The 137,068-nt window shown below is 51.4% G+C and overlaps 9 protein-coding genes and 1 long non-coding RNA gene across 15 annotated transcripts in view; 2 read left to right on the top strand and 8 right to left on the bottom strand.

Annotated features, from left to right (window-relative positions):
- Positions 1 to 38,306: 38,306 nt before the first annotated feature.
- On the bottom strand, positions 38,307 to 98,694 carry HOXC4 (homeobox C4). 2 transcript variants are annotated; one of them, XM_035256567.3, is made up of 4 exons: positions 98,538 to 98,694; positions 41,066 to 41,182; positions 39,982 to 40,949; positions 38,307 to 39,488 (listed from the first exon to the last, which is right to left on the bottom strand). In XM_035256567.3, the coding sequence occupies exons 3-4, from the start codon at positions 40,418 to 40,420 to the stop codon at positions 39,133 to 39,135; spliced, it is 795 nt and encodes a 264-aa protein (XP_035112458.1). In that variant the 5' UTR covers positions 40,421 to 40,949; positions 41,066 to 41,182; positions 98,538 to 98,694; the 3' UTR covers positions 38,307 to 39,132. The 2 variants fall into 2 exon arrangements, with proteins under 2 accessions (XP_035112458.1, XP_054094451.1); XM_054238476.2 differs by lacking the exon at positions 98,538 to 98,694 and adding an exon at positions 76,157 to 76,701 and having other exon boundaries at positions 39,982 to 40,426.
- HOXC5 (homeobox C5) lies at positions 58,259 to 60,584 on the bottom strand. Its single transcript, XM_035256571.3, has 2 exons — positions 60,058 to 60,584; positions 58,259 to 59,350 (listed from the first exon to the last, which is right to left on the bottom strand). Exons 1-2 carry the CDS (start codon positions 60,509 to 60,511, stop codon positions 59,136 to 59,138), a joined length of 669 nt encoding a protein of 222 aa, XP_035112462.1. The 5' UTR covers positions 60,512 to 60,584; the 3' UTR covers positions 58,259 to 59,135.
- Positions 62,803 to 76,701, bottom strand: HOXC6 (homeobox C6). Of its 2 annotated transcripts, none has more exons than XM_078336505.1 (3): positions 76,157 to 76,701; positions 64,684 to 65,029; positions 62,803 to 63,959 (listed from the first exon to the last, which is right to left on the bottom strand). In XM_078336505.1, exons 2-3 carry the CDS (start codon positions 64,835 to 64,837, stop codon positions 63,652 to 63,654), a joined length of 462 nt encoding a protein of 153 aa, XP_078192631.1. In that variant the 5' UTR covers positions 64,838 to 65,029; positions 76,157 to 76,701; the 3' UTR covers positions 62,803 to 63,651. The 2 variants fall into 2 exon arrangements, with proteins under 2 accessions (XP_078192631.1, XP_002752511.3); XM_002752465.7 differs by lacking the exon at positions 76,157 to 76,701 and adding an exon at positions 74,059 to 74,368.
- HOXC8 (homeobox C8) lies at positions 80,843 to 88,518 on the bottom strand. 2 transcript variants are annotated; one of them, XM_035256570.3, is made up of 3 exons: positions 86,136 to 88,518; positions 83,891 to 84,666; positions 80,843 to 82,533 (listed from the first exon to the last, which is right to left on the bottom strand). In XM_035256570.3, exons 2-3 carry the CDS (start codon positions 84,324 to 84,326, stop codon positions 82,241 to 82,243), a joined length of 729 nt encoding a protein of 242 aa, XP_035112461.1. In that variant the 5' UTR covers positions 84,327 to 84,666; positions 86,136 to 88,518; the 3' UTR covers positions 80,843 to 82,240. The 2 variants fall into 2 exon arrangements, with proteins under 2 accessions (XP_035112461.1, XP_078192633.1); XM_078336507.1 differs by having other exon boundaries at positions 83,891 to 88,518.
- On the bottom strand, positions 90,228 to 93,455 carry HOXC9 (homeobox C9). Its single transcript, XM_003733758.6, has 2 exons — positions 92,853 to 93,455; positions 90,228 to 91,168 (listed from the first exon to the last, which is right to left on the bottom strand). The coding sequence occupies exons 1-2, from the start codon at positions 93,388 to 93,390 to the stop codon at positions 90,924 to 90,926; spliced, it is 783 nt and encodes a 260-aa protein (XP_003733806.1). The 5' UTR covers positions 93,391 to 93,455; the 3' UTR covers positions 90,228 to 90,923.
- LOC103795248 (uncharacterized) lies at positions 93,606 to 99,747 on the top strand. Of its 3 annotated transcripts, none has more exons than XM_078336502.1 (3): positions 93,606 to 93,869; positions 94,306 to 97,280; positions 97,644 to 99,747. In XM_078336502.1, exon 3 carries the CDS (start codon positions 98,025 to 98,027, stop codon positions 99,456 to 99,458), a length of 1,434 nt encoding a protein of 477 aa, XP_078192628.1. In that variant the 5' UTR covers positions 93,606 to 93,869; positions 94,306 to 97,280; positions 97,644 to 98,024; the 3' UTR covers positions 99,459 to 99,747. The 3 variants fall into 3 exon arrangements, with proteins under 3 accessions (XP_078192628.1, XP_078192630.1, XP_078192629.1); XM_078336504.1 differs by lacking the exon at positions 93,606 to 93,869 and adding an exon at positions 93,928 to 94,005; XM_078336503.1 differs by lacking the exon at positions 93,606 to 93,869 and adding an exon at positions 93,928 to 94,001.
- A 3,522-nt stretch (positions 99,748 to 103,269) lies between these two features.
- On the bottom strand, positions 103,270 to 108,395 carry HOXC10 (homeobox C10). Its single transcript, XM_035256565.3, has 2 exons — positions 107,528 to 108,395; positions 103,270 to 104,371 (listed from the first exon to the last, which is right to left on the bottom strand). The coding sequence occupies exons 1-2, from the start codon at positions 108,276 to 108,278 to the stop codon at positions 104,094 to 104,096; spliced, it is 1,029 nt and encodes a 342-aa protein (XP_035112456.1). The 5' UTR covers positions 108,279 to 108,395; the 3' UTR covers positions 103,270 to 104,093.
- Positions 108,396 to 108,579: 184 nt separating this feature from the next.
- On the top strand, positions 108,580 to 110,948 carry LOC144577610 (uncharacterized). The gene is made up of 2 exons (XR_013521855.1): positions 108,580 to 108,827; positions 109,661 to 110,948. It is a non-coding gene; the product is annotated as an uncharacterized LOC144577610 (long non-coding RNA).
- A 6,128-nt stretch (positions 110,949 to 117,076) lies between these two features.
- On the bottom strand, positions 117,077 to 121,113 carry HOXC11 (homeobox C11). The gene is made up of 2 exons (XM_002752542.5): positions 119,591 to 121,113; positions 117,077 to 118,326 (listed from the first exon to the last, which is right to left on the bottom strand). Exons 1-2 carry the CDS (start codon positions 120,270 to 120,272, stop codon positions 118,094 to 118,096), a joined length of 915 nt encoding a protein of 304 aa, XP_002752588.3. The 5' UTR covers positions 120,273 to 121,113; the 3' UTR covers positions 117,077 to 118,093.
- A 13,789-nt stretch (positions 121,114 to 134,902) lies between these two features.
- Positions 134,903 to 137,068, bottom strand: part of HOXC12 (homeobox C12) — a 3,978-nt gene continuing 1,812 nt past the window's right edge. The window contains exon 2 of the mRNA XM_002752541.7: positions 134,903 to 137,068. This exon is cut by the window's right edge and continues 404 nt beyond it. The gene's annotated coding sequence lies outside the window, so the exon portion shown is untranslated.

Here is a 137,068-nt window from a genome sequence, read left to right on the forward strand (position 1 = left end):
CACTTTTGTCTCCCTCCAAATGTAAGCTGGGCTGTGGAGGAAAGATGGTCCCTTCTTTGAAATGAACACCACCATCTCAGAGTATACAGAAGCTTGCTTCAGACGGCAGAGGCAGAACTACCTTTCAGAGCTCTTGGCAGGAGGCTGTCGCCACTCCCTGCCTGACCACCGAGGATTGGGTGAACATCACTGGGAGGGAAGGGTCTTTGTAGAAAAGATGTGCTGCTTCAGCCCTGGTCATTGCTGATGGACCAGGGCAGCAAGGAAGGTCAAGTCTAGACACAAGGAGGTACCTCTGGTTGTCAGGGAATGGGTTTAAGGTGAGAAGTTAGTTCGAACTACTCAGATATGGTCTTCCTAGAGCAAGGAGGAAGGATGAGGTAATCTGGGAGTTGCAAAGGACTCAGGGGTTCCAATGATGCTGCAGAGCTGGCCGTGACTGGGAGGATGCCAGGGAGGTGTTGGTTCATTGGTGTCTAGAGCAGAAACCCCATGGGGAACAGAGACCAGCTATCTGGAAACCCAGCATTCCCAGCACAATGCCTCACACAGGGCCAACTGGAGGCTGAGGAAGGCAGGTCCTTCACTGGAAGATGGCGCCAACCCTGTGCTTGGGGAGGGACAGCTACTTTACAGCTACAGCAAGAAAATGGTCCCAGACTGTGGGACCTGGAAGTACTTCTTCATGTCCAACCTCAATCCTACTTACCACAGCTTAATTGGATCTCAGTGAAACCTGTGGGATTTGTCCATGCCCAGAGGAGAAACCCAGAAAAGAATAAGGGCTTTGCTTTCCAGCCTACCCTGCTGGCTGTGGGAGGTGGAACAAGTTGGCCAAACTGTCAAGTACTGGCCTCCATGCCTGGGGAGTCCCCTGGAAAGGGTGGAAGGACGATCTTCCAGGGAACTGCCACCCTCCATGAGGAGATAGTGGAACAGCAGTGGGCAAGGAGGGTTCAGTAGCCAGGAGAGGTGGGGCTCAGGGAATCCCTCCTGGCTGGGGGTGAGGGAGCTTCCTGGGTGCTCAGCCCCTCCACCCTCTGAGGAAAGACTGCAGCTTCTGGAGGGCAGGAGCAGATTCTTGGTAGCCCATGCCCAAATCAGAGCATAGGCTCAAAACACATGGGTTGAATGAATGAGCCTGGGGTCAAGAGCCTGCCCAGCCAGAAGCTGGAGTGGGTCTTTGGAGAAGGGATTCCCCTCATCTGGCCCTCCATTTCTTCATCTACTGAGGGGCTGCAGTAGATTGTCTCTAAGGTTTTGTCTGTCCCTAACAATCTGTGGTTTCCTATTGCCCTGCTCTCTTTTTAATTATTTATATATATATATTTAAAGTAAAGATGGGGTTTCACCATGTTGGTCAGGCTGATCTTGAACTCCCAACCTCAGGTGATCCGCCCGCCTTGGCCTCCAAAGTGCTTGGATTACAGGTGTGAGCCACCAGGCCAGGCCTTCCCTGCTCTCTTGTCAATGCCTTCCAATTCTCTTTTCCTCTACAGCTTCTCTTTTTCTTTCCTTTTAAGTCCTTTTCTTCCACTAACCCCCAATCTCTGCACCCCGCTTTTCAGTCTCTCCCCTCCCCAGACAATTGTCTCTTGCTTTCCCCTTCACAGGTATTTCCCCCTCTCTGCTTCTGGTAGCTCCCCACCACCACTACTCTTTCCCGATGCCTTCTGTGTTCTGCGCCCCCTGCCCCCCAAAAGCCGCCCATTCTAGTCCCCCTTCATCCATCTTAAATCCCAGAGGCAGGAGATTGGAAGAAAAGGAGGGGGGTCCTAAAGCAGCCTCTCCCCTGCCCCTACAGTGGCCCCACCGCGATGTCCTCGTCGTCCCCGCCCCCACCAGCCCGCGCCACGCCTCTCCCTCAGCAGCCGGTGCCGCACTGCGCCCTCGCCCCACGCTAATGCGATCTGGAGAGACCCCGGCGGGCGGCGGGCAGTCTGGCCCAGCGTCCCGGGCGGCGCTGATGGATGGTCCCCTGACAGTAATCGCAGAATGAGGACGCGCTGGCGACGCTCTCGCCCGAGGCCCCGCTGTTTGGCGAGTCCGGGAGTCCCTCCCTCCGCGGCGTCTGCCTTCCAGGCACTCTCAACTCACTCGGCTTTGCGGGAGGCTCAAAGCCTCAGGTTAGGGCAGAGGTAGGGGCTTCCCTTGCTCTCTGTCTCCCAAGACATTGGTTTCTGTTTGGGAACCCTCCTTGGATCCACATTGCTTTTGTAATTCTGAACAAGCCACCCATCTCCTGAGCCTCAGTTCCCCCTTCTGTAAGGGGCCTTGAAAGCATGGGTGGCGTATTGGGAGCACAAGAGATAACACTGAGGAAAACGCTACTCTCTCTTAAGCAGAAACCAATTTTCACTTTTAGTTTATAATGCTAATCTGGGCTAAATGTGTGAAGCTGAATAAGAGCTGAGTGGCTACTCACACACAGAAGGTACGTTTATACACATACACATTATGCTTTTAGCATACCCAAATATAAGAGATGGCGGTATCAGCAAGGCTTAGAGGTCTTTAAAGAGGACACCAGCCCAGGCACTTCTCCAGGGAGGCGACTGTCTCCAGCAGGGCTTTTTCTCCCCTCTCCTGAGGCCATCTACTTGTCTAAGCCCCCAGACCCTATCCGTTCTGAGGCTCCCCTGTAATCCAGGGCCAGGCTGAGGTGGTATGCGGGAAGATCTCCCTTTGGGAAGTGTTTCTGGATAATTTCCCACCTCCCCTACATACAAATAACACAGGGGTCTAAGGCCCCTTCACTTCTCCATTCCCAGAGGATACTCCTTGGGCCTGGCCCTGTGGAGGGGCTGGGAGGTGGGACCCAGAACCAATTACAATTCCGAATGCACACCCAGCTGCCTCCCCACTCCCTTTTAACCTTTCCCTCTCATCAGAAGCCAAATTGAGTTAGTCTTGAGTTTTGATTTAATTCTCGAAATGGAGTCATAATCTGTTTAGTGTCCTTTTTCCCAAGTCCTAGATACTGAAGTGCGTGTGTCTGTCAGGGGAATTTTAAAGAGCAGCTGTGACCTCTGGAGGACCCTCATACTCAGTCACCTCCCAAACGCCACCAAAGAGCAGGAGATGCCTTGGCCCTGAGTTGCTGAGTAGTATGATGACAGTGACGACAACTTGCATTTACTGGGCACTTACCACATGCCAGGACTGAAACAGGCACTATACATGCATTTCTCACTTAATTCTCACAACTGCCTTCCAGGTAGGTACCATTCATATCCCCAAATTACAGATGAAGAAACTGAGGCTTAGCGAGGTTAAGTCATTTATGTTCCATCCTACAGTGATTACAGACGGTCCTCAACTTAAGATGACTTCACCTACAATTTTTAAACTTTATGATGGTGCCAAAGCGATATGCATTCACTAGATACTATACGTTTAATACTCATACAACCATTCTGGTTTTCACTTTCAGTATGGTATATTACAACATGTTGACTCTCATGTTGAATATATAGATGAATAAATATCTCATGTTGAATACATGAGAGGGCCAACACTTTATTATAAAACAGGCTTTGTGCTAGATGATCTTGCCCAACTCTAGGCTGATGAAAGTGTTCTGAGCACTTTAAGGTAGGTGAGGCAGCTATGATGTTTGGTGAGTTAGGTGTAGGAAACACATATCCACTTTACGGTGTTTTCAACTTACTACAGCTTCGTTAGGACATAATCTTATCATAAGTCATGAAGAGTCTATTGCGAAATGGCAGAGCCCAAATTTGAAACTTCACAATCTGACTTTGAGAAGAGCAGAGCCTGTGCTCTTAACCACTTAGTTGTGTGACTCCTGGCAAGATACAGCAATTTGGGAGGCCAAGGCAGGTGGATCACCTGAGGTCAGGAGTTCGAGACTGGCCTGGCTAACATGGCGAAACTCCATCTCTACTAAAAATACAAAAATTAGCTAGGCGTGGTGTGGGCACTTGTAATCCCAGCTACCAGGGAGATCGAGGCAGGGAGAATTGCTTGAACCTGGGAGGGGGAGGTTGCAGTGAGCCAAGATTGTGCCACTGCACTCCAGCCTGGGTGACAGAGTGAGACTCTGTCTCAAAAAAAAAAAAAAGTTATCATGCATTGAGAGCCAACTGAGCACAGGTCACCCTACAAGGTAAAAATTATGTCTGTTTTACAGATGAAGAAACTGAGTTTCAGATAAAGTAGGTCAATTACTTAAAGCCTTCCAGTTAATAAGTGGCAGAACAGAGTTTGTGTTCAAACACTGGGCCCCTGACTCCAAAGCCTGTGGCTCCCAGCACCCCCAAGGTCACCAAGAACTGGCCTCTCCTGGGGGAGGTCAGGGCTGAGGCCAGCAAGCCCAAGTCCACACTCTACCACCTGGGACCTGATTTTCTCCAGGTGAGCAAGGTTTTCTTAAAAGAACAGGGCAGTAAATAAGTAAAAGACAGTTTCTCCCTCCTGAAGCCAAGGTAGAACCTCCCCCTACAACCAACCCCCACTCTCCTCACTCTCGTTTCCCCTGTGCTCAAGTTTGTGGCCATTAAATAGACTAGGAGAAAGTTTGAACCAGGCATGAAATATTTATCAGTTAATTACAATATGCAGATTCTGTTCCTAGCGGTGATTTATCTTTTTGGAAATATAGGAAAAGATTCTGGAAACTTGTATCCTAATTGCTTGGCCTATTATTGTAGCAACCAGGTAGAAACTTCATTTACTATGTAACTACAAATTTTCCCACTACTGGAGGTATCTGCCTCTGCTTCTATCACTGGTGGTCTGGGGACCATATTCTTTTCTGATAAGATATGAGCTTCTCAGAGGTCAATTTGTCCATTCCTCTGTCTCCTCTTGGTGGTCCCTTTCTAAATTCTAATAGCTATAGAAAATGAAAAGAGTGACAGTCTGAAATTCTGGGATCTCAAGCGAAGCTCATTCTTTATTTTTTTATTTTTATTTTTATTTTTTGAGATGGAGTCCTGCTCTGTCACCAGGCTGGAGTGGAGTGACACGATCTCAGCTCACTACAACCTCTGCCTCCTGGGTTCAAGTGATTCTCCTGTCTCAGCCTTCTGAGTAGCTGAGACTACAGGCGTCCGCCATCACACACAGCTAATTTTTTATTTTTAGTAGAGATGAAGTTTCACCATGTTGGCCAGGATGGTCTCGATCTCTTGACCTTGTGATCTGCCTGCCTAGGCCTCCCAAAGTGCTGGAATTACAGGCATGAGCTACCGTGCCCAACCCAAGAGAAGCTAATTCTAAGTGACAGTCTCCTCAACTGAAGTAGTGCCACTGGTGAAGGGGTGTCCCAGGTTGAGAAGCAGCTCTCAGCTGAGTATCCTTCCCCTCCCTTGCTCTGGCAGAAGTGTCAGCCCTCCCTTGATCTCTTGCATCATTTCCTAGGGCCTGCATCTCAACCTCTGGCTACACATTAGCAACCTGGGGAGTTTTTAAAAATCCAGATGCCCAGGCCCTATTTACAGACTAACCAAATTAGAATCTTGGGAGGTGGGATCCAGGCATCAGTATTTTTAAAAACTCACAGCCAGGAAAGGTAGCTCACGCCTGCAATCCCAGCATTTTGGGAGGCTGAGGAAGGCAGATTACCTGAGGTCAGAAGTTCAAAACCAGCCTGGCCAACATAGCAGAAACCCGTCTCTATTAAAAATACAAAAGTTAGCTGAATGTGGTGGTGGGTACCTGTAATCCCAGCTACTCAGGAGGCTGAGGCAGGAGAACTGCTGGAACCCAGGAGGCAGAGGTTGTAGTGAGTCAAGACATGCCATTGCACTCCAGACTGGGCGACAGAGCAAGACCCTGTCTCAAAAACAAAACAACTGGCTGGGCATGGTGGCTCATGCCTGTAATCCCAGCACTTTGGGAGGCTGAGGCAGACGGATCATCTGAGGTCAGGAGATCGAGAACAGCCTGGCCAACATGGCAAAACCCCATCTCTATTGAAAATACAAAAATTGGCTTGGCCCGGTGGCTCAAGCTTGTAGTCCCAGCACTTTGGGAGGCCGAGGTGAGCATATCATGAGGTCAGGAGTTCAAGACCAGCCAGGCCAACATGATGAAACCCTGTCTTTACTAAAAAATATAAAAATGAGGCTGGGCGCGGTGGCTCACGCCTGTAATCCCAGCACTTTGGGAGGCCGGGCCGGTGAATCACGAGGTCGAGAGATCAAGACCATACTGGTCAACATGGTGAAACCCCGTCTCTACTAAAAATACAAAAAATTAGCTGGGCATGGTGGCATGTACCTGTAATCGCAGCTACTCAGGAGGCTGAGGCAGGAAAATTGCCTGAACCCAGGAGGTGGAGGTTGCAGAGAGCAGAGATTGCACCATTGCACTCCAGCCTGGGTAACAAGAGCCAAACTCTGTCTCAAAAAAAAAAAAAACAACCCAAAAAAACAAAAATGAGCCAGGTGTGGTGGTGGGTGCCTGTAATCCCAGCAACTCGGGAAGCTGCGGCAGAAAAATAGCTTGAACTCAGGAGGTGGAGGTTGCAGTGAGCCGACACCAAGCTACTGCACCCCTGCCTGGGCAACAGAGCAGCACACTGACAAAAAAAAAAAAAAATAGCCAAACGTGGTGGTAGGCACCTGTAATCCCAGCTATGTGGAAGGCTGAAGCAGGGGCATCACTTGAACCCAGGAGGCAGGAGGTTGCAGTGAGCTGAGACGGTGCCATTGCACTCCAGCCTGGGTGACAGAACCAGACTCCATCTCAAAAAACACCACCACCACCAACAAAAACCCCAAAAAACTCACCAGGGGTTCCAATGTGAGGCCAAAGTTGAGACCCTCTAATAGAAGAGTATCACTGCCTAATAAAGGGACTCTGCTTATTCTGCAAGACTGTGTAATTTTTATCCCTCCTCTCTGGTGCTGGAGGAGGCAATTCCTTCAATTTTATTGGAATCTGAAGAACATCTCTTTCTTTCTTCACAAGAAGCTTGTAATACAGTAACTACCATTTGTCAAGACCCTGCTGAATGCTTGGATCTATGCAAATAAAATTTAATCTGATCTACAGAACAACTCTATAAGGTCAGTGGGTATGTCTATTTTATGGATGGCTCAGAGAGGTTAAGTAATTTGCCCAAGTCTGTACAACTAGCAAGTGTCAGATCAGGGACTTGAATCCCAAACCCATGCTTTTAACCAATGTGATATGCTGCCTCTCAGTTTCTCAAGTCTGCAAGGAAAGGGTTTCAGGTTCGCCATCTCAAGTTTCTAGGGAATGTCCTGGGGTGGGAAAGAAGTGAGAAGCGAGAAGTATAGGAAAGCAGACAGGGTCTACACATGGATGGGGCAAGGAGGGCGGAATGGTGGCTGGGAAAGACTGAAGAGGGTTTGTGGGGCTGAGAGGAGGGATCTGTAGGAAGATGTGGTGAACGGACGTGTGCATGGGTAGGGGGCAGTGGTTGTGGAGATGGCTGGGAAGTGGGGGAATGGGGTCCAGGAGTGGGCACCGGCAGTCGGAACATCCAGAAGTGAGCAGTGCCCATCATGGACTGGGTGGTTGGGGAGTGGGAGGGACCTTGTGTCAGAGGAGGGGTCTTTGTGAGCGTGCAGCAGTGAGGAATGCTCCACCATGAATACTAAGGGTAAGAAGAAGAGAAAGGGCCAGAGGGGGCTGGGTGATGTTTAGCTGCTGGGGTGATTAATGGGGGTGAACGGAGGGTGAAACTCAAACCTTTCCAACGAAGATGGTGGGGAATGGTTGTCCAAGAACAACAGTGCACTGTTTCGTGGAGAAAGCCAATGTCCAGGGAGGCGTGGGTGAGGACACCGGGCGCAGTTGCTCCTTCCCTTTTTTCCCAAGTTCTCTTTATTTACCATCAAACAGTAAATGAGACTATATTAGCCAGTTCCAGGGGACCCTCTGGATGGGCTTCCTACCTGCCTCCTGGCTTGGGAGAGACCAAGGAATGCTGGCATGGCTTGCGGAAAGAATGAGTGAGGTCTGGGTTGAAAGTTGAGATGACTCCATGGACCACTCCCTGGTGGAGCACAAAATGGTGATGTACTGGCAGAACCACTGGCTCCCTCTGGTCCCCAGAAAGGCACTGAGAGAGACATGGGGGTTGGGAACCCAGATGTCCTGTAGAAAGCGATAGTGTTCTAAGAACGAAGTTTTTAGAGCAGCCTGGGCCTCAGGGAGGAAGGCAGGGGCTCCTTCTCTGAGAGAGTGAGTTGGGGGAACAAGGAGGGAGGGCTTCCCATGGCCCTGATTTCAGGATGTTGACTTGGGCTTGAAGAATGGAGATAAAACTTGCGGGAAGTAACAGGCTTAAGCCACTCTCCCCTCATTTCCTACTTCTGTCTCTTCCTCTAGGTACAGCTGTTGGGAGCTGCCTCTCATGCCCTCAATCTCCCTGCCTGTGGTTCAGAGGGAAGAAGAGGGGAAAAAAGGATGAAGAGAATTATCTCAGTGCTGGTGAAGGTGAGCTTATAGCAGGGATTTAGATGGAAATTACCCCATGGGATAGGAACAATTTTCTCCATCTCCAGGCCTCTCACAGATGTGAAACAACTGGCAGATCCCACTCTCCCTCCCAACCATCCGAGGTCCCACTCTCCCACCCCTAACCATCCGAGGTCCCACTCTCCCTCCCCTAACCATCTGAGGTCCCACTCTCCCACCCCTAACCATCTGAGGTCCCACTCTCCCACCCCTAACCATCTGAGGTCCCACTCTCCCACCCCTAGCCATCCGAGGTCCCACTCCCCCACCAACCATGCAAGGTCCCACTCTCCCCCACCAACCATCCGAGGTCCCACTCTCCCACCCCTAACCATCCGAGGTCCCACTCTCCCACCCCTAACCATCCGAGGTCCCACTCCCCCACCAACCATGCAAGGTCCCACTCTCCCCCACCAACCATCCGAGGTCCCACTCTCCCACCCCTAACCATCCGAGGTCCCACTCCCCCACCAACCATGCAAGGTCCCACTCTCCCCCACCAACCATCCGAGGTCCCACTCTCCCACCCTTAACCATCCGAGGTCCCACTCTCCCCCACCAACCATCCGAGGTCCCACTCTCCCACCCCTAACCATCTGAGGTCCCACTCTCCCACCCCTAACCATCTGAGGTCCCACTCTCCCACCCCTAACCATCTGAGGTCCCACTCTCCCACCCCTAACCATCCGAGGTCCCACTCCCTCACCAACCATGCAAGGTCCCACTCTCCCCCACCAACCATCCAAGGTCCCACTTTCCCCCACCAACCATCCAAGTTCCCACTCTCCCCCGACAACCATCCAAGGTCCCACTTTCCCCCCGCCAACCATCTGAGGTCCCACTCTCCCCCACCAGCCATCCAAGGACATGATGTGTCTTGAACCTGTGCTTCTTGATTGGGAGGCCGGTGGGGGAAAGAGGTTGGGAGAAGGGGCCAGATGTGTGTTCAGGGGTCCCCAGAGAGTTGAGGGAGGCTAGCATCTCCTTAGGATAAGAAAGGTGACATGCCCATTCCTGATCCTAAGATCGCTTAGGTAGGGTGCCTGGGAGTCCTCCCACCTGGCCTTCACTCCTGTCACCACACACAGCTTGGCCAAGTTTCTTCCCCTGTTGGAGTCTCACTCCCAATCCCCTACTCTACCTCTCCAGGAGCCTACAAAGCACTTGGAAATCTGAAGTTAGTGGGAGGTGGCTGTATTGTACAAATACTCTGAGGTGCCACATGACTTGACTGGTAATGAGGTAATTGTCCCACGTAGGGCCGAGTTCAAGGACTGCCTTCAAGAGGAGCTGGCCTCAGTTTGCCTGTTACAGAAGCTGAGGGCTAACAGAGGCTGCTCTCTGCCTGACAAAGAGGAGATAAATGGGTCCACTGGAAAGCAATGGTCACAATCAAGTCTTTATTATGAATTAATAATTCATAATTACTTCAGACTTGCAGATAAGCACAAGCCCACTGAGATTATTTCCCAGTGAGGAACACAGTCAGAAGCGGTGGGAAAGGGGCTTCAGGTCAGACATTACTGAAATTCCTTCCTCTGCTTCCCAACCAGAACCTGGAAGAGATTCATTAGCTTCCTTGGTTGATTCCTCCTAACAGCCACCCCGAGCTTCTAAACAGGGCCATATTGCCCCTCTATTCTTCCTAAGGCCAGAGGACCATCCTTGCCAAAATGACCTTGGAGCCTGGTCTCTGGATTTCTGGGGTCTCTCTGGATTTCTGGGGTCTCTCTGCTCTCCATTCTGCTATTTACATATGAGGTCCCCTGAAGAAGGGCCTGGTGCTAGGTGTCCCAGGGAGATAACATCTTTCTGGCTCTTCTCCCTCTCCCTTACCTAAGTCCCCACATTGTAGGAGAACACCTCTCTAAATCTATGTAGGAAGAGAAGCAGGGAGTGCTCCTTCTAGTGTGAATGCCTTTGGTTTCCGGATCTGGATTTGAGGGAATGGCTCTATCTCTTAAGAAGACATCTACCTAACATCGACAACAGAGATGGGGCCTAAATAGGGCTAAGGAGGCACGCCCAATTCCAGACCCAGCTCTCTGCTGTTCCCCTTCCCAGTGCACACAATCCCAAATTCCATTCCAGGAAATTAAAAATATATATCTTAAAGAATACTAAAAGACCCAAGTAGACCCTCAGCTTCAAGGTATCTCCTCTTCTCTCACTCTCGGGAAATTTAAAAAGAAGGAGTGAGTTTTGTTTATCCAAGTACTCAGAGCCTTAGACCACAAAGGGGCCTTATCTCCTTATCTCTAGGAGGTCCCTGAGCACCATCTCTGCTGTGGCACGACCTTCTTCAAAATGCTGGAAGGAAGAAGGACTGGCTCCTGGACCAAGGAGATTTGGAATTAGAAAAGACTTCCAAATTCCAGTTCTACAGACTTCCTTCCCATCAGCCTCTGCATGTGCATCAAATGTAAATGGCAGGCTAAACCTACCAGATGAAGAGAGTTGAAGGACTGGGACCTAAAAATACCCTTGTCCAAATGTGTGGGTAAAGGAGCATACTGAAAAGTAGCTACTCAGCCCGGCGGTGTGGCACATGCGGGCAGTCTCACATATTTTGGGAGGCTGAAGTGGGAGAACTACTTGAGCCCAGGAGTTTGATTGAGGCTTCAGTGAACTATGATGGTGCCATGACACTCCACCCTGGGCAACAGAGCTGGACCCCACTTCGAAAAAAAAAAAAAAGTAGTTACCCAGGTAAGGTGGATGGCACCAAACTCTCTCCCTTACCTGGACCATTTCCGGTCCCAAGAGGAGGATCAGTTAGGCGGATGACCCAAGTTACCCAGATCATTAACTGTGGAAGCACGGGATTTTTTTTTTAATGCCATTCCTTTGGCCTCTAAATATGAGAGATCTTTACATCTCTTCCTTAGCTCCCTCCTATTCTCTACCCTCTCCCCAACACCCAAGCAAATCCTAGCAACAAAAACTCCTAAATATAGGACAAACCTTCATGACCTACCATTTTGGCCCACCTGCAACCCCGGTCCCCCGGCCCCCCCCCCGGCCCGCATTTTTTTTTCTCTCCTGAGCCTCTACTCTTCGATTCTAAAAAAAAAAGAAAAAAAAAAAACGAAGAAGAAGGAATTTTCAATAGTCCCACTTGTCAAGCGAAGACCATCTTTTAACCTTCAACAGCAGCGAAAGCCGTGTGAACTCTCGGTGAACCAAGATTGAAGTCATAAATCACGCGTACAAAGGCGGCTGCGGAGGCTGGCGCGGGCTGCTGCACCTTTAACGCTTTCTGGGGCTGACAGGCGGCGGCCCAGCTAAAGTTCACAGCGCCCGGGGAGGGCCCGCCCCCGCCTCCCGGCCCGCCCCCGCCTCCCCTCCCCCAGTTCGGCCCCGGCCCCGGCTCCCGCCCCCGGCCCGGCCCGCCGCTCCGCAGCCGAAGCTACGCACGGAGGAGGCCCCTTAGCTCTTCCCGCAAAGGGCGGGGGGCGCATTTTTTCTCCTGCCAGCCCGCTCCATCCGGGTCGTTTATTCCCTGCTTCCCCTCACCCCTCATCCCCACAGCCTGCTGTATGTAAATAGGCAAATAGATCTACACGGACACAATAATTTAGCTTGTTTGGTCTTTGGCATTTTCTACAAGACCCCAAGAGATGGACTTTTCTCTCCCCTTCCTCCGTTTAGAACTGGCATCCTTCATCTCTGTCCATGCAGGCCCAATTATCCAGATCCTTGGGGCTCCAATAGGGTCTGAGTCATAGGAACCAGAACACCTGGGTGAAACATGCCACATAATTAGATTTTCTTTTTCTTTTCGTTCTTTTTTTTTTTTTTAAATTTTTTTTTTTCACTAAGAGGGCTGGAATTAGCTTCCTCGACTGGGGCGGAGTGGCTGGGGTAGGGGACAGGGACGCCTTCGTACGAAGTCCAGCTTTCAGCTCCTTGGAGCGATCTCCAAGTTCCCCGAGCCGGGACTTCCTTTCCTCGGCCTCTTGGCCCCCTCCTCCTCCTTCTCCGATCGTTTTGTTTTTTTTTATTCCCCCCACTGTCTTCTCTACGATTTAATTAAAGTTCAGCGACTCCACTTGCCTCTCCTCTCATTTCTTTCGGAAAGCGGAAACCAGATGACCCAGCAGCCACGGGCCCAGCCGCCCCAGCTCAACCCCAGCAGGACGCTGGAGGGGCCTCCCTCTCCCGCCTCCCTCCGCCGGCGCTGGCCTCCCGGACCCGGGTCTGCAGTCCCTCCGCCAACCCGCAGGTGTGCAGCCGCTTGGCCTGGGGGATCCGAATGACTGGGGCTGGATAGGAATGTCTTCGTGTTTCCCCAGACCCCCGGGCCTGTTCCGCAAAGTTTGGAGGGTGGGTACACCCCGACCCAGGCAAGTTGCTCCCCTAAAACCCATAACTGACTAATCTGATATGACAAAAGCCCGTGATGGATTTGGTATATGTTAATTCACAATGCCCTTTCCTCCAGAATTTAACTATAAGTTAATACACACCGGAAACCACGCGCATACATGCTCCTTAATGGGCTTAGGTATTAGCGAGTCCTAACGATGCATACAAATGTGCTCTGCGCTCTGTAGGCCCCTCAAGATTTATGGGCCTTGAGCTCTCTGAAGCTGTAAACAAGGAGGGGGAAAAAAAAGAGAAAGCGAAAGAGACTGGGGGGAAGAGACAGAGGCCTGACTCGCCCCTCCAGGTTGTGGGAGAGAAGGGATTCTTTACGTATTTTCCTTTCCTTGCTAGCTCGGTGCGTGTGGGTTTTGGCGTCGGTCTGGGGTGGTGTTCCGCCTGAATGCTGGCGTGCGTGGGCAGTGTGTTCTTTGCGTGCCAGGGGAGGATGCCTGCCTCTTTAGATTGCTGTGCAGGGGCCTGAACATAGCAGGCATTTGTGAGCATATATGCGTGAGTGTGTGCACGGTGTTAGGGGGTGTGTGTGTGTGTGTGTGTGTGTGTGACAGGCAGGCTTCCCTTTGGGCCAGGCTGCTGTCCCCTGAACCTGGTGAACAAATCTCTAACAACAATCATAATAACAATAAATAACGAATAATAATAATAAAACAGTAGTTAGCAGTCCCTGAATAACAGGATAACAATAAAATGCAAGAGGAAATATTTTGAGGAGGGGACAGAGGAAGAAGTCAGGATCACAGCATCTGAGGGGAAGATAGGAAAGGACGGGAGGAAGAAAGCTTCTTAATATGCTCTTGGGGAGCTGAGGTTGGGAACCCCTTTCCCGGTCAAGGGACAAAAGAGAAGGAGAGCCCAGAGGCCACTCTTTATTGCTTTTTTTTCTCGGCCTTTTGCTTGTGATCAGGGAAGGGATCCCACATATGGGGGTGGTTAATGGTTTTTGGGACTCTCTGGGAGCCCCTGTTTTAAGGAGGAGGCCAAATGTGCAGGGTCAGGCCAAGGGGCAGAGATGAATGAGGCGATGACCACAGACTTGATCCGGCAAGAGCGCAGAAATGCCCGAGAGGACGAGCCCCCAGGGCCCGGACTGAAGAAGAAAAACATTTATGGCCGCCGGGGAGTGGGGAGAGCCAGACTGGGGCTCCAGCAGGCCCAGGACAAGTTCCCTTTCTAGGGTCTTTATTTACAAATTTAAAAGGAGGAGTTAAGGCGCCTTGAATTTTCCTTCGCGAGCTTGGAGCCTAGCCGATTTTTCATGAAGGCAAAGACCACAGTCCCGGATCCTGCAACATCCACCTCATTCTCTTCAGGTACAGTTTTCTGGTCATTTAATGAGTTTGTTTATTCGGGGAGACGGGAGTCAGAGGCGTAGAGATACTAAGTTTGCTGGAGAGGAAGCCGCGCCACAGTTTCGGGTCTAACGAAATCCCTCCTTTAAAAACTATTGTATCAAGAAAAATAAAAATCAAAGAGGAATATAGAAACACAAATTAGCCAACATTTTTCAAAAGACAAGAAAAGAAAATCATCGTAACAAATGAGCGTGAGAACTTCTAAAGATTTGTCAGAAACCCTTTCAGAGGGTTGGATTCTTTTTCAGAAGCCGGTGACCCATTTGGTCTGAAGAGAGAAATAGCCTATCCACTGAGTTACTTATTTAAAGCCAGTGCACACACTCATTCGAGAAAGCTCTGGGTGCCCTCGCATTTGAGAACAACACCGGGTTAAGGACGCTGCGATACCTAGTCGGACAAAACAGCAATAAAATAAGACCAGTGGACGCGCTGAGCGCAGAGCGCGGGGCGAGGGCCCAGGTTTTCTGTTCCAGGCCGCCGACGATGCAGCGGCCCGGGGCAATGGGGCGCGGGGCGGTCAGACACCGTCTGGCGACTCCGCTCGGCCTCCGCAGCCGGGCCTGCAGCCCCGGGCCCTCAGCCTCTGAGCCTCGCGGGCTCTCTCCGCTCGGACGCCTGGTCGGGGCTTCCCTGGTGAGAGGGTTTTGGGCCGGTGAAGGGACGAACGACTCAAGCCAGACTATGCTTTTTCATTTTTCTCCCTTAGGCCTCTCCGCTGGCCGGAGCTCTCAGCCACCAGGAGACTGACGGAAGGGGCTTCTGAGCTGCGTTGGGAGCGGGCACTGTCCCCCACCCACTCCTGCTCGGTTTCCCAAAGTCCAGCGACCTCCGACCCTCCTTGGAGGGAAAATACCAGCACCCAGACACCTCTGCACCCTGTTAGATGACTGGGCTTGCTTCAGGAATATCTTACAATGAAAAAGAAGGAAGAATGGCTTGGAGTCGTGTTTACATCTAGTTCTACTGATCTGTTCACATCTGGAGAGTTTATTTATAACTCCCTCTATAACTCTCTGTTTGGAGGCACTGGTGGCTCTATTGACAGACTGATGTCTAGAAAATATTGCTGTATCTCTAACCATACCTAAATATGCTGTGGTTGTATTTACAGATTTATGTTTGAGGAAAATATAATTATTTCCATTGTATTTGTGCATATACAGTAGTTATAGGAGCAGATTTATATATGGGAAAATATACGACTCTCTTACAGCCATCCTGCTTTATGTACGCTTGATCTCCTGACAGATTTATATCTCTGAACAGCTATATAGATAAAAATGTATATTGTTAGAATTATGTATCAGGAGATATATACTTATTGATTGTGATATAGAGTAGTTAGAGCATTCACTTAGAGCCATATATGGTGATGGAGATATTTCTATATTATTATCGCTATATATAGGCATATCTATTTATAACTACATAGTTATAAAAATAGACATGTCATTATAGTCCTATATGTACATGCTGCAATCTCTCTCTAGAGTTATAGACACTTTCAAATATAACTCTATAGTGAGATTTGTATGTATATAAGGTATAATTATCTTGTGATGTGTGCACGCTGGGACTTAGGCCACTCTCTCAGAACAATCATATTTATCTGTAGGGGCTGGGAGAGACTTGTTCACAGATATCTGCCGAGGGCCAGCTGGAAACGTTGTATCTGCCCTCTAGGAAAGAAGCTAGCAGAGTTCTGTATTTATGGAGGGATGGAGTTGCAAAACGGTAAATAGAGCTCATGGAGCCTCCAGGAAGGGGGGTAAATGGGGTGTGTGTGGGCTCGGTTGAACAGATCTCGGGAGGAAAGGGGTAAACACTAGCACCCACCAAAAGGTGAGAACCGGTTTTGTGAGGGGCTGGTGCAGACGGCTGTGGTGGAGGAGCTTGGGAAAGGGGAAGCTGAGAAAACTCCAGCCTCCCCACCCCGAGACGTGGTCCACTGAGGAAGCAGCCTTCAGCTGGGCTTTTAGTGCACTGAAGGATAGGGATTGTCGTGCCCCCCCTGTAGTCCTAGCTCGTTTCTCTTAAACCCTGATTTTTAGGTCTCAAAGAGTGGGCTTCAGAGATAAACAGGTTTAGGCAGGGACAGGGCGGGGAGCATGGGGTGCACTTTCGCTTTCTGATAAGTGAGGTAATCCAGGAGAGTGAGTTCATTTGGCCAAATAAAGCCTGTTTTTATCTGGGCCTCCTGTGCCCTGGCGGGGATGTAGGATGGGACTGGAGACCTGGTGGACTGAGGAGTGAATTTGCAAGAGCTGGGCCCGCTCTGATGGGGGCTTGGGGAGCTTGTTTTCATCACCTGCCCTCCTTCTCTGAGGCCCGAGTGGCCTAATTCCCTCTGGGTACAGAGGGACTCCTCCAGCTCTCTAATAGTGCTGCCCTGAAACTTTTCGGGGAGAATTTGACTTTAGGAACAGGGCACACTGACTTACCCCACTAGATCTCACTTCTCCACTCACAGCTACACCAAACACTCTTGCACCAGCCCCCTTCCCCACTGGGCCAAGACCAATTCTGCCCCTGCTACCAACCAACCCAGGGGAGAAATACCTCCCACCACTGCTAGTATTTGTTTTTCTTTTTAAATCAGGGAGTCACAGATAACTTTGTTGAATGTGCGAAGGAGTTGTCCTGAACTCAGTCTCAGTGGCCAGCCTGCTACCCACCCCATCTCTAGGATGCTGGAAAGGCAGTGGAGACCCTTGGACTGGGGCTAACCACCATGTGCCACCGTCCACACACCTCTGCCCACAGGACTAGGAAGTCCTGCAGCGCAGGGTCTCTGTCTGCTGCCTGGCAAAGTGTGGTTGCCCAAACATACTTGTTGAGGTAAACGGAAGGACAATCAACATGAAAACTCACCCTCACTCTGCACACCACCATGGCTAGCAGGCTCCCGGGTACTCAGGCTGCAGGGACCCTAGCCAGGCTGGGGGGTAACATGGAGGCTGGCAGCAGCTTGGGCTCTGATTGGGGCCATGGGTAGTAGGGTGGGAGACCAGCCTGGGCCTAGGATGGGGTGGAGTGAGGCACCTGGAGTCTGGAAATGTGAGGGTAAGCCAAGGTAGACCCACCTCCCCAGTGTACTTCTGCTTTCTATCTCCAGTCTCCTGGCTCCCTGGATCCCCAGACTATGAAAACTAAACCAGAGCTGAGACCTGGGCTGGGAAGGAATTGCCTGTCAACTCGAGGGGTGCAAAGAGGAACCACCACTGGGTCCATTAAGAAATCCACAAATAAAACAAAAATAAATCAGTGCGAGACAGCCAGCCTGACTAAAGGAAAGCTTTCTCTCTATGACTCAGCCCTGCTCCAGGGCTACCAAACAGATCAGGCTTAATATTTAAAATGTTTAATTTAATAGTTATATATATGTGTGTATACACACACACACACACACACACACACACACACACACACACACACACATATTTTAGATGGAGTCTTTCTCAGTAGCCCAGGCTGGAGTGTAGCAGTGCCGTCTTGGCTCACTGCAACCTCTGTCTCCCGGGTTCAAGCGATTCTCCTGCCTCAGCCTCCCGAGTAGCTGGAATTACAGGTATGCGACATCATACTCAGCTAATTTTTTGTATTTTTAGTAGAGACAGGGTTTCACCATGTTGGCCAGGCTGGTCTCAAAATCCTGATCTCATGATCCACCTGCCTCGGCCTCCCAAAGTGCTGGGATTACAAGTGTGAGCCACTGCGCCCGGCCAATAGTAAAATATTTTTAAAATTTAATGTTAAAAAGGTCACAAATTTTCTGATCCAGTAATGCCTCTAATCAGATTATTATTATTATTATTATTATTATTATTATTTTGTATCACCAGTGTACCCTTTTTGGTTCCTGTGAAATTGTTTTTTTCAGGAGTTTGGAGCTAGGCCAGGCACCGTTGGTGAATGGGGCAGGTTTGGAGTTCCTCTGCCTAGTGTGGACCCCGGTCTGCAGAGAAGTGTTGGTCTCCCCCTCTCCCGTCAAGGCTTAAGCAAGGAGGACCCTCCCGAATTTGGCTCCTTTTCCCCTAAGAATCCTTAGAAGCAATGCACACCATGTGACTAGGTGACTAGGTAAAGGACTGAGGTCCAGAGTGGAGCTATCTTAAACCTGGAATCCCATTTCCTAGTCTGTAGCCTTTGGCAGTTTGTCTCTCAGACAGCGAGCCCTCTCCTTTCTCCTCATGAATACCTATGGCCTACAGGCACGGTTGTTACTTTCCCTAAAGAAATGCAGGGAGGGAAAACTGATGATCCTACATTTACATATATTTGCCTAAGAAGGGCTCAGGGCAGGTGCCTGGGCTCTGCCTAGAAGTAGGGGGATGGAGGGGGTTGCTTACCCCTATTGTAATCTGTAAACGGCAGATTACAATAGTGGCCAGGGTCTATTGGTTTGTCCTCAGCCAAAAGAGTCCTGGGTCCCTTTTACCTGGGTTGGAATGGCTCTTAGCCGTTTCTGGGTCCCAGACCCCTTTGAGAAGCTGACAAAAACAACTGGCTCACTTCCTAGCAAAATGCTGGAAGTGCCCTTGACAACTGCAGGAATCCTAGAAACCTATGCTCTCTAGATTGAGTATCCCTATTTTGTGTATTTCCCCTTTGTTTCTGTGACCCAACCTCTCCCTAATTGTCTGCCTTCGCTTTTGCCCTCCCTAAATTCCCTTGCTTGGAAATCCCAAGAAGTTATTCCCTAAGTATAACCCCCATGATTCTGGGCAGAGCTCCTTTTTTTCTTTTTTTTGGCTAGAGCAGGCACCTGGCAGAGACCTTGCGTGCTTCTGTTGAGCTGTTCGGTTCTCCTTCTGCAGAAACCAGGAGAATGGCTGTTAACTGAAGCCTAGTCTATATTGCCCAATTACTTGACTGATTCCGGGCAGCGGTGGGGGGGCGGCGCTGGGGGTTGTTGGCAGCTGCAGAGGGCTGGCTGTAAGGGGGTCAATTCCCATCTTTAGTGGAAACTCGGAGCAGGAAGCAAGTTGCAATTGCTATTACAGTCATAATAATAACAATAATAATTTATTTAGCATATCATTAGATGTGTATTTACTGTCTTCCCTCTGCTTTTTTACAAGTGTCTCCTAAGGAATTTTCACAACACCCAGGGGAAACAATAATAAGCTAATTACCACCCTTCATTCCCTTCTCCTCTTCCCATCCACAAAGCCCCCATCTCAAGACGGAGCGTTTACAGAACCCCTTCCTGTGTTTTACACCTGCTTAACACATTCTCCCCTTCCCAATTCTCTCTCATTCCCAGTTTTTCCAACCTTGTTAAGGAAGTTTCCCCATAATTCAGAGGAGGAAAGTTTAGTTAAGGCCCAGAGAGACCCACTTGGTTGTAGTTGTTATAAGTATGAATATTATTTCCCTGATATCACAGCAATATTTAGGGTAACATAGGAGGAACCAGGTTCTCACTTCTCTGGCTGCTCTTTTTAGGGCAGAATCTGCCTACACAGGGTTTAGGTACAGACTGGATTAGAGAGAGAATTTGTGCTGCCATGATGCCAAAACATCCTGAGTCAAAAAACATCGGTAGGAAAGTGTCCAGTCCCGCAGATGTAGCATCCACGCTGGTGGCCCTCAGCCTGTTCTGGTCAGATCTTAGAGAATCCAGTTCTCACACATCTCGTTGGCCTCTTTTGGCAATGAAAGAAAGGAAGGAAGGAAAGGAGGGAAGGAGGGAAGAATATGTGCATGTGTCATGTGTACGTGTGTGGTGTGTGTGTGTGTGTGGTGTGTGTGTGTGTCTGTACACACGTAAATACATATTCAATATTCACACACACATTTTTTCCTTAGTAAATAACCATGACAATGGTTATACTTTTTCAAATATTCATTTCTTTGCAGTTTCAAATATATATTGATATCTTCTCAGAGATTACAATTAAAACACAAACCAGGGAGCTGCTGTGGCTCAGCTGTTTCCCTGGTGCTTGAGGAGGTGAAGCTATGCGTTCGAGGCCAGCCTGGGAAACATTAAAAAAAAAAACCTCTCATTCCATTAAAACACACACACACACACACACACACACACACACACACACACACCAGTCACATGTATTTGGATGCTGAATTCTGGGTGGACTTTTGGACCAACTGAAAGACCCTCTAGAGTCCAGTGATCTGCAGAGCACCCTCTTAGTTACTGATTTTTAGCTGCTGTCATGATAGTGTTGGTCAGAGACAGAGCTGCTTGGTCTCAATCATTGAGATCCTGGGCATTGTTGCTCAGAGTACCCAGACACTAGGATTGCCTCTCTACCTCTTCCCCAAGTACATCATTGCTCTTGGCAGGAAGCAAGGCTGCACTGGAAGGTACAAGAGCCAGGTAGAGTCAATGTCAAGGTGAACTGAAAGTCAGGACTAACTCCATGTCTTAGCTCCCTAAATCACAGATGGCCCAGCTGGCATTCTTAGTAGGTCCCATGCCCATTTGGTGTCTTTCTGCTGCCCATACATTCCCACTGTATGCCTCCTGAAAGGAAGAGGCCTGTGCTCTGGGCCTTTAAGATCTCTAGTCCTGTCAAAACTTACTCGTCCCTGAGTACCAGACCATTCTTCTTTATTGAAGAAGCTAGATTGCAGGTCAGGAAACTTCCACCAGTATGTTGACCTGCGCATTCTCCCAGGCAACTGTGTGCTGGGAGGTCTTCAGAAGCCATTGCCCAGATGGAGGGAAATATATATAATAATGGAGTTTTAGACCCATATGGCAGGCGGCATAATACAAATTTGGGTGAGAGTGATTTATGATTTTTCTTAAATCCTGTCATGAAGGCAGCTGCCCATCCTGTCTGTGGGTAAGGCCAACCTTGCGCCAAACGTAAAGTTTCCAGGCTGCTAGGAGGGTTACAGGATTCTTTCTGCTTCTTTTACTGGCAGATCCTGAAAGGTAACATTAAGTTGGGAAGAAACAAGATTCACCCAGGTAAGAAAAAGATTATGCATACATTTTTCAGGGTCTGGACTTCTGATTTGCTCTGACCATGGTGGCCATTGATTCTATGGCTTAGTGCCAATTCATGGATGGTGTCCTGAAGCTCCCTCGGTACTCATAACTATAATAGTTTCCATTTGTAGAAGATTACTACATGCCAGTTGCTTTATACTGAATTTGATGAGGAAATGTATTCTCAGAAAGGTTAAGTCACCTGCCCAAGGTCACATAACCAGATTTGAACTCTGGCAGTGTGTTTCCCTATCTGCTAGGTTTTAATACTTTCAAATCATGACTTATGGGTTACATATACAGTAGATAATCAGAAATGAAATGGATTTTTCCCCCTCTGGAATAGTTTTATATCCTCTGGACATACAGGGGGCTCCATGAGGCACTTCTACACTGTTTTCTATAGTGGCTGACCCAAATGCATGTATATTATCAGAATTTCCATCCCCCTGATCTCAGTTTTACTGGCAGCCTCTGTGAGTTTTCAGCGTGATAACTACCCTCACCACTTAGAGTCCACTCATTTCCCAAGACTAGAAATGCACTCATAATTGCAGGCATCTGGTTTCTAGGGGAGTCCTTGAGTTCCCACTTCCTCAGGCAGAATCTAGCTTTCCCACAAGGGTCAGGTAATGCAAAGCTAAGAAGTATCTAGAGATTAATCTTCAGAGCCCCTCATCTCCCTGAGCATGCCCCCTAAGCACTACTTTTCTGGCTCTATCCTTGTTTGATGAAGTATCCCAGTGGTGCTTTTGTATTTTAAAGGATGTGATCTGCAGAGGACTGTACTTAACACCATGTGCTTTAATGGTGGAACTTAAGGCATTTCTGTGGCAGGATAATTGGGGAGGGGGAAACAGATCCTTCCCAGGGGCTTTAAACTGAATCACTGCAAAAGGCTGATCCTGCATCTCATTATCCGTTACATCAGATGAAAGCTACAAAATTGGATCCCTTTATTCTATTTGAAACTAAGCAGATAGTGGGCTGATTTCTCTGTTTTCACCTGGCTATTGGCATCATGCAGACACCCATTCCAACTTCCTGCCCCATCTTGTTTCTGCCTCTCTTCAGGGTCCTTAAGGGAAACAGCTCCCCATGGTGTGTCTGCAGGGGCCCTGTGGAAAAGGTTGAGTTGTCAAATAAGGAGACACCACAGCTAACACCCCTACTCCCCAACCCCCCACCAACTCTGGAATGAAGATGGAGAGTTTTCTGTGCCTGGTTTGGTTCACAGAGACACATAGTCCATCATTTGATTTGCTACAAAGAGTATTCCTTCTCCCCACCCCCCAGCATCCTTCAGTTTTTGCTTAGAGCCTCAGGGCTGGACGGATCTTAGTGATAACCTAATCAAACACTTCATTGTGAAGGAAGGGAAACTGAGGCTCAGACAGAGATCAGAACCGAGGTGTTCTGATCCCTGTACCAGTACTTTTCCCAGCAGTATGCTGACTCTGGCTCTCTGTGTTTCCGCTGAATATGTTTGGAATTGCTCCCTCCAAAACTCCAGAACCCAAGCTTGTTCTCCATGACAGGGAGAGTCACTAACCATCATAATAAGATGGTCTCTTCTTCCCAGTTGTGGCCACTTTTTGGCACAAGCCTCATCTACACCATGCTCCGTAATTCCACTGGAGCCATCTGTGATCTCTGTGATATTAGAGGGCCTCTCCCCTCTCCCTGTTTCTGTACCACATTACATATTAACTCACCTCAATCCATTTTCTAGAGTTGGCCAGGGCCTGAAGAAGGGGCTGAAGGTCTCAGGGCAGACAACGACAGGGTAAGGGAAGTTTTTTGCCTCTAAATTTCCTGCCTCCAGCCTCAGATGAGGAGAGAAAGAGGCTCTCTTGAATAAAAAAAAAAATCCTTAAGATGCTGTCAAGCCTTCTTCAAGCTTCAAGGGAGAAAGCTCTTACTGGATGAGTTTTATCTTACTGTCCAACTCCAAGGACTGGAGGCAAGGGACGGGGTTTGAGCTTGGCCTGAAGAATCTGAATACACACACGTAAGAAAGAACGCATCAGCCATGGGAGCTCTGAGACACTTGGGTTCCCTAAGTGTACCAGGTAAATCCTCCTCCTTCTGAGACGGCCAAGTCAACCTCACTGGGTTCTTTCCAGTTCCAAGATTCTGGTTAGAAACTTCCTTTTCCGTGGCCGGGCGAGGTGGCTCAAGCCTGTAATCCCAGCACTTTGGGAGGCCGAGGCGGGTGGATCACGAGGTCAAGAGATCGAGACCATCCTGGTCAACATGGTGAAACCCCGTCTCTACTAAAAATACAAAAATTAGCTGTGCATGGTGGCGCATGCCTGTAATCCCAGCTACTCAGGAGGCTGAGGCAGGAGAATTGCCTGAACCCAGGAGGCGGAGGTTGCAGCGAGCTGAGATTGCACCATTGCACTCCAGCCTGGGTAACAAGAGCGAAACTCCGTCTCAAAAAAAAAAAAAAAAAAAAAGAAACTTCCTTTTCCCAGTGCTTGGTGGTCAGCCTAATCCCGGATTTCCCAGTCCATGCTCACTCAGTTTCCTAATAGGCCTAGCCTCCAGGAAACAGTTTTCAATCTCATATTGGCTCCGAACAGTTTCCCCATCCCTAAGAAACAAAACAAAACTGAGCCAATTCAAGAATAGGTGCCACCAGATGACTTAGTCTGACATGGGCACAATGGCAGTGGACTAGGAATCCGGAGCCATGGTGTCAGTTAAGGGCTGAATTGTGTCTCTGCAAATTCCATTTCTTGAAGTCCTAACCCTCAGTAACTCAGAATGTGACTGTATTTAGAGACAGGGCCTTTAAAGAGGTAATTTAGTTAAAACAAGATTATATGGGTAAGCTCTAATTGAATATAACTGGTGTCCTTATAAGAAGAGATTAGCAGGCGGGGTGCAGTGGCTCATGCCTGTTATTCGAGCACTTTGGGAGGGTGAGGTGGGTAGATCACTTGAGGTCAGTAGTTCAAGACAAGCCTGGCCAGCATGGTGAAACACCATCTCTACTAAAAATACAAAAATTAGCCTGGCGTGGTGGCACATGCCTGTAATCCCAGCTACTAGGGAGGCTGAGGCAGGAGAATCGCTTGAACCTGGGAGGTGGAGGTTGCAGTGAATCAAGATTGTGTCATTGCACTCCAGCCTGGGCAACATGAGCAAAACTCCATCTCAAAAAAGAAGATTAGGACACAGAAGACAAGGCAGAGGGAGATGACAGCTATCTATAAACCAATGAGAGAGGCGTCAGAAGAAACCAGCCCTGTCAACACCTTGATCTTGGACTTCTGGGCTCCAGAACTGTGAGAAAATAAATTTCTGTTGTTTAAGCCGTCCAGGTGTGGTACTTGTTATGGTAGCCTGAGCAAACTCAGGTGTCTAAATGTGTCTCGGCCGTTTACTCGCCGTGTGACTTCAACAAGTCATTTAAAAGTCTCCAAGCCAGGCCGAGGCAGGTGGATCACGAGGTCAAGAGATCGTGACCATCCTGGTCAACATGGTGAAACCCTGTCTCTACTAAAAATACAAAATGATTAGCTGGGCATGGTGGCACGTGCCTGTAATCCCAGCTACTCAGCAGGCTGAGGCAGGAGAATTGCCTGAACCCAGGAGACAGAGGTTGCGGTGAGCTGAGATCGCGCCATTGCACTCCAGACTGGGTAACAAGAGCGAAACTCCGTCTAAAAAAAAAAAAGTCTCCAAGCCTCAGTTTCCACATGAACTCTAAGATCCCTTCAATATCTAACATTCTGTGATTCCATATAAAGAAAAAGCCTTAGGGCCGGGCGTGGTGGCTCATGCCTGTACTCCCAGCACTTTGGGAGGCCGAGGCGAGGCGGGTGAATCACGAGGTCAAAAGATCAAGACCATCCTGGTCAACATGGTGAAACCCCATCTCTACTAAAAATACAAATAATTAGCTGGGCATGGTGGCGCGTGCCTGTAGTCCCAGCTACTAAGGAGGCTGAGGCAGGAGAATTGCCTGAACCTAGGAGGTGGAGGTTGCAGTGAGCCAAGATCGCGCCATTGCACTCCAGCCTGGGTAACAAGAGCGAAACTCCGTCTCAAAAAAAAAAAAAGAAAGAAAAGAAAAAGCCTTAATTCACTATGCAACTTTTACTTTCTTGCCAATGATAATAGTTTTAAGTTCCTGATATATTCTCACATTTTATCCTTCCAAATCTACAGTCATTTACACAACCCTTCCCTGCCTCTAAATGCCAGTGTAGATCCAGCTTTCAGTGCAAACACACTCGGGTCCCTTGACTCTTGGATGCTGTTGCTTCTGCTGCATCTCACAAAAATTGGTTGAAATAAGAATATTTTAGTCAGTTGACTGGTTTTCCTGAACACAATGCCAAACAGCCCCACTGGTTTATCTCCATCTATTGCTGAATCTTGTTTTAAAACTGTCAAGATTCTGCCCATCCTTTTTGACTCAGTATCACTCCGTGGCCATGAAATGCCCAGCCAAAAACCCGATCTCGACAGCTCCGTCACCTTTATTCTTTTGATTGGTAAATTCCCTCAGAAGAATCAACCTCAGACAATTGACACAGCCTCACTCAGGCCCAGAGAAAGCACCCTTAGGCCATTTCTATAGTATGCCAAAACACTCATGTGGGTCAATCAATTTGGGGAAAAATCAGTTCAACCTACAGCTATAGCACAGGGTAAGCAAAGCAATGTTCCCTCGTCAGCCTGCAGTGACTTGAAGTCTGTGCCTGGCTGGTGTTCTTTTCCCTTTTCACCAAGTTGACTTGGCAGAATGAAGAAATGTGTCTTCGCATGGACACAGGCACACCTGTGCATGGTACCACACCACACCACACCACTCTTATTCCTGCCTTTTGGGGAGACACATTACTAATGATAGAGAACTTGTGCTCACCAGAGCAGGGGACAGGCCATGAGATGACTTATCCCAGGTATACATTTGCGTGAATATGACTCAGATTGTCATTTTGGTCAAAATTTGGCCTATTTGATGGTATGTGAGGGAAGGAGTCGCCAGACTTGGAGCTTGGCCATGTTAACTCGCCAGTAAAGAATGTCTCAAAATGTATTTTCCCACCTCTGGGTTTTTGTATTTGGTTCCAGAACCTGCATGCTTGTATCCCTGCATGTTCATGTATGTTTTGAGTGTTTGGGTTTGTATCTCTGTTTTCCTGCATGCCCGAGTTTGCTGATGTGTACGTGTATATTTGCATATGCCCCTGAGTGTTTGCATATGTTTGTACATGGCTGGTGTATGGGCAGGTGGGTTTACTTGTGTCTCCATGCAATCCCCTTTTGGGTTTCTGTATGAGGATGCTATTACATGTATCTGCATGTCTTTGAGCTTAGTAACTCCAAAGAGACTTCAGACATCTTTCAAATGCCTGGCAAGCCAAGGAAGAAATCCGATGCTGGAGAATGGCTGGGCAGGCCCTCAGCTCAGATTCCTTCTGGTTCACTCCGATTTTCATCCAAGATGAGGTCTGCAGTGTCTTCCGAGGCTGCCTTCCGGCTGCCTCCACCACATTCAACCTCCAGGGTCCCCTCTGAGACCATTATTAATGGACCTAATGAGTAGAGGGGAGGAGCTGGGGGTGGCCTGGGATTTTAAGATAAAAATAAAAAAGGAAAGTTCATCCTTTTCTCCCCATTCTCATATTCTCTTATTGGCATTCATCAGCCCTGAGTATGAGACACAGGGGAGTTAGCTGCTTAACATTTCTTAGATCTCTTTTACTTTTTAAAAACTAAAGAATTTTGCTACAGAATTTTAGGTAGGTATTATAATCATATTGTGGTTAATAAACTTTGATTTTTAAAGATATCCATCGAAGTGTTTACTACATGAGAAATGATACATTGGCCGGGTGTGGTGGCTCACACCTGTAATCCCAGCACTTTGGGAGGCCAAGGCAGGTGGATCACGAGATCAGGAGTTTGAGACCAGCCTGGCCAACATGGTGAAACCCCATCTCTACCAAAAATACAAAAATTAGCTGGGCTTGGTGGTGCATGCCTGTAATCCCAGCTACACAGGGGGCTGAGGCAGGGGAATTGCTTGAACCAGGACCCAGGAGGCAGAGGTTGCAGTGAGCTGAGATCAAGCCACTGCACTCCAGCCTGGGCTACAGAGTCAGACTGTCTCAAAAAAAAAATATGTCTGGAATTTGCTCCAAAATGTAAGAGGTATTGTTAGGTAGGAAATAGATGAAATTAGATGGGCTGTGGGCTGATCATTGTTGGAGTGAAATGATGATTATATTATTAGTGTTTGATTATATTATTCTCTCTACTATTTTGTTTGGACTTTCCATGAAAGAAAAGAATCCTAAAGCTGGGCATAGTGCCTGCAGTCCCAGCTACTCGGGAGGCTGAGGCTAGAGGATTTCTTGAGCCCAGGAGTTTAAGGCCAGCCTGAGCAACATAGCGAGACTCCACCCCTCAATAAAAAGAAAGAAGAAAGAAAGTAAGAAAGAGAAAGAAAGAAAGAAAGAAAGAAAGAAAGAAAGAAAGAAGAAGAAAGAAAGAAAAGAATCATACTCAGACATCTCCTACTATTTCCCTACCAGACTCCTCATCCCGAGGTGTAGCTGAGACTATCATTATTTTCCCCCATTATGTGGATGAAGAAGTGGAGTCTCTCACTGGGTAAGTGATGTGCTTAAGGCAACTAGAAGCAGAAGACTTGGCTAAATTCAGTCAGACTGACTTCCCACTGAGGCTTCTTCTTATTGGATCCGACATAAACATGAGCCTCATACAACCATAAAATATAGAATTTGTGAGTAAATACCTATCAGATTAATGAAAGAATTGAGACTCCAGTTGCTCATACATTTACATGGGGCTTAGCTAGACAGGTATATGGGCACCCAAGGTTCTACATTTGCATCTGCAGTTCATACAACAATGCTTTCTTTGGTTGTACACTTATAGACCACTAATTTTGAAAATGTATGTGAGAAATGATGTACAGGAAAAAGAAAAAAAGGGGATTAGACTGTTACTTGCAGGTGTGCCTGTTCTGTGTGCTCATGTGACAAGCTGGGCAATCTACCTGCTCTCAGTGGGAATGTGCCAGCAGGAGACCTGGAAGGAAGGAATATCCCTAGCAATGAACACATCCAGCCCAGAACTACAGACACATGGATAATTTGATGAGGAGGGAAAAACACTGGCAGGCTGATGCCTTGTGCCAAGCAAAGCTGTAACTTGCATGCAGGAGTACAAGACATTTTTTTTCTGTCAGATAGAAATATGTTCAGATAAGTACAAACATTATATGTGCCTCATAAATAGTTAGTGCCTGGCACACGCACCCTCCACATGCATGTTATGCCACATGTCTGTATAGAGAGGGATTCTGAGAGGGTAAGCATAGGTCTAGGAGTCAGAGGACAGGCATTCTGGCCTACTGCCCACCAGTTGCTGATTGTGTCATCCTCAGCAAGTCCCATCAACCCTCTTTGGCTCAGTTTTCCCTTCTGGAAAAAAAAAAGATTGATATTAATAGTCAAACTGCCCACCTCTAACAATGCTAAACATGTGAAAGCTATTTTATCTCTAAGTTTATATTTTACTTTTACCCTGAAGCTAAAAAATAACGAATAATGCACCTATGACACACATAGGATGTCTGTCTGTATCTACCTATCATCTATCTATCTATGAGATAGAAATATGGAGTAACTTACCTAAGGTAACTCAATTCAAATACAGCATGAAACAGTGAAGTGTTGGTGGGTTTTGTAGTCAGAAGCACCACCACTAAAGAGCTAAAAGGGTGTCCAATAATATTATTATAGTGGCTTCTACTGGTTATCATAGTTGGTTAGCTCAGTGGTTCTTAAGGTCTAAGGTCCCTGGGGGTCCCGGAGAGACTTTGAGGAGCTCTGAAGGTTCTTCCTTCCTCAGTTACATGTCTGCACGTGAGGTTATGTACTTCAGATACTTCAACCAAAACAGCATATCAAAACAAGCTGAATGCAGAAACAGGAGAATTCGTCCTCTATTAAGCTAGACATTAAAGAGATTTGTGAAAATGTGAAATAGGCCAGGCACAGTGGCTCATACCTGTAATCCCAGCATTTTGGGAGACCACGGTGAGCAGATCACTTGAAGCCAGGAGTTTGAGACCAGCTTGGCCAATATGGTGAAAATCCATCTCTACTAAAAATACAAAAATTAGCTGGGTGTGGTGGCACGTGCTCGTAATCCCAGCTACTTGGGAGATTGAAGCTGGAGAATTGCTTGAATCTGAGAGGCAGAGGTTGCAGTGAGCTGAGATCATACCACTGCACTCCAGCCTGGGCAACAGAGCCAGACTGTCTCAAGAAAAAAAAAAGGGTGTGTGTGGGGGTAATAATGACATTCTTCACACTAAATTGTTTTTGCTTGGGAAAATGTAGTTTTGTCATAAAAATTATTTTAACCTGTAATATTTATTACTTTTAGAACTATTAAAAATGGTTTTAGTTTTAATTTTTAATAAGGTGGATATTGATAGGTATAACCCATAGAAATAAACAAAAACTCCTTGAAACTCTAATAATTTTTTTTTTTAAAGACAGGGTTTCGCCATGTTGGATAGACTGGTTTCGAACTCCTGACCTCAAGTGATCCACTCACCTCGGCCTCCCAAAGTGCTGGGATTGCAGGTGTGAGCCACTACACCCGGCCCAAAACTCTAATAATTTTTAAGTGTGAAGAGTCCTGAGACCAAAAAGTTTGAGAACCACTGGGTTGGGGCCTGGTGTTGATGAGAACCAGAATTTGCCTAGATGAGACCAAGCCAGGTAGCAACGTCCAAGCAAATCTAGGTCCTGCTTGCCCTCAGGCTGACACTGCCCCATGTCCTCACCAGTGCTCCCTGCCTATCATGAGACTTGGATAAGTTCAGAGCACCCACTCTGGGGCCAGGCAATCTGACTGGAGTCTGGGCTTTGCCAGTGGAGCACATCCTTATCCTCCCAAGGCTCACTCACTCCTTTTGTGTCAAATAGGAATATCATAACTTCCTCACAGTGCTATTACAAGGCTTGAATGAGACAATGTATCTAGTCCAGTGCCTGGTATATAGCAAGCACTTAAGAAAAAGCCTGATGATGTTACTAATGATAACAGATTGCACTCACTGAAAGCTTATTCCATTCCAAGCAAGAATCTAAGTGCTCATCATGTGTTAATCCATTTAATCCTCTAATACCGCTGTAAGGCAGTTAACACCCTGAGAGACAGTTACTCGGCAGTTGCTGCCATTGTGGAGTGGTTGTTTTCTAGGTCCTATGGGCAGAATAGGATAGATTGGAGAGTTAGATAAATGTTCGTGGTTTTGATTTACCTTGACATAGAAGTGAGAGTATTAAGTGAGAGATCTGATCTTCCAGAGAGTCTTCTGACTCCTGCCTCATTCCTCTTTAGCCACCCCAGGCCGAAGGAGCCAAGTTATGGGATCAAGAGTGAGACCTTTGGCCACATGGTCTCAGCAAAGAGGCAGGCCTTGTAGAGCAGTTTAAGTGCAAGAGGGGACAGCAAAACACTCTAGCACCAGTGATGTCAGTGATAAGTCAAATAACCCACTTTACAGATGCTGTGGTTGGGATATCATTTTCTGTCACTTGTCACCTCTACACACACACACACACTCTCTCTCTCTTTCTCTCTCTCTCTCTCTCTCTCTCTCACCATCACCTTCAGCAAAGTCACCTACCCATGTGCATGTGAATGGAAAAAGTAAAAAATAAGTCTGTTGAGCTCCTTGAATGTATGTGCCATGTATGTTCTGAGGATATGCCTCTAGGTAAATGTGAAGTTATAGACTGGAGAGAAGGACTCAATCCAGTCTTCCTTCCTGGCTAATTGGCAAAGATGCTATCACAAAATACAGGCTCCTACCCTCTGTATCTTCCTTAGGTAGGGTTCCCCCAGTCAACAACAACATCCTAGGCTGGTCCAGGTCTGCACAACCTGTGTGTGTGTGTGTGTGTGTGTATGTGTGTGTGTGTATGCTGTGTGTGTGTGTGAGAGAGAGAGCAGGGAGTGGTGGGTAGTTCATTTGCCTCTCATCATCATGGAAACTGGGTGGCAAAGCCACTGGGAGCATGAATCTGAGGCTCTTGGCCAACTGCTGCTCTTCCGGGATAGAAGAGGAGGCAGGATCCCAGGGAGTGGCTGGATCTCAGGATGGAGCTGGCAGGAAGGGAATGAGGAAGGTTTATTCTTACCTACCAGTTTTCAACTGTGGGCACCAGGAAGGACCTTGGGATTATTCCAGTCTGATGTTCTGGAGATATAAAGTGGGCTTTTGCTAGAGACAGGTCTACCAAGCAGAGTTCAAAGGCCTTGGGCCTGAATTATCTGAACTTGGACCCAAGTGGATTGACTAAAAGGGGGAAAAGTAGGCTACTGTCTACCTTGATTGAGTTTACAACCCTCTCTCTATATTCCATATGAGTGGAGGGAAGGAGGATGTGAGGGAGTAATCTTTTGTTTTCTTTTTTCTTTTTTGAAAAACAGAGAAAAGAGGCCCTGTAGTGTGCACAGTATGGAAATTGTCTTGATCTTCCTAGTTTAGATTACTGAATTCTGGGAAGGCTTGGAGGGTCTTTCTTATTGCTCAGCAAATGACTTTGGAATTAAAAGAAGGGTCAGAGGGGGTGATAAAAGAAATGGCCAGGTAGAGGGTAGAAAAGGACACCTCCTGTCTATGGTCAGAATATGGATATGTTCAAAATCTAGAGCCCCAAAAGCCCAGCAGAGGACTGGGGCAGTCAGCTAAATACTCCAAACTCTTCAACCTTGGACTCCTTGCTTTTACATGAAAAATGGATAATTGTCCAGGGAGAGAAGAGACGGGTCCCTAGGGGCCAAGACTCAAATTGTTCAATCCCAGGACCCTCTCCAGCTGGTAGAATGAAAGAAAAGTAACTGGGGAGGGGCCTAAAGGTTCTGCCTCAAAGGTATCTGGATGTTGGTGTATCAGAATAGGTCAGAGGCCAGAGGCCCTCCATTTGGGGGCTTTTTGACTGCTTGAGATGGAGGGAGGGAAAAAGAGGAGGGTGTAGGGGGAGGGTCAGACAGGAACAGATGCTTTCAGATCTAAAGAAACAATTTGGGGGGTGGGCAGGATCAAACAGAGGAAGAGGAGGGAGAGGAGGGGGGAAAAGGAAAGAGAACAAAGGTATAGCGGAGATTGGAGCCTCCTCAGTGGAAGAGAGATGAAGGGGAATCTGGGTGAGATGGCTGAGCCAACATCTGCCCCAGGCTATAAAATTTTGTTCTATTTGCTGCTGGCCCAGGGGGCACTCTGGAGGGGTCAGATCAGCCCCTGAGGTGGCCCGGACTGGAGGCTCAGCCAGGAACTTTTGAACCTCAGCTGTCCCTCCCAGACTGCCACCCACCACCTTTTGGTTCTTCCTCTGCTTTTACACTTGGAAGGGAGTCCGAGGATTGGAACCAGGTCTAGGGATTGTCCCAGAGGATTACTGCAGGATGGCAGGGGAAGAAGAGCCAGGTCAGGAGGAAATATGGAACTCAGAAAGCCGCAGAAATGCTAGGCAGAGGCTCTGAACTGGCCAAGAAAAGGCAGACAGAGCTGGAGACAGCCACATTCCAGAGAGGTTTGAAATTATCAGAGACTGAATCTGTGAGGGGAGGTTCCCAGCTGGGAGGCCCACATCTTCCCATCACACCTGAGCCTAGTTAGGTAGGATGGGGATGAGGTGGGGAGGCCCAAGCAAGTGTGCTTTACCAATATTCCTCGCCTCCCTCCCCTGTTACTTCCTCTCTCTAAACTAGCTGCCTTTTTATTCCTCCAGCTAAAAGTCAAGCCCCATTCGGTAATCTTATTTTCCAAAATCTATTCCAGCTGAATGCAGACTCCACATGTACAAAGTTATAAACACAATGGTACCACCAACAGGGCAGAGGCTCAAACAAGAGCCAGGCTATCACTGGAAAGGGGTCACCCCAGCAAGAACAGACCAGTTCGGAGTACTTCTCCCAGTGACTCAGCCCAGCTCTGTCCTTGCCCTCCGGATTCCAGAAGAAGTGTTTCCCCTTTTACAAAAGCCCTCAGCCTAGCCTGACACCCAGAGACAAAGATCGGGGAACCGAAGAGGGCAATTCTCCCTACAACTGGGTGAGAAGGGAACGCTCTTGGCCTGGAATTCCTCTGGCGGAGGGGATTGTTGGTTTGGTGGCCTGGGATCCTTCAGGGCCTTCCTGAGTCCTGGTGGGGAACGCTTTTACTAATAACTAGATCTCCCCTCTCCATCCCCACGAAGATCCTGAGAGAGTCACATATCCTGCTCTGATAACTCGGAGAGAACTACTCTTTCATTTCTAAAGAAAATGAAATCTTATTATTTGGAGATGGTAGCGGTAGGGTATTAGTCAAGCAGCGATTGAGAGTCCCCTCGATTTTCCACGAAAAAGTGGAAGATGAGATAGGGGGAAGAAAGGAGAGGTTGAGATCTAAAGGGCGAGACTCCCAGGCCCAGAGGAGTTCACCGCACAGTGAACCCGCTCAACCGGCCACGCAGCCCGCGCTCCCCGCCCCGCGCCCTATTGTCCTCCCAAGCCCGGGGTCGTGACCCAGCTGAAGGCGACATCGCGTCCAGGGCTGACGCGGCGTGGAACCCGGAGGAGGAGCCGGTCTACCGCCGGCCCCTGGAACCTCGCCTTTGCCCGGCCTGGCCCTTTTGCGATTATCAAGACCCCGGCCTCTGAGAGAAGGGGAACCACCGGGACACCCCCACCCCGTGAAGATAGTCACATTTTGTCCCATTCTCTTGCAGCCAGGATTCCCGAGAAGCCAGAGCCCCGAGTGGAACCTAGGGTTTGGCTTTCTAGCAGTGCCTCCTGCACACTCGGTTCCAGGCTTTTTTCTCTCTAGAAATTAAAATATTGTATGCCTTCCTCTTCCAATCTTTGGTGCTGGGAAGAGAGGGAGTCAGAAAGGAGTGAGTAGACGCGACACTTTTTTGGTTTCACTCATACCACATCAAGGCTGGCGGAGCTGACCCTAGAGGATGCTGCCTATTCAGGAATCTGAAAATTTGTGGATGCAGACTAAAAATTTAAAATAGTCCCTTCATCTTTATTAGACTCTGCAACCTTATTCACCCTCAAACATACTCTGAGATATTCCCTACCCATCCTTGTCTTCCCTTCCTCCTGATTTATCCATCCACTAGGCCTGGCAGACACAGGAAGGCAAGAAGATGGGGCTGCAGAGGCCCTTATCCCCTGCCTGCCTGGATGTGGGTTCTGCTGGACTGGCCCTGGGTTCAAAGAGCTACAGAACTGACACCAGAGAGAAGAGAAGAAAAGCACCATGGAGTGGAGGGAGAGCCAGGGGCTCCTGGTCTTGGAGAGCTGACAAGCAAACCTTGGGATCGGCTTTAGTTTCTGTCTGCTCCCCAAGTTCAAAAGGGGTCTGAGCTCCTTGAGCTGCGAAGGTTTTAAAATGTCCAAGGGTTCCTCTCAGGCCTCTGGCTCAGAGTTCACCCCCCTCCCCATTTTTAATTCTCGAGAGGCAGCTAGAACTCCAATACCCAGAGCAGCCACACGCTGCAGGAGAAATATCAAAATGCAGAAAAAGCAGGCTAAGAGGGGTTGTCAGCTCTATCAAAAAGATTGGTAAGAGGCAAAGACTTTTTTTTTTCACCAAATCCCCCAAATGTTTATTTTGGGCTCCTGCCCATCCAGATAAATCAAGCTAACAGATTAGGAAGTTCATAAAATTGTATTCTTAGGTAATGACATCCAGAGAGGTAATAAATATTCCCTGTGCTCTGGTGGCCACTGGAGTTCTGGTGTTCGGGATCTTCCATCTCTTTTTCCAAGCCTGAGAGGGGTTTCTTGGAAGGGGAACATTTAAATTAAAATTAGCTCTCCATAGGTGCGGTGCCAGATAGGAGCTGTGGAAAACCTGGAGCGGTGCTCTTGTGAGTGCACCGGCAGGCTCCCCCAGGATGGGCAAAAACAGAGAAAAAGATGGTACAGTTGCCCAGTGCACTGCTCCTCTCCGCCATAGCACCCTTGATCTTAAGGGCCCCTTTTAGAATTAGTCTCCCTAATCCTAGAAAAACACAGAAGGGCACCCTGGCTTCAAGCTCCCAGCAAACCTTTTAATTGTTTTCATTTCCCTACCACTCCCCCCAACACACACATACACACACACACACACACACACACACACACACACACACTCCTAGCTGTGGAAAGCTGTCCCTGGATTTCAATCTGCCAAGTCCACGCAGAAAGAAAACTGAAGCCCAGATTGCAGAGAAAACTTTGTAGGAAACTTCACACAAACAGCAGCAAGAGACCCTCGGAAAAGCAAAGTGTCCTAATCCTTTTCCCTCAGTCCCACTTTCTCAGACGCTCTCTCTGTTTTTTGAGCCAAATTTCTTTACTCCCCAGGTACACAGATTCGGCACAGAAAGTCTTTTTCCCCAAGCAGAACCCCTCCGCTCACAACTGGATTTCCCGCCTTCCCTCCCTCAGACCGGGAGTTGAGACAAAAATTGAGTGGCAAATAGAGATCGAGTTTAATAATTTTGTGCTCCTCACCCCCAGAGCAGATGGAGTGCTAACTACTTACATGTCAAAGGGATTTTTGGCCTGTGGGGATCTCCTGGCGGTTAGAGAGAAGGAACCCTGGAAGATTGGTGTCGCCGTTTCACCGTCTTCTTTTTACTTAGCCATTGAGAGAGGGATACAATGCACTAACAAGCATTCATGCGCCTTGCCTCTCTCATTACTCTGGGCAAGAAATCTCCAGTCCTACAAAAGCAGTGGCATCCTATCTGGAGACCAGGGCCGAGCAAGGGCTGGCTTGGGAGGGTCAGAGATGGGGGTGGGGGAGAGGTCAGAGGCGCAGCCGAATATAAAGGCAATGGGAGAGAAAATGCTGTGTCCTTCCCGTGAACCTGGGCTGTGTCCTCCCCCCAGCCTTTCCCCACTGCTCAACCCAACTTCAATAAAAGCCCGGCCCTCAGCTTCCCAATGAGGCTGTTTGCAGCATCAGGCAGAGCAGTAGGGACCAAGACTGCTGGAGCTTAGGGCCCCTCTGCCCAGAGTGGCCCCCCACACCCCAACTCTGCCCCGCCATTCTGGGTGGCCAGGTCCAAGGCAAAGAAGAGCTTTGAGGACAAGGGAGAAAATGGAGCCCACTGGAGGGAAGGCCAGAGGCCAAAATCTTCAAACTCCAATGTAAGGGATTTTAGTTTTGGTTCATTTGTCAAGAATTATGGATTTCTGATGTTTCCCCTGTTCAGACCAGAAAGGAAGAAGGAGACACACAGAGAACGACTATGTATGTGAGGGAAGAGGAAGGAGAAGAAACTGGAGGTGTAAACAAGGGGAAATAAAATAACTGTTCTGACCCTTTCCTGCTGCTTTTCCTGAACTAAAGAGTGTCCCCTCAGCAATTTCAGAGAGAAACTTAGGAAATAAAATGTAGTAATTTTCCCCTTCCTCACTCTCATCCTTCCACTTCTGGGAGGAGAGGGATAAACTCCCTGAAAGCCACGTGAGCAAACTTAGGAAAGAACCAGGGATCTCAATCGACCCCTCCCCTGCTTCCCATCTTAGCTGCTTTACAGGCTTGAAAAGACACCCTGGTGCCCTTAGACCTTCCTTCCCTTTTCCCAAGCACAGCTAGAACCCCCTTTTTCTGTTCCAAGGGCAATTGCCTCAAGACGATAGGGGTTGCAGTCAGATGTGGCCCCTAATTCACTTGATTACATAAAATAACTCGTGATAATTGCTGGCCTGCTTCCTAACACTGTAGCAGCATGTTTTGTTGTCTCCAGGGTACCATTAAGGGAGGAATAGTAGACCAAAAGGACTAAGAGATTCCCCCAATACACACACACATGTGAGGACACACACACACACGCACACACATACACACACACACTCCAAGTAACATCCAGCAAGTGTTTCAAAAGGAAATAAATTCAAAGCATACCAAAGTGATTTTCACAACTTAATCCTGCTGTTGCCTTTCATTCCGGAGTTCGGGGGATCGAGGGAAGGGGTATCCCTGGCTTCCCTGCATACCCTAGATCTCTTTCTCCCTCTCTTCTACTTCTAATTGCCTTTCTTCCTGAAATATGGATAAATCACCAGAGAAGAACCTCACCAACAGCCCTCCTCCCACCTCCTAACAAATAAGTGAAAAATTAAGCAGGCCTTGCTAGGTCCTCCTTCTCAGGACCAGAATTATTTGGGAGGCTTTGGCTTGAATGTATTATTCAGGTAATCCAGGCAAGATTTTTTCTTTCTTTTTTAGCCCAAGGAAACAATTTTGTTTAATTAATGTATTTCTTTACAGCCAGAGAGGCTTGTTCAGGCTGACCCCACGCCCTGCCAGGACCTGCGGGGTTATAGGAAGAGAGCGTGGTCCTTGACTCTCCCTGAGTCTCTTCTCAACACCTGGCAGGTCCACAATAAAAGCTAGAGAATAAAAAGGTAGAAGTCTTTTATTATCTCCAGGCATCAGCCTTTGAGGCCTATCCATAACAAGGGCACCTCCCAGGCCTCTGGCCTCCACCTTACCCTTTTTTCCAAGCCTAAACAAACAGAGAAGGCATCCTGACAGGTCACTTTGCTGCTTCAGAATCACCAGCTCAAAATCTTTCTTCTTTTAAGAACTCAAATGTTGAGGGGATGTCTTCCTTAATCCCTCATCCCAAAAGGGCCCTAAAAGATGAGAGAAAACTCTTCTCCTTCCCACTCCCTAAACTTGCCCTCTTGTCTACAAATTAGGCAGGCCTACCCAGCACAGAGGAGGGAGAAGGAAAGAGAGAGAACAGACAAAAAGAAGAAACTGCACCTAACTATAGAAAAGTGAGACACCCCCAACCCTCAGCTCCACTGAAGTACCCCCAGAGGAGTCTGGACTCTCTGCAGACTCAGGGGGAAGAAAGGGATTGGAGAAGTCAGCCTCAATCTTCTACATGCCCTCACTGAAGATCCCATACCCCAACCCCCTTGCTGGTTCTTCTAAGAACATGGGAAGACTAATGGAGAGCTAAGATTTGTGTGTTTGTTTAAAGCAAACTTAGGCAACTATAGAGAAGATGGGATGTTGCCAGGCCAGAGAGAGGAGGGGGATAAAAAGAAACCATGAGACATTGACGTAAAACTAATTCACATCCACTGGTTTATTATTGATCACGGGGCGTTTCACATCAACACTAAAATTCTTTATTGCAAGTTTTACAATAATCAAGTAAATTCAGTCCAAAAACACAATAACCATGATGGGGGTGGGGAGAGATTCTACCTATAGACTGCCTCTTGAACTGAAAGTTCATTTTGATTTTCTTTTGGCTCCTCAAACTGAACAGCTCTGAGAGGCTCTCCAGATGCATTTAGCTTTGTCTGCTGTCTTTGCCCCCTCTCCCCCCCAATAATACAAAAGAACTTCATAGCTTTGTTCTCCTTAAAATGACTTCCCCCTCACTAACCTCCCCTGGTGCATTTTCAATGCAAAAGGCCTAAGGAAAGAGAGGGGAAGGAGGAGGAGGAGAAGGAGGAGAATTGGCTTTAAAATCTTTCCTTTTTTCTTTTCCTCATTTCCCCTGAAATTCACCCAAACCAGACCATCACACCTTGCAATATATAATTTTTGCAGCTTTTTTTTTTCTTAAAAAATAAATAACCCCCCCCAAATGGCCTTAAAAAAAAAACACCCAGCAGGTACCATGCTAAGACAACATCACATGCTTAAAAGGGTCCTTAACAGTGGAAGGGAGAGGAGGGCAGGGGGCTTGTTTGTTTATCTGTTTTGTCTGTTTGGAACTGACAAGGGACAAGGTGAGAGGAAGAGAGAAAAGAACCTATATATATATATATATATATATATATATATATATATATATATTAAATTCTATAAATAAGAGTCAATTTGTGTGTGAGGGGAGGGTGGGAGCACGGGGTGGGGGCAGGGGTGTGAGTTATGTTTTATAACCTGGTAATGTCCTCTGCCCGTTGCTGCTCCGGCGGCGTGGCGCTCTGGGAGTGGTCTTCAGAAGTGCCCGGGGTAGCTGCCGAGAGGGTGCTGGGCGCAGCGCCGGCCGGGGGCGCTGACCTGACTTTGGTGTTGGGGAGTCGGTGGTCCTTCTTCCATTTCATGCGACGGTTTTGGAACCAGATTTTGATCTGCCTCTCAGAGAGGCACAGCGAGTGGGCGATCTCGATCCTTCTCCTTCGGGTCAGGTAGCGGTTGTAATGAAACTCTTTCTCTAATTCCAGGACTTGCTGCCGAGTGTAGGCTGTCCTCGAGCGCTTGGGTTCCCCTCCGTTATAATTGGGGTTCACTGGGAGGAAGGGGGAGGGGAAAAGCAAATAGTGGGGTTCAGAGGCAGCAGGCTCCCCGCCCCCCACCCTCACCCCATCCTCAGCTCTGAGAAACAGGAGTAGGGAATGGTGGAAATAAAGTCATCAAGCTTAAATGGGTTATAAAGAAGTTGAAGGAAGCTGAAGACTTTGTAGTGTAATAAGAGGGGAATCCTCATTGTAACGACACTGAATTATTTATGCGCCCTTAGAAAGCGAGCATAGTTTTCACACATACATAACAGATCGTAGCACATGGCTCGGACTGCCCAGAGTAGCTAAGCCATAAAATTTATGGGGGATGTAATTACCCATTCTCGCTCGTAAATCCAGTTCAATTGTGCTAACCCAGAGTCGCTCCTGGAGAGAGAGGGGGAAGGAGAGAAAGGAGGACGGGGCCAGAGGGGGCCGAGGAGGGTGGGGAGCGCTGGGGAAGAAGGGAGGGAGGGGGGAGCAAAAAGCAAAGTTGCCTACCCGTGCTAACGTGAATTTTTTTCATCCATGGGTAGACTATGGGTTGCTTGCTGGCGGCGCTGGAGGGATGGTCGGGGGCTGGCTGGCTGCAGGCTGGCGGGGCTGGGGACGGGGAGGCGGAGGCGCCTGAGAGAGGCGCCGGCTCGCAAAGCGACTGTGATTTCTCGGGGTGGTGGTGGCCCGCCTGGGCCGGCCCGTGGCCTCGCGAATTGCCCGGCCCCTGGAGACTGGTGCAGCTATACTGGCGCTCAGGGTAGCTAGGGCGCGGAGGCGGTGGTGGGTACAGCTCCTGGTGGTGATGCTGGAATCCCGATTCCCTGGTCCGGCCGTAATATTCCGGACTGTGTTCAGGGATGTAGCTATTTTGCGAATATTCTTCGCATGGAGGAAATTTCGGATCGATGTAGTTAGAGTCCATCAAATACGAGCTCATGATCATTAATTTCTGGAGTGGAAAATAATTTTTCTCGCTTTGTCGTTTTTCTGCTCCATAAAGCCCTCCTACTAGCTAGCGACCCTGTAAAGTTACTTTCACCATGTGACTCCGCCGGCCAATCACACGGAGCAACCCAGTCCCCGGATAAGGAACCGAATCGCTTTATTCAAAATGTATCCAATTTTTTTTGTGTGTGTGTGTAGTGGTGGTGGTGCTGGGGGGTGGGTGGTGATGTGGGGTTAGCTGGCAGGGGCTGGGGTGCTCCCAGTGCACATCCCGTCAGACTGACAACCTTCCCCTGCTAAAGGAGATAGAAAGCTCCCGGCTCCCCTCCAAAGCCGGGGCATTGGGGGGCTGTCGGAAGGCAGCGATTCAGCCCTCGCCCTGGGTCTCCCCTCAGGCCTCTGCTGGGCCCCGTGGGCCTCGGCTCCTGAGCTTTTCCAGAGGTCTCCATTCATGGCGATCGCGTCTCAGTCTGCGTAGGTCACCGGGCAGCGCCCCTCTTTCGCAGGAAGAGGAAGTTGAATGAGGACTGGAGTGGAGGTTGGATGGGGAGGGGCCCAGGCTAAGCCGAGGAGGCTGGAGAGCCTAGAGTGCCCCCCATCCAAGGATACCAGAGTCCAGCCCCCCTTCCCCATACACACTCACCCAACCCTCTGGCCATGGGGTCGGCGAGGCAGGGTCCCAGCTGGACCAGGCAGGTAGAGGCAGCGGGATGCAAATGATTCTGACGTCATTTCTGGAGGTCTGGGGGTTGAGCCCCCGCTGAAGAGAGACAGGAAGTGGTTGGCAAAAGCAGAGTTCAGAAGTCTCACCCTCCCCTGCTACCCACTGACCCTCCCTGCCCCAGCCCCAGAGCAGAGGGTCTCTTCTACTGATGGTTCCTGTTTACACTCCCTTCAGCCGGGCCTGCTGTTTTCTGACAATTATCTCTAAGGCTGGCTCCCAAGGAGCTGGGGCAAGGAAGAGAGCTTTCTGCCAGAAATCAGTGCCCTGTGATGGTGCCCAGCCAGGGCTCTGAGAATTTTTTCTCCATCCCTACAGAGGGCAGACCTGGCTAAGAGGGAGGCCTGTGTGGGTAGTCTGCTTACTTCTGGCTAGGAGCTGTATCCATGTAACACGTGTGTTGACATGTAAACACGAATTCCTAAGGGCAAGCTCCAGGCTGCTTTCCAAAAACGGAAGGCTAAGCTCACCAAGTTGGGGAGGCAGGGCCAGCCTTGGGGGTCTCCAGCCGGTTCACACCCCCTTCCCTCTCTGCCACCCACTCACAGTAATACTCTGATGGAGAGGGGTGGCAGGGCCATAGAGGAGGGAGGGGGCCAGGAAGAGCTGCTTTCCTACCTCCCCACCAGCTAGGGGTGGCCCTGTCATGCCACCGATTCCAATTAACTGATCGCCCATAACTCAGAGTTGGGGGGGGTAGCGGAGGGGAGAGCCCAGGGAGGGAGCCGGGTCCCCTTGTTGTACTTGATAACAATTATAGTTTAAAATCATAGCTTGCCGGAGCTCGGCTATATTTTACTTGATAACAATAAAAGTGACACATAAAGTTAACTGTTTATGTTTTATTTATTAGACTAAATCTGCCAGCGGTGGTAGGAGCGCTTGCCTCGTCGCTACAGCTTTTATAGGGCTGTAAAACGTCATAAATCAGTCTCGCGGAATCGCCCGCACTCTTTGTGTCGGCGGCGGCGCGGGGCTGGCGGCCGCTGGCTGCCTGCTCCCTCCTTTCCACGAAAAGTCGTAATGTGATTTTTTTCCCTCTGATTTTATTATTATGATCGTCGCCGTGATTAGTCAATCTACCTTTAATTCGCCGCCCTACGCTGCCTCCTCCCAGCCCAGCCTGGTTGACACTTGAATAAGTACCTTTTAAAACGGCATAACAACTATTTGAGGGTTTAATTAGAACATCTGCAATTAAGGGAATGAGGAGGGGAAAGGGAAAAAAAATAATAAAGCCCTTGTGAGAGGGAGACCGAAGGCAAGAGATTCCCATCCTTTTCTCATCACCTTTGGGATGTTGGAGAGGGTCCCCACTTCCAAATTAGGGCTTCCCCAGAGGTCTGGAATGAGAAGGAAGCTGGACCACAGGCCATGCCCAAAGGATGCGGATTCCCGCCTGGGCCCTGGCTGCCTTCCCTCTTTCAATGCTTACACCCCCCACTCCCATCCCAGGCTCTGCAGGGCCCGGGCTTAGCTCGGGAGGAGCTGCTGCGTAGGGGGTCCCTGAATACTCTCCAAGAGGACAGTGCCTACCCCCACTGTCACCGGACCAGGTGAAGAAACAGGAGTTCCCCAGAGGCTGACCACCTCTTATGGAGATTGCCAAATTCTCAGAGTTGGATGAGAACCTCGCCCACTCTTGTCCGGAACCCTCTGCATGTGAGGACCGGCTGGTTTAGTCGGAAGAGGAACTTGAGAGTATGAGTGAGGGGGTGGAGGGAGGCTGCCGCTTGGTGAATAGTGGACTGGGTTGTGTGAGGGCTTTCTTATTTTAATCATTGGTGGTGGGGGTGGGTTCATTATAAATTGCTGGAAGAGGGCAAAGGGAAACCAGTGCTGCATCCCCAGTAAGTAAGTCTGAACTGTAGTCCCAGATGGCTCCACGGGGAGGTCTAAAACTCAGCGAACTTTGGGAGGGTTTGGAGAAGGTTGATGAAGAGGGAGGAAACCTTCCAGGCCCCACTCCCAGTCCCCTTCTAGGCCTGTACCTGGATACAGCTGCCTCACCTGGAAAGGCCGGCTGTCAGCCTGGCTCTCCCTCTCTCAGCCCTCACACTCACCTTCTACCACCCCTGCCGGACCCTAAACCTCTTTTCTTCAATCTTCGCCCTCCTGGACTTGTTAAAGAGTCCTCTCCAATATGTTGCCTGTCACACCCCACCCCTGCCAGGTTTCTGAGCTTCTGCAGGTGGGTCAAGGAGACTGACTTTGGGCCAGTATAAGTAGTAGACACGGGGTTCAGATGCCTCCAACTGAATGTCAAATCTGTATTTGATTATTATGGTTAACATATATGCATGCACACTATTAATATTAATATATTAAATGTCTCTTTATGCAGCTATAAATATGTAGAGTTCTCATTCCAGGTTTGTGCAGCTAATTCAATCAACATGCACATCCAGAAAGTGAAATCTCCAAGATTCCCCCAAACGTGTCCACACTCATCTACATCATTTACAAAACAACAACAACCACTCCCTTTGGGCTCCTATAGCTTAATAGCAAGGAAGTCGCCTATCACATGGGTAAAATACCACACACACACATAAAAACATTTTCACCTGCATATTACTACAAGCCCAGAAACAAGATCCTTTCGAAGGGCTTTTGCACTTAGCAATGGCTTGATTGGGAGGGGGTGGGGGTACTAAAGCAGCTCTCATCTGTGATGAATCCTTGTATCTGGTCCTGTCTTCTTTTGTGCTTCACCCTCCTGCCTCCGGCCTTGCTAGCCCAGGGACTCGCACCTCTGCCCTGCCCTCCACCTTGCTTTGCCCCAGTTTTATTTATTTTTATTTTTTTCTGACTACCTTTTGCCAGCATCCAAATGCTCTCTGCACATTGTCCCTCCAGCCCATCTCCTTTCTAAATCTCAATTTGGTTTTTCTTTCGGAAACATGTTTCAGTACAAAGCGCTTCCCTTCTGACATCGCTGAAGAAAAATATGTGTCCATTGTGTGTGAGGCCTTATTGTGCCTGGATTACCATACTGACCGTTGGATAACCCATATTCCTCCCCTCCCCAGTAACAAGCTGCCGGCTGAGAGAGCTCAGCGGCTCCACAGATTCTCTGCTGCATTAAAATCTCACCCCTCTCTGGTTTTTCCAAGGGGGAAAAATAAATGGGAGAACCAATTCAGGATTTGGAGAGCAAAGGGAAGGAAAATGAGGGTCATTCCCTCCCCTCCTCTTCGAACTGCAGGGTTTGTGTGTGTGAGTGTTGTTGTTGTTTTAGGGATTAAAAGTTGCAACATGTTTGCTTCCTTTCACTCATATAAATTGACTTTTAGATGGTATGCAATCAGGCAATTCATTTCACTTTGATTTTTTTTCCTCAAGGCAATGTGAAAACCCCAAACTAAATCAAGGCTCATATCCCTTTGTGTGTGTGTGTGTGTGTGTGTGTGTGTGTGTGTGTGTGTTTGTCCCTTTCTAATGCCAATAGCCAGGGCTAATGTATGCAAAAGAATATGCAAATACTTAATTGATTTTTTAAAAAATCTCTTGTCAGTAAAAGTAATGAATTGGTCTAAAATGATTTTAATAACCCGGATGTGTCACCAGAAAATACTCAACCTTTTTTTCTCCTGGAATCGCATATAGTCTCAAAAAAAAAAAAAAAAAAAAGCAATCTTGGAATGTTAATTTGCCCCCCTTTAAAATATTAAAGATGAATTTCTGTTGTTTGTTCGGAGACCATAGGCAAGGTTCTCTCATGGATTTCTCCCGCCTTGCCTTGCCTTCCTTGGAATTCAATTTTCCTCAAATCTCGTTTAAAGTGGCTTTTTAAAAAGTGGCCGCATTTTAATATTGGTTAGACAGAGTGACCTGCATTTCACCTCGGGTGTTTGACTTGTTCCAATAGGTCACTGCCATGGGGTTATTGATGGGGAAACTCCATTGAAATTTGTCTCTTCGCAAATGGCCTTTAGATCTTCCAGCGAGTTCAATAACTAGTTATAATGTGGAAGGGGAAAAATGAAGGCCCTGGGCTAACGAATTTGATGTTTCATTTTTATGCTGGAGAAATTGTTAGTTAGAGGATGGGTTGCCCACCATCTTCCTCCCTCATCCCAGCCTCATTGGCCCCCATCCCACTTCAGACTGCTGGATTATATCCCCTTTAAAACTTGGTTTTGGGTGTCCCTTGCTCTCTTTAATGCAAGCTTTAATTCTTATTACAAAAATTGTTGTTGTTGAGAATTCTGATGTGTGGATGCAGCAACCTTGCTCTGCTGCAGGTTTGTAACCTGAACTTTCTTGCTGTGGAGAAGGACTTTTATTTTTAAAGGAATCTAAATGTGGCTTGAAAAGATCTAGAAATCAGGCTGGCCTTAGGTTAGTTTATGGAGGGCTCCCTGGCCTGGTACTCCCAGTATTAAAGAGATGACAGGAAGCTGGAAACACTTTTAGTTGATGAGGGTATCTCAAAGTCCCCTAATCTGTTCTTGGCCTCTGAACTGCCAGAGACCCATGAGGTTAGGCACCCAGGACCAAAGAAGGCAGAGACTGGGAAAGGCTAGGGATAGAGAGAGAATTCTACAGTAGGCAAGGGAATCCTGGGTCCTCTCCAGGGTCGGCGTCAGAATGCACGGGGACTTAGGCCAGTCACCTCTGTTGCTTCACAAGAAGGGTACTCCAGAAAAGCTCATTTCCCAAAGACAGTGCATTTTAGTAAACTGGAGACAGCGGAGGAAAATGAAGCGGGGTGATGTAGGTTTAATAATGTTTCCCTTTTTTCTGGAGTTTTTAAGGGAGGGAGAGGAAAAGACAGAGGAAAGGATTGGAGTCTTTATTTTATTTTTCCCAACCACAGTCAAGTTGGGGAACCCTTGACTCCTCCAGAGAAGCCTCTGTGAGAAAGAACTTTGGAGAGCATGGTCTCCTGGGCTGACCCAGCCATACCAGATCTTTTAAGATGATTAACCTCAATAATAAGAACATCTTCCCCTCACAAAACACAGCTCCCGGGGTGCCTTTTTTCTCTTCCAGGAACTGTTCTTTCTCCTTTCCTGCCCAAAGGAGTCCGGCTTGAGTCCAGCCCCAAGCTCCCCCTTTAATAAGCCCATCCAACTCGGGCACCCCTCCAAGCCTCGGCCCTTAGATCGGAGTCTTTCCAGGCATGCCTTGAATCCTGGGTTGGGGGAATCAAGGCCGAGAAATATTTCTAAAGGCCTGAAACTGGGGTGCCACCTCCCTCCATCCCCTCAAACCCAGAGGCAGCATTTGATGCCATTTGGGTTCGAAAACTTGCCTTGGCAAAATCGTGGCACCACTGGGATCTGGGGAGCGGCCTTCAACTGCAACTGCGCGTCTCAACACCACAAAATTGGGAAAGTCGGAGAAGGGGTCAACGGCGGCTTCTGGGTCTGGCCTGGGAGAGGGCACCAGAGTCCGCTCTTCCCAGCCAAGCGGGAATCAATAGCGATCTGTTATAAACTTCCCCGCAGTCCCTCCGCGCGCTCTGGTCCTGGCGGGCGAGCCACGTCCCGAAGCTGCTCGCCAGCCTCGGCCCGCACCTTGGCCGCCTCCTCCGAACCCGGGACCCCCAGCCTCGGGCCTCGGCCCCTCCCTGTTTTAATTACGTGATTGATTTCCGCTTTGGCCGCCTCGGGACGCCTCTGCCTCCGACTGTTTAAATCTTTCGGCTCCCTTTTTGTATTTCCGAGTCCTCCAGGAGGGCTGTAATTTAGAGGCGGTCGGTTGAGCGGCCGGCGCGCACCGCGCTGCCTGGGTCCGGGACGAGCTGCGGCCTTGCCCTACACTCCAACGAAATGGTCCTGCCGCGGTGCTCGGGCGACCGGCTCTGCAGCGACCTCGCGGCGCGGGACTCTCAGACTGTGGTCCTGCCCATTCGCTTTCTGAATTATTTTGTGCTCCATTTTTCTCTGATAGGAAAACGTTCCCTGTGTGGGTTATCCCTTCAGGCCTGGCCTCGGAGCTGGGCTCTCTGCGCTCCTGCGCTTTTCTCCTCCCCCGAATGAGGTGTGTGTTGGAAGGTCTGATTGAGTCCCGAGGAAGCGCGACGCATGGCTCCAGGCTTGCGGGGTGCTCCAGCCCCTTCGCCCCAAACACCTGGACCCTGCGCTGGCGGGCAAGAAGCACCACACGAGACGCGAATTCGGCCACAACTTTACTCTAGTCAGCGCGAGAGGGACCCCAGGGCTGGCGGTCCCCACTGCGGCCCCTACCCCGCAGCAGGCGGTGGATCTGACTTTCGCTCCACAGCCCAGAGGCCCCCTAGTCCTGGCAGCCCCAGCGGGCATCCGGCAGCAGCCTGAGGTGGCTGCGCGCACCTCTGCCCGGGAACACTTTGTTCAGCCCCCTCCACCCGAGGGATTGAAGGTGAGGCGAAGGAAGGGAAAGGGGAGAAATTGATGAAAGAGTAGATTAGGGTGGGGAGAGAAAGGGAAAGACAAGAAATGAAGAAAAGAAGCCCCTTCTACCAGCGTGGCTGACTTCTTTCCCTTTCTCTTTTTCCTCCCCAAACTGCTAGTTTTCCGCTTAATCTCTCATTTATTTACAACAAATAAACATTGCTCTGCTTATTCTCCCACGTTGTGTTCATTCTTTGATATTTTCTAACGAGGCAGCACTAAGTTACTATTAGCAGTATTTTATGATTACACACACACACACACACACACAGACACACACACACACGTTTTCCCTCAAGGAGAGGAGATTGGGAATGTCTGACTGGGAAGAAGTTCAGTGAAACTTGAGTTGGTCACAACCTTCACCCTGTCCCCTGACCTAGACGCCCCTATACTTGCCCCCCAGGCCCCCTCTCCCATAACAATGTTTTGGGGTAAATAAGAGTCCGCCTGACTGGCTATTAGGATTCTGGAGACGTTGGCATCTGTAGCAATCATTAGTCAAAGCCGCGGAAGCCAAAGGAGCCGAGGAGTTGGACAGAAAAAATCTTGGAAATGATATACAGGAGCCGCTGAGGCATCAATCCCAGCCGATAAGAGCGGGGCTGCCGGGAGCAAGGCGGCCACTTAATTGGGCCCTGGGCACCAAGAACAACTGGAATGGAGTAACCTATGGGTTGGGCAGTAACCCTGGCATCATTTGGGCACTCTACAAAAATAGTTGGGGACTTGAACCCCTTTCCCGCCAACATTTCAAAGACCCAGTTGGGGGTGTAGGGAGACTTATAAGCCCCTGTCAGCCTCTCACGCTGGGAAGCCAAGAGAAGCTGGGCTTCTCTCTCTCCCTTCTTTTTAATGGCTACCTTGAGAGGCAGGAAGCCTGGCTTGGATCTCAGGTCACAGAGGCAGCCTGGAGGCAGGCTGTGACCCCTAGAGTAGGTTTTCAGGGGACAGATAACTCAGTGGGACTAGCTTTGGAGATGGCCTTGGAAATCGAGACAGAATTACTTGCTTTAATAAGCCAAATATCCAAAATATATTTGTTCCCTACTCCCACTCACTTGATATCTTAGGGAGACAGAGAGATGCAGTAACTTTAAGTCCTCCTAGAAGGGAGATCTATGCCCCTATACACAGATACATGCATTATGGAGTCATCTCTAAACATACGTTCAAACACTAAAGTTTTTCAGCAAAAATACAAAGACTAAAAATCTCTAAATATGTAGCTTCAATATGTAGCTATTTTATGGTTTAGGACCCTTGCATAAATCTAGATAAAATTTTCAAAACAAACATTGAACACACACATAGTTCTTTCCAACTAAGAAGAAAAATTCCCAAATATTCAACTAGGTGTTTTGAGAGAGCTGTACCAATACATCCTAACCACTATAGAAAGATTGGTGAAGTCCACACAGGAATTCGACCAAGGACTGTTATGTTCACTATAGATCTATAAATCTAAAGACCTATAAATCTGCATTTAAATGTGGAGCAGAAAGGAGTATAAAATATACATTCTGATATAGACAGAGAACCATCAATAAATACATTTTCACATATATAACTATAGGAGTGCTCAGCTCTCTGTGAAGATTATTTGCATGGAGTCCTAGGAATGAAGAGGAATCTCTAGCGCTTGTGGGTTTGGGATATCCCAGCCCAGGCTTCTCCGAAAAAGAAATGAGGGTGGACCGGAGCCTTTGCAAGTACTAAGAGGGCCCAGGAACTCATAAAATCTATGACATATTTCTAGCATATAGGGGCATTTTACTGACAATGAATATAAGCCCTGTTGCCTGGGCCTGAAAGCCTCCTGACCTGATCTGGCCTGAACTATTTCTGAGTTAGAGAGCTCTTAACTTCTTTTTCCTTCAGCTCCGAGGCTCAAGGGAGGGACTTGCCCGGGATGGGTGGGGGATCCTTAGGAGGGAAAGACTCATTATCATTAGGAAATGAAGCTATTTAGGTAAAATATTTCGTTTGGTAGGCAGAAATGTGAGAAGGCTGAGAGTTCACACGCACACACACCCTTGTACCCATCTTAATTACAAAAGCCCAGTCAAGACTGCAGTGTTTTCTCTATTCATGCTGTACTCGATGGGGGTCCCCCATACCTCTCTTCTTCTTCCTAGCTCCCTTGAACTCTTTCTCTTAAACATCTGAAGTTCTACCTTGTCAAGGGGGTTTTGGGGCTTGGGGAAAGAGTGACAGGGAGAGATCAGCCCAAGAACAGAAGAGCCCTGATACAGCCAGGCTCTGAAGATATTTGCCTTCAATGTTAGTTCCTTTGTGATTGAGGGGTTGGGGGACCATGGACTGCATGGGCAAAATGAAATGAAAGGTTGCATGATTTTTTTAGGGGAAAACTTTGAGGGGAAAAGATTCCGGTGTTCAGCCTTTTTTAAAAGAAATTGGAGGCAGAGGATTTTAAAGACTCTAGATGCTCTTCCCCCGCCTCCTTTAGTTTACTGGGGAAGGGAGGCAAGGAAGGGCCTCAGGTGGGCTTGGGGAAGTGCAATCCAATCTACCAAGCCAGCTTTGGGAGAGAGTGATTTACAAAGCAAAACCTCAGATGCTACTTCCTGAGAAGTCACCAGATCAAAACACCCTCCTCCAGGCGTTTATGACCCTGTCTTTACTCCCAACAGGAAAAGCACCCTCAATAAAACCTCAGCCCATGCTCCCATCCTCCACCCAGGGGATGGAGAGAGACACAACATAAAATGAAAGACCTCACCCTTATTACTCCACACACACACACACACACACACACACACACACACACACTGTGTTTTCCAGCCAGAAAGTTGACTTTTTAAAGCAGTATTTACTAGACAAGAGATTTCTCTCTAATTTCTGGGCAAGGGAGCCCTAAGGAGTTTGGAATTTGAGGGAACAGCAAGAAAGGGAGATTAGATCAGATAAGATTCTGGCCTTTTAGACCTTCCTTGTCTCTCCAACCCAACTCAATCTGGGCCAACACCACACTGAAGATCACAGAAAGCCTGGCTGCTAACATCCCTGGAGGCAGCTCTAGGGTTTGGGTTTTCCAGAAAGGCAGAAGGAAGGAAACTCCACAGCTGCTCAGGGCTTAAGGGGTGGGGGTGGGGTGGGGAGAACAAATGGTTTTCAAGCTGGGCTGACTCGAGAAGGGTGGGGTGGGAGGGAAGAGTGGGAAGTTGGTTCCATGCTGGTTACTATATCCAGCCCAGGCTTCTGACCTCCACCACACCATCCTTGGGCACATATATGTAATTATGTGTGTTCAGGGCCAGGGGCTGGGGGAAATGAGGATCTTTAGAGGGCAGAACCAAGCTTGAACTGCCTCTCTGAGACCCGTGGTGCAGCACTGAAATGATCCTAGGTGACCAGCCTACACATTCCACCCAGCCCGTATGGGGTTCACATCACTTTAGAACTTTCTCTGTACAAGTGTGCAGGTGTAGAGAAGCAGTCTTCTCCCTGTACTGGCTCCCCAGCATGCCTAGAGCCTCTTGTCATAGCTTCTAAAATGTGGTCCTTAGAGGCTGAACAAGGTCCTGCATAACTGAATTCAACTTTTTCAAGTCCCACGTGGCATACCCATACCCCTTCTTCTGGGGTATCTCTGTTCCCCATTTCCCCCTGAGTGAGCCTTAGGATTGGGAGAGGGAGATGATTACAAGGGTTGTATAGGGCTCAAGAACAAAGAGATCTCTATCACCCAAGTTCCTCAGCCCAGACCTTGTCTGGCAATTAATTCCCTGAGCTCCTGTGCCCCATCAAAGCAGCTGAGATATTATCAGAACAGACACACCACTACGGGTCACAAGGAGCCAATAAAAGTGGGGAGGGATGGGAAAGGATGTGACTTTCTTGGCTCTCAGTCTAGTCTTCTCCTTAAATTGAATCCCTCACCTCAAAACCCTAGCTTGACGTCCTGATTTCAGAGTTTCTTTCATCTTCACCTCAAAGGGCTAAAGGGGCCCTAGTCCCGCTAAAGAAGAGGCTCAGAGTGGTGGTGTTTGTCTTCTCAGCAAAAAGGATCCAATTAAATCCTAGAACAATGATGTTTCAGCATTCCCCGTCTCAAAAACTCAGCCCAAAGCAGAGACAGAGGGGAATAGTAAAAAAGAGAAAGTTTACTTGGATATTAGGAGGGGCTGAGGCACATTGATACAATCTCTTTTCCCAGTGCCTGTGTGGATAGAACCAATCTCCTGGTCTTTATTTCCTAACCCTTCATGAGATATGGCACCCCAGTGTGAGAAGCCCACATTCAGGGTGAAAGTTGGTCTCCAACAAGGCTGCCACACCATTCACTGGGGAAAAACGAGTGTGTCCTTTAATTCTAACTCATAAAAGAGGCAAATGGAGCAGTGTGGTTGAAGGTAACTTGGGAAGTGAGGTCTCAATGGTTTCTGAGAAGAGCTATTCTTTCTGGCTTCTTATTCTTCCCACCTGGCTTGTGGCATTGTCCCAAAACCAGCTCCACCCAGAAGACAAACAAGAGCGGGAGTGGGGGGTGGGGTGGGGGGTGGTTCGGGGTGGGGAGTTGACAAAGCCTAGCTCAGTCTGGGCTATGCTTCCCATTCTTGCACTCTTAATGCTCCCAGGGGAGGGCTTAGAGGTCCAGGTGGCACAGTCCATCAGAACTCCTGCCCCTTAGGTCAAAGAGGGCAAGAGACCAGGAAAAGAAGGAGAGGAGAACTCAAACCAGAAAATTCACCCTGAAACAAAACTCTGGAGAAGGAGCTGGGGGAGAATGCCTGGGTCTGAACCCAGCAGTGAACTGGTTCGGAGCCCAGCGCAACTATTCAGGAAACACAGCGTTTCTGTCACACATGTGCACACCCTGTGCAATCAGATGCTCTTACTCAGAAATAGTTTCTTGCCTATTGCCTGTTCTTGGCCTAATCCATGTAAACTCACACATTGAAATCCACACCTTCAGTAGCTGTACTTTTTTATGGCTATTGGCCAGGACACTGGATCATCACTTAGTCTATTATTATTATTACTATTATTTTATCCTGTTAAAATAATGGAAGGGGAAGGGGTTTAAACAAATTCATCAACTATTTAACACAGAGAGTGAGGAAAGTCGCAATTCTCTGTGCTCATTCCTTTCCTAGCTCAAACTTATTTGACAACGAAAGGTACCAAGCACAACTTTCAAAAAAGTCTCCACTTTTGCTCTCTTACCTAACCATGCCTGAGGTAGTCTGATAAAGCTAATGGCTGCTGGAGTATTTCCAGAAAGATAAATCAAAAGGGCTCTCCTCTAATCACCCCACTTGCCCTGACAAAAATCAGAAGAGAATGAAAACTTGTAAAAAATAAGTATATGGGGAATTATCACAGGCAGAATTTGAATTCAGGGCTGAAGTTCATATCCGCATTTGCTCTATAGCCTAATTTAGAGCCTACATCTACAACACTCAGAAAATTGGGTAGAATCACAATGGCAAATGCGGAAATAATCCAGAGGATACCCCCACAGCTTCACATCCTTGTGCAATTGACTCCCAGGTACAACTTTGTTAGAAACTGAGGAGACAAGCCAAAGACTCCTCAGAGCTGGTTCTGGGGACTGAGAGAAGAGGCTAGAATATGCTCAGTATCACTCCAGCCTTCCAAATCTGAGATGGGGTAGACCCAGTAGCTAAGGCGGAGCTGGGAAGGGAGGGAGGGAGGAAGAGGGCCAGATGGGAAGAGTGAGACAGAGACAGAAGTACTTTTTGCTGATTGGTTGGTGGGGACGGTGTGACTCTGCTTAGTGCATTTCGGATTGGTTGCTTGACCTCTCCTAGGGTTAAAGACCTAGGAACAAGATTACAAGCTTTCCGCGTTGGCTAGAAAGCTTGGCACCTGATTGCCTGCCCATCCTCCGCTCCAGGGAGACTCCAAATTCGGGTTGGGGAAGGACGGGGGTGGGGGACCAAGAATTTCAGGCCCCTTTTGTGTCTGCCCCATTTCCAGGAGGAACTAGAAACTGTTTTTACACAATAGGAGAAAACTGACTAAGGCAAACTATTTGAGGGGAAGGAGGATCAATCATCACAGGAAGAGAGGTGATATTTAAATGGAACTTCTGAGCCTAAAGAACAGAAGAGGGGGTGAAGAAGTCGTCAAAGGGCTCAAGAGACTCTGTCTAAAATCTGTAAACACCCTTGAGTGCCAGTCTACACAGAGAAGAAGGGAATGGGACTGAGATTTGGCCAGGAGTCAGGGCAGGCGGTAGAATCTTGCCTGGGTGTGGGTTTTGGGCTCTGGCTACATTCCCGGTTAAAGACCACTGCACTCGCTCCCTAGTGCCCTGGGGAGGCTGGAGGGAGGGGAAGAGTCAAGTTATAGACCAAGAGAAACTCCCATCTCCCTGCTGCTTGGTTCGGAAAGTTTCCAGAAACCTTCAAAATCACAGACTTGAGGGAAGGAAAGAGCCAAGAAGGACGGGTAATGAGGAAGGGGGAAACTGATAATTAGTTTTTCCAATGCGCTGCTGGAGACAATTCCCTGGGATCCTAGGGAAATAAAGGTGTCAGGGAGGAGGGTGGGGGAGGCTGAATCTTAGCCAGAGATGGAGGCCCTGAGGGATGGCCTCAAGGGAATCCTCCACGTCGGGTGCCTGAGCTCCTCATGCAAGTGAAAGACCGCTAGACGGGTGGGGCTCAGCTAAAACTCCCCATTTTGGGGGGCCTCTGTGCCCCCTTTATTCTTCCAGAGTCTGCCTGGGTTATCCTTCCCTGTCTGCTTCTCGCTTCTTCCTCAGTCCCTCGGGCAGCAGAAGTGAGGCTAACAGCATTCCGTCCCCATCCCCAACAGCACGTCTCCACAAAGCAGGTGCCCAGACACCCCTGCTCCCCAGGCATACCCCTCTTCTGGAAGGCGCAGACCTGGCTCACACCCTCTGCTCCCCACCCCTTTCTCTCAGCCTGGAGGAGTTGCCCTTATGGGTCCACTGGCCTTCAGCCCTGCTTCCAAACCCCTGGCTATTCGTGGCTGGCCGGTAGAGGAGCCTGAATTCACATGTTGTCACTTTCCTGGCTTAGCTCCCAGTGACACACAGGGAGGGGTAGCACTCGCAGGTGTGGAAGACACGTGCCTCCCATGCCCAACGCTTCTGCTGCTCCTTCCTAGAAACCTGAAGGGTGCCCTAGCCTGATGATTGACCCCAGGGTGCAGTGCTTGGATTGGGCCCTGCTAGCTCCATGGGGGGAGGGGGCAACTCTCTCCTTAAGGTTGGGGGACTTACTTTCCCAGCCTAGCAAAGACATTGCCTCTGCTCCCTCACCCATTCAACACACAATTACACTCTACTCACAGCAGGAACCTCTAGGCCTCCTAGGGCCTAGTTTTATCTGAGGCAAGGACTGGGAATGCCAGGAAGATCGAAGCAGCTAGAGGGAGAGGAGGAAGCATGAAACCACACTGGCTCCAGACGGACTAAGACGCCAGACTACGGAGGCTGAGACAGCTGCACATCCAAGCCTAGTGTTGAGGGAGGGAGGGGGCACTCTGGGACCTCTGGGTTCAAACAGCCACCTTTGAGATGCTTCTGCCAGTTCAGGCAGCGGTAGCCTGTGGGCTCAGAAGCCACAAAACCCTTCATCCCTCCCTTTCTCCCCAGCTTCCCACCCTGCCTGGACTCTGGGCCACTGGCCAAGGGCTGGTCACCCCTCCCTAGAACAGGGGGCCCTAGAGGCATTTTGCGCTTGTTTCTAGAGTTTACATACCCGCACAGACACCAAGCACCCTTGTCCTGCCGCTTGCTTTCTTCTCAACTGAAGGGGGTCAGGAAGACCTGGGAAAACTCTAAACAACCAAGGCCTCTCTACCCCAGTTGACTTGCAGTCAGAGAGAATAAGGAGTGGGGAGGGAAGGGCTGCTCTGGGTAGACAAGCTCCCCCATCTTCCTACTTCCCAGCGGCTTCTTCGGCTTCTTCTCTTCTCCCACCCCAGCCTGGGAAGGCCTTTTCCCCCCTCCTCTTAATGAGTGGGAGCTGCCTTCTATCAAGTGAGGGGGGGTGGTTAGGTAAATGGGAGAAAGGGTCTGAGAGAGAGAAAGAATTAACTCACAGCGTTAGCCTGGGATTCAATTGCGAAGATGTAACCTCTCTCACCATCGTTCCCAGCGCCGTAATCCCCTCTAACTGCCAGGCCCTCTGTCCTAGCATTAAACCTCACCAGCAGCTGCGTGGCTGGACAGTTAAGATTATATATGATGTAAATATATTGTGGGTTTGTCAGCTCTCCCTACACCATAAAACTTGGTTTAATGACATCACGTGGTCCCCCAAGAGCCACTCACGGGCTTGCCTTCGGGCCATTCACATAAATAACCTCCAAAAGTTTCAAACTCCTAAATTCACATAGAAGCCATGCCTATTTCTCTAATGCTCAGTTACACTAAAAAGCCCTCGTGCTGTTCCTTTGCCCCACCCCCACACCCCCATTGTAGGGTGGAGAGGGTGGATCCTTATTTATTTATTTACTTACTTATTTCCATAAGGACCTGTCGCCTTCGAGGTCGTGTTGATATTTTTGTCCTCTTATTTTTTCCTCCTCTCTCCTCTAATTGCTCAAGTGGGCCGTGTCCCCCTCTTCCCACTCCCCCGGGAAGGTAAGTCACGCTTCTTCCCCTTCTTTCTTGCTGCCAGAGGGGGTGGGTTCCAGGGCAAAGTGGAGAGGCAGGCTCCATGGTCTCCGTTTGGAACCCAGAAGCCCCCCTCCATGAACTCTCCCAGAGCAACGCCAACCCCTGGTACCTGGAGATTGTTCTAGGAGGCTGGCTGGTGGGGAAACTACCCCAGGCCACATAGCAGAAGCCCTTGTTCAGGGAGAAAGCAGGGATCTGGGCCTGACACACTCCCAGATCAGGGGAGTAGGTCCGAGGCCTCTGGCTTGGTTGCTGCCCGCTGTCGCCGCAGAAGCCGAGACTGGGGCCTGGAGAGACCTGCAGATTGTGACAGGAACAGGGAGAGCAGGCAGGCACGCCGTGTCTACCCAAGCCTGGCCATAATGAGTCAGACCTTCAGCTCCTCCGGGGAAGGAGAGGCCCAAACCCTGCCGGGAGGAGGCAGTCAGTGCACGGTGGGGCTGGTGTGCCCTACCTGGCAGCTCTAACCAACGTAACCCCTATCCATGGCAAAGCCCTGGGTTTTCGTCCTACAGTGGTGCACCAGTCCCCTGGAGAGGAAGCAGAGGGCCTGGGCAGCCTGGGAGGCTGGAGCGGGTGAGTGTGGGCGCCACAACCTCTTTTTTAGTTAACTGTTACCCACCAGAGACGCCAGTGCTTCTCCACGCTTCACTGCTTGCCCAATAGTTTTACTCAGCATGGAGAAAAAATTAAAATAACTCCCTGAAGAAAATTACACATTTTATTTCAGAGGGAGAGAAGGGAAGAGAACGAGTGGTGGTCTGGGCTGACTGCCGTGTGCAAGTTGAGACAGCAGGCGCCCTGACCTGGCTGAGTGCAGTGCGAAGGGGAAGGGTGGTAACTGTGGGCACTGCTCAGTAAACATTTGCTGAGACCTCCTACATGCCAGACATGGGATGAGGAAGGGCTCTTGGGTTTTTTAAAAAATGATGGACAGACGGGTAGCTTAGGCAGTGGGAGGCAGCAAAGTTAGTCCTTATAACAAATCCAAGGAGCATCAGCATTAATAATCGTAAATATTCCCCTGCCCCTCCCCAGAGCCTCTCTGATCCACTTTCTTCTTGGCTGCTGGTGCAATCCTTTAGCCCAGCTCTAGACCCCCACCCCACCAGTGTGGGGGGCCTAGGCTTGGCTCCAGGAAATCATCCCATTGTGGGAGGTGGGAGAGGAAATGCAGTAAAGTTTTATGGACCCTTCCCACATTTGTTTCTACTGCAAAGTGCTTCCTCCCCCAGCCCATCCCAGGAGCCTGGAAAAGGACCTGAGCCTCCAACACTACCTGAATAATCTGCCTCCCCACCACCAAAATAATCCATCCTCCCCTCCACACAAAATCCCAGAGACTGAGATAAATGATGGCAAACAGACGTGACTCCAGCACTGGTCTATGCAGCTCCTTTCTCAGTTAACTGTGCTGCATAGCCCTAGGCCCTAGAAGGTGGAGGCAACAGTCTGAACTTCCTGCCAGGCTGGTACCCGATACAGATTGTCCTCCCTGCTCCCTCGTCCCCAGATTCTTAAATACTGAGGCACAGCCCCTCCAACTTTTCCAACATCCCCTTACCAAGCAATGCCCTGTCTCTCTCTCTCTCTCTCTCTCTCTCTCTCTCTCTCTCTCTCTCTCTCGGCCCTTCTGGGACCAAATGGGTCCCTCTCCCTCTATGTCTAGCAAGGCCTCTCAGGGACCACTTACGCCCAGAAAAGATCTTCAGAGGCCCAGAAGGGCCTGAGGCTGAGCACAGTGGCAGAGCCACTGGTCCCTGCAGAGGAGCTTTGGCATACAGTGGGGGCTGCTGCCAGTCCAGAGGCCTCATGGAGTGCAGAGGCCTGAAGCCTTGAACAGCCATAGCACAGGAAAAGCCAGTACCCGAGGCCTAGGTGCCCTCCTCTTCCTCCAGAGGCTCTCCTTGGAGCCAAGGGTCAGGAAAAAACTCGATTTCATCTCTCTCTACACACTGCCCCTAGAAGCTAAAATTTTTTTTAAAGGGGAGGTTTAAAGGTTGTAGGTCTCCTTCTACACCTCACAGCCCATTTAGGCAATTTTACCCAATACATGCCCCAAACAGACAGGAGCCACTGCATCTTTAGTCCTGTTCTCTCTTCATCTTTATTTGATATGACAAAATATAGTTTCAGGAAGGACCCAGAGTCAATAAATAGTTGGACAATAGCAATGGGTCAGGAGGGCACAGAAAGTCGTGGCAGGGACTATGGGACAGCAAAGGGTCTCTAGGACCACTTGCTGGGGTCCAGTGTCAGGAAACCCCAAAAGTTGAGCTAGCTAGCAGGCTGGGGCTGCCGGCCTGAGAGGGCATGCAGCAGGCACAGGCTGGGGAGGTTTCCGGGTTTTGGGAGGGTGCGGTTGTGGGAATAAGGTTTGGAGTACATAGAGCAACCGAGGGGGCCCTAGGCCGATATTCAGTTCTTCTTTGACCTGCCAATCATTAATAAGTGAAAATCTAGTTTAGTTGCTACAAGGAAGCACCCCGAGTCTGCGGCCAGACTCTCGCCAGCCTGCGGCTGCCTAACCCGCCCAGCCAGGAACAAAGGAGAGGGAGAAGCTGGAGGGTCGGGCGAGGGTCCTGTGGCGCTGGCCGGGTCCACCTTAACTCGGGAGGGCCGCGCTGGGGCTGGGAGCCGGGAGAGATGGCCCAGGCCAAGGTTCGTTCAGCGTCAGCCTGTACGCCGCAGCCTTCCGGGGAAGCCTTGCGGAGCTTGTCCTGGGCCCCGGGTACGGAGCTGAGCTGAGCTGAGGGGAGACGGGGCAGCGCGGGCAGCCCCGAGGAAACCCTGGGTCGGTGGGGATGCGGAATGCCAAGGAAAAGCGCTTTTGTCTATGAGGCCCGGGAGCCCAGTGCTCCAGCATCTGCCCCCGCCCCGAAATATAGAGAGAGGAAAGGCGAAAAGGAAAGGCGCAGGGACCGGAGCCGGCTAGGGCGCTCTCTGCGGGCCTCCCCCGCTGCCTCTAAAGAGCATCTTTGCTTTTCATTTTGGAATCTTTCTTCCACTTCATCCTGCGGTTCTGGAACCAGATCTTGATCTGTCTCTCATTGAGACACAAGTTGTTGGCGATCTCTATGCGCCTGCGGCGAGTGAGGTAGCGGTTAAAGTGGAATTCTTTCTCGAGTTCCAGAGTCTGGTAGCGCGTGTAACTGGTTCGGGACCGCTTGCCGTCTGTCTCTGGAACATAAACCCCACCCCAAGCCAGGAAGGGGTGAATAGCGTGCAGCGTTTTCCCCCTTTCCACTCCAGCCCCAGGCCCCCACCCGCGGCCGGAGGAAGAGAGGCGAGAGCCGCAAGACAGGCCCGGCGGGCCGCAGGCGGGCCGGCCCGGCCCAGCCCAACCCCGGGAGAGGCGCCTCCGCCCAGGCAGGAAACTTTCCACCGCAGCCTTCACTCTGCAGCCGGAGGGGCTGAGGGGGGGTTGGGGGGAAGAGGGAGACCCAGGCTCGGACCGAACAATAAGCACCCTCGAGATCCGAGCACCGGGGACCCCCCTCCCGCCCCTCCCGAGTCGCTGGAATCCTCCGGAGCCGCGAGCGCCGGCAGAGCCGGCTCCGCAGGGGAGGGAGGGAGGGAGCCGCGGGGGGATCCCCGCTCTGGAGCCCCGCGCGCCTCACCCTTCAGATCCCTCTATTTTTTTAACTCCCTCCCTCTCCCCCAAAAATTGAATATTGCCTTTTATACACGTTTTGTTCCTATGATCCAATTATGTCGTCGTAAATTTGGGCGCACACAGCCTCTAAGCCTTTTAGTGGACAGTTTTACGAGCCATTGATGCCTGGATCGTAAAATTTATGGCCGCAGGTTTTTTTTCTTTATTTGCCCCGCATGGCCTATAAAACCCAGGCGGACCCGAGCGCGCAAAATGAAGTCCTAAAGTTTACCGTGGCTCATGTGCAGTTTGGTCATCCACGGGTAAATCTGTGGCGGGGCCGGTGGCTGGCTCAGTCCGGCGGGCTGCCCTGTCTGCGCCTGCTCCTCTTTGATCTCCCCACTGCTCTTAGCTCGCTCCTCCAGCGCCGGGCGAGCCGCCTTCTGACTGTACATCCCGGGGTTCAGAGGAGCCGCTTCGTCTCTGCCCAGAGCGTGTCCCGGAGCGGCCGTGGCGCTGCAGGCGGGGCGGTCGGGGTGAGCCCGGGGGTTGGCAGCCATGTCTACCCCGTGGAGAGAGTTGGAAGGCGCAGGCGGTGGGAAAGTGATGCTTAAGTCCAATCCGCCGTAGCAGTACCTGGATGCCTGCACCTCTGAGGCCGATCCATAGTTCCCACAAGTTTGCATGTTATAGGCAGGGATATTGGGGCTCTGCTTATAGAATGAATTGGCTACGTAGGAGCTCATGGCGGGGAGGGCCCAAAAAAATTTCTGCACCCTTTTTGATTAAGGGTGATTTGTGACTCTTTGAAGTTGAGGGGTTTTTTGTTCTCCAAAGTGCACAATTTATAGGTGGAGATATCTCTTTCTTTATCCTATGCGCTCTTCCCAAATAAGGGAGCCTTAAATAGAGTCACGTGATTCAAGCGGCCACTCATAAATTTGGCTTGATGACCTCCGGGAGGTTAGTGATGGAAGCCGGCGAAACGCATCTCGATATGTTGGCAAAGCCCAACCAAGGGGGAGAGGGAGTGAGAGAGAGAGAGAGGGAAGGGGGGAGGAAAAAAAATTGTTCTTGGAATTGGGGGTAGCCGGGACAACAAGCCCACAGCGACACCTGGTGCCTATATCGGGGAATTGCATCCTGGAGCGCCCGCTCGCTTTCTGGTGGCTGGATTTCCTACCCTGTAAGGAGAAGCTGGCTGTTAGGGCAACCCCTGAGCTAGCTTTTAAAATTCTATTTAAAATTGGGAAAGATGAGGTGCCACTTATTGTGCACAGAGTGCTTTTTGTAACGGATAGCCCGTTCTCCCAACCTTCATGGTCTTCCAATCTTAGAAAATGAGGAAAACGGATTTAGTTAGGTAGGGCGGCCCATGCCCAGACTGGAGAACCAATGGAGTTTAGCTTAGGTTCCCTAAACCAAAGGTAGAAGTCCCTTGCCTCGCACGCCCTAAAGCCCCACCACTTTTGCCCATCATGCGAAAGTAGAATTCACCTCTAGAGAGGTACACAAGACGCCCAGGAGGAGGGATCCTGAGTGGTTAGAACAAGATGGGGGGTCATGAGGCTGAGGGTGCTGCGGGCCGTCAGAGATGGATCTGGAGGTGAGGAGCCAGGTGGAGTTGGCTAGAACTCACCATGCTAGAGTCCCCAGAGTGGCAATAAGGCAATTTTCAAGTGTGTCTGTGTACACGGATAGAGCCAGACGATGGTCTAGAGGACTGCTCTGTCTCCCTGCGTGGGATCCTTATGTGGTACCTACGCCAGAGGTTTTAGACAGAAAATAGATGTCTATATTGAGGGCATGGAGAAAGGAGATTCAAGCCTCCACAAATATTACGTGAGCACGGCAGAGGAAAAGGCCTGTTTTGTGCCCTTTGGGGAAAAGGTCTCTGGGCCAGCCTTTCCAGGGACCTGAATCCGTAAGTTCCAGGAGAGCAATTTCTGAGCTACTAGGAGGAATGAGGCGGACCTGGGGGTGGGCAGGGCAGGCGCCTGGGCAGCCTTCGCAGGGTGTCTGCAGCCATTCGGACCCTTCCTTTCCCCCTGTAGCCCCAAGTCTCAGACTTTCTTGCCTGCTTCTTCCCAGGAAATCTCCGCCCCTGCAAGGAGACAGCCCCCTCTTCACTGGTGGAGGGACTAGAGGAGAGGGGTGGGGGGCGCTGGAGGGAATTGAAAGGTCTGGAAAACTCTGGCGGATTTTTTTCCCTCCGGAGACTCCCCCTCAACACCTCTCCCGGTAGGCCCACTCAGGTTTCTCTGGCCAGGCTTGGGGAGAGAAGGCCAGGGCTGATAAATAGTTAGGGTCCGGCTGCACTCCTCACCCGCCTCTTTGCCTGTTAGAGGAGAGAAGAGTCAGGAACCAGCTCGGCTGGAGCTGTAATGAAGGAGGAATTTTGTCCCGGCCACGTCAGGAGTCCCAGATCAGGCGGAGCTCAGTTTCCAGGCTTTCTCTTTCGAGATGTCCTTGAATCACTCAATCCCTGCCTGCCGACAGGGCTCCAGTCCCTCGGTCTTCTCTTTCTCTCCGCTCTCCGCCTCCGCCACGTTTCGCAACAGCCAGCCTGGCGCGGGTCTGGGGCTTCCTCTCACCGCGCCCCCGGCCTCCAACTCCCGGGAGTGGACGGAGGCGACCCTGGTGCCTGGATAGTGCTTCTTCACTGGTCTTTCGGGGCGCCTCGGGGTTCGGACGCTGAGGACCCCCGCTGCCACAGGCAGGAAGAAAGGCCTGCGTGGGGCTAGTGCCCAAGCCGATTGATCCCGTTCCCCCCCCCCCCCCGCAACAAAATCCTACGCGGCCTTTTTTCGCAGGGTGTGTGTGTGTTGCTCAGCGCAGGGAGCGCAGAGAGGCCTCCCAGCCTGTCAGTGCGATCGCGAGAACCGACAGGAGGCCGGGGCCAGGCGCCTGGCTCCGGGGGTGGCCAGTGCTGAGGACTGGGGGCTTGCAGGCGGCGAGGAGGCGCGGGAGCGCTTGGAGCCTGCTCTAGCTCTCACCCTGAGGCCGGCGGGCGAGCGAATGAACAGATTTCCCGGTATAAACTTTTAAAAATAATATCAGTTTTATTAAATATTCGAGAACGGATCCAGAGGTTGGATTTATACAGGAGGGTAACACGAGGGGATTTATTTATTTATTTATTTTCTCCTACTGGCTAAACAAACGTCATTCACTTTTTTTCTCTCTCTTTTTGTAATTTTCCCTCTTTTTTTTTTTTCCTTTTTGAAATGGGATAGGAACACTGACGGTGCTAAACATAAATATAAATACAGAGACCACAAATACAGCTAAAAGTATTCACACAGAAACGGTCACAGTTTGTAAAATGCCATAATGACCCCCAGGATTCTTTAAATACAATTTGCCTAGGCTGGGCATTTGCTGGGGCAGAGGGGCTGGGCAGGGACTGCGGGGAGGCCCTGGGGGTCGGTGTGGGACCAAGGCGTGCCCTCCTTGGGCCTCCGGCCCTCCCCGGCTGCCAGGCTGGGCCCTGAGGCCCGGGAGCAGAGGCCCCAGGCCCGGGAGCCGGCCCTCTGCACGGGGGTCGGGAATGGGGGGAGCCAAGTCCTCACTTGGAGGGCAATCTGTAGAGTCTGAGTTCGGGGACCGAGTCCCAAGGCCTGGGCGGGGAAAGGGACCTGCAGACAAGCCGAGAACGAGCTAGCAAGGGATCGAGGAGGAGGAGGAGGCGCGTGGTGAAAGAGAGTTGTGCGGTAAGGGAGGGGGTCCAGAGCTGACTTTCAGGTCCACGTTCGACTCCCTAATTTTGTTTTAGGGACTCAAAACACATCAGTTGTGCCAGTGATAAATACAGAGTGTGTGATTAGGGGAGAGTTGGGGTGGGGAGCGAGGGAGAAAGGGGGAGTGGTGGCAGGAACAGTCCTGGTCACTCTTTCTGCTTCTCCTCTTCTGTTTCTTCCCGCTTTTCCTCTTTTCCGCCCAGGCTGTCGGCGGTGGCCCCTCCGCCGCCCCCCGAGAGAGTGGACGTGAGATTAGATTCTTTTTTCCACTTCATTCGGCGGTTCTGGAACCAGATTTTGATCTGTCGCTCGGTCAGGCAGAGCGCGTTGGCGATCTCGATGCGCCGGCGCCGCGTTAGGTAGCGATTGAAGTGAAATTCTTTCTCCAGTTCCAGGGTCTGGTACCGGGAGTAGATCTGGCGGCCGCGCCTCCGGTCCGCTCCGTAGCCGACCCCTAAAGATCCGGGCACAAAACACACTAAAAACAATCAGCAAGGCGTCCTCCGCAGACTATTTTCCCTAGCAAAGTCCTCACCCTCTCAACCTGGCCAGCAGCTCACAGCCCCCCAGGGCTCGAGCCTTCTCCCTTTTGCCTTGCCCCACCCCCACTGGGGGTACCGCCAGGACCCCAACTTCATTCAGACCTCCCATAAGGTGGGAAGTGTGTGTCCCAAAGAAAGGTGTGTGGGGTGGGTTGGGGGGCGGGGCAAAAGGCAAACAGAAAGCTGCAAGTCTAAAAGCTGATTTTTGAAAAATCCCAAATAATGGGGATGAGGTCCCCCTTTCTCAAGGACTGGGCTCTCCCATCTCCCCAAGCATCCTAGCGCCTTGGAAACTTCTCCCCACTTTTCTGCCTCTCCTTTCCCCCTCCCTTCTCAGCCTGACTCCACTTTGGGGGGCTCCCCCATCTGCTCCCTCCCTTATCCCCTGCCCTGTTCCTGCCCCCTCAGCTCGCCTGGGAGCCCTCCAATCCGTCAGGGGCCAAGGGGGCCAGGCCCCTGCAAGCAGAGCGGGAGGCTAGCTGAGAGGGCAGAAGAGGGGGCCCTGTCTCGGCGAGGAGACGAGCGTGATTGTTTTTATGGGGCCATAAAAAACTCTCTCCGCCCGTTCTTCTAGGGAAGCCGGTCATAAAGCCAGTTCAGTTTATTTAATTTATATCTCGGAGCTGTAAAACTCACCACTGTGCGAATTCATTCGCTGCATCCAGGGGTAAATCTGGATACTGGCTTTCTGGTCCTGGGGCGCAGTCCTGCCCTGCTCAGAACTAAAATCCTGAGCGATTGAGGTCTGTGTGTTATGTCCTAAGGTGTTTTGTCTGCAGTTTGAGAGCATGTCTTTCTCCTGGTAAAAGGAATTAGATCCATAGTCATACGGCCCCCGGCTGGAACTGAACACGACATTCTCCTGTGGCGAATAAAAGGGAGTCGAGTAGATCCGGTTCTGGGCAACGGCCGCTCCATAGGTCGAGAAATGCCTCACTGGATCATAGGCGGTGGAATTGAGGGCGACGTTGGGGAGGACGTCCTGGCCCCCGGCGAGGTGGCAGGATAAGGAAGGGTTAGTGAAGTAGGAATTCATCCCTTTGCCTTTACCTGGTCGGGCTATGATTTCTTTAATATTTATTTCTGTCTCCAGTTTGTACTCGGAACTAGATGGTTATAGGGACGGCTCCAATCCAGGACAGACAAAATGACAAAGTCAGCTGACCCCCTCCCAGCCAATCGCAAGCCAGATGTCAAGAAGGGGGAAAAAAATCGCTTCTGCTTCTGTTGATTCCCTAGTTGAGACTAAGTGTGTGCTTTGAAAGTAAGACTTGGATTTCTTTTAAATATATATATATAAGGGAACTGGTTTGGTGGTGAAGAAGGGGTGCATGTCCCTGAGCAGGGCCTTGGGACTCAGGGAACGAGAGCTGTGCTCCCGGGAAAGCTCTCAGCCCCAGCTAACTTTGCTGTGTTGTGGCCAGAACCAGGGCTAGAGAAATCCCTGTATTTTCAATCTGGTTTCATCTTTTATATCTGTCCCCTTCTAAAATTACATCCTGATTTCTCCATGGGAGGAACTCCCTCCCAGCTCAGTAGGAGGTCCCCAGAAATCCTGCAGGAAATCCTGGTTTGATGGTTCATGGAGTGAGTCCCATCACTAAACTAGTACTTTTGTCTCCAATAATTAAAACAATCAAAAGTAGAAAGAAATTTCCTTGAACCTGTTCCCCTGAGTAAGTAGAGTGTGGCTGAGACTCTTGAATGCAGGAGGGATGTGGGGAAGAGCTAGGTCTAAAGGGGTAAAACTTCAGGGTACAGTGGCAGAGCTTAAGTGGGCAAAGGGGCCATGCATCTGCTCTCCTCTGCCTCCTGGCCCCCTTCTGCCTCCTCCTCAGGACCCCTCTTTTGGGAAAACTCTTCCAGCATTTTTACCTAAAAGGGAAAATGTATAAAAATCCAATAGAAAAGGGAGAAAAAGAAGCAAAATGTAGGGAGGTGGAACCGGAGTGGAGAGAGACAGAGAGAGAGAGAGAGAAAGGGAGAAGAACGAAAACTCTGAGAATCTTTCTAGAGACATCAACTCCTGTTTATGTTGGTGAGAATTTATGATTTGGAGCCAGAGAGGGCCGGTGGGTTAATTCACATAGGATCCAGCCAGAATGAGAAGGCTGCTGGGGCTCTGATGGACAGTTAGCTTCCTGCAGGCTCAAGCCCCTGCAAGGGTCAGAAGCCCCCTGCCCCCTCCAGACTCAGGGCACTGCCAGTGGAGGCACCCCTGGACCTGAGCTATGTGGCTTGAAGAATTCAGAAAGGGGTTCTAGGGAGCTCTAGCTAGCCCAAGTGCCCGTTACCCCTGGTGGGGATGGGCCTCCCAACAGCCTCAACCCCCATTTTTTCCCACCTTGGGTGGGGGGGAAGGAAGAGACTGTTATGAAAAGGCAGCTAAATCCGAGGCTTGTGAGGGAGCCGCAGTAACGAACTGAAGCAGCGCAAAGTGTGCAGATGGGGGTTTTCTCCTGATTAGTCCAAACTTAATTTGATATCGTGATATAGGCTGAAAATGCTTTGAGTTGACAAAGAGGGGTGATGGGGAGTGCGCAGGGAGCAGTGAAAGCTCATATTTTCCCCCACCATTTTTGGGTGGGTGGGGGGGGACTGGCTATAACAAGAACCCAAGAACCCGGATGTCGCTGGATTTTATGATCTTTTCCTTCTGTGTAACAAAGCGGAGTAATCAATGGGTAGCAATAAAGCCATAAACGGGACTACGCTGGGAAAAAACTCGTTTATTCATCTTCTGTAACGTTAAGGTTTCCCTGGAGTGTCACTAGGGGGAAAAAAATAAAGTTTTGAACCCAAAAGCAGACAGTGTGCAGGAGCTGGTGGAGAAAACATGTTAGTTAATACATGAGCCTCGTTAGGAGGTTGAAGAGTCTTCCTGCCAGACAATTTGTGTTGGTTTTTAGAAATACAGCCCCAATCCTCCAGAAAGGATGGAAATTTGTTGGTATTTGGAAGGGTTGGGGAAAGACTCCTATAATTATAAAGGTTCCTCTTCGAAGACCACACTTTCTTCTCCCCAAGGAAATGAAGGGGAAAGGGTAGAGGATTTTTAAATGAAGAAAAAATGTTTGAGATGAGTTATCTCATTTTGGGGTGACTTGGCAGGTACACAAACATAGACACCAATGTGAGTTGCTTTTTGCCCTAGAATCCAGCTGTCCTCAAATTCATGGCATGCCTGAGCAGAGGTTTCCAACAGCTGGCTGAGGCTTCAGGCCCCCTGGAGGGCAAGAGGTGGGGGAGAGACAGCAGCGGGAGTACTCTGAGGGATGAGCTAGGGAACAAGTCGGTGCACCCTTGGACACAAGCAGCCTCTCTCAGAGTTCCCAGCCTCCTTTCTGCCCTGAGGGCAGTGGTGTAACAAGTAGAAGAAGCGGGAAGAGAGAGTAAATCCTTGCCCCCCCCATTTCAGAGAGAGAGAGAGAGAGAGAGATTGCTAGAGGGATAAATCATGTCAGTGATATTTCCTTCAAGATATTAAATTGTTGCAATGTACAACAAATTGAATGATGGAAGATAGGATGTCTTAATGAGGTTTCGCTTTCAATAAGTGTTGATTTTCTATGTATTTAAAAATTTCTTTTATGGCTAGGTGGGGGAGGGAAGGACCTTGGAAGGAAGAAGGGGCTTTTGGGGCAGTATGGACTACAGCCTCCGAGCGAGGATGCCTAGGTTTCCTTGAGCCCCTCCTCTACCATGTCTGGAGAGAAAAGGGCCCCAAAGTTGGGGAGATTCTCTATTGGGGCCTAAAGGCAGTGGGCTGAGGGGGGCTGGTGACCTGAGAGGCAGAATGTGAGCCTCAGTCCCGGAAAGTTAAGTGTTTTATGACGTCCCTAAACAGAGGGCAGAGACTGAAAGGTCTCGCCGATTTATAATGAACAGAAACCAGCTGCTGGGTGAAAAAGGCAGAAATGCTGGAAGGGGGAGAGAAGGGGAAACAAATACAAATAAATTCTTCCACTGCTTAAAGACTTTTGGCAAAATTAATTTTCAGCACACTCCCCCTACATTACCTTTTGATCCCGAGGAAAGAAGCCCTCTTCTTTCAGTTAGATCTTTAATTATGCACTGAAATTTGCTGAAAGGATTCACTCCAAGTGGGGAGAGCAGACAGATGAACCCGATCTTCCCTACATTGGATTATATTTTCCTTTTCCCATTTCATGCTAATTTTATTTTTTGGCGAAAGAAGGGCTGTCAATAGGGAGAAAGCTGGTACTTAGATTTTTCTAAATATATTTATATTTTCCTGTTAAATTTGTCTGAAAACAATTATGGAAACTCATCAGCAGAAGCAAGAACAGATGTTTTATTAAAACTGCAGTTGTGCTCTGTAAATATGCACAAGTCTTGGGAAGGAGGGGAGAGAACTTGTTCTTTGTTTCTATAAAACGAGCCTAGAGAAATCAGAAAACACTACCCCCCAACCCCATCAGGCTGGAAGGTCTCCTTGCTCCTGCTCTGGCCCCTTGGCCTCCCGAATCAAGCATTCGGAAGGGGCTTGGTGTCAACAGCAGATTTTCACTTTCGGAGGAGCTTTAATTAGCGGATTCAAAAACAGAATTTAAAAAACACAGAAAAAGAATATAAGGGGAAAGTTGCCACTTGCTTCTCCAGTCCTCCTGCACGCAAAACACATGCTTTTGATAGTGCTAATTATAGGAGAGAAATTTACTGCCTGCGCCTTGGACCTGAGTGGAGTAGAGTCACTGGCCTGGAGTCCCCAAGGATAAGGGTGGCATTGCAGCCTGGGCACTTGGGGATTTCCCTGAGCAAGTTGAAAGCTCCCATTTCAGCCTTACTTTAGGCCAGGGAAAGGCTGGGGGGCCTGTGAGCTCTGAACTGGGGAAGGGTGGGTGGGACTGGACCCAGCCTGGAGAGGTTCATGGGCAGGCCTCACCTTGCTGGCTTTTCCCCACTCAGCTCTGGGAAATATATTAATGTCTTGGGGGGGGGATATTTGAAGTGAGTGGGATGAGATCTGGAATTTTTATTTGTGGACAATATTTTCCAGAGGTCCTCCTTAGTTGTGTCCTCTGGATCTCCTCTCTCTCCCCAGATCCCTCAACTCTTCGCGGATGTTTGTGACTCACCCAGCCTCGCACACAGATACACATACTCCATTCCTGGTTGACGCGCCGCAACTACAGCTCCGTGCCTCCGGAGGCTGCTCAGGGACCCACTCACTGGAGCCGCAGGACTCAGTGCTCAGCCTCAGCGCTTGGCCTGGGTGCTCAGCTGCCTGGACGCGACCGCAGCTGCCCGACCCTGCCCCCATCATCCCCAATTCTCACTTTCCCGAGCTAGAGAAGAGCGCTTGCCCCGCTGGCCCCTTTTGTGCCACTGGGCGAGGGCTAAAATCCCTCTTACGGAGAAAGCCGAGTTTCGATAATTACTCAGCTCCCCTCACAATCACACTATTGGTTAAGGCTTTGCTGTTCTAGAGCGACTGCTCAGTTGGCCCGACTGGTCTAGGATTTGAATTTTTAATTTAGAAATTAAAAAAAAATAAATTCTACTCCAAATGCCTGGTGTTTTGTGTGTAAATAAGCTCCTTTGATCTCCATGGAACTCCTAGTCAAAGGATCGGATCGCAAAGAGAGCCTCCTGGTCTGCCAGAGACCCTGAATGCAGGGAATGCTGCTTGGAAACACCAAAGCATGGCTCACCTAAGGGGCTTGCAGTTTCCCATAGATACATGATGGGGAAGCTGTCTGAGCACATACCTGCCCCTGCCCCCCCCACACCACATTCCTAAAAGGAACACTCCTCCTTTCAAAGTTTAGGCATGGAGAAAAGTGAAATTTGACACACCTAACACGAAAATGGATCCCATTTGGGGGTGCTTATATTTTGGGGACAGGGCCCAGGCTGGCCAGTTGAAGGGAGCTGGGGGTCAGCAGGGAGGGGGAAAGGAGGAAGAGGCCAGATGGGGCATGTCAAACTGCTGAGAACTGCCCCCAAACACCTAGGAGGCCTGCACTGGCGACTCCTCTTTTGAGCTAAGGAGAGGCTGAGAGCCTACCCGCGCTGCTCTTGCTTTATTGCAATTAAACAGAGAAGAAAGGTATGTGGAGGGGCTCCGCTGACTCATGTCACATTTTCTCTCCGTCCTCTTTCTTTCCAGATTTCTGCCTGACCTTTCCTTACCAGCACTTCACTTATTGCTGTACCATCAGCAGACACAAACTCTCACATCGGCAATTGTTTGGCTTCTCAATTCACTTCTCTGACTTAAGGTTAAAACGTAAAATAAGTCCCAAACATCTCTACCCCAACACGCTCAGCCTGAGCCCCCTTCCGGTTCCATCTGGAAAAAATCATTTCTGGCTTTTTGGGGCCTGGCATCCAAGCCTCCCACCTCTATTCCAAGCAGCTGAGTATCAGCTGAGGAGGGGGCTTAGGGAGAACCTGGGGACACAACTCTCTGTGAGCTGGGAATGGCGAGAGAGCTTAGATGCCTAAGGACACTTGAGGGGGGCAAAGCAAGTGACCCTGTTTGGCCTAGGAGAAAGATTAAAATCCAGAATATCCAGATTATTTTCAGTGCCCTGAATAGGGCCTCAAGAGGATGTCACATGAGGAAGAAGCTGCAATAGGGGGTGTGGGGCTCTGTGCTGGGTCAAAGGATCTCCAGCCTTCTGGCTTCTTTTGTACCCCTCCACATGAAGCATATTGCTTGGACCCGTTTGGGAATTTCACGAGAATTATAAAATTCACGAACTCCATATTTATGATGTCACAGTGAGTTGTCATACAGAAATTGTAAATGTCCTGCCAGTTATACATGGCAGGAATTTTGTGTGTGGGTTCCTGCCCTCCCTTCACGTTCTTGTTCCTTCCCCCACTTTCCTCCCCATGGTCTAACTTCTCCTGCTTGAAAATAAAATGTTGTTATGTTCTGGAACAATATGCCAACAATAAAACAACATCCTCATTTCCCTATAAATAATTTTATCCTTTATTGTTTGTAGATGTGAAAGAACCATTTAATCTGTGCTGGCAAAAAGAGAGAGACTGGGAGGGGAAAATTAATTTCAGAAATGAAGATATTACTTACTTCAATGATACTCTTTTAAATTTGATAGGCAGGAGCACATTTAAAGGCAAACAGCTGCCTATCCGACTCTACACCTGGCAGGAGGCGGGATTGGAGACATATAGGATCTTTAGCAAAGGGGCAATTTCATTTTGTAGGATTTGCTTAAATTCACTGCAAGTTTGGGGGGCTGAGGAGAGGGGAGTGTGGGAGGAGAATGACATGCTATATCTAGCTTTATGAATCCATCAGCATTACCCTGATTTAAAACCCAACAACTCGTGTCTCAGGGAAACTCCTGCAGAAAGGAGTGGGGTAGTGGGGGACTGGGTTGAGGGGGGGTGGGCTCAATTTTCTCTGTGAGTGTGGCCCCCTTAACCAAGTGGTTACCAGGGGAAGGAAGAAAAGCCTAGGCAAGGGGAGGGCTGCTGGGAAGACTCTCCACCACAGGGACACCCGGAGGTTTATGGTGTCCCCATAATTCCCCTGACCCTATAAACAGCTGCCCTGTTTTAAGACGATTTCTGCTTCCTCCCCTCCAAAAGAGAGAATGCAGGAGCTAGTGAGGGCAGGAGGGGGTTGCTGGAAAGGGGAGGGAGTTCGGGGATTGCGCTGCACTTTGTTCTCCTGGGTGAGTTCGCTGGTTTGGCGGGTTTCTGTCGCAGGGTGGCAGCAGACAAAACAAGTAAACAACTCACAGACACAATAAACAGGAGCGGCCGCGGCGCCGTGGCAGAGGCGGTGGGCTGGGCAAGGGAACAGTCCTGGGGTAATGTCACCCCAGCGCCTGGGGTGACCAAGGCCCAGAAAGCCTGAGGCTGCCCTCTGTGAAGGGCGGAAGGAAGGTGGAAGAAAGCTGCACACCTCTTGGCGCAGCCTGTCTGGACAAGAGTCTTAGGAGAAACCCGATCACCTAGAGAGTGGCAGAAAACCCCTCCAGCCCTACTCTGGTCCCTGTTTTCTTTTATGGGGTTTTCCACCGACATTGGTATTTCCCCTCTGCTCTGTCTTTTTGTGCCTCTGGAAGGGAGAAAGGCTGGCAAAGGAGGCCCATTAATTCTCAGCCTCGGTCGCCCATACTCAGTGATCCAGGCCCACAGGCCTAGCATCCTCTCCTGTGCTACCTGAACCAGCCTTCTCCCTGATCAGGTATTGCCCTGGCTCAGATAGCAGCGAGGATTAAAACACAGTTCAGCCAGTAACCAGATCTGGGTATTTGGGGGACCTTAGAGAACTCCCAATCTGCTGCCACGGATGCAGGCAAATCCAGCTGGGGCAGGGTGAGTGGTTGGCTGGGGCAAGCAGTGGGAGAAACAGATATTCACTGCACCCCTACCCTTTCTGGCTTGCCTTTTCAAACAGCTTCTCCAAGCACCCTGGCCAGCAGCCAGCTTAAGGTCCAGAGGCCTTATTAACCACGCTGATCCCTTCATTGCGCCAGTGAGGCTTCCAGCACCAGGGTCCTGACGGCTCAGAACTGTTCACAGGCCCACCACGCTGTGAGGAGTCCCACAGAACTCAATTTCAAGACAACTGGGTTCCCCCTTGTAAAATACTTTCTAAGTTGGGAGAGTTTGACAGGAGCCATGGAGAGAAAGCAGAAGGGATTTAGTATTTCCCTAGTCCAGCTGCTCGGGCAACGGAAGCAGTAAAGTCTGAGAAAGCCTTTATGGCATCCATTGGTTACTGGAACCCGCATACTCCGATTCCAGTGCACACATATTTCCAGCAGAGCATGCACAGAGGGCCTTGGTCTGGTGCCTCCATGAGCCCCTTCTCCTCTAGTGAGGGCTAACAAAATTTTGCATGCACATAAAACGGTGTTTGAGCGAATATAGGCATGGTAACACAATTAACCACCAAGGAAACATGAGTCTGTATATATTCATGCATAAGCCTGAGTCTGTACATTTGAGCCTGTATATAAAAATAATAACACTCCCAAGCCTGGTTTCAGAACACAACAGCCAAACCAACAAGGTCGCCTTCTCCAAACAAGGTCACATTCTCTGTCGGAATCACAACTGTACGACCAGTGAGAGAAAGGGTTTACTCTGCCCATTTCTCCTTAGGAACTGGCACATGAAATACAGTGGATGGCAGGGCTGACAAAGACCCCTGTAAGGGGGGCAGGCAGGCCTAAGGGTACCCAAAGAGTGGACTCAGAGGGGGAGGCTCCAAGGAACATTGCCAGGCCCTGACCCACAGATTCAGTGTCTCTGCCACGGGTGTGTGGAGTCCTTGAGCCAGATTCTATTCTCAGCCACCCTGGCTATTATTAGATAATCACAGAAGGGCTCTCCTGCAGTAAGGACCACATCAGCAGGGAATGTGGCCTGCAAGGAAGCTGAGGATTGCCACTGGTGGCTCCTCTCGTGCTTCTGTTTGAATGCCAGAGAGGGAGAGAAAGAAGGAGAAGGGAAAGAAAATCGAAAGTAACTGGGAAGCAGAAAGTTGGTGTTGGAGTCCACTGGGGTCTAGTTTATCCCTTGAACGGAGTGGAAAATGAAAACGGAGGGCCAGTAGCTGCTGCCATGCTTTCTCTACTTGCCTCTGTCTTGTGAGGATAGGTCTGGGGTGAACGGCACAGGATAAGGGGGGCCTGCAGTGTTCTAGCCAGGAAGGGCCAGAAAATCAATTAAAGTATTATATAATTAAGACACCTCAGGATGATGCTGTTAAGCGGCCAACCTCGAACTCTAGCACCCCCAAATCTCACTCTCCAAACCCTCAATGAGGTCGTTCTAGGATTAAGAGAAATACCCCAGCCTCGCCCAGGCCCGCCCCTCGGGTGGGAGGGGGGTCCTTCTAATATTCCAGGTAAATCTCCACTGGCCTGAATGGCCTTCTCTGGAAAAGGTTTTCTTTCGGGGGCGAACAAAGGACACTTGTGTTCCCCCCATCAGCGGCCATCGACAGGGGCAGGAGCAGAAAAAATACAGGCGAAAGAGAAATAGAGGCCTCACCCGGTCGGCGGTTCCCACATTACGCGAGGAGAAAGGCTCCCATTTTCGGGCCTCCCGGGCCCTCCAGTGTCCCTCCGCACTCCCTTTGCCCTTTTCAGGTCCCACAGACTCCGGGTCCCGACCTGCGGCAGGCTGGATTCCCGGGGCGTCAGCCCCCGGGCAGTGCCCGAGCGGCCGTAGAGCGCGCGGCAGCCGGAGCAGGCGGCGGGCTGGGCCCATTTGGGGAGAGCCAAGCGCTTTTCTCGATCGTAAACAAGGAACGCGAAATTAGCCCCTCGTCAGACGCCTCTGCCGACACACAAGTCCTACTGGGGGGGTGGGTGGGGGAGGGGGAGAGAAAATGCCATTTCTTCCCCCGGGAGAATACCTCAGAGGCCTTTATGTTGGCTGGGAAAGGGGAATTTTGGGGGGGCAGAAAAGGAAGGGAAGGGGATTGTGGGCGGGGGGGGAGAAAAAATTCACCGTCAGCTCGGGCCCAAGCGGTTTGATCTGAATGCAAACTGTATTTTTAAGAATTTGATAAAAACGGGTTTCTTCTTCATCCACTGCCATCCCCCCACCCCCCCGCAGGCGACGGTTCAGGGTTTGAACAGGAAATCGTAGAGCGATCCCCTCCCCCACTGGGGCTTGGCGCAGAATCCCAGTCGCGCCTCTGGGAGAGGGTGGGGGTAGGGGGGTGTCTTGGCTTAGACTGAAGGTGAGTCTGGCCTCCAGACTCTCTCCGACCTCGACTGGAATATGTGTCCCCCTCCCCGCCTCCGGGTGTGTCTGCCTGGGTATGTAGGCGTTTGCGTGTGCGTCGCCCTTTATAAACAGAAATTCACACTTATAGGGGCCGCCTTGGAGCCTCGGACCCAGGCCGGGCAGCAGGGCGGGGTCATATATCAAACTGCAACACATTCAGGGCCATGTACATTTGGAAGAAATTAAGCCACTGTGTTATGAAACCATATGCGTCGGGTTAAGACTATACAACAGACCATTAGCACCAATTATTAGAGATATCGAGTCCCCAGGACCCTCCCGCCGCCCGAGGCTGACGCTCCTACCCCTTGAGCCAGCAGCCCCCGGAATCCTCACTGCCTCCACAGCACCTAGGATACCCTGCCTGGAGGACTGGGCCTGTCCCCGCCCAGCCTAGAGCCTTCCCCATTCCCATCTCCGCCCCAGGCGAGGCAGGTCCGAGCCCAGAGCAGCCAGGCGTGGCGGGCGGGCATCCCGGTCCATCAGGCATCCCAATTGGGATGGCCGCGGTTGGGGGTAAGGGGCGCAGGACCTGGGAAGGAAAAGCCGGTAGGCCTCTTTTCTCCGAACACAAGATGGCTTTTGAGTACTGCATCCCCCACCCCCACCCTCCACCCTCCACCCAACGCAGGGCACCTCCCACCCTTCCATCCGCCCGAGTTGGGGCGGGAGTAGAGGGTGGGCAGACGCTCTCCTCTCGGCTGACGCGCACCAGCCACCAGCCTCCCCCCTAATTGCCAATTAACAGGCCCAGCCGCCCGCCTAGCTGCGCCGGCTTCCTGCTCGGCGGCCCGGCCCTGGGCCCACAGTGCGCATGTGTGAGTTCTAGCAGTCGCGCTCTCTGGGAGGGAGGGGGATGCCAGACAGGGAGGGGGCGCTGAAAAGTTTGTTTGGGGGTTGGGGGGCTGACTTTGCTTAGGGGGCAATGGGCACAGCCTCTAGGTTCTCTTTCCTGCCTGGAGTCTGAGCTTCCAGTTCCCCTCCGACCCAGTTCCATTAGCCGAGAGGCCGAAGATCTATAATAAACAGGTACTGACACAGTGGGCATCAGAGAGCTGGCGTCCTCGACCGCCGGCTTGAGCACCACAGGTGTTGTCCCTTTGCCCCCCACCCCCAATTTTGGCACCCAGTGACATCAGGACAACACAATCGCCCAAGAACCAGTTACCAGTATTTCAGTTTAACCCCATTTCTGCCCCCCACACTTTTCCTCCCCATAATTACCCACGCGCCCACCCTCTTGCCAGCCCTCTCTCCTCTCTAACCAAGACAAGCCGCTGCTGTCCTTATCTTGAAACCGCCACCCAGCTACGGACCATTAGTTACATATTTGAACCAATAAGGAAACACTTACCGAGCGCTGCTGTCACTCTCCCTCTCTCCCTCTCTCTCTGCCTCTCTCTCCCACTCTGTCTCGTCTTCCCTCATTCTGTGCCGCTGCCGAGCCTGTCTTAGCTCCACACACACACATATACTTTATATAAATTCAAAAATAAAAATGATAATCATCAAAAAGCCAAATAAAATTAAGGAGAATTGCAAGAAGGGGACAGGAGGAAGAGCCTGGGAGAGGGGAGGGGCGGAGGCTTCTGCAGCTCCCTAGCTCAACTCCAGCTCCTGCATTCCTCCTGCCCCTTGGGGGCCAGAGGGTCGGGAAGGGAGAGAGAGAGAGAGATGCTCTCAACTTCTGTCTCTCCCCTCCCATCTTCACCCTCCCAGCTGCCCCCAGCTTCGGCAACTCCACCTGGGAGGAAAAAAAATTAAAAGGGGGGTAAAATAATTATTAATCAGATTAATTTAAAAAAATACTGCTAATGATGGGAGCGCCCAGCGCAGGTTTCCCTGGCAATGGTTAGGCTCTTACAGGGAGGACTGTTCTGCGGAGCGCTCGGAACGGACAAACCACAATAAAAAGTTCACGTTCATGGATGGAATCCACATGACTTCTTGTGGCCAATCCAACTTGTGAGTCGATCGTAAACTTTTATTACTCAGCTGTAAATTTTCTGCAAACAACCGGGAATGCGATGCATTTGTGTAGCGTGTGCAAATGGGCGCCGCGGTCGCCATGTTTACCCAATTCTCTCATAGAGGGAGCATCCCTGGACCCCCACTCCACCCCTACCCCCACCCACCGCCTACTCCCCAGGGCCCGGCTGCTGCAGGAACGCGGATAGAGCTGAGGGCAGACGCCCAGACGAAAGAAAGCTTCAAGCACCGAGGGCCGGCTGCCTCTCCTGGCTTGCCGAGTTTTAAATATTGTCCTTAATAAATGGGGGCATTAAGGTTGCATCAGGGGGAATTCAAAGCTTTGCAAAGACTTGTGGCCTTGGGGCAGTGATGGCTGGTGAGTTGCAAGGATTGAAAGGGGTGATTCCCTACGCCTACTTTTTTTTTTTTTTTTTTAAGGAAGAGAGCAACATCCTCTCTATGGGGTACCCCTGAAAACCCCCACTCCACCCTAGACAGGAACAGTAGTCGAAGACCACTGGCAACCACCCAACCAAACCTGACCTGGAGTGATCTGAAGAACCTAGGGGGCTAGACCCACACTGGGCAATCCTGCAGTGCAGCAGGAAAGGTGAGAATTGGGGGCAACTTCTAGGACCCTCAAAACGACCCTCATCCCCTGGGTTCCTTTCTTAGAGAGAATGACATTTTCCCCCAAGACCATCCCTAGTATCAGGTCTTCTCACTTTCTAGTTCAAATGGTGGCTTCCTTGAAATCTTTTTACAATTAAAAATCAAATTAAAGCCCAAGATCTTGGTCTCTACTTCATCTTCTGGGGGAGGGGTGCAAGGCAGTAAGCCTTTTGGATCCTGTCACGTTGCCCACACCTACCTGCCTTTCTCAGAAAAATTTTCTGATTCACTGTCTGTGCAGCTGGGATGTACTACTGAGGCCTGAAAAAATGACATTTTACTGCCCCGAATTCCATCTTCTGTGCTAAAATTTCTAGCAGCCTGTTTTCCCAGACCCCTAATTTTGAAGGTGAGTCCAGAATAAATTCCCCTATAGAGACTATTTGCCGGGGGAGGGGGTTGCAGCCAGGTCACTCTCCCCACCGGCCGGAGATTTGAAGGCCAGCAGCTCTCCACTTGGTCCCGAATCAAGCTGGCATGGGAATCTCAATAGCTGTGTGCCTCAACCCTGACCGAGCGGGGATACCTCATGCCTTCCCCAAACTTCCTCCGCAGTAAGCAAAGCTGTTCCCTAGGCCAGATGCAGGGACCTCGTTTCTTTTACAAACCCACCCATAAATTTTATAACAGGTAGTTAAAAATTACGACGAGGAAGCGCTGGCTCAGCTTTTCACAATGGGCAGCAGGGAGAATGGGACGGCGCTGCGGGCAGCTCACCGGAAATTTTACTTCTAGACTGTGGCACAACCTATCCTGTTCTCTTTAATTGGGGAGGGGTAACTTTCCCAGCCAGCAAGCAGTCACTGGGGCATCTCAACTGAGGAAGATAAGACTGGGGAGACCAAACCCACTCCTCTATCCGAAACCCCCTAGGAACTCTTCAGGACGCTCATCACCTCTCTCACCCACCCCCGACCCCAGATCTCATGCAGGTCCGCACCTTCCTAGGCTTATGCAATGTGGGAGTGGAGAGGAAAAAAAAATCCAGAGAAACGAATTTGCCCCCCAACTTAATAGCTGCATTATTCCATCTCTACGGTTGAGATTAGAATAATAAATTCTAGGCGCAATGAGCGAGATGCTTCAACTCAGCATTTTGAAAGATACTATTTTTCACAAATCACAAATAGCTTTCGGAAGGCACTTTGATTGGCTAATAAAAAAGTAAAGAATGGGAGAGAAAGTCCTATCTGCAGCAGCCGAATGGTCCCCATTCCGGTAATGGGACGGCGGGAGCATTTGGGAGGACGCGATTCTAAAGAGAGCGCATCCTGCTCGCAATTACGTTCCCCCATAAAACGGGGTTTTACCTCCTTTTCTTTCCAAACGAGAAAACAGAGGCGGTGGGCAGAAGGGGTGGGGGAGCGGGTACTGCACGATGGGGTGGCTGGGACTCCCACGGTTTAGCCCTCCCCATGCCTGGCATCTCGAGGAAAGCCGGGCGCCAGACGCACCCCGCCCTCCGACGCGCCGGGCTTGGGGCCACGGGCGTTGCTGAGCAGGACCAGGGATGAATGGGACATTTGGTGTGGGGAAAAGGCGGCGAGGCCCTTCGGAGCCATTTATTGCGGGTTCATCCCGCTAGGCTACTGGGCCAGATATTTTTATTAATAGCAATCATAATTCCACGTTTAAAAATGAAACGGACCTCAGCGACCTCGGCCGTCCTTTGGAGTATGGAGGACACCCCTGTGGGAAGGCCCGAGGTCAGAGCGAAATGCTCTCTTTTCTGGCCTCCCTGGTGGGTAGCCGGTGTCTCCCAATGAAAACAGGGTTACCTGGCTGGTGCCCCTGCTTCGGGTAGATTTCCCGGAGCTTCTGCTCAAAGCTGTCCCAGCTGCTTGCAGCCTGTGCTTCCAATCCGCAGCCTTTCTCGGGCTGCAGGAGATCCCTAGGAAGCCCGACTCAATTCTGTACTCAGGCCCGATTTTCAGGCCCGTTTTGCGTGGGGGCTAGTGAGTGACTGGGAAGCAGGTGAAATTACACAAAACAAGAGTTGGCCTGGGCCTAGGTCTGGGAAAATCAATGACCAGGAGATAGATAGATGAGGAGTAGGGAGGGCGAGAGAGAGAGATAGAGAGAGAGAGAAAGAGAGAGAGAGAGAGAGAGAGAGAGAGAGAGAGAGAGAGAGAGAGAGAGAGAAAAGAAGAAGAAGAAGAAGAGGAAGAAGAGAAGAGAGAGAAGAAAAAAGAAAGAAAGAAAGAAAGAAAAAGAGAGAAAATCTGGCCTCAAAAATATTTCAGCCTTTGGAGGTCTGGTTTTTAAGACGAGAAGATCCTTCCCCTCCCTTTTCCCTTCTCCTGACTGAGTCAGAACACTGGAATTTGGGATTATTTGACCAGAATATCATTGGCATAAATACATTTTTTAGTCCAGGACTCTCTTTACCCCTGGGTCCCTGAGCCTTGAACTGAAGAGTTCTTCATTTTGGGGGATGAAGATGCCAATACAATCCTCTCAACCCTCTGTGGTTGTGGTGGCAGGCTGTCTACTCAGCAGGCCCATGCCCAGGGCCCACAGCCCACACTGTGGGGGCTGAGTAAGCTGCCCAATCACCAAGGTGAATCCGGGAGCGGACTTTAAACAGCCTGAACACAAGTTGGAGTGGATGCAAGCGGGCTGAGTGACAGTGATGACAAACCTCCTGTGCAGAGGATTGAATTTGAATTTCAGGATGTGGGCTCAGGCTGGTCACCTATGAGCTCACTTACTTTCCCTTCCCTTCTCCTTTCCTTCAGGCTTAAGCTTCGTCACCCTTCATTTTTAGCATCCCCCATCCTTAGGCATCTTCAGGCAAGCCCTGCAGACAGGCCAGCCTGCTGCCTGGAGCCTCACACGTCCCCACCCGGTTCATTATTCTAGTGCTGGGTGCTGGGTGCTGGGGGCCAAGGTTTGGCCACAAGGGGCATGTGGAGATCAGAAGGAACTCCACTATCTCATCCTCAGATTCAGACCCTGGAAGAAAAAGTCATAGTTTCGGGGGAGGAAGGTCGTGGGGGGACACACAGAGCAGATTCTTTGTCTGGGCCCAGCCCAGGGCTGAGGAGGAGAAGGGTGGATGAGTGAGGAAATCTTTCTTCCCATTGGGATCCTGGCACCTAGAAACCAACTTTGTTTGAAGCCAAGATTCCCCCAAGGGCATACCTAAACACTTCTTCCTCTCTTAACCAATGGACTGTTCCTTTTCTTCCTCCTCTCAACCCCTCACCCCCTTCACCTGCCTTCCCAGGCCAGCCTGCTTTTTCAACTCCCAGGCTTATCCCCATGTGAGTTTCTCCACCCCAAAGCCAGACCAGTGGAGCAGACCTTTTCCAGAGAGTTGGACAGGGGGATAAGAAGGGAGAGGGTAGAGAATGGGGAAGAGCTGTGGAGAAAAAGCAAGTCATTGCAGCTTCAATTATTTTTCTTCTTTTTTTTTTTTTTATTATGACTCACATATACAATACAAAGTACTTGGACCAGGAACAGGGCTATAGGGACACAAAATCTACATTCATAGCTGGACATAAAGACAAATGACCCAAAATTATTATTATAGATATATTTTTAACGTTTTTTTCTTTCGAGCACGTTGCATAAACAGAGAATTCAAGACAGAGTTAACTATACATTCAGTGCAATTTAGTTCTACTCTACTGGGGTTAGAAGCACAATAAAAGCGCACAGGACCGTCGGGCTAGGCAGTCTCAGTTGTTGGGTTTTCTTAGTGAAATAAGCAGCAACAAACGACAACAAAACCGCATTACGAATACTCTCAAAGCAGGATTTCTCTCTATAGGTAGTGATAAAATACGCTGGAGGTTTCTTTCTTTCTTTTTTTGATTTTTAATTTTTTTCGCTTTTTTTCTCCTATAGCAGGATTTTAAATTTTTTCTCTTTTTCTTTTTCAAGATTATTGCAGGTTCCCTTTAGGTAGTATGTTAAAGATTTATTATCAGTATTATTATTATTTTCATGATTATGGTAATTTCTGAGCACGAACACTAATGCAGCTCAGAGGAACCCAGGCCCAACAGAACAGAAATCAAATAGCAACGGAGAGGAAGGCATGGGCCCGAGTGACCATGGGATGGCTAGGTAGGATTTTAGAGGCGTCTGCAGGCTCCTATCTAACCTTATGGAGATGGGGGAGGGGAGAGACCCACATCTCCTTCAGGTTTCCATCAGGTTCCTAGAGAAAGTCAAGGGGTTTTTCTAAGCAGGGAGCCCGGGGTAGGGGAGGGGGAGGGGAGGAGACATTCCTTGCTTTTTTTCCTTATTTCTTTACATTTGTCTTCCTTCCCTTCCTTTCCTTTCTTCATTTTTTTTTGTCCCTTCCTTTTAAAACAAAAGTACATCTAGTCCACTAGTCTTAGCATAACAACAAAACCACAAGTCCTCTTCTGCATTTTGAGGGGGCTCCCCTTTAAATAAACACCAGAGACGTAGGGAGGTGGGAGTGTGGCAAGAGACAGACCGAGGAGCTTAGAGGCCAGGTCTCAGACCTTAAAATCCAGGAGGAACACAGAAGGGTGGGGGCAGGGACAAGTGTGTGTTGGGGCAAGGAGTGAGACAGAGAGTCCGAACTTTTTGCTGTGTCTCAGTCTCCCCCCTCCAGCCCCCAAACAAATAAAGAGCGGGGGAAGTCCAAAGGTAATAAAACCAGAGCTGCAAGTATCTGACAGGTAGTTAGAGTTGTGAGTGTCATTCTATTCTCTATAAAAGCAAATGACAGTCATAAACTTCTCAATTTATCCGCTACCATAAAACGAAACTTCAAGGGAGTCGCTAAAAGGGGGGGGGCTCTCTTTTTTGCTTAGTCCTTGTTTTCTTCCTTTTCCTCCTCTTCTTTCTCCTCTTCCTCATTTCCTTCTTCCTCCACCTTCTCCTCATCTCGCGCTCCGGGCAGTTTATCCTTGTTGTTCTCCTTTTTCCACTTCATCCTTCGGTTCTGGAACCAGATCTTCACTTGTCTCTCGGTCAGTCCCAGGGCATGAGAGACTTCAATCCGACGCTTTCGTGTCAAATAAGGATTAAAGAGAAACTCCTTTTCTAGTTCCAAGGTCTGATACCGGCTGTAAGTTTGCCGTCCACTGCGCCTCCCCGGAGCTGCACAGAAGAAAGCCCGGTCTGGTTATGTTTGGCTGGGGCTGGCTCCCTCCACTCTTCCTCCTCTAAAGTCCCCTCTCTGATCTCCTCAGTTCTCCTCCCTTCTACGGAAAAGGCAAGAGCTGAAGGCAGACAGGGGCAGGAAAGTTGGGGGACTGTTTTGGTTTGGCTTAACCTTGAGAGATGGGGTGGGGTGGAGGCTGGGGTCTGTTTGGAAACTGGGGCCCTTCAGGGGCTGGGGGAGCCCTGTAGAATCCCCCCTCAACCAGGCCTGTAATCCTAGGAACTGGCCTTTGCAGCTTTGTTTACAAGTGCAGCTTGGCATTTAGTGAGCAAGGCTGGGGACAGAGTCTGTTTCCAAAAGAAAGGAAAAAAAGCTGGGGGCAAAGAAGAGGGGCTCTGCCCACTGCCCCCTCCTTGCATCTCTCTGCCTAATGCTTTTCCAATAAGAAAAATAATTGATCTGCTGGAATGTATCACCGCTCCGCCTGATTGCTAACTGGAGACCAGCAAATAAATCATGGGCCATCCCCGCCGGAACTTGTCGCTTTATCGCTTCCCCCTGTACTTCGAAATTGGGCCATGAGGGGCCACCCTTGGAGGGGCTCATGACCTGAGCTACTCTGCAGGTCTCAGGGAGACCCCACAAGTCCTCCATTGGGGGAGCTGGCTAGGGTCTTCTGGACCTCAGAGACCCCTAATCTGCATGGCCCCTCTCCTTTTGAGCACTCTTTTTCCCCCCTCCTCTCAGGCTCCCCTGTCTTCTCCCAACTGGGGGAAGTACAGAAAAGTTGGGGTAGTGGCCCTCAGGCTGGTTCTCTGAGACGAGGCTGTAGGTGCCCTAGAGAACCAGAGAGCCTGCCCTTAGAGTCTCACCACTCTCTGGCTAGTGGAGAGAAACAGGGGTCTCCCTTTGCCTCAAGACAGCCTGGCCACTGTCCTGGACCCCAGGCTCCCTGCCTCTGCAGAAACTGGTTTGTTCCAAAGGCTGACAATCCCAGGGTACTCAGGGTACCATGCCCAGCCACCTCCCCAACTTTGACTTTAGAGATGGGGAGTGGGAGAGTCAGAGAGAGACAGACAGACAGAGATGGAGAAAATGATCTTTAACCCTTTGCAGCCACACAGAAGCTTTCCCCCACCTTCACCCCAATTCCCTAAATGTTCTAGGCACCCCCTCCCCGCCCCGCCCCAGCGAGCCTTCCCAACCTCGAGAAACCCACCCAGGCACTGGGGGTGGGGCAGGAGAGACCCCAAAGCCGGGAGAAAAAGCGAGGGCAGACAAAAAGGAGGCGAGGGAGGGGGGAAAGACCCCGGAGCGCGGGAGACCAAGGGGGAAAGAGAAAAGGCTTCTCACCGTGGGGTCTCATCCATGGAAACATGAGGCTGGGAGACGAGTTTTGATTTAAGTGGCCTTGTCCTTCGCTACTGTTAGTGTTGGCGGAGGATTTACAGTCGGGATATTGCACCACGCTCGCCTCTTGCTGAGCCCCATAAAGGGACTGTCTGGGGAGCGCCTCGTAGCCATAGAATTTGGAGGCGTCTCCGTGGCAGCTAAGCGAGCACGGGTTCTGCTGGTAGCCTGAGTTGGAGATGCCGGAGGTGCCGTGGTGGAAGAAGTCTTGGACGTGGTGCGAAGCGTGCTGGAAGCCGGGCGCCGAGCCGCCGGGCCCGTACACCAGCGCATGGCTCCTGCCCACGCTCTGAGGGAACCGGCAGTCGTAATAGGCCGGTTCCAGGGACTCGCCGCCTTTGTATTTGGAGAACAGGGGGTTGACGAAGTAGGAGCTCATGCTGGGTACATGAAAACCCGAGGCCCCCTCCCCTCTGGCTCACGACTCCCCCGCCCGGTACCCCCGAAACTCCCCTCCCCCCGGGACCGAACCCCAGGCCGGCTGGCTCCCCGGGATTGGGCTGGGCTGGTGGGCTGGGGGCTGGGCAGGTTGGGGGGCGCCTCGGTGCTGAGCTCGGCTGGCTCAGCAGAGCTCCCGGGGCTGAGGCGCGGGCGGCGGCGGGCGGCGAGCGGGCGGCGGCGGCGCTCCTCACTGTCGGTAGGTAGAGCTCGCGCTCTCTCACTTAGCTCTTTCCTTTAACAGCCCAGGCGAATTCCTCAGACTCCCGGCGGTGGCGGCGCTTACACGCGATTCGCGTTCATCAATCCACGACATGAAGACAGGCGAGAGAGAGAGAGAGAGAGAGAGAGAGAGAGAGAGAGAGAGAGAGAGAGAGATGGCGGGGGTTGAGGGGTACAGGGCTGGGGGGACCTGGAGGAAAGGGAGGGGAGGAGGGGGGAGGGATGGGGGTGTGTGGTGTGTGTAGGGGGTGGTGAGCCAGCCCCAGCTAATGGCTGGGACCAGCTTTTCCAGGGTAGGAATTTAGATGTGAAGGTGCCTCTCGCCCCCAACCTTGCTTCTCTTTTCCTTCCTCTCAGAGAGAGAGAGAGAGAGAGAGACACCTGAGCCAGCAGGTCAGCCCAGGTTACCTCAACAGGTATAAGACCAACAAGGAGATGAATGCCTGCAAGCCAGGGCAGGGCGCCCAACCCAAAAGATGGGTTCCCTAGGGGGTCCCTAAGTCTGGAGACCTTGAAGAGGAACAAGTATACCTATCCCCAAACACTTCAGGCATCAGATCCTCCATTCCCTGGCCCCTCCCCAGGGTCCAAAGCTGTCCTGTCTGCCTTAGATCCTGGAGACTGGCTTGCTGCCTGCCATGGGGAAAAGAGAGGGTCAGAGGTGGTGGGGCTGGGGAAAACTTCAGACACTCAGTCAGGGCCACACTGCCCCTTCATATGCCAACCCCTGCATGGAGCAGGAAACCCAGGCACTGGCCACAAGCTTGGCTAGGGGCTCTGAGAGCAAAGCTGCTTAGGGAGACTGAAAGGAAAGGGCAGCTGTGTGTGCCTGGCTTCTGGCTGGGCTGATTCAGGACATTTCTTCTTAGGAGACTATTTGCATCTGACTTGGAGGGGACTGGAGCAGGCCTCTTACTTTCCCCACATACCCCCTTCCCATAGGAAATGCCAGCTCAGCCTGGTGGAGTTCCTGGTTTCACTGCAGCTCCCTCTTCCCCAGGCAGGCTGCCCAGGCCAGGATGTGGATGAAAACTGTCAACAGACACTCTTCAAATATTTATCCACATTTTCTCTGGGGGGCTCCCCCTATCCCCAAGACTGAATACATTTAAGTTAATTCTAATGAATTAAAGAACCTTAGTCCATCAGCACCCTTTTCTGGCCATAAGTGTGTACAGTGATTAACACAGACAGAGAGAAAAGGGAGAAAGTGAGAGTACATGCGTGCGGTGTGCATATGAATGAAAAACAGGAGTAAGAATGATTTTTCCAGTCCTCTCCCTCACTAGGGTGTCAGGTTGTTACACCCAGGCAATCCTGGTGCACATCAGGACACACACACACTGTGGCTGCTACTTCTCACCCTGAGACCCATCAAGTCCATGCTCAGTGTGAACTAGCGCACACATGCCTAGAAGCGTCCTTCTAGGATGTGCACATGTGCACACCCAGGCACACAGGCACATGATGTCTGACAAACACAGACACGTCTTTAGGTCTTTGCATTATGAAAAAAAAAAAATGCTACCTGTTTTTCTTCCACATCCTGGGGATTTCAGGGTTGGAGGAGGAAGGAGGTGGTTAGACAACCAGATCTTCTCCTTCCCCATCCGGATCCCAGCTCTGGAGATGGGAGAAGGAACGGCGGTTCAGGGAAGGATGGTTGAGAGAGAATGAACACCTCCCCCACACCCTCTATTATCTAAATAATTCCCGGGAAATGGCCACTTTCTGTCAAATTCCCAAAGGAGATTCACTGGTGCAGGCAGCAAGAGCTCCTTCCAGGATCCCCTGCATTTGGGGAATCTCACCCTCTTCTCAGTTAGGAGCTGCCCAAACTCTTAGACATCCAGAACTCTGGCACTGGAGCAGCAGGAGGGAAGGGTCAGAAGAGGGCTGTGCCAGGGCTGCAGACCTCCCTAAGGTCCAGAACAGCGGGGGTCAGGACAGGGCGTCTGTACGCCTACCACAGCTTGCTTCAGCCTTGGCTGCAGCCCTGCCTTTTCTGAGCCTGCTCTTCGGGTGCCGCGATGAGCAGAAGGGACTCTGGGCTCCCAGCATCTGGGTCACTGGGGACTGTCATAAATACTTTCTCTTCTCAGCCTGGAAAGAGGAGGCCCAGAGGGCTGGATCCGCTGTAGGGCCTGCGCCTTATCATTTAGGGGGTGGGGTGGGGGGATATTTAGACATTTTATGGTCCAGCGAAAACCCTGCCACAGAGCTATTCTTCCGGGCCTTTGTGTCTTGGAATGCGACTGTCCCGAGTGCGCTGCCACCACCGCCTGCCCGGAAAGCCCACCAGTCCCGCAACCCAGGCCGGACTTGGTTTCCCCTTTGGGGGGTCGCTCGCCCTTCTTTCATTTGTTTGTTTGTTTTCTTTTACACATTATCTGGTTTATTTCGTTCCCTGAGCCTGGAAATAAAGGAACCGAAAGCAGCCATCCTCGCCGAGGCCGTCTCTGTCCCTCTCCCCGAGGCCTGCACCGCCCTCATAGGTACCACGGATTTATGTTCGTTTGTACGGGTCATTCTGCCTTTTTGTGTTAATTACGCGCTGCCTGCTTCGCACTTGTCTCCTCCACAAAGCGATTATTTTTGATGCCTGCCCTCCTGAGCCTTCCGAGACCGCTGCCAGAGCGAGGGCCCATCTCCCGCTGCCACTCGCGAATTATTTACACCTCGCAGGTGAGAGAATCGATTTGCTCAGAGCCAGTGGGGCCGGGCCGGCCGAGGCGTGGGGCCTTCTCGCAGCCGCTGCGGGCCGGGCCTCAAATGTCAGTGCGGCCAGGGCGGCCCGGGGAACCGCCACCTCTAACATTGAGCAACAGCGCCACCTCGCGTCCATTTGCTCTAATGCAGTCCTGCTGGGAAAAAGCTAACAGAGGTCCCAGGCCTGGCCCAAAGGTGGGAAGTGGGAGGAAGGAGCCTGCAAAGGGGTGCGCAGGAGAAAGATTCCCCGGAAGGGAGTTGCCCCAGGACTGCTGTTCTTTTGTTTTCTAAGTTCTTTGAAATAAAACCTTGTGAAAGGTTCCACACTGTTTTCTTTTTTGTTACCCTCCCTTCTCCAATTAAGAGACACTAAGCAAAGCAACTGCCAGGATCTCCTCCCCCGGTTCAGGCGCATTTCTGGGCTTGAAACATCTCCGCGAAAGCGGATGCAAGCTCCGAGGCTCCCACGACCGCCTGCCCGCGGCGCGCACCCTAAAGTCCTCGCTCCTCTTACCCTGATGCTGGCCCCGCACCGCCTATTCCGCCGCTGCCTGCAGGACTTTGGGGTGGGACTCTGACTTCTCCAGGCTGTTTGACCCCTGGTTTGTAGCCCATCCCTCTCTCGCGCGCGCTCTCCACCTCTCCCTCTCAGCCAGTGAGGTCCTGTTCTCCGTGGGCCATAGACAAAACATTCCTATAATCCGATTTCAAAGGAAAGAGTGTCCACCTTATTTAAACCATAAAACAATTAAGCCCAGACGTCTAGCCAGCTCCGCGCTGCTGTTTTGTTCGGCCCCATTCAGAACCCAGAACAGGGAGACAAACAGCGCCATAAAAGTGGCATTTCGGGGCTGCGGAAATGTACCTATCCGCTGCCTTCCCAAGTGGAACAACCTTTAGGGTTTTGTGATTCTGACAAAGGAACAGAGGAGAGGTGGGAGGGGAAGATTAGGGTAGGAGGGCGTTTGCTAGCCTCTCTGTACCCCTAGCTTTCATTTCTTTCCCCAGATGGGTGTTGTGTTGTGTTAATTCGTAAATGATAGCGAATAAAAATTGGTTCCAATCCTGACCTGCAGGCTGGGCTGGGATTGAACAGTGGGCCGGGCCGGGTGGGCCTGCTCTGCATCCCATGCTCTCTTCAGGGTCCTCCAAGCCCGCGGCACTCCTTCCTGCCCGCAGTGAGGCCGGCTCAGGCCGGCTGCAGGAAGCAGGCCGCGCTGATGGACGCTGAGGGGAGGCGACAGGGCCTGGGAGCAGGGGCGGGGTGGAAGCCCGGAAACGCCGCTCTGGGGCTGGGAAAGAAGCCCGCATCCCGGCGCTCCCGACCAGGGGAGAGAGGGGTATCTTGGCCTCCACTGGGTGGGAAACAGGAGTCAGGGTTCCAGAACAGCAAAATAGCCAAAGAGAGGCGTGAGGAAGGAGATAAAACTAGAAGCAAAGCACCTTTCAAACGGATCAAAAAAACAATGCTTCTGGAAATGGGGAAGAGGTCTCCAAAGCTCGAAAGAGGAGCTGGTGCTTCAGCGACTGTGAATTCCCTTCTTTCGACTTGACTGCCCCCCAATATTATCGAGACAAAAATTTCACCCCTTCCTACCTTCCTCCATCCCCCTTAATTGGAGTGTTTAACAGGAGTAGAGGGTAGGAGATTCAAATGATTGGGAAGGGGCTGGTCCCTACAAGTGTCTCACCATCCTGTAAGGTGATGCTATGGGGGATCAGCTGGGGGTCCCCAATTATGTTCTTTCACAAGGTATCCCCCAAGTATTTAGAGCAACACCCTGCACCCTTGGCAGAATGGGCAGCTTGAGATATTAAAGAACTATATTTCAAGCAGTCTGATTTTAATAGTTTCCAGATTGGGGGATTTCCGAGAAAGGGGGCGCCGGGCCGAGGCATACCCAGCAGCTTGTGTCTGCTTCTGATTAGCAGAGGAAAACTGCTGGTTCTAGAAAGGCGCTCTGGGGTGCAGTGCAGCCGATCAGCCCCACCGGGCTGTTACACACACATCCCCACACCTTTGTGCTTCAGGTCCCAAAGCCACCAGGGAGCACCCCACTCCTAGCTAATCTCTGGCCAGTTTTCTTGGGCCTTGGGCTCACCATCCCCCAGAAATGCTGTAACTGCACAGCGTGACCCAGTCACCCCCAGACAAACATTCAAACTAAATACCAGAGTAGGGAAGATAGATTGGGAAGAAACGAACTAGGAAAAGGAGAGAGAGGAGCTGAGACTGCGTGGAGAAGGAGAAACTACATCTAATTCGGATTGTATTGGTTTTGCCATCTTCTCTTTCCTCCCTTCCTTCCTTCTTTCCTTTCCTACTATTCTTTCCTGTCTCCTTCCATGTCCCTTCTCTTCTCGCTCACTGTTTTTCTTCTTCTCCCACTGCAGCCCCCAGTCCCTGTCCTGCTCCCTGAGGCCTGCCTGGCCTTCCTCCTAGTCCCACACCCCCTCCCAGCCTTCATTCCCAGCCATCCCTGGAAGCACCAAAGCACCAATGCAGCCAGGCAAGAAGCCAGCCTGGGCCCTCACCCAGCACCCAACTTTCATCTTCACCTATCTCTTCCCTCCGATCTCATGTACTCATAAATTATTACAATTAATTACAGCCAGGGAAAGCCATTCATGCCGTGCCTCTCCCCCGCACTCCATCTAGCCATCAGGAAACTTGTAGGCAGCCAGCCGGGGCAAGCACTAGCTGGGCCTGGGCCTCAGCAGCCTCCACCCCGCCCCCAGAACCCCCCCCCACCCCTCCCTGACTGGAGACAAGTAGCAGGCATTTGCCCTTCCAAGGTAGAGGGAGCCCATTCTCTGGCTCCAGCCTCCAATAGATGACCTGAGCACTTGCCTCCTCCACAGCAGCAGACTGGGAACCACACGGAAGAGAAATAACGAGAACTGGATACAGTTGGGTTTCTGGTTTTTTAAGTGACTTCGATATATTAACACAGGGCTGTTCTACCATAACAAACAGAAGCACTTTACAGGATCGACGCTGGGGACGAACGCTGAGGGTGAGAGGAAACACTGCTATGTACAGCCCAAGGCGCCGGCCTGCACGCCCGACCCAGCCCGCGGCATGGTCCCCAGCCCTGCCCCTCAGCTCCTGGACTGGGAATCATTACTATGTATGTGTGTGTGTCTTTTTTTTTTTTTTTTTTTTTTTTTTGTACAAAATCTGCACGCAGAGCGCCCCAGGCCCGTGGAGGGATGGCCTGGACCAAACACGATACAGGGGGAAAAAATAGAAATATAGCGATTCAAGTACTGGCTTCTCTGAAGAAAGGAGGAAAAAAATCACATTTGCGTGTGTCATTTATTTCAGTTGCGCTGGGGAAAGAGAATGCAGCTTCTCTCCCTGCCTCCTCCTCGATGGGTAGAACTAACTCTAAAACACCAATATCTCAACACTGAACCCTCCCAAATCGCAAGAGTTTTCTTTTCCCCTTCCTTTTTTTTTTTTTTTTTTTTCCTTTTTAAGCTGATTGGCTTTTCTCTATCTTGCTCTTTCCATTTCTTTTTCGTCTCTCTCCCGCCTGGGTTGGGGTATTTTGCGGGGTTTTGTTTTTCCCTGGCTGTGCTGAGGCAGCAGGCTGGGCAGGGTTTAGGACTGCTCCTTGTCGGTTTTTTCTTTATTCATCTTTTTCATCTTCATCCTTCGGTTCTGAAACCAGATTTTGACCTGCCGCTCAGTGAGATTGAGAACCCGGGCCACCTCATACCGACGGTCCCTGGTTAAATACATATTGAAGAGAAACTCCTTCTCCAGTTCCAGCGTCTGGTACTTGGTATAGGGGCAGCGCTTCTTCCTCGTGGAGCGGGCGTGAATCCAGTTGGCCACGGGGTTGCCTGGAGGGCCAAACACAAGCAGGGGTCAGTGGGGCCCCTTTCCAGCCCAGGACTTCTGCTGCTGTACCCCCAGACTTAACCAGGCTCCCCAAACGCAACAACTGAACCTGAATTTGGACACATTTTGCTTTAGGAATTTTCCTCCTTCCTCGTTTTGCATTCTGTCCCCTCCTCAGCTTCCCCTTTTTCAGTTTCCAGCACCTAAAACTGTAGGAAATCCGAAGCTATCAAAGCCCCTCCAGTCTGGTCCTCAGCTTCAAGAGTAGTAATTTGAGAATATCCTCATAAAAAGTCCAAATTCCCAACCGTTTCATAGGCCCATAAACGCTTCTCTCTTGCTTTTTATTTTTATAGCAAGGTCTCTCTCCTCCCCACCTCCCTCCTCCTCTGCCCCCTCCCATCTTCCCAGCCCACGACCAAGTCCTGAAATTTTAGCAGTTCTGCTTCCTGACCCTGAGAGTCCCTAAGCCCCTCACCACCCTCTGCAGCACCCTCCTCCTGCTCGGAGTTCAACCCTGCTGAGGCGAATTCTCAGGGTGATGCTGACAAGGGAAGAGTCTTTCTCCTCTCCCCAGAGAGCTGCTGGCCTTGGGGACAGGCTCCCCTATATCTTAGTTTTCCTGTTTGGCCTCCAGTGCCCCCTCCTGCCAGCCCCAGGACAGGCTCTGCAGGAGCCAAGCCTCCAATTTCAGGTTTATGGGAGTTGCTGAGGGCAGGCAGGGAAGCCTTCAGAGGGGTATAATTAGGCCCTGGCCCCTTATCGGGCTGGAGGAAAAGATTTCCTGCAGCCCCCTCCTGGGACTCCCCGAGACACTTCCTCACACCCAGGGGACTGCACCCCCTCTCCTGCTGTTTCTCCTTCTTTCCCCTTTTTCTGGCCCTGCAGCTCCCACCTGCCCCCAACCTGCCTCCTGTGCAACCCTCAGAAGGTGCCTGTCTCCCTGATTGGAGTGTGTGTGTGTGTGTGAATTTTCCAATCTGGGGAGATGCCCACTCCTCATCCCTGACCCCCATTCTCAACCCTTCCCCTCCAAGACCCTCAGAAGAGGGTTCTCAAGTTTAAGGAGACTCAGACCTCACTTTTGTCCCCACTTCTCTCTGAAAGTCCTGGTCTCTCCAAGTTCCCAGGCTTCGAAATGCTCCAGACCCCTCACCCAGTGCTCCTGGGGGAGAAGTCCATGGACCTTCTGTTTTATAACTCTCTAGTGGGGTGACGACCTCCATGCTAACTGGGAAGCAGGGGTACTTCTTTTCGCTGGGGGTATCTCCTCTGTGCCCCCAGTGTCCTCCTCACCTCTTCCCCATCCCATCTCAAATCAGAAACTGAACCTCGCCCCCAGCCCCATTCCCTGGCCCTGCCTGCATTTCTTCGAAAGTGGTGACTGAGCCAAAAAGCCTGGGCTGGGAAGAGGGGGCAGGGGTCTCTCATCAAAGCCAGCTCCTGAGAGAGGAGCTCCCCTCGGCCCTCTCCCAACCTGTCTCCCTGGGCCCCCTTCTCAGACCTTCCTGCTCCTGAAAGATCCCCAAGGTAATTCGCTTTTATTGAGTCCTCGCCCCCTCGCCCTCGCCCTCGCCCCTCTCCCGCGCTCCCTGCACGTTTCGGGAGGGCTGTAATCCGGCTGCCCCCGCCCGTCCTCCCCTCCCCTCCCGCACTGGTTGTAAAGGAAAATTGCTCCCAACTTACTGGGGTCCAGGTCGGCCTTCTCCTCTTTGTGCTTGCTGCCGGCGAGCGCGTCCGCCTCGGGCGAGGGCAGTGTCTGCGGCGCGCGGTCGCGCAGCTCCCCGGGCGAGCCGTACATGTAGTCCGGGTAGCTGCGGCCGTCGCCCGGGCCGCAGTCCGCGCGGCGCCCGGGGTAGGCGTCCGGCTTCAGGGCGTAGTGACGGCCCCCGGCAGGGAAGCTGGGGAAGGAAACGGCGCCGGACAGCGGCTCGAGCCAAGTCCGCATGTAGCGCGTGTCGGCGCCGAGGTGGGGCTGTGGGCCGTACGGGTGATATACCACGGACGACTGCGAGGGCACTGGCGCCCACGACGTGCTGAACACTGCCGGCTTGGGCGCGAAGCTACAGGACGGAAAATCGCTACAGTCCGGCACCAAACCGCTGGGTCTGGCGGCGGCGGGGTGAGCCCCCGTGGCCGGAAACCTGGACGCTAGGAGGTCTTCATTGTCGTGAGAGATGAGCGAGTCCACGTAATAGTTACTGATGGGCCCCGTCGCCGACATCGTAACGGGGTTTTACATACATAAGATTATTGTATGAACTGTATATGTACTTTTTATCTGCTCACAGAACAATCAAGGCAGGTAATTATTTTTCCAGCCTTTTCCCCGCAGCTCATTGGCTCCCCGGCCCCCACGTGATCGTATTTACCCAAAAATACGGCGCGGATCAATGCGCAGGGGCTTTTTTTTTCCTTGGTTTTTTTTCCCCCTCTCCCACCCCCTTCTCTCCGCTGTTCCCCGCGACCTGCGATTTCCTGGGGGTCCGGAACTCTGGACCCAAGGCACCGGTCACCCCCTCAGGACGGCTCGTAGCTCATCTGGGAAGCCCCTGTGCCCATGCCCACCCATAAGCAGTTGGCCTCCCCCAACCATGAGGATTTTTAAATGGGGTGAAAATGCCCGTCCCCGAAGCCAGGGTTCCCGGACCCCAGGGCCGAGCTGGGCGCTGGAGCCCCGCAGGGGCGGGGAGGCCGACCGAGGTAGGTGGAGGAACTATTTCTTGACGTAATCCGTCTCTGTCGGTCCCGACGCTCCCGCAGTGTCTGCGCGAGCCGAGATCAGCGATTGTCAGTTCGGAACGTGGCTTTTAAAAATGCGTTTTTAAATAGTGTGTATGTATGTATTTCTTTCAGGAGCAGCGGTAGCGGTGAGGGAGGGAGGGTGGGAGGGGACTAGGGAAGCTGGGATGGAGGGAGGGAAGGAGGGAAGGGGAGCGTTCTTCTGCCACTGGCCAACTCAGCCCCCCAAATCTGGGGAAGGGGAAGCCTGGGGAAGGTGGTTCCTGGGTGGGAGGGGTAGAACCTCAGGATCTCATACACCTTTACAGCAGCCTCAGAAGTCTTCTCCTTGCTTTGGCACAGATATACAGGCGCCTGTATTTTAAACTTATTGTCTGTATTTATCTTTCTTTGCCAGCTTGAAGAAGTGGAGGAGAGATCTACACAACTTAAGTGGGGTGTCCCCACCCCATCTTCCTGCTCAGCCTCCTTCGCCCCCAGCTCCACCTCTGCGACACTTCCCCTACCCCCACCCCCCAAAAAAGAAGTCACTCCCGGGCTCTGTCTACAGAGAGCCAGGGTGAGAGCGGGCAAGGCGAGAGAGCGACCTCGGTCGTGGGCAAGTAGCTTGTTTTTACGTCCTTCAATAAAATTTTTATGAGGATCATTTGATTGTTCATAAATGTGTCTTTCATTAAATAAAATTGTAGGCTGTTTTTGGAACGGGAAAAAAGCAACGGAGGGACGGGAGAAAGCAATTTCTTTGGGGTCGGATGCAGGAATTCCAGAGGGGGCAGTGTGATTGTAGAGGAATATCAGACAACTTGGATTCCTCCCCCCAATAAGTTGGTTGCTACCCTCCTCCTTCAACTGGGGATTTGTGCCCAGCCCTCTGCTTTCCATCAGACTGTCCCATGGTGGTGTAGTAAAGGGGGGCTTTAGCCAAGCAGGAAATCCTCAGTGTGGGTGCAGAAGAGGGGCATGGGAGGTTGGCTGGAGGGGGGAGACAGGTGATGCCCCCACAGATATGGTGCAGTTAGGCAGGGCAGAGTGAGTTTGAAGGAGGGGTGCAATTTCAGGATCAGAAAGGAAGAGTCCCAGTCTGTGGCCAAGGAAAATAGGCTGAGACAGATGCAGACTCTGGAGGCAGCAGGGTAGGAGGCTTCCCAGACCCAGCCACGCCTGCCCTTCTTTCCCCCTCCTGTCCCCAGGAGGGGACCAAATGCCAGGGGTGGGGGTGGGGGCTAGTTTTCTCCTGCATCTCTATGGATCTTTCTCCTCTGGGGTGGAGAAGGGCTGGGGAGAGTGTGCATAGTATGTGTTTTTGGGGGAAGAAAGTTGGGGGGAGACAGCTGCAGCTGGCAGCACCGACCTCAGCTCCATAGGCCCCCTCCTAACTCCCTGCTCCTCCCCCTCGCCTGTTCTTTCCTTTTCCTTTTCGGTCTAACGGGGTGGTTTAACGGGGCTGGGATTTCAACGCATGGGGGAGGATGAGGGATGTGTTTGGTTGGGGAGAGGCGACTTGGGGGTTCAGCTCCTTGGCGCCACTGTCTTCCCCTCCCTTGAGCTCCACTGAGCTGGGAAACCCAACTTATAACAAGAAACAGAATATCTCTTTGGCCTTGATGGAGTTGGGTTAGCTGTCAATCAAAAAATCTCCCTCACTAGTTCAAGGAAAAGACAGGAGGTTCCAGTCCCCCTGCCGAGGCTTTCTCCAAATCCCCAGTGCAGTCAGCACCTCCCCCAGCCCAGGGCAGCTGAGGACCCGGCCGACTCTTGGGCGGCTGCTGGCAGCGTGGAGCAGAGACGTTTAGCCCTCAGCTGGGCCCGGGGCCAGACTACGACCAAGAGGACATCAAGGGACAGAGCCTGAGAGAGACTGAACCCGAGACAGCCTGAGACAGACAAACTGAAACGTGGAGGCAGGCCCAAGAGAGGAAAGAAGGAGACCGAGCATCAGAATAGAAAGAAAAAGGGGAGCGAATTAAAGAAGAAAGGCAAGATGAAAAGAGATAGGAGAGCCCAGAAAGGCAGGCGTGCAGAGAGGGAGGCGGAGGAAGGGAGGCCGTAGGCAGGCAAGACGGGGCAGGGGGCGAGCTGGAGGAGCAGCCGTGGCATTGTGCAGTCCGCTGGCTTGCCGGGCCTTTGCCGCGGGACCGGCTCCGGGCGCGGCGGCCACTTCTGTCTGGACACAAAGGCTGAAGAGGCCTCCTCTCCGGCCCCTCCCAGAGTGTACCCTCCCCTCCGGCTCTGGGGGGTACACTAAGCCTGCCTGATATAGAACCCGGTGTTGGCCCAGACAGCCACCCAGGCGGCTGGGGCTGAGCCATGCCCTAGTCAAGGAGCGAAGAAACAGAAGAGGAAAGAGGTTTCATGCCTGCTTCTTCACGTCTTCTCCAGGCAACAGGGCCATCTGCCCCAGCCTCTGCTTTCCTGGAGGAAACAGTCCCTAAGGAGCCTCTCCTATGGGCCTCTGCTATTTGGGAGAGTCCCTCAAGTAGACACTGGGGCCGTAAAGAGACGCCCCCTTCTCTTCTACCCCTTCGAACACCGCCTTCTTTTCAACTCTTGAGCTGCCTGCGCACCCTGCCTGCCCACTCTGCGGAGGCAGCAGCAGCGGGCAGTGAGGATCCCTGCTGCCATCAAATCCCCTGTGAAACCAAGGAGGAGGTTGTCGCTTTCTTTCTTTCTTTCTTTCTTTTTTTTTTTCCGGGAGCAGGAACTCCGAACCCTTCCCACTCAGAGGCAGGCACGGCTGTGGATCAGGAAGCAGGCCTCGCCCACAGCCCCCTCCCAGCCAATGCCTCATTTTCCCTGTGCCTTGCAGAGAGAGGCGGCCTTGGGAAGGGGGGCTAGAAGAGGCTGGGAGTCCCAGAGTCCACTGGGCGGAGGTCTCGCAGGTCCACAACTGCATGTGGCCTGTAGCCCCCATTCTCCACATTTGCGGGGGGGGGGGTGACAGACCAGGGCTTTGAAGCGGACCTGCAGATTTCCCTCAAATCCAGGTTTGTAGGTGGGGGGTGGGGTACAAAGGATATTGGGGTACCAAGAAGGAAGGTCTGTCTTCTGGGGTTCAGTTACTTCTGAATCTTCTGCCATACTCCAGACTCCCCCTCACGCACACCACTCTCTCCAATTTTCCTCAGGGCGGCTGGGGCAAACCGAGAAACTGAAGGCCCCTGGGAGTTCTTGTTGGGGAGGGGGAAACCCCAGCTTTAGCTCGCAGCTGTACAGTCACTCTGGTTCCTAGAGTTCCCTCCCACCCCCAGAAGACTTCGCTGGGCACCGGAGAGACCCCTGAGAGGGAGGGGCACCCTTACTCCATCACCTGAAACCTGGGCAGCTGCGGCCACAACCAAACTAGCACCGTGGGAAGGACAGACAGAAAGACAGGTTAGAGTCGTCCCCTCCCCCTGCCCCGAGCCTTCCTTTTAGTGATTTAAATTCCCTCCGGTTCAATCCACACCGTCAAGTTCGGATTAAATTTAAAACACGCTTTTCCCGGCGCCCCCAGCGGGCCATCCCGGCTGCCTCAGGCAGGGAGCCCGCTCCCGGCTCCTCAGCACCCGCCCTGCGCGGAGAAGGCCGTACTCCATTTGCTTTCATTTTCCTTCTCCCCCTGAAATGGGCTCATTTCACCTCTCCACTGCCCTCTCCCCCTCCCCGCCCCCTCCCCGGTTCCCCTCTACATTCCCCCCTTCTCTCTCCTGATCCCTCTTTGTTGGGAAAAACACACCCACACACAACTCCTCCTAGCTAAGGCCTGCGCTGGAAGCAGAAACTGAGCTCTCCTGGCCGGCGGCGAGGAGACCCGCGTCCTGCCCCCACCCCAGGTGGGTATCCGGGATCCCTGCACACCAGGAGTCAGGTCCCCAAGCCCAGCAGGAGTGAAATCCCTAGGGCCTGTGAACGTGGCCCTCTCAACGCCACGGCCTGCCGGCCCTGCATTCCCGCCGGCGCCCCCGCCCTGCCACTCCGCAGCAAACGGGGCTATTTCCGGCTCCCCCTACACGATCTGGCTTTCCAGCCTGGGGAGTGGCTGGAGGGGGAGCCGCCCCAGAGCTAGAGCCGCTCCCTGCCCTGCCCGGAGCCCCAATGGCCCTGAGCGCCTTGTTACCTGATCTTTTAGTGTGATGTATGTGTCGCAAGGAAATTTGCAGTGACTTTGGAGCCCAGACTGAGGAAGCGGAGGTGGCGAAAGGAGAGACAATACGGGTCCGAAGTACAATTAAGGGGCCAGAGCCGCTCGTCTCTCCCCCGCCCTCCCTGCCCGACTGCGAGCTGTCTGGCCTCAAACCTCTGGGCGACACGCGAACCTGGAGCCGGAAACTCAGCCCGTGGCGGAGGGAGTCAGAGGACTCTGCATCCAGAAAGCAGAAGCAAAGCGCCCTTCCAACTTGGGGGCAACTTAACCAGCCCTGCTGGGTTGCAGAGAACCCAATGAATGAAAGTGCAAATTCCGCCGTATTTTCCCGATTTTTTCCAGCCTTGGGAAGGAGAGCCCAGGGTTTGGGGCGTCTCAGACAGAAAGGCAAACCGCATCTCCTGCGGCAGACAGACCCACAACATGAGTGTGAGCCTGAGATCACAGACAGGTTCAACATTTCCCGAGGCCTCTTTTCCAGGCCCGGAGGGCGCCGATCTCCCTACCTTCTCTCCCTCCAAGGCCTCAGGCAGAGAGACCCAGAAGACTCGGTCCCTCTGGCTTGGTCCAATCCCGCTTCGGAAGCTCCTTCGTTACCTGCTCCTCCGCTCCCCACGGCCGCAGTTGCAGGGCAGCCGCCTCCCGCCTGGGGAGGGAAGCCCCGGCCACCACGGCCGCCGCCGCCCGCCCTCCTTCCCTCCCTCCCTCCCTCCTTCTCGCCCTCCCTCTCTCTCCCTCCCTCGCGCGCTGCCGCTAGCGGGGCCCTCCCGCGGGCAACCTGCTCTGGACCAAATCCAGGTATCTCCGAAAGGTTGATAAAAGAAAGGACCTCTTACGTGGAAAAGAAAAGAAAGACCCTCACGGCATTTATTTTTCATGTTCTGACCATTGGTCGGCCTCAGTTCAGACGTCCCGAACAAGGCCCGGTAGTTGCAGAGGTGTGCGGGGCCTGCTGCCTCGCCCACGCTGACCGCCGCGCCCCACGCGCCGCGTGTTCCACACTCTGGGCCGCCGCCCCCCAGGGCAGCCCAAACACCCAGCAGACCTCAAGGTCCTTCCTACAGACTCAACATCCGGTTGCCCGCCTCGCCGCCGGCCACAGCCCGGGAGCCCGCTCTGCTCTGTCTGCGGCCAAAGTCCACACACAATCCACCTTGCTGGTGCTCTCGCGCCCGGCCCGGACACCCCTCCTGGCCACGCCGCCCTCCGGGCCACACGCGGGCTGCGGCCCGGCCCAGGACTTCGAACCTCGCTCCTTGCAGGACCCACACAAAGCCCTGAGCCCTGGCATTCCCACCCGCAGCCCCCAGTCCCTGCTGTCGCCGCCTCCTTCACCTGTTCTCGGGAAGGGCTGCATCTCCGAGACGGAGCTAGGCGGTGGGCCGGGTCCAGGTCCCACAGAAGCCACAGCGGATCTTCCGGGCTAAGCCGGAGCCCCAGCAGCGGACGAGAGATCTCAGAGACCAAGGCTCGCCTGGGCGAGCTCTTGCCTTTTCCTCCTTCTCCCGCAAGTCTCAAACACTCACACACCGAGAGTTCAGCTCTATAAATCCTGCTCCTCTTTCTCATATCATAATTAAAAAAAACCAGTAGGGGAGGTTTTAACTTTTATTGCGATTTCTGGAGTTGGGCTGCGGAGCATATATTAAGTTTACGCTTATGCGCTCTCGGCGGGGAGGGTCCTTTAAGAAATAAAAATCCATCTTAATATCCGCAGACGAGAGAGATAATTTTTTTCTCTTCTCTTCACGCTGTTCCTTCTGAAGACTCCCTTCCAGCGAAGCGAATAAATAATTACCATCGCCTTAGCCATGATCCACGGCCTCCGGCCGGGGTGGACTCTGACCACCAGACTGGCCCTCACCTTAGCCCTATGAGACCTCGCTCCATTTCTCCGGATTTGGGGAGGAGACACCTCAACCCCTGGCTCTATAACCTCCTACCCATAAGCCCAACAGCTCTGAAACCGAAATGGGGGCACAGAGACCCAAAACACAGAAGTCGTTCATTGGTGAATTTCGGCCCATCAGGGACACTATCTCCAAGCCAAATGCTCCTCAGCACCCAGTCCCTGCCTGGGCCACCCTTCACCCCGACTGACTGTGTGCCTGGGGCAGCCTGAAGACTCAGAGGCTGCTAGGAGCTCCCAAACCAGGGGAGCCCCTTGCTTGCCTCCCACTGGCTGGCCTGACTCTCTGGAAACTTCCCCATTTCCCTGGGAGCCATAGAGAGGTTTGAATACTTCTCTCCAAGAAAAGAAATTTTTTCGCCCACAAAGGGATGGGGGACAGACAGACCAACAATTCAGCTAGGGAGACTGAGAAGCTCTATTCCCATTTTCTCCTCCAGCTTCTTTGAGACTCAAAATAAATGTTTGCATAAGAGAGAGAGAGAGAAAATAAATGTGTATGCATATAAAAATATACAGGGTATTTAAGAGAGCCTAGGGCAGACAGATAGGCACAGAGCCCTACACTAATACAAGGTCACATATATCCCTCCCAGCAGATGACTGTGAGAATATAGAACTCCATGTATATATCTTGTTACAGGGACATAATTTTGTTTCCCTGTTTAGAAGTTTATAATGTTTCAATAATCATAATAATTTCAAAGTAATAGAACCAAGAACCTGACCTCTTTCTTTTGGCTTCTTTTCCCCAGTATCTCTGAGAACAGGGGTGTATCTCCTCAGTCTCCCTAACTCCTCCCCCATTTATTCCCCCCTCCCCCAAAGGCAAAGAAACCTCTTTTGAGAACTTTCTCTGTAGCAGTCAGGGCCAGAATTGAAGAACCAGAGGCGGAAGGGACTAGAATAAGCTTTGCAAACTTTCACACTGCTCAGATCTTCCTCTACCCCATTCTCCTCCCCTCCTCGCCCTGGCATCAGCCAACAACCTTTCCACCAACATATCAATGGTGGGCACGGGCAGCCTCTGTTCACCCGGACATTTCCACAGAGCGCAGACAGGCAGCTGCCTGACAGTCACAGACACAGAGACCGAGGCCTACGGGCCACAGATGACTCAACAGAGACCAGAGTCAGGTTTTTGCCCTGATGTCTCCCAGTTGCATGTGCGTGTGTGGGGGGTTCTATTTGGACTTGATGGCTTTCCTCTAACCTACTAACACCCCAAATGTATCTTTCCCCTGGAGATGGAGCTATAGAAGGGGAAGGGAAAATGGCTGGGCTGGCACTCAGAGTTCCCCAACTCTTGGGACCTCCAGGTACCCCACTTTTCTAAGGGGAATCTCGAACCCCAGTCACCTGGAGGTGGTAGGGGGGAGAAGCTAGCCATGCCAGAGACCCTCTTCTCTTTCTGTGCTCCTCTCTCTGCTAATGACTCTGCCCCACCCTGCTGCCCAACTGAGCTGGCCCACCAGGCCACCTCTTACTCAAACTCCTGAATTTTCTTGGAATTGGCTGGACCCTCTTTGTCTGTCTCCATCAGCTGGGCCCAGGAGACAATAGCTGCAGGAAAACTCCTCTCCCTTAGTCACAGGGATTAGGACAGGTTGAGGAGAGGATCGAATAAAGCAGGGTTCTCCAGACTTGTTCTGCGGCCCCACTCAGCTTGCCCTCCTTGGTCTGCACCCACTTTGCTCTATCTGGGAGGGGGCAGTGGGGCAGTCCCACTGGGGAGGGTAGGAGTGGGAGAGGTGGGTTGGGGCCCTCGACGAAAACCGACTGATGTAACTCAGGCAGTTTCTTGTTGCCGAGTTCAAAACTCAATCCCAACAACATGAAACTACCTAAGCCACAGATCAGCTGAGCAAGCAGGGCGGGAGATTCAGCTTTGCATCTATCCGGAGGAGAAGGGAAGGGGGTTGGGGAAGGAAGAAATTCAGCCCCGTCCCCCTTTCCGCCCCCACAACCTCCCTAAGGACTCGAGAGTAGACTTTGGGTTGCTGGGTGGGTAGGGGGTCTGACTGCCTTTATTAGTTTCTGGTCTAAGCAAATCGCTCAGGAAAAATCTGGTGAAATGGGACTGATAGCCGCCAAATCCCCGCCCCACCCGCAGCACCGCAGTGGAGTTATTCCCCTGCATCTGGCCCTGGCCCTGGGGGAAGCTGGATCTTCCTTCCACTCTGGAGCTGGGTCCCCTGTCTTGTCCATCTGGCTCTCCTGCGCTTCCCTCCTAGACTCCTCTGATCCGCTCCCTCTCAGCTCGGTTTAGGCTTCTCAGCGAATATGGGCGGCTGAATCACAGCCCTGTGCTCTGGAGCCACTTCCAATCAGGCCACTTGCCTGGCAAAGCCCTACAGCCAGGGAGCACAGGGAACAAGAGCCTGGACGAGGCTCACACCCAAACCAGCAAAAAGCAGGAAAACCTAAGCTTCAAGCTTCAAACCTCTGTACTCCCCCTCCCCCACCAAAAGACGACCAGACTTAGCAACACCTAGACCGGAATGTCGACCTCGAGGAGACCCAAAGTGCCCGAAAAGATAAAGAAGCCAAAAACCATCAATTTATCCCTTTAACTGTGGGAACCCCCACGGCAATGGGCCAGGGAGGGGAGGAGAGGGAGCTCCCAGTCGCTGCCCTCTGCTGCCAGCGGCCACAAGGAAAGCCTGGGCTCTCGGCAAGCACGGATGCCCTAAACACCTTCCTCCAGGCTCTGTCCGCTGCACGCCGGGCACCTGGGGACACCGCTCGTCCCCACTCCGCCGCCAAGAGAAGAACAAGAAACCGCTTCTCTTACCTTGTCGCTGCCTCCTCCTCCTGCTGCTACTGGCGTTTCTGTTAGCTGCTGTCGAGGTTGGGGGGGCTGAGCTCCTCCTGCCCCTCCAGCGGTTAAGTTTATTCCTCTCCTTGGATGGGTGGGGGCTCTTGGGGTGCCCCCCAGCAGCAGTGGGGTGCGCCCAGCACAGCACCCCGGGCAATCAGATCCGTCTGCTCCTCAAGATTGCAGTTTGCTCTCTGCCTCTTTCCCTCCTCCAGTCACCTTTAAATGCATCTTTTACTGCAGCACCACATTATATTTGCAGATCATAAAATCCACCTCTCGCGCGCACCAAGACCGTCCTGACATTACTGTTTTATGACCTTGACTTATTGTGGTCACCTGGATAATATTTAAATCAACGTTATGGTCTCTCACTTACATTAAACCCGCCAAGAGACGTTCTAGAAAGGCTCTAGGAGATGAGTCAAACACAAAACACACACATCCACACACTCAGCCTCTTCGGGGGAGGGGGGTGTCGCTAAAAACACTAAAAACAAAAAACCACCCATTTGAGGATTATGATTCTGGAAATTTATTCGGATTTTTTTCTCCATTAAGGAAGCTACATGCAAAAGATACAACATACAGAATATCTTTAAATAACACAACTCCCAGACAGGGACGGGGCAATATTGGGGGGGGCATTCTGTCTTTTCTTTGCTATGTTCTATTCTTAATTGTTTTGTTCCTCTGGATGAAATTTCTGAGATGTTAGTGGATGGAGGACGTGGGGGTGCTGGGAGGGGTGGGAGAAAAGCAGAAAGCAGTACAAATACGAGACTTCAAGCAGATTCTCAGAGCGACTGGGAGGTAAATATACGGAGAGGGTTTGGTGGAGGCTCTGGGTGCTACGACAAACACAGGAACACTAGCCGAACTTTCCAAAACGTCTATGATTCTAAGGAGGAAATGCAGCAAGGAAGGAACAATTCTGTCTGTGCTCTGCGAGATTACAGACCCTCTCTGGTTATTTTTTTTCCTCTTTTCCCCTCAAGCGGGTGGATTCGATCTTAACTTTGCATGGAGAACAGAATGCTGTGTGTAAGTGCGTGGGTGAGTGAGGGTTTGACACACACACCAGCCACACTCCCACCCCCATCTATGAGGGCACACCCCACACCCCACACCCCGGCACCCCATTTCTCATGCTTTAAGTGGAAGCATCTTTGAAGCACGAACCATAGGTCCCTTGGAAGGAGAGTCTGAGGTCTTTGCCTTTTTTGCAGGCGCGTTGCATTTATACTCAGGGAGGGAAAAAAAATATCACCAGGCACAAAGGGAGGAGGGGCGGGGAAAGGAAGGAGGGGGAAGGGAGGAGGAGAGGCCGCGCGCTCAGGTGAAATTAAAATTGGAGGTCAGTTCCCGGATCCGATTCTCTCGGTTCATTTTCTTGAGTTTCATTCTGCGATTTTGAAACCAGATTTTGACTTGTCTGTCTGTAAGGTTAATGGTCTTGCTAATCTCCAGGCGGCGCTCTCGCGTCAAATACATATTGAACAGAAATTCTTTCTCCAATTCCAGCGTCTGGTGTTTAGTATAGGGGCACCTCTTCTTCCTTCCGCTCTTTGCTGTCAGCCAATTTCCTGTGGTGTTTTCTGCCTTTATCTCCTCTGTTAAAAATAACATTATTTACATAAGTATCCCTCGAAGACGAAAACCCTCTTAGTGCTGCAGCCTTTGCCAGCCTGCTGTGGGGTGGCTGAGGGAGCACAGGGGAGCCGCTCTTGCCCCAGGGGCCTGGCTGTGGGGTCCTCTTAGGCTCAGGGTTCTTACAATTGCTTTGGGGTTTAGACTTGGGAGATAAAGGGAGGAAGTTCTTGCCTCCAAGTGTTTATTATATTTAAATTACCCAAGTTCACCTTAACCTAAAAGATCCTGAGTACCCTCATTTTCCCCCAGCTGGCTGACCCTGGTGGATTCCCTAAACTTGCCAGGTCCCCCCTTCTCTCTGCTCCATTCCAGGTCTCGAAAAATCCAACCAGATGGAAAAGCATTCTCCAGGCCCCAGACCAGAGCAGAGTCCACCCACAGCACAGAGAAATTCCCAGAGAGCTTTGACCTGTTTCAACTCAGTGGAGGGACTTTGTTCTAGGATCTGTGGCCAGAGGCCACTGCAGTGGTCCCTGCACTGGGCCCCCAGCTCTAACGCCAACCTGAGCTGCCACAGAGTGACTCTGCTTACTTAAGTCTCTCACTGCCATCTCTTCCTCTCTTAATCATTTCCCCCAGGTATGTGTAGCTGAGACAGGGGAGCTTGTGAGAGCAGCAGAGGTCAGGGGCAACAAAGCTGGGGCATCCCGAAGGGTTCTCAAAAAACTTTCCTGGTCAAAGGACCTAAGGGCAAGGGAGAGACATATCCTGAGGAAATGCAGCCTCCTAGAAACCCCCTGCCCAGACTGTGCATACGTATATGTGTATGCCTGCAAGTACACATGTGTACCTGTGGAGATACACACAACTATACACGTAAGTACACACCCATAGATATGTACACGTGTCTATTTATATAAGGAGATACCATAGAATACTGTGTATTTCCCATGATCTTGGCAGCCCCTCTCCCTGACACACATTCTTGCTGAAATGGACCAGTCTTACTTCTCAAGCAGCAGAAGGGAACCTGATCATCTTTTTAAGGGTAAAATACAAAGTCCAAAGAATCAAGAGGGCACCCAGCAAAGGACCCTGCTGATGGCTCTGAGCTCTCTCTCCTCCCTATGCCAAATGAGGCTGTCAGGTTCCTGGATCTTATCTTGATGGGGGTGGGTTGGGGCAGTGGCCTAAGAGGAACCAGAAAACACATAAAAAATGCAAACTTGAGGCTGCAGTCTAAAGAATCTGAATGTTCTTAATTTTCTCTCCTGACTCTGCACCTGCAGCTTCTTGCCACATTGTTTACAGGCTCTCCACATCTAACTATGTCCTGTTTAATTTCTTAATGGGGTTGTTAGGTTTGGAGATGGGGGGGGGCAAGAGAAATTATAAATGGGGAAGTTTAGCCAAAAGCTCTCTTGCCTTTGGCCTGGTGGAGACACCAAAACACGAAGAGGGGAAAGAAGGGTACAGACAGGGTACAGGATGAGAGGGATTTCTTGGGGTGGGAGGGATTAGGTTGTTGTGAGGACAGCTAGAGGAAAAGGAGAACATGCGGGAATGGGTGCAGGTCGAGTTAAGAGGTGAACTTGTTAACCTTGACTTTGCTTTTGGTAGGGCTAGAATGCAGCTTTTCCTGCCCCAAATCTGTGCCCTAACCAAGCTCAGGGTCTGTAGAGAGGGTATAAGATTAAAACCTTCACACTGTACACATGCCACAGGAAAGCCTTTGAGGCTGTGGGCACCTCACTCTCCCCTTTATCCTCAGGAACACACCCGTGCTCATTTTCAGTCAGTGTCTCTACTGGGCTGATTTGCCAAGGCCACCTTTGCAGACTCAAGAGGATGAGGCTCTGCCCTTGCCCGCCAAAAGAGTGCTTGTGCATGTGTGAGCGGGCATGCGTGAGTGTGCGAGGAGCATGCAATATGGGTGTGTGTGAGTGTGACACAGGTCGCCCGTAGGCATGCGTGTGCGTCGCATCCATATACAAAGCACCAGGAGATCCAGGCCGCCCCCAGCCTGCTCCGCTCTCCATATTTCATCTACCTTTACACCCAATGAGCCCCTCATATTCTGCCGCCAGTAGCCAGTGTTATGGGGAACAGGTTTATTCTTCCCCGTTGGTTGGGCCTTTTTCTGATGCTCTTTGCTCCAACTTTTCGGGAAAAGTCGTTTCCCCTCGGCTTCCCTCCCCTGCCCCCGTTTCCTCCACATTCTTTCCCCAAGTGTCAGAGAAAGATCCTGAAGGCCCCCAGCTCCTATAGCAGAAATGAATCTTGAACCCTGAGCTTGAACTCTGGCTGGGCTTTTTCTCTCCAACCAAAATTACAATGAAATCCAACCAAAGCCACATTCTCTTTCAGGAGAAAACCTCTTGCCACGCACACAGAAATTTCCCAACCACTCATTTGTAAGCTGTTTTTGGAAACCAATGAAAAAAGATAATTTAACTAGAAAAAAATGGAAAAAAAATTAAAAGAGGAAACAGAAAACTTACAACATTCCAAATACCCTGTTCCAACGCCATCCAAGCCAGGCATCTGGAGGAGGGAGGGACGTGGCGGGCAGCCCTTCACCTCCACCTCTTCCGGCCCCAGCCTCGCTGCCCAAGGCCCCCGGCCGAGCCAAAAACCGCAGGAGCCCAAACCGCACGCACAATTCAGACCCACAAACAACAAATCGCGTCTCGCAGGAAACAATTTTCAACTGGGAAAACGCAGTAGAGAGAAACCCTTCATTCCCCCAGCCTTCTCTAGTCCCTGGCCCAAGATCGCCATTTTAAGCTTTTTGCAAGCCTCTGACCTGAGCTGGGGGACATCAGCTCCCCAGGACACCAGCATTGAGAAAGCAAAGCACAGTCAGCACGCGCCCAAGAACAGACACCGGTCCCGGGCAGCACACTGCGACTGCAGGCTGCCCGCGGTGCGCACCGCCGGCGCCTTAGCACCCCCGGCCGGGGCCGGGCCCGCACCTCCACGTCGCCGCTTACCTTCCCCAGCTAAGTGACGCGCCACCAGCCTGGAACTTAGCAGACACTAGTCTCAAGCCGGGGTCGCATTCCCGAAATCGTCAGGGGCCTTCTGGGCCCAACCCTCTCCCCTGCCCCCCTCCCCGGCCGCGAAGACCAAGTGCCCGAACGTCCCAGTGGCGCCCGCGGCCCAGGCGGCCTTACCTTTCGCTTCGTTATCCGAGGTGTCTGGGCTGGAGTCGGCAGTTTTGGCCCTCTCCTTTTCACTCTCCGAGGGGCTGCCTTTTGGGCCCGCCAGGCTCTGCTCCGTCTTGATCTCATTGGGGCTGGGGGTCTGGCTGTCGGACTTGGGGGTCTCAGGGAAACTCACTTTGCCCCCCAGCTGAGACGATTCCAGATGTTCGGCGCGCGGGTTGAGACTGGCCCGCTGCTCGAAAGGGGCTTCGAAGTCGTTGGCCCCGGCACAGTGGGGCGTCTTGTCCAGCGCCGAGTAGCTCGGGCTGGCGCGGTAGTAGCTGGGCACGGGTACCTCGTGCTCCCCGAGGCAGGACTCCGGCAGGGGGTGGGAGTAGAGAGCTGCCTCGGGGCCACTTTTCGCCCGCTTCTCTGCGCTGTACATGCAGCAGACATTCTCCTCCTTGACACTAGGTGGGTAGGAGCAGGAGGACAGCGGCCTGCCAACAGGTTGTTCCAGGCGATAGGCGGCTTTGGGGTCGCCCCAGGAGTCCAGCTGCGAGAGGTAGGACGGATAGGTGTTGAGGGCGAGGCTGGGGCTGCCGCCCTCGTCCCTCTTGGAGAGCGAGGGCGCAAGCCCGCAGCCCCTCATCACCCCGCAGTTGAAGTCACTCCCAGATTGCATATACATGCCTGCGCTCCGGCTATAGCGCTCTCCTCCGCCCGGCGCAGCCAAGGGCTCCGCGTACGAGTTCGGAGTTACATTGCGAGGGCATGTCATTTTCAGAGAGAGGGGTTTTTAAGGAGCAATACTACAGCGGAGGAGCTGACATCTTTTTTTTCCCCCATCCGGGAGGGGGGGGGGCGCGGTTGGAGGGGAGGGAGGAAAAAGAAGGGGAGGGGGGGAAATATCGGCTCCATAATTATCCGTGCATTCGGTTCTCACCATGTGACGGCTAGACCAATGGGATTTGAAAATGGCCTTGATGATTCAGACGGCCGTGACGTCAGCGGGGTCAAGTTGTCGGCAGGCGGAGCGCGCAGAGTGGAGTAACAGCGCCACCTAGCAGCTGCCTCGGGGTAGGGGCACCGGAGCCCTTCCCCGCGAACAAAGGAAGCGCCCCCCGGGCGGCAGGGGCGGTGGGGGGGGGGGTAGAAAGGGTTGGGGGTAGGGGTTCTGGGGAGAGTGGGGTTTGTTTACCTGGGAACCAGCCTGTAATTTCTGGGGAGAAGGGGGCGGAGAGGGGGAAAATGCGGGAGAGAGGGAGAGAGAGAGACAACCGGGCTCAAAACAGTCAAATTCAAATTAAAAGGTCGAGACACGTATCAGGTACTTCTCCCCCCTCTTCATCTCCCTTTTTCATATCCCCGGCTCCTGCCCCCGCTTCTTCCCTTGGGGGTGGGAGTGCAGTGAGGTTTTTTGGGGGGGGGCGGTGGGGGATCTGATGAGCAGAGAAAGGGGAAAAAAGTTAAGGAATCCCGAACAGGACTAAAGTTTCTGCTCTCCCGCCTCCTCGTTCCTTAGGCTTGGCCCTCGGAACTGGAAGCTTGGGGGCCGCGGTGCTGGAGGTTGGTGGAGTTGCAAGTTCCCTGTGGGGGTTGACGGTGAGGGCCAGGGAGGGGGTCACCGTCACTTCATGGCTGCTAGGGAAAGGAGGTTCCGAATGGACGCGGGGTAGGGAGAGGAGGAAGCCAGAGACCAGAGGCACCCGATCCCCGACCCGGGAGCTGCGGCCTGGGCCTGGCAGGGTGGCGGCTCCTGGGTCACCATCTCAGGGGCCCGCAAGGCTTTGGCCTTGAAGTCGGTTCGGCTGCTTTACTTCAGGCCCTGGCGGCCCTCGCTTTCCGCTTGACCTTGCCCCCACTAAAACAAGGAATCTTCCGGGAAAGAAAGAGGGAAACCGCGGAGCCTCGGCCAGTTTGGAGGAGTCACGTATCACACGGGAAACCAGCATACAAGACGCAACAAAACCCGACCCTGAGAAGTGTCTTTTACAGAGCGAATGGGCTGGGAGCTTGTTTGAAAGAAGACAGACCAGTTTATTTTTGTGGTTGTTTTTAAATAAAAGGAAGAAATCAGGGGAACCATATGTTTCAAATAGTTCTTTCCGTTTCTCCATCGCCTTCTTCCAAAGCGAACTAAACTCTCCACCCCTTCCTCAGGAAACGGAATCTGGAGAACAACTTGTCTTTCCGGTCGCCCCACATTTTTCCCTGGACAGAGCCTGGGGTTCAGACTTTCCGAAGCGCTGGAGGTTGGCGGGGAAAGGACTGGAGCCCAGCGCCCTGGCATGGAGGAATGAGGAGGCTAGACAGCTTCCAGAGAGGCCCAAGCCCGCTGCTGCTAAAAGACTGCAGAAAGAAATCCGCGGAATTCCCCCATCCAGGGGTGGAGAGAGAAGACGCAGGGGTTCCTGAACCTCGGGAAAACAGGAAGGAAATATGGAGTGTGTGATCTGCTTGCAGGACCGGCCAGGGGAGTTTTGAAATGGTTATGTATTTTCATTTGCAGGGTCACCGTGGCCTCAGCATGGGGGTTACCCAGGGCAAGGTTAGGCTGTTTAGGCCCCAGACGAGACTTGGGACAGTCCGGGCAGCAGTCAATCCAGGGAGCCATTTGTCCCATCGCCCATCCCGCGGGAAACGGGCGAGACTTTATGGCCACTCTGTTTGTATTATCTGCATAAGTCTTTCCCCACCAGTTTGATCGAAACCGTTCCCTTTTACGAGGACCCAACGAAAATTTGCCGTCATATTTATCAGCCAGGGATAAAAATTTAGTATGGGAACTGATATTTCCTCATTTATGGGACGATGAAATTAAATACCAAAGCAATTGAGAATTATACGGCTTTGGGGGTTCCCTCCCCCCTCTTTCACGGCTCCTTTATTTTCCTGCCTGGTGTGCTTTTCCCAGGAGTTTAGTGTCCCAGTTCCCCACCCTTACCTCCTATTTTGGAGTCTGGTGGGACCTTTTCCCCACTGCCAAGTGCCCCTCAGCCACCTCAGCCTTTCTTGTTTTTTCTCTGAATGTTAGTAGCTGGGGGCCAGGGCAGCGCTACCCGAGCCTCTGCCCAGGACAGCTAGGCCAGGCTGGGATCAGAGAAAGGTTTGCAGGGAAGAGCGTCAAAGGGTTTGAGCCAAGCCTGGGGAGGGGGTGAAGGAGATAAACTTCAGACAAGCCCAAGGCGTAGTCTGGGGAACCGGCAGAAAGGAACACAGCCATCGGCCTCAGGGGCCCCACCAGCCCAACTTCTCTCCAAGCCCACCTCCCACCTTAGCCGAGGAGAGGACGGAGTCGCTTCGGAATCCTTGCCATTATTAATGAAAATAATACCCCCGGGAGAAGGAGCCTCCCGCCTCGACTCCCACCTCCTCACAAGAACGAATAGTGTTTAAAGTTGAAATAATTAGAAGTATGATAAACACGGCCCATTAATGAAAAAAGAAATCAAATTCATCAGCCTAAGTGGGACCCCCGGTGGGACAAATGTTTGCCTCTAATTACGCAAGATAAACGAAAACCCCGGAGCTGTTAAACTAGAGCCCGCTCGGACGCAGACCTGAATAACTTGTTGGGTTTTCACAGACTTTGGGATTCTGCTTCAGTGGAGGTAAAAGGAAGGAAAAAGTGAGTGTTTGAAACTGGCGAAGGGAGCCTTTGTGCGGGTCTGGGTCCCAGCCCTGCCCCCTTGGGCTCGGTCTTTCCGGAGGCCACGAGCAAAGGCTGTTCCCGTCCTATTGTCCGGGCCTGGCGTTCAAAGGCATGCGGGCCGCCACAGCCACCCCGCCTGCCGCCACTGCCAGGCACCCACCTCCCTGCTCCACAGGGCCAAGACCCTTCGGCCTGTGCCCTTGGCAACTGAATTGGGATCCAGGGGAAGTCTGTGTTGCTAGAATCACCCACATATGGACTGTTATTAATCCATTTCCCCAACTTTCCCAGAGTGCCGAGAGACCTGTGCCTACGCCTAAGTCTGGGGCTCCCCCTTCTTACCTCAACTTGGGAACATGAAAATTCAGGGCTGCGGGCCACAATGGGGCTCAGACTTTGCTTTCCTCCTGACAAATCCCACCCACCCCAGTGCCCTGGCCCCTTTCACCCTTCCTGGGTACCCAGATCCTGGAAAGGCAGCAAGGACTGGGCTGGGCCTCCTTCCGCCCGTGGGACTGTGAGCAATGCAGAGGAGGAGGGTTCAGGAGCTCCGTGAATACACCGGAAGGATCCAGCGGGTTCCACAGGGCAGCCCAAGGGCTGGGGCGCTAGGGGTCCCCACATGAAAGCAGAAGGAAAATATGCTAAATGAACAAAAAGGGACTTTGGTTACTTTCCTGGCTGTAGCCCTCAGCATACCCCAGGAGCACCCTGGATTCTCCAGCAAAAATGATCAGACTTTCCCCAAGAGGTTAAGAAAGTCACCTGGGAAATTCTGAGAATGAAGTGAAAAAGGAAAAAGGTCTTTCCCTTTGGGGTTAAATAATAAAAATAAAGTGTGTGTATTGAAATCTTTTTAAGCAGAGAAAACAGAATCACACCAGAGATTGCAGGATTTTTCCTCTCGCTTTGGAGGCCGAGATAAATCCTTCTTTTCCTAAAACTTGAGGAAAAGATTTGCTTTTCTTCTTCTTCATTAGCATCAGGCTCTGCCCCAGCTGAATTGAAAGCAGGGAAATTCCAGGCAAAATTCGGAATGCCCAGAGACCCAGAAAGGTAAAATATTTACGAACAGGTAGTAGAGGGAGGTAGGAGGATGAGAACGCTTAGCAGGGCCTCTGGTCTGCTCTGGACCTCACAGCCTCTGGGGCAACTCGGCCAACAGAATCTCTCAGATCTTGACATTGTACACACTTGCACACAGATGCTACGGAGTTCAGCATCTATACATGTGTCTAACTTGCACTTAAATGTGTGTACACAGCCACAAATACTCACTTTTACCCAAAGCACTGAGATCTCCGAATCCCAAAGTCTGATACCCCACGCCAACCTGACTGCTTCCTGGCACTGCCGAAGTTAGCCAGTTATTTAATTTTTGTCCCCTGAATTGAAACCAGACCGCAGTCACCTCTGAGAGAAGCTTTAGGGGAAGGAGACAAATAGAAAGATGCCTTAGGGGGGCAGGTCCTGCTCCCCACTTTAATGGTTTGCTTCTAAGTTGCCCCAGTATGTCAGGTTTCTAGCGAGTCAGGGCTGTGGTTAGGCTGGCTTGCTCCGGAGAAAAATACCGATCCTTTCTTACCGGTTAATTTCCTTTTCAAAGATCTCTGTTTGCCTTCCTTTCCTTTCCTTTTTTCCCCTTTTCTGTCTTTATTTTCTTCTTTCTTTCTTGTTTTGTCCTTTTTCCTATTTGTTTGCTTCTTTCTGTTTTTCTTTTTCTTCCTTTCTCCCTGTAATTCATTATTTCCTTCTTTTTCCAATCCTTTCTCAATTGTCTTCCTTACTTCCCACATTTCCTTGTTTCCTTCTTTCTTTATTATACAATTCAATCTTCGCTCTTTTTTTTTCTCACCAACCGTTTCCTTCCCCTTGACTTTCTTTCCTAAGCTTTCTTATTTTTCTCTGGTGTGCTGGGCTTAGTGAAGGGGACAGCACCAGGCTCAGTCGCATGCCTCCCCAGCCTAGCTGTTAAGGCTTGGAGTTGACCTTCTCCCGCCCACAGCCTTAGCTCAGCTCCACCTCAGAAGGCGAAGTGTAGGGCTGCCAGCCGCCAGCAGCCAGGCCCCAGCGGTCATCATTAGGGGAGGAAAAATCGGATTCTGGGGCACATTCACACTAATGCTGATGGCTTCTTGAAGTGCCAGGATTCAGGGATCATATATCTTCACTTCCATCACCCCAAAGGAGCCTTGTCTACCAGGCCTACCTTTGGAGAAGTCGTCCCATCTTTGTCCTGACCTCCGGAGCTGAAACATCAAAATGGCTCCAAAGTTGAGCCCAGTTGGTGCTCCGAAGGCTGAAGTCAGGGGGAAATGAGTGAGTGGGATTCTGTCAGTCCTAGGTTGAGGGGCAGATCCGGGGGTCATCCATGGGCAAGGCCATCTCCCACATGGCTGCCTTTGTTCTCTGCTCCTGGACTGCAGCCCTGCGGGCCCTCTGTCTCCTTTCGTCCTGCAACCACTGCAACCTCTGGCAGGAGTTTCTTGGTGTTTGGATTCTTTCTTCAAACCCATTGTTGACTTCACAGGCAGCAGGCAGGGCTGTGTGTGCAGAGACCCTCCCCAGTCAGCAGTCTGAGTCAAGGTTATGGGTCTCTGCTTTGTGCAGTGGGTTAGAAGGGGGAGCGTGCAGAGATGCGTGCGCGCGCGCGCGCGTGTGTGTGTGTGTGTGTGTGTGTGTGTGTGTAGAGAGAGAGAGAGAGAGAGAGAGAGAGAGAGAGAGAAATGCCTGCAGAAGAATGAGAGGGTGTAATGAGGGAAGATCTTGCCATGCTGATATTGTCCCAACTTTTGGAGTCTGTAAGAGTGTGACTCAAGAGCAGAGTGGACAGGACTTCATATAAAGATGCCCCAAAGCTGAGTTTAAGATGGGCCTCAGGAAGGACTGACTCAGACCTTCAAGGCTTTTGCCTTAGACGGAGAAAGACAGCTCCATCCACTCTCTTCCCTGCACTGTCATCCCCCTCAGCCCCTCTCTCTCCTGCCTTTCAGCCTTGAGATTTCATCCTATGGCAAGACCAAAACTTTTAAGTTTTTTTTTTTTTTTTTTTTTTTTTTAAGGGATGAGGAATCTTGTAAAATTTTTATGCCAAACAAAGTTATAAAAACTTCCCGGGCGTTGCCTTTTCCAAAGGTTTATATGAATAATAAAGAGTGTGGTCGCGTGCACTGGTTCTGGCGGGTTCTGAGTAGGGAGGGGTTAGCAAACAGCATTATCCAAGCTTGGAGCACCAGAAAACCCCAGTGGCTGCCCCCTTCAGGGAATACTGGCCCAGAAACAATTGCCCTACGGATTCCTGACAGAGGCGGGGAAAGCCAAGGGGTGGTGCCCTTGACTCCCTTGAAGTTCAAAGTTCTTCTTTGCCCTTAAGAGAAGAGCCCTCTCTGCTTTCAGCCCACTCGAGAAATTAGCCCAAGGTAGTTTCTCCCCACTCTGGTTAAGAACTGTCTCTAGGTATCCCCAACTCTGTTCACATTTCAGATACCCGGTTTGCACCTTTTTGCTCTCCCCCAACAGGGCTGCCCAATCTTTCCATCTGGGACACCTAGAGCCAGGGGCTTTCTCAGAGGTGCTTGGCAGGGATTTTGAGCCTTCTTACAAAGGGCTCTTGCATCACCATTGCTCAGCAATCTAAGAGTCTGAGTGACAAAGAAATCCCAAACTCAAGGCTACTCCCAAACCCATTTCTCGTTTTGAGTGCCCTTGATTCCTCCTGCACCCCTAAAGCCCATGGTGGTTGGGGGAGGGCCCAGAGTACTCTCTCAGCCCACACCACTTACTACCCTTGTAAACTCCCACGTGCGCTATAAACTTGGATTTTTACAACCAACATTCCTCCTTAGCTCCGGGAAACTTTGAACTCGGCCTCAGGTTTATTTACTGTGGGGGGGGGGGTGCGGGGAGGAAAGGAACTAGGGAGCTGGGAACTGAGAAAGGCTGGAGAAAAGAGGAAAAATGTGGGGCAAGGGGCTGAGGAGGTGGGGATCTGGGGTGTGTTGGGAGAGCCAAGACCCTCCACTACAGGTTTGTTTACTATTTAGGGCGGAAGCGGTTTCTAATACAGGCCAGACTGGGTCGTTAAGGTCGAAATGAAACTGAGTTTAGAGACGCGGGTGGGGGGGGGGGCGTGCTTTATGGCAGCGTCTAGACGAGGATCTTTTGTTCCTGGGCAGTGCTGTGGCTGGAGGGGATTACCCCAAGAGGCTGCACACAGAGTGCCCCTGACCTGCAAGGAGGGGGGGGTGGGACATCTTGGGAGTCCGAAGGTGGGTTTGTTTGGGGGTCAAAAACCCCATTTCCCCTCTTTTTAGAGGGTCACAAGGACTGGTAGGTTCCTGGCTTGGGTCACAGAAGCCTTTGTTTTTCTTTCATGATGACCTTCTCCTCTCATCTACAAGAAATCTCTTCTGGAGCTGAGGACATTTTCTGGACTGCACATTGCAGAGAAAGTAGTACCTGCGGGTTTTAAATATTTTTCTCCAAAACCAGGAGGTATTTGGAGATTAATATTTTGCTTTATAAATAGGTCCTTCTATCCTAATTTTACAGGAAACATGACCAGCAGGCTAATATTTCCTAATGTGGCTAGAGGATAAACATCATCCTAAGAAGTGTCACACAGATGTACAGAGGCCCCTCAGTTGCATTTGTGCCCACACTCAACAAAGACTGCCAGTGGTCACACACCACAGAGACACAAGCTGTAGATGTGCATGTGGCCAGGTTTACTCCATAAAACAGACAAAGCATACCAATAATATTCCTTCTCATCTGCATCTATAGGCACACTGAGTTAAATAAAATGCGTGTGTATGAGCACATGAGAGAATTGTGGGCTGCATATACATCCTAGTTTGCAAATCTTGTCTCACGACCCACGTTTACAAATTAAGATTCAGATTCCTAAGCTGCAAGGATTCCTACCATCAAAAATGACAGAATCTAGATTTGATAGTCATGATGCTTTTTCCTTTCATCCAGCAGAATTGTATCAACAAAAACATTTTCTTTTAATTATACAAAGACAGAAAGAGGGGGGAAAGATGAGATAATTGGTCCCGAACTTCTGCCCCCAAATAACGAATTTGAAACAGAGACCAATGAAGTGCCCTTGCTGAAAGCACTACCAGGGCCATGATTATCTTTACACAGAAGAAACATGCGCAAATATAGATGGATATGGTGACTGTCCCCACAGGTCACCTCCATCCCCAGTGCCAACCCCTACAAAACAAATCTCTGGGACTTTCTACTGTGGGATACCCAAAGTATAAACATCAGGGTGGCCCCAACCCAGGCGTCTTGTTGTGTCTGGGAGAGCCTGGCCATTTGTGCCAGAGGGAAAGCAGCCAGGCCCTACCTTCCCACCTCCAGAAGCTGTGGAGAGGAGAGGGAGGGGGTTGGTTTCTCCTTCTGTCCCCTCCTTCCTTAAAAACAGTATATAAAAATTCCAATACAGACTTCTCATAGAAAAAAAAAAAAAAAGGCCCTACCCCCAACACTACACATTTAACTGCGACAGACGGAGACATCTGGCAGGAGGGTGGTGGAGCCAAAAAAATTCCTATAAATTTAAATTCGATGATGGTTACAATTAACTCCACAACAAACGTGTACTTAAACGGAAAGCCGTTGCTGGTCGTTTGGACACAGCTCGAGCTGCAGGTGAGAAAGGAGAGATTAAGAGTAGCTGTGGAATGTCCTCAGCTTGAGAGCTTGAGAAAACTATGGCCATACTCTTGGCCCTGCCAGCAGATAGGAGCTCAAGACTCGTGCGGCCAGCACTGGCCTACCTCACCTCAGTGTGCCTGTCCTCACCCGCTGGGCTCTGCCAGCCTGCCTCCTCCTCCGCCGCCGCCTTGGGAGCATGGAGGATTTTAAGAGGAGAGGGGTTAATACAAGGGTTAAATAAAATCATAATATTGAACAGGATGAAATTTATCTTTATTTGCCACCAAAAAAATGTTCACAGCAATCCCTCTAGGATGGGAGCAGGGTGGGGAGTGCACATGTACACATGCACTCACGCACAGGGAGAGAGATGGGTGATTCGAATCTCATTGGGGCATCCCTCTTTCCCCTCCAGATGGAAAGAAACGCTTGGGAAATTTATTTATAAAAATCCAGGCCCCAGCACGGGGGAGGCACCCAATCCCATCTCCCTACTGCCTCCACCACCCCAATCTTTTTTCTTAAAAAAGAAAAAAAAAAAAGCGGTAACAACTGCATAGACTATAGCTATAAATCCATGAAGTGGGGCACTGCTTGGAAAAAGGTTTGGAAACCTCAATGCACCGATTAAGAAATTTCAAAGGAAGGTTCTACACAGTCACGGGGAGAACAACTAGGCTCGGGCGGGGCCTTGGCGAAGACGGAGGTAGGACACGGACTTTGCACACCTAACACCAGGTCTAAGGTACGGAAATTTCACAGCAAGGCAGGATCACATTTAGCTGCCCCCTAAGGAGTGGGGCAAAGTGGGGTGGGAGTGGGGAGCCCGAGAAGTTTCCGCTGGCAGACAGGCTGTCTTAGCGGATCTTTTCACTTGGGCAAGGGACGGCTGTTAGTTTGAGGATTGTTCGGCTCAGGCGCTTACTACTGTCGCCCCTCCCCCACCGAATCCGAGCAGCAAGACCTTGTCGCCGAGGTGTGTTTTCTTTTAAATAAAAGTCTTGGCCTCGGCGCCAGCGGTGTTCACTCGCCATGCATCAGACACTTCCCTTCACCCCCTTTCCAGGCCGGGTCCCTGTCCCACAGCGCGAGTCAGGCAGAGGGTCCAGGAGGTTCCGGAATGGAGTGCCGGCCACGGCGGTGGGGGCCAGCCCTGGCCCAGTCCAGTTTTCCACCAGCGGGAAGAAGACGACTTAGAAAATAAAAAATAAAAATAAAATAAAATAACTTTCCCCTCCCCCCGCCCCCAAAGGGGCCCGGTCTGCGGGTTACAGCAGCGGATTTCCCGAGAAATATTGCAGCCGGTCTCTGCTCAGTTTTTTTTCTTTCATCCTTCTGTTCTGAAACCAAATTTTCACTTGTCGGTCCGTCAGGTTCAGCATCCGTGACAGCTGCAGCCGCTTCTCTTTGTTGATATACACGTTGAAGAAAAACTCTCGCTCCAGTTCCCGGATCTGGAATTTCGAATAAGGGCAGCGCTTCTTGCGGGTGCGGGGGACGTCTGGAGGGAGGGGAGGGGGCAAGTGCGAGAAGAGGGGGGAGAGAGACACGTGAGACCCGGGCGACCCAAGCCCGCTCAGCGCGGCGCGGCCCTTCTCCCAGCCCACGGCTGGCAGCCCTCCCGCCAGGCGGCCACCTCTCCTGCGGCCCCAGCGCCCGGGCAAGCCTCGACCCCCTGCCAGGTCTAGCAGGTCCCGAGCCCAGGCCACCGACAGCGTCCCCCGTCCTCAGGCCAGAGCCGCCGTTGACAGGGTCTAGAACGGGAGGAAAGCCGCCGGGGCCACGTGCGTTCCCTCGGGGACCCCCTGCCTGCTCCCCACGGCCTTCAGGCCCTTCCTGCGCCGCCCTTCTAGAGGTTCAGAAACCCCACCACCCCCTCCCTCAGAAATCTGTGGGGGAAAGCCGAGAACCGGCGCGAAGCGGTGAGATCTGGCGAGAGCGGTGGGGAGGCGGGGAAGAAGCCGGACAGCAGGCACCGGGACTCCAGAGAGCCGCTTCCGGGGCCCTGGCGCCCCGGGACGCCCGCGGGGCCGCGCCTTCCACGTCGCAGTTCTAGCCCAGCACGGAGGCCGCGGACCCAAGAGAAACGCCCAGACCCCCGCCTGGAGTGCAGTGGAGCCCTGAGCCGCCTCTCCCCGTTCTCCTGTCGCCGCTGACCCCAAGGTTGCTTGGGTTTCTGCTCGAGGACCAGCAAACACATAGTTTGAGCATTTTCAAAAATAGTTTTTTAAAGGATCGGAGGGGCCCTGGCTTGCCTCCCCGGTCTCAGGTTCTGCTCCATTGCTCCTCTCCCCCACCTCTCCCCCTCTGTGGATCTCTCCCTGTCTTTCCCTCGCCCTCCCCTTTCTCCCCCTCCACCCCTCCCCTCCCTCCCACTCCCCGGCAGCCCGGCTCCCCGGCTCCCCATCCTTCCTTAAATGCTCCTCTAAGTTCACGATCAAAGTTAATATCGCCCGCAATGGTGGCGCTTTTAAAAATTTCACAGACCGAGGGAGATAACGGGGGAGGGGGGTTCACCCGGCTTTTCCAAAGAGCCCTTTTCCCTCCCTCCCCACCCCTTCTCCATCGTAAAAAGTCGAGTCGTTGGGAGAGAGGGCTTTGTAGGTTATAATAAAATCCTTTGAATGCTTATAAAACTCCACATAAAATCGGACTGACCCAAAACACGAGGCCATTCCTGCTCCCCTGGCCTCCCCCCTGCTCTCACCCTCCCTCCTTCGCTCCCTCCCTCGCTGCCCGCCAGTTCCCCGGCCGCTGCTACCTACTGGGGGCGGCTCCTTTGGTCGGCTCCTTGGCCGCAGAGTGGGATGAACCGGACGAGCTGGGATTTGTGTTCTCCTCCTCAGCCTCCGCCTCGGCACCCGCCTCAGCCCGGGACGCTAGTCCCGAGGCCGGGGGCGCCTCGGGCTCCCCCTTGGCCTCGCCCTTGCCGGAGCAGGGGGGCTCGGCGGGCGCGTCGCCGCCACCGCAGTAGGCGTTGTCGAAGAAACGGTCGAAGGCTTGAGGCAGGACGCTGTTCTTGTTGACTGAGGAGTAGAAGCCGGCGGGGGCTGCGTGCGGGGCACTGGGGTGGTGGTGGCCGCCGTAGGAGCCTTCGTTTTTCATGAGGATCTCGGTGACAGTGGAAGGAGGCAGGCACTCCCGGTGCATGAGCTCGTCGGCCGCGGCATAGCAGGAGGAGTAGCTGTTCCGATGGTGCCACTTGCCGGATGGCTCCAGGCCGTAGGAGACCTCCCGGACCGGGGGCACTTGGGCCGAGTAGGGATAGGAGATCTGACGAGAGGGGGCCTGGGGTAGGAAGGAGGAGACCGTGGAGAACTCGGGCATGTAGTAAGTGCAACTGGGCAGATAGAGGTTGGAGGCGCAGCTCCCTCGCTCGCCGAAATCAGCGCCCCTCTCCTTGCGCGACGGCGAGCAGAAGTTGCCCAGGTTGACCGAGTTAAACATCGTTCTCCTCTCCTGCCGGCTCCGGATGGAGGTTTTGGACCCGGTCTAGCGAGGGGGGAAAATTTGGGAAGGCGAGATGACGCGTTATCCGTCTTAGTCTCTCTCCCCGAGCACGTGATCCAAAGTAGATATTGTCATATATCAGTTCGGAGCACTTCGCAGACGTAGGAGGGGTTCTCTCTTAGGTAAGATCGGGGACGTTCAGGCGATTGGTTTGCAAACACCGCAGAAACATTATGAAAATCAATTGCAGATTTGTATTCGTTTTTCTCTCGTCACTCCCCTTCTCTCCATACCACAGCCAGAGCAAAGGAGGAGAGAGAGGGTTGGGGTGGGGTGGGCGGTGGGATGGGCGAGGGTGGTGGCTGGGAGGGGGTAATTGTATTTTTTTCTAGCTGCTGCTCTTTTTTCCCCCAGGATTGGGGGAAGGAGGAGGGCTCTCACGTATGGGGGTCTTGCCTTCTCCCTGTGATCAGCATCAGAAGGGTGGGAGTGAGGACTTCTTTCCCCACTGCCTGATTTCCCCAGAGAAGTGAATCCTTTCCCTTAAATCTCAGGGACTCTTACCCCTCCAACCTGCAGAATCATCGCCTGTTCACAAGAGTTTGAAGAAGTCCGCTCTCTTCCTGGCCAGAGCTGGGTGTCAAGACTACCTTTTTGGAGTCCTTAGGGAGACTCCTGGAAGAGTATTTGAAGTTTCCCAAAGGTGAGGCAGCCCAGCTGCAAGCCAGTGTCCCAACTTTGTCTGGCTTGCTGTGCTGCCGTTGGCTAGGGAGTCGGATTAGTCATAAACGAGTGGTGAGCAGTGCGCCAGCCGCCCAGCCGGTGCCTGGCGAAGTCTGGGAAAAACCTTCTCTAATGTTGTGTTAAATATTTAGTATGAGAGAGTGGCCCTGGGTGAATATTTCATGCCTGCCTTTATTGTCAATCAATGTGAAGAAAGCTACATCCACTGTGGATTTTCAAATCCCAAACCCCAAAGAAAAGGATTGGAATGAGAGCCATGTATCTTCTATGTCAGGGCCTTTTGGCTTAGCGACTCAGCCTCAGCTAGCGGGTTGAAAAGAAGCCTAGTGTCAGGGTCCAGGAAGAATATGGTGGGGAGACTAAGTTTGGGGTTCTTATCCTTGGATGATTGCAGGGAATGTAAGGTGGGCAGTGGGGCCAGGTATGGGTCTCCAGAAGAGACTAGCAGGACAGTGGAAAGGAGCAGTGGAGGCTATGGCATCAGGGCAGGGCCAGGGGCCACTCCCTAGTCAAAGCCCCCAGCTGCTGTCCCTGGGGCTGTGGCCAGATCTTAGTGCCTCCTTCCTATTTCTCAGTCCTTCCCTGCCTCCTTCAAGTCTGTCAGCCTCCTTGGTAGCCGTAGCCCAAGAAGTAAGTTCCAGATTCTGCACCCCCAATCCCTTGCCTTCCATCCCTCCGAGCGCCACAGGACACATCTGGCTGAAAATCACTTTATTGAAAGGTTCTGGACTGGGTCCAGGGGGCCAAAAGCAACCGGCATGAGCTGAAAGCAACCTTAGACCCAAAGAGGAGCTGCCAGGGCATGATTTGTTTGGGAAGGAGGGGAAGAACTGAAGCCCCCAAGGGCTCAGCCCAATGCACACTCAGAGAAAACAAAAAATAGCCCAAACTCTCTTTACACCCATAACCCTTACTTAAAATTAGTTTCCACTTAAAAAATGAGATTGGATTTGTTTTGATGGAACATGATCAGGTGCTGCGGCTCCCAAACCAGATAGTAAAGACACAAAAAATTGCAGCTTGTTTCCATATGTAACCTCTAAAATCCATTCCTCCTCAGCCCTCCTGCCTCCCCAGACTTGATCCTCAGCCCTCCTGCCTCCCCAGCATTTACAGCGACACCTGGGTGGAGTCTGCCTCCACCATGGGTCCCATTCTCGGGGTGGTTCTGGAATATTCAGGGATAGGACTCAGGCACCCGACTACCTACTCAATGCTGGGTGCTGCTTCTTTAGTTCTGGTCAGATCTTAAACCGAAGAAAGAAGAACTAGATTGGGGCTTTGCTAAAGTGTGAGGTTTCTCTGTCGGGAAGGGACCACAAAAAGAAAATCTGTTGTTTCCTTTTTCCTCTAGCCCTTTTTATAGGGTGAGCTGGGCCAGCATTTTTAATTATAATGGTGGGGAACCATGGACTGTGGCTTTTAATGGGGTTTGCACTGACCTCATTAAACTCGAGTTTATTGGAGGCAAAATGCTCCCCAAACAATGGTAGGAACCAGCAAGAGGGAAGGGAGAGGTACCTCTATCCTTGCAGAGGTGTGAATGAGGGCTCAAGTCTCAGCTCCTCCTTTCTCCACTTCCACCCAAGGCTCTACTTCCTTCCCACTCCTGGCCCTCCAGGGTGAAGTGGGGCCCAATCCCCCAAGGCAGATTCAGCGCAGCCTGGGCTGCAGTGGGGGTAGGGACTGCTTCCTGTGAGGAGACAGCTGCTGGCCTGAGCACTTGAATTTGACCACCAAAGTTTATTCCCGGGCCACCATAAAAGTGAGCCAGGCGGCAACAAGGAGCTGCTGGCGGCCCTATTTCCTTGAAACAAAAAAGAAAGGCAAAAAAGAATGTCAAAGAGTTGATGTCCAGGATACTCTGGGGTCTCCCAACAGAGACATCTGGAAAATAATATTCCTCCCCTTAAAAGGAAGGCACGAAGTTTAAAATGTTCTCTAGTGTTGATAAGACTTAGTTTTTCAACAACTCGAAAAACCCCTAGCAACTGGAAGTTGCTGCTAGGGTCAAGGAAAGAAGGCCCTGGCCACTAAGGTCAGCTAGACATTTGTGGGCAAAAATGCCCACAGTGTGAAATAGCCTCCCTGCCCAGCCCTGGGTCCAGGCTACCTGGAAACTTCAGCTGAGCTGCTCGCTCCAGGCTACACCACCTCAGCCTGCTGACTCTGGCCAAAGCCTCAATGCCTCCCCACACAGGACCCATCCCTGGCCTCCAATCCCTTTCTTGTCAAGCCCACTCCAGGTCGCTTATTCTGGTGGGTACCTGTGGCCTCTCCAACTGCTTTGAGTCCTGAAATTCTGAAATTCACCTGAAATTCTCTGCAGCAGGGCCATCCCGTCCTCCCCACTGGATGTTGGTGTCCTCAGTCAGCGCCGGCAGCCAGCCTGGCCGCTAGCAGGCGGCTGTGGTTTGGGCGGCTGTGGTTTGGGCGGCTGTCCCGGTAGCCTGACCCTGGCTAAGGCAGACTCCAGCACCCTTCCCTCCCACACACAGACAACACGGGTGGCTTCAGAAGGGAGCAGCAGTGTCTCCCAAATTCTGGCCTGGCTGGTTCCCAGAGCAAACTCCCGCATACAGTGTTGGAGCCTCCTGTAGCTTATCTACTTCCTCCCGCTGCTCTGGGTTCTAGAGAGCAGATAGTGGTAGGGAAAGGAGCCCATCCCACAGATCATCAGCTGGGGAGGAAAATGCTGAAAGGAGAAATGGGGCCTGCATGAGCTCCAGTGGGCTTGGATTGTAAATTCAGCCTGTGTGGAGTCAATAAAAAGATAAGCAGAGAGAGTCCCATGGATGGACACCTTCATTTGCTCACTGGCTGGGCCAGCAAGGAGCACTCATTAGAAACTGGCTTTCACCTTCTTGCCTATATTTCTCTCCCTTAGGGTAACACCACTGCCTGCAATAATCCCTTTAGTATGCTTTGGGATTTTCAGGTCAGCAGTTTATCATTCACCCAGGATACCCCAGCCCAGCCAGGGAACAAGAATGGGGTGGGACTGCTAGTTCCTGGCTTCCACCTCTTCTCAGACTTGGCCATCGCCCCAAGCCTGAGTTCCCAAGTCAGGCCACCTAAGCTGGTGGACACTGCTCAGAGGTTCCTGGGACCTATAGAGGAGGTAGTGGGGAGGGAGGAGGGCAGCTCCCTTGCCCCCACAGGCCCCACCCAGCTTCCTCTGTGGAGAGATTGTCCCAGGAGGCTAGCAACCCGACCCTATTTCTTCCCATAAAAGCCCCATTTTACGAGCCCGTTTCACTGGCCCCCTCACCAAATGCTCCAAAATGAAGGAAATGTCTTAAAAACAGTCTGGAAATGGAGCCGCTGCTATTGGGCTTTAGTTTCCTAAGCCAGTTGCTGTGGCACAGAAAATACCTTTTCTGGGTGAGATTGCTCTGTTGGGCCACCCAGATCTCCTGCCTTATGGCAGAGCAGAGGCCAGTTGGCCAGAGCCCTGATTCTCTGGCTTTAGCTCCTACTTTAAGGCTCGGACCTAGTCCGCGCTGATCAAAGTGAGCTCGCGGCATTTTTATGAGATCAACTTCAGTGGCTCTTTACTAGCAATCAGATGCCTAGGTCGAAAATGCAAAAGGGAACAAACAGCTAATCGATCCAAAAAGGAAAAGGAAAAAAAAAGAGAGAGGGGTGAGGAGGCATGGGGTGAAAAAACTTCAGGTGACACAGAGCAAAAAGTGTCCTGTCACTAAAAACAAAAAAAAGATTCTTTGGCTCCAGCAAGAAGCGTTTGTTTGTGGATCTGTTCCAGCCTCCAGGCCCTGCCTTCTGCCTGCACATTCTGCCCTGATTTCCGGAACCTGGAAGTCTGGGCGGGCAGTGGGGAACTCTGACTTGCCTGAGCTCTGAAGCTTGCTCCGAAAGCTTCCACAGTGAGGACTGCTGTGTGGGGTGAGTGTGGTGGCCTGTGCCTCCTTGCCCCAGCAGGGAAGGTGCCTTCTGCTCAGGATTTACAAGTCTCCCCCATTTTGCTGCTTTCCTCTCTGCGGGCTCAGTGGTTTTTCTCCTCACTACAGCCAGAAGTTGAGTTACAGGAAGATTCGCCAGAGATTTATCGCCTGGCCCCAAACTTGGAGAGCCCAGTTGTCATAAACAGCCGCCTATTGTCTAGACTTTTATCTCCGGGTATGGATCGTGCATTAGCGAGGCTCAGGAGACATGGGGCTGTCTCTGTGGGTTGTGCATGCAGCCAGTGCCTGCCCCAGGCCCTAAGGATTTCTTTGGGTCAGTTTATGAGAGTGCACAAATTTGTGTACGCTCTTGGAGCTGGGCAGGTACGCCTGAGTGTTCTCGAGTGGAGGCCCAAGGTAGGGAAGCCGCTTTTTCTCTGTGTCTGGGAACATTCCGGTGCGTGTACTTGTGTGTTGGGTGAGAATTTGTCACGGTGTGCTTTGTTTCTGGGGCATTTTAAGTGTTCCTGCCTGGGCTTTTTCGGGTTTTATTAACTTGCATCCGCTTGGCCTGTTTATGTCCCTTCCAAGCAGATCATCTGGTGTTTTTCAATATTGGAGTGCATTGTGTGTATTTGGCTTCTCTGAGGAAATGATTTTGGGTGATACCTTCCCAGGCTTACTCCCTCAGATTCCCCCACCCACCCTGAGTCACACCTCAGCCTCTGCCTTCACCAGGGTGTCTGGCCCTGCCCCACTCTCTGCAAGTCCCTAAATCTCCAAAGTGCCTGCCAATTTTATGTCACAGACATGAAGCACATTTTTGCAGGGTGAGGTCTGGCTATCTCTATCTTTCCCACACTAGGGGGAAGGATCCAGCTCATAAGCCACCTCACTAACTGGGACTCCTCTTCCCAGGCTGAGGGAACATAAGAAAGGGCCTCCCCAGTCCATTTCAACTGTTTACTGCTCTAGATACTGCCAAAGAGAGCCTGGTGTTCCCCCCCTGGGGCTTCCTGGCTACTCCTTCAGCCTCTTGAGCCCAGGTATTTTGTAACATAAGTGGCATTTTGCCCGGATTAAACATCTGTGGCAGGGACACTTAATCACCTTAGATCTTGGGGGCAGAAATACTTTGAAAGCCAGGATCATTTAACATCACCAGAAACAATCAAATCCTCCTCCTTTGTGTTTGGGCGATGAGAATACCAGGGTAGGAGAGCACCAAGCACTGAGGCCTGGGAGTTCCACCAACCAAGCCCCCTGCTCCAGTGGGCTCCCACCCGGGACCTAGACCCTCATGTCCCTAATATCCCTGAGGTGCTCTCAACCAGAAAGGTAAAGTGGGAGGGGGCAGATCCCAGAGGCCAGTTTTCCAGTTGGGGAGGGTGGAGGTGACAAAAATTAGAGGCTTTGGGAGCATCGGATTGAACCAGAATTTCCCATCATTGTTTTCTGTGCATTCTTCCCTTCCTTGCAATTATAATTCCAATTTTAAAAGGCCTTAAAATGGTTCCAAGAGCCCAGAGGAGGCGAAAGCGAGCTGTGAGGTCTAGGGAAAAGGTAAGTCCTCCGCAGATATCCCACACCAATTAATTTTCTCTCCTTCTTTCTCTCTGTACATCCCTGGCTACCCTGGAGGAAAAGGATCAAAGATCTCAGTTCGGGATCCTTCCTCCCAGAGCCTTTGAGCCGAGCCTGTCAGTGGCCCACCGCCGAAGGCTGCCCTGCCGCGGCGGATCCGGAGTTCTTTCCGTCTCGCCTGCCGGCTGCGGCGCTGTCCTACTCTCCCGGTCTCCCTGGGTCCCTCCAATCTTGCCTTCTCCCTCCCCCTAGACCAACAAATACCAAAATGCTTGTTTCTCCGCACCCCAGGCCTCCGTGCAGCCCGCTTGGCGCTCGGGAGTCGCTGCCCCCGCACTGGGTCCTTAGGCGTTCTGCTTCCAATCCCACCGACTGCAGCCTCCTTCTTTGCTAGCTGCCAGGGTAAAACGCTTCTGTCGCACGTTCCTGCCTCTCCCCCTTTCTTTCCGCCTCTGGATCTGAGAAATAAATAAAACCGTCTCCTACCGCACCAGCCCTCCCCACCCCTGCTGCCTCACTTCTGCTCCTTACCGAGTGTACCGCCTTGTTTTCTGAAGGAAACCGTAACATTCAGACATTTAAGCTGTAAATGAACTTTTCTTTATGACGTTTAATTTTCTCTCCAATTCTTAGGTCCTGCTCCGCTTCGCAGTGGAATGGAACGGATTTAGAAGCCTGCAGTAGGGGAGGAGGGAGTGGAGAGCGGGAACCCAGAGTTACAGACAGCAGCGAGAGGTACGGAAGACCGGGAGATACTGAGAAAAAGAGGCGGGGGGAGGGTAGGGTGGGGGAGGAAGGAGGGAGGGAGGGATCCCCAGCTGGCGAGGAGCGGAGCCAGAGAGAGAAAAAGAGAGAAAAGTTTCCCGGAGTCTTCATTAGTTGATTTCTCTGTCCACCGTTTTCCCCGGCCGGTTCACCCCCAGTAAAGAAAGAAGCGGAGCGGGGGTCTTTATTTTTTTAAGGCCCCAAAGAGCCCGGTGTTTACAAGACCAGAAATGCCACCGCCACGTCCTGGCAGAGAAAAGGCTGAAATGGAGAACGGGCGCCTTCCTTATAAGGTACGATGCTAACTTGACCTTCACTTTGTCATGGCGCCCCCGCCCACCCAGACTGCTGCAGGCGACCAGGCAAGGGAGAGCAACCGCCGACCCTTGCTTCTGCCTCCCTCCCGCCTCTTTTTCTCTTTCAATCTTTCTCTCTTTTTTTCTTACTTTCGTTTCCTTCCGTCTTTTTCTTCCTCTTTTTTCTGTCTTTTCCTTTTCATTTTCTTTTCTTCTTTTTCTCCTGCTGTTCTTCTCGCTCCCTTTTTTGCACTCATTCCTTTTACCCTTGCCCGGCAGTTCCATAGCTTCCCTGAGTTCTGTCTTGCCTTGCTCTCAGGCACTTCCTTAATCTTTCTCTCTCTTCCACAACCTTCTGGTCGCTTCTGGTCTCAAATCCCAGAAACAACAACGACAAAAATATTTTCAGTCCTTCCTTCATCCCCACTCTGAACTGACCTTCATAGCCCCAGCCTGGCTTTTGCCCCACCCAGGTTTTCCTGGGGGAGAGGGGGAAGGCCAAAAGGGGATCAAAAGGGGTTTCACTTTGGGCCCAGGGCCCACTTGGGGATGATAAGAACCTTTCTTCCTCACATTGGCCCCACCTGCAAAGTCTCTGTGACCCTAATGGGCTTGGACTGAGAGCAAAGCCTCAGGCTGTGGGGGCATGGGGAGAGCAGATCCCACAGCTCCTGAAACTACCGGGAGGGGAGTGGAGTTCAAATACCAAATCGTGGCTCACCCTTCTGTGGCTTTCAGCCCTAATATCCTAGAGCTTTCCCTTTAGACATCTGGGGAGGAGATTTAGAGAATTAGGAATTTATGGAGATTCACACACATGTAAAAATAGGATAGAGAAAGACTATGAGGGCCCTCTACCTTGTCTCTTGCTGTCTCCCAGGCTCCAGCAGAGCCTCCGACATTAACTCTAATCATATCTTGTGTGGCTATAAAATAATATTATTGACACCCCTATAATTATCTATTATCCCCTAACTTGTAATGATTATAATACTAGGGGAGGCAGGTCTATGCCGACAAAGTAAAGCCAAGCAATATCTTGGAAAATGAAACTGGATCAGGGCATTCAAATGCCATCTCTTGTGTGTTCGTAAGTATGTTCCAAAATCTATAAGCTCCTGCCTAGGGCCTGCTGGATTTAGGAGTAGCCATTTTGTAGGGTTTAGGGTGATATTGGGAGACCCTACCATCTCCTTTTCCTCGAAATCCCATACACCCCTGGCCCCTCCTCCTCTGCACAGACATCAGAGAGGGTCAGACAATAAAAGAGAAATGCTTTCTCTCTCTCCCCCTACAATTATCCAAATAATTGCATGAATTCTTCCTGGAATACCACTGTGTAGTCAGGGTCAGGATTTCAGCAGGAAGTGCAGGGGACAGAATTCCAAATGGGGGAAGCTGAGAGTCCTGCGTTCTTACATTCCCAGACTTTATAGTTCTGTCTAGTGTTACATTGTTTCTTCAGGCAAAGATCTTTGTTCGCCCTCAGTCATATTTCTCCCTTCCCCCTCCCTTTCCTTCTCTTCCCCATCCCCCTTTTTGTGTCCCTTTAAAGGAGATTCAGATCATCTTTTGCTCTTAATAGACGACTATAAAAGTAAAATTAATTCCCCCCTGCCCTTTAATATCAATATCTCTCCGTTAAGTATGCACATAGGCAAGAATAAACAGAATTAAATACTGCAACCCAAACCAGCAATTACACCCAAGGTTTTTTTTTAAATTTTATTTTCATTGGGTCTGGCTTATCTGGGGGTGTTCACTTTGGCAAGAGATAACCAGGGGTATTTGTATTTTTTTACAAGCTCATTGGGGCCTGAGCCAGCGCCGACATGGTAGAGAAAGCAACCGCGAAGCTAGAGAGGGAGCCAGAGGAGGGAAGAGAGCGCCAGACGGAGGTGAAAGTGAACCACGAAGAGAAATGCAGGCAAGGGAGCAAGGCGGCAGTTCCCCGAACAAATGTGGCAGAGGGCAACACAGGCACTCACAGAGAGAGGTTTACGTATTTTTATTATTTTTTAAAATCTGATTTGGTGTTCCATGAGAAAAAGGGAAAATCTCGGGAACGGGAATACAGAGGGAATTATCCGGGTCCTAGCTCACCACATGAACGTTCAGAAGGAGGGAACGCCGGAAAAACCCGAGCGGGTGCAGGGACAGCACCCGGCTCCGGTCCGCTGCCCCATAGCTCCCAGGCAGGGCCCACGAAGCCCCGCCTTGCGGCCACCCGGGCTTCCTTGGTCTTCTTATCATCTCCATCTTTATGACGAGGCTTGTTAACAAGACCGGCGAGCTGGCCACGCACATCTATCTCAGCCGCGCCCGCTCAGCTGAGCAGCGGGCCGGCGAGGGGACTGAGAGGCGCTAATTAATTGATTCCTTTGGACTGTAAAATACGGCGGAGTCAACACCGAACCCAAGGACTCATAAACAATATCTCCGTTGGGCGTGAGTGCACTGTCTCTCAAAGAATTTTTCCATAGGCATGTGTCAGAGGGTTCCGGATTTTTAGTTGCTAAGGAAAGACCCAAATGGGACTAATTTTAGAGGGCCAGAACAGTCCGTTCAGTGCCAGAAAATGCTTCCCCAAAGGGGTTGGGAGTGTGTTTTGTTGGAAAAAAAGCTTGGGTTATAGGAAAGCCTTCCCTGCTACTTGCATAGACCCAGCCCAGTTTAAGAATTACAAGGAAGCTAAGGAGCTGGGTAACCCAGAAACCTCTCTGTCCCAGCTGGATTCGTGGTACTTGAGCTGCTCTGTCTGGGATGTGAGAGGGACACAGAAGCAGAGGTCCAGCCTTTACTTCATGCTGCTTCTTAGACTCAAGATTCAAAAATAATTTTTTAAAAATGAAACCAGGCAGGGTGCGGTGGCTCACAACCTGTAATGCCAGCACTTTGGGAGGCCGAGGGGGCGGATCACGAGGTCAAGAGATCGAGACCATCCTGGGCAGCATGGTAAAGCCCCGTCTCTACTAAAAATACAAAAATTAGCTGGGCATGGTGCACGTCTATAGTCCCAGCTACTGGGGAGGCTGAAGAAGGAGAATAGCTAGAACCTGAGGCAAAGGTTGCAGTGAGCTGAGATCACGCTACTGCACCTCAGCCTGGCGACAGAGTGAGACTCAGTCCCAGAAAGCAATGAAAAATAAAATAAATAAAAAATAAAAGTGAAACCAGCCCTAGCCTTTGGAAGCCCTTGAAGTCTCAGCACCCGCTCAGGAATCCACCTGCCTGTTACATGCCTTGCCAAGCCACGATGGCACCCCTTTTCTAACAGGCAGTGCAGAGAAACTATAATATATTTATATTAGGTCTATAAGAATGCATCTTGAGACACATGGGTAACCTAATTATATAATGCTTATTCCATACAGGCAAGATTATGCAGTGGGACCCTGCTGCAAATGGGACTTTACACTGTAAATATAGACCCCAGCTTGGGACAAAAGTTGCAACAGAGAAATGGACATAGGAGAACACTTATATAAGTAATGCATGTAGACATAGAAGGGGGATTTAAAAGACAGAAATAATAAAGTACAGAAGAACAGAAAAAAAAAGACCCACCAGATGGAGATTACTACTGCCAATGCCTGAACTTCCTCCTGCTAGTAAGATTGCTAGAGAAATGTGTCTTAAACAGTTCATAATCCCAGAGGAATGCACTTTTTAGTACACACACAGCATATTTATAAACATAACTCAGAAAGTATTTTCCATACATTGGGTAGATAAGCACTTTGTGTATATATAATAATATATTTCCCATGCAGTTTTAAAATGTAGACATATTAATATCTAGGTGCATTTTCTATCTATTGGTTTTATATGCCTTATGGAGTATATGCTCACATGTAGCTAAATAGACTCAGGACTGCACATTCCTTGTGTAGGATGTGTGTGTATAGTGGTTATATGTGTAAATAAAGTTTTACATGTGGTGAATATACGTGCTGTATGTAATCCTTTCCCAGTAGGTTGCTTTCACATACAGTAGATAAAAGTGCCTCTGTGTGTATATTTTATAGAGAAAATATTTTCTATGCCTAGAGTGTACCTGTAGTATAGATATCTGTGCATTCTAGGCTGTGTTTCAATTTATTAGCAGCACTGTGACCAAGTGTGTGCTTTATGGAACATCGTTTCCATGCTTTGCATGTGGACTATGCACCTTTCACAGAGAGCTTCCCAAGCAAGGGCTGCTAGTGGATTCCATCCTTACAGACCTGTTTTTGAAGGAACCTCTCCACTCTGGGCCAGGTAAACTGACAAAGTGAAGACTTGCCTTCTAAGCGGCTCTGGCTGGAAGAGGAGCCTGCTGGCAACGGGCTGGTTTAGATTGGCTAAAGGTCCAGCTGTGTTTGGTCTTGCCGAGGCCCAGTTTCTTGGCTCTTATGCCAGGCTCCAGCGGGCGGCACAGGTCTTAGGAGCCTCCAGGGCAGAGCCTCTAGGGATGAGAAGCCAGGCAGGAGGGCGGGCCGCCGCCGCCGTTGGGACGCCGCGTGCCCAGCAGAGGGAAGGCGCTTAGGAGAAAGGTCTGGTTCCCGCAGCCCGGGCAGTGCCTCAGATTCCGGCGGCTCTTGGCGGTCTATTACACTCACAGGGCGTCCCCCACCCCAGACCTAGGGTGCTCAGGGACAAGCACTGGACAGGTCCGGATCTCAGCGAGGCAGCCTCCACAGCTCTGGCCAGCAGGGGTCATCTCTTCCTTCGCGGGGGCCCAGCAGCCATCGGGAAGAGGCCAGAGCTGCCGGCGCTGTCGGGCGCGGGAGCTGCTTGGGTCAGCCGGGGCTGAGGGTGCGCAGGGTTTCCTCTCCCTGGACCCTGGAGTTGACTGCAGCCGGGACCGCGACAGCCGGGGAATTGGACCAAGGTCTCACAGCTCTCGCTACAGGGCCGGGGCGTTGTGGACTCCAGGTGCGAGTCAGGGAGTGGCCCAGGCGCCCGCGTCGTCCACCAGTGGCCGGCGCGTCTTTGTTTCGGGGCCTCTCCTAAAGTGGCAACGGCGAGCACCTCGCAGGGCTGCAGCGCGGAGCGGAGGGCGAAGCTGGGGACTCCTGCAGCGGCGGGTGCGGGCCACCGCCTCTCCACCTTAAATCCGCTGCGCCGTCTCGACCGAGGCACACGCAGAAAGGCGGCCTCTCGGACCGAAAGCTCGGCATAGGCGCGCTGTGGGATCGGGCCTGCCTTCCACTTCCCTCTGAATTGCACCGGAACTTTCCGCGCCTCCAGGTGCCGTGCGGAGAGGATTGGCGGCTCCAGCGTGCGTTTCCCGCGCGGCCTGGGGCCTAAGAAACCTCTCCTACTTTCCTGGATATAGCGGGGAGGATGGGTAGGGGCTCCGGCCTGGCCGGAACCCCAAGTCCCCGGGGTTTGCTTTGTTCGCGGATCGGGGCCAGCGGTCCCTGCTCCGCTCTGGGTCTGAGCCATTGATCGCGCCGGATTTCCGGCTGCATTAGCATCCACAGAACCCATACTGCCAGACCCATCTCCTGCCCGCTCGATAGCGGCTTAGTGGCTTTAAATACCCAGTTTCATCTGTGCACGTCAGAGTGGAGCAGATAACTGCGAGAATAACCAGGTCCAAATATAGAACTCATTCGGCGACATAAGATTATACACGCACAACAGCAGGATTGTTGTCTACCTATATTATTCGGATTCTTTCCTACCTTTACTTGCTTCTCAAAACCCTGCTAGAGACACGGAGTGCTTTGTCTTAAAGTTAGTAGAGTCAATTGTAGTTTGGGGGCTTAAACTGGACAAATAGTTGCAAGCATAGAGGAAATCCTCACCCAGATCCAGAGCTCAGCTGCGCTCTAAGTATTTGGATCGCGGTTCCAGCCATGACCTCCTCTTTGGCCGGGAGACCCAGCGATTTGTTTTTCAGTCGTAAGGAGGAGGCTAGTGTCTCTCCTTCTCTGGCAACATCCCCAGTGTTTGCGTTGAGTCTTTGGATCTGCAGAGACACCACCCAACTAGGTGCCTTCTCTTTCAAATTGGGAGAGTCTCTGGGAATAAATTTAAAGGCCAGTTATTTGCGGCCTTCCTAAATCCCTCTTTTTCTTTTGCCGGAGATGTCCCTATTGTTGACCCTTCCCGTGAAGACACGGGATTCATGAGAATCAGATAGTCTTTTGCCTGGGTTCCCTGGAACTCAGACTCCTCCTACCTTCCTTTATTCAGACCCAGGCTCAACCACTAAGCCCCTCCTCCAGCTTATGGCTGCCCAAGCTGCCCGTCTTCGATTGATGCGGCACTTAGGGTAATACGAGCACCCTAAGATTTTGGGTCTCGTTCCTGTCCATACCCCTCAGATTCACAAAGCAGCTGGGGACTAGGGTTTTAAAAAATGGTATTTGGTCTAAATTTGCTAGTTTCTCTAATTATAGGAATAAAGAAGGAGGGAAAGAGAGAAAGGAAGATTTCAGGGCAGGAGGTGTGGCTCAAAGGCTGGACTTGGTGGGGGCCCCCAGTATACCTGAGGGTGGAAGAGGAATTTGGAGGACTCCTTTGATAGGAGCCAAACAGGTAGAAAAGGTAACTGGGGAGAGGGGAGGGAAGAGGCAAGAGGGAGAGAAAGAGAGAGGGCATTTCTCACAGAAGGAAGGGGTAGTTGGATGTGCAGAGGGCTCCTGGGCACATCTGGACTCTACCACTGGCCTGGGCCTGAGCTTACCTCTGGCTTGGCCTGGAGAGGGTCGCTGGCTTCAAAAAGTGGAGCCTATTTTGCCAGTTCCAAGGGGTCTTTAGCCCCCTCTCAACATCTTGCAATACACAAGTGTCATCTCAGAGTGAAGCCACAGGATTAAGATCACAGGGTTGAAGCTCTAAGCCCACCAACTCTACTCCATCTCAGTCCCTGGATTACTGGTTACTCTCACTGCCCCAGTATTCCAGTACAGCCACCCGTGCCCTCTCCCAGCTTCTATTTGTCAAGTCCTGGCAGCACAGACATCCTGCTCTGAAACTGGCTCCAACCTCGTTTAGTCTGCCCACAGTATTTTTATGGCCCCATGACTCTTCAAATCTCCCTCTCCTTCCCCAAGTCTACCACCCCCCAATTTACTCTCTGCTATAATTACTTTGTACTGCAGATGGTAGCTCATCAACAGATCTTGGTGGATTGTATATTTTTGTTGCCCCTGCAACCACTCTTCTTTTATTATTATTATACATTTTTTATTTTTATTATTCACCTGAGCTGGAGAAAAAAAAGTGGAGAACAGCTAGGAGGCTGGGACTCCCATTCTTTTGAGGTAGAATTTGTGTTTTCAAAAAATCACAATCATAATTCATGTTTTAATTATTATTATTATCAATATTAACATGATGAAGCAACTCTGTACAAGGACTATATAAAGGGAAAACGTGCTAAAGACAGACGTTTGAATAGGAGGGTACACTACAGAGAGCTGGGGAGGCAGGTAGGGGAAGGGCAACTATCCGCTGGGACTACACTAGGTACCAGCAACAGACACAGAGAACAAGACACAGATTGACAGAGAAGCTCACAGAAGTCAAGTTTAAAGCAAATGGAAAAAGAATATTGCATATCTTTGTCCCCTCACTCCTTTTGGAGTGTTCTGGTCTCTCTTCTCTATTAGGCTGGGAATCAGGTTAGTTAGGAGTGGCAGAGCTCATATCCAGCACCCTAGAGCCCAGAGATCACAGGAAGGGCTGCATAAAAGGGGTACAGTGGGTGACTAGGCAAGGTAGGAAGGGCTTCATGCCCAGGACAAGCCCACAGGAGACTGCAGACAGATGGAATGGTGGTAATTTGGGAGAACATGTACATGGGTGAAACAAGTATGTGTGGATGGGGAAGTGTCAGGTGTCAGATACCCAGTGGGGGATGGAGGCATGTGATTGTATCTCCACTCTGTTGGGCTCTATGGGGACTATAGACACTTCTCTGCTTGCAAGTGCACTAGGGAGGCTGGGGTGGGCCCAGTGCAGTGCTGTGTCCAGCTGTGTGTATGTTTGCCTGTGCCTCTGCCTGTACAAAAACTTGAAGCTGTGTGCTGGTGGGAGAGTAAAGAGCTCTGTGGATGGCCTTTGGAGAGCTTGTTAGAGGAGACTCTCCCCACGTGGGAAACACTCCAAGTCAGCAGGCCAGTTTCACCCTTTCCAGGCTGCAGTTAACTCCCATCAGTGCCCAGCTTCTCATCCTTCTTGCTCCTGGAAAGGGCGGAACAGCAGATGGGAGGTTGCGGGACTCTTGGGGAGAAGGATAAAAATGAAGTGCAGAAAGGTTGATGGGTTCTCTCACTGCTTCTCTCCAAAGTCAGCCCAGGGTCTATTGGGCTGGGGCTGGGGTCTGAAGAAGTCTGGATGAAAGGCCTTCCCGCTCAGAGGAAGCCATTCTCAGACCTCCAGTGGGTTCTAGGACTGTGCCCTTCCCTCTGCTCTGGTCCTTGTGCTGGACGGTAGGCGGAGGCAGCGGTCTGGAAACAAAAGGCAATGTTGCGGGGTGGGCAGGGAAAAGAGAGAAGGGAGTTGGGTGGGGGGCTGAAGCACCCCCCCTCCTTCATTGTCACCAGCCTGGGAAACTGGGACTGAATGGGGCCCCAATGGCTGGTAGCCCCTTTAAGGGTGAATTCTCCTCCTGCCTCGTAAATTACGCTGGTCCAGCCTCTGGCCGGCCGTGACCATGAACGCCAGCGGGGAAGGGAGAATCAGAGGCCTCAGCTGTGGCTGCCAGAAACTCTCCTGGCCAATCAGTGTGGTGCTCCGTAGCCCCATCTATAACCTCCTAGACTTTCTTTTTCGAGAGCCAGGTGGGGACCTCTGGGGTGGCTATCGAACCTGAGGCTGTGTCAGCTGGGCTCTCAGGTCGCTGCTTGCTGCACCAGGCCCACAGCTGCCTAGGCGGCAGAAGAATGAATGGCAGCACATCTGTGAATGGACGTTCACCTGGGGCAGGCAGAGGACTCCGGAGAAGGCTGGGGACCAGGAGACTGTTCTGGCTACCCATCCTAGAGGGAACACGAGGCTGATGGTCCTTGTCCACAGCCCAGCCAGCCAAGCGCCCAAACTTTGGCCCACTGGATATCCTGGGGGACCCAGACCCAAGCAAACTCTGGGTCTTGCTGATCATTTTCTCACAACCCACACTTCTTCCTTGGTTCCCCACTTCCTCCAGTCCTGCCAGAGCCACCTGACCCCCTCAGCTCTCTCAGCTGACTCTCCACCCTTCCTCTCTCCTCTCAGCCTCTTCTAATCCCACCAAGTTCAGGGCGCCTTGGCTCCACTGGCTCTGCTCTCTGCTCCTGCAGGCAAAGAGACTTAAGTCCACGGAAGGGAAGTAGAGGAAGGGAGCATCTGGGCCGAGGCTTCTCCGGATCCTCCGCGGAGGCGCAGCGCCCCGATCCCGCCTCAAATAAACTAGCCTGGACCACCTCAGCCTTCCTGTCCCTGCCACCCTCGGGCAGCTGCGGGCTTCTGCTCTCCCTGGCTAGGTTTCTTCCCTTCTCTCCGGGACCTGGTAGGATCTTTT

Source organism: Callithrix jacchus, chromosome 9, assembly GCF_049354715.1.
Source record: "Callithrix jacchus isolate 240 chromosome 9, calJac240_pri, whole genome shotgun sequence".
Lineage (NCBI taxonomy): Eukaryota > Metazoa > Chordata > Mammalia > Primates > Cebidae > Callithrix > Callithrix jacchus.

What these genes read in the sequence shown, in the direction of transcription:
- HOXC4 (XM_035256567.3), bottom strand. Translation starts at nt 40,420, where the DNA reads ATGATCATGAGCTCGTATTTGATGGACTCTAACTACATCGATCCGAAA. An exon ending in AAAAATTCACGTTAGCACGG is followed by an intron (nt 39,489 to 39,981) that starts GTAGGCAACTTT and finishes CCTTCCTCCCAG; the next exon opens with TGAACCCCAATTATAACGGA.
- HOXC5 (XM_035256571.3), bottom strand. Translation starts at nt 60,511, where the DNA reads ATGAGCTCCTACGTAGCCAATTCATTCTATAAGCAGAGCCCCAATATC. An exon ending in CAAACTGCACATGAGCCACG is followed by an intron (nt 59,351 to 60,057) that starts GTAAACTTTAGG and finishes TTTATGTTCCAG; the next exon opens with AGACAGACGGCAAGCGGTCC.
- HOXC6 (XM_002752465.7), bottom strand. Translation starts at nt 74,277, where the DNA reads ATGGGCCCAGCCCGCCGCCTGCTCCGGCTGCCGCGCGCTCTACGGCCG. An exon ending in ATGTGGGAACCGCCGACCGG is followed by an intron (nt 65,030 to 74,058) that starts GTGAGGCCTCTA and finishes GCCGGGGGCCAG; the next exon opens with GACGTCCTCCCCAACGTCGC. An exon ending in GCGAATGAATTCGCACAGTG is followed by an intron (nt 63,960 to 64,683) that starts GTGAGTTTTACA and finishes CCGGATCTTTAG; the next exon opens with GGGTCGGCTACGGAGCGGAC.
- HOXC8 (XM_035256570.3), bottom strand. Translation starts at nt 84,326, where the DNA reads ATGAGCTCCTACTTCGTCAACCCCCTGTTCTCCAAATACAAAGGCGGC. An exon ending in TCCATGGATGAGACCCCACG is followed by an intron (nt 82,534 to 83,890) that starts GTGAGAAGCCTT and finishes TCTTCTGTGCAG; the next exon opens with CTCCGGGGAGGCGCAGTGGA.
- HOXC9 (XM_003733758.6), bottom strand. Translation starts at nt 93,390, where the DNA reads ATGTCGGCGACGGGGCCCATCAGTAACTATTACGTGGACTCGCTCATC. An exon ending in GAAGGCCGACCTGGACCCCA is followed by an intron (nt 91,169 to 92,852) that starts GTAAGTTGGGAG and finishes TTGGCCCTCCAG; the next exon opens with GCAACCCCGTGGCCAACTGG.
- LOC103795248 (XM_078336502.1), top strand. Translation starts at nt 98,025, where the DNA reads ATGTGTCGCAAGGAAATTTGCAGTGACTTTGGAGCCCAGACTGAGGAA.
- HOXC10 (XM_035256565.3), bottom strand. Translation starts at nt 108,278, where the DNA reads ATGACATGCCCTCGCAATGTAACTCCGAACTCGTACGCGGAGCCCTTG. An exon ending in CTCGGATAACGAAGCGAAAG is followed by an intron (nt 104,372 to 107,527) that starts GTAAGGCCGCCT and finishes TATTTTTAACAG; the next exon opens with AGGAGATAAAGGCAGAAAAC.
- HOXC11 (XM_002752542.5), bottom strand. Translation starts at nt 120,272, where the DNA reads ATGTTTAACTCGGTCAACCTGGGCAACTTCTGCTCGCCGTCGCGCAAG. An exon ending in GACCAAAGGAGCCGCCCCCA is followed by an intron (nt 118,327 to 119,590) that starts GTAGGTAGCAGC and finishes CCCTCCCTCCAG; the next exon opens with ACGTCCCCCGCACCCGCAAG.